This window comes from Haemorhous mexicanus, chromosome 3, assembly GCF_027477595.1.
Source record: "Haemorhous mexicanus isolate bHaeMex1 chromosome 3, bHaeMex1.pri, whole genome shotgun sequence".
Lineage (NCBI taxonomy): Eukaryota > Metazoa > Chordata > Aves > Passeriformes > Fringillidae > Haemorhous > Haemorhous mexicanus.
This window is the reverse complement of record NC_082343.1, coordinates 38,534,191-38,644,911: the sequence shown is the minus strand read 5'-3', so window position 1 is coordinate 38,644,911 and position 110,721 is coordinate 38,534,191. Positions and strand designations below refer to the sequence as shown.

The following is a 110,721-nucleotide window of genomic DNA, read 5'->3' as shown; positions in this document are numbered from 1 at the left end:
CCCTGCCAGACTGTGGATCACAGAGGCTGTGGGCAGCAGAAACATCCTGTTTGTGAGTCCCGCTGGGAGCATGGGGTTGTGTTTGGACAGCAGAAGGAACTTGGGGAGGATGTGATCAGATATTCCCAGCCTTTCTGCTTCAGATAGCTGTGTTAGCACACTGCCTGCTGCTTTTGGCTCAGAACTGGCTGGCCCCTTGAATAAACCCTCCTTTCCTGGAGGGACTCTGGCACTTTTTGCTGGCTCTTCTTGATGCTCAGGGATGGGCATCTCCATTAGTACTGCCTCAGCTCTAGGGTCTCTGCTGTCACTACTGTGTCACAGCAATCCCCACAGGTCCTGTCCCTGGAGCAAGTGTCTCCTCACTGCCTGGTTGCTGTCACTCAGCACCGTGGAGGGGATGAGGAAGACATGACCCTTAGTAGAGTCCAGGAGGAGACATGCACAGAAGATATGAGATGCATCCTGCTGCAAGAGGCCTGGTCATGAGGGAGGTGATTAATATAGAAACACTGATTACTGAGGTTCTGCTAGCCTTCCTCCTCAATTCCTGGTGAATGGGGTGCTGTTGTGTTCTTGCCACGGATGCCAGCTGTGGCCAGCTTCCCTTGGCTATGCTGGTCACATTCTGCCCTGCCCTGTCCACCTGGCTGCAGGGCTCTGTGAAAGGGAGATGTGGCATCACCACTCGACCAGGCTGCCGCTGCCACGTGAGCCAAGTTGGGGTGCCATGTGGGAGAAGAGAGCTGGCTGCATATTTGCTTGGAGGAGGGAAAGCTTTTAGTTAGGGACTTCTATTCCTGTCTGGGCTTCTTGCAGACTTCACGACATTCAGAGCAGGTGTGAAGCTCTTCCCTTATCCGGCTGGGGATGAGAGTTAGTGGGAGGCTGTTTTCCAGCACTCTCATGGAGATGATCCATTGGTTTTACATTGGTCTCTTTTTTCCCACAGGATGGTCCATGATTTGCATTTTAGCTTGTGACTCTGTGTCATTCCCTTCCCTGCCCCAATTTCCACCTCTCCTTGTTGTGCTGTATTTAGATAAATCCAAGTGCTTGCAACAGCGTAGGTGCTCTAGAGGGATGTGAAGAAAGGTCAGATCCTACAGCACAGGCAGTGTACCGTGAGATTTTGAAAATCCCAGAAGAGGCAATGCATCATCCTTCCCTTGTGTGGCCACCAGAAAGCAGCTCAGAGGTCCATGGTCCTTGGTTAAATTTGAAATGAGGGCATCCTCCCTGCTTGCCTTATTTACCTTCAAGGCCAGCTGAGCTGTGATATCCTTTGCAGAGGGAACAAGCAACACCCCTCACAAGTAGACACCCCTTCCCTTGGAGCCTGGGGATACTCCCTGGAGCCTGACCCATAGAAGAAGGAGAGGACTGGGAGGGTCTCAGCTGGGCTGTGTGGGCTGGGGAGGTGGGGACTCATGGGGAAGGAGGCATATTTTCCATCTCTCAGACCCTTGGTGTCTCCCAGGAGCAGCTCCATATAGATCTTGTAGCAGGAGTTGCAGGGCCTGGTGCAAGGCAGCATGGAGGAGCAGAAGGGGGCCCTGTTCACCCTGTGACAGCCAGAACAGCATTGGGGAGGTGGCTGTGGTGGCAGTCGGACACTGATGGGACAGGACAGCCCGGGAGCCTGTGCGTCAAGGGCTGCTGAGTTGACACTGTCCTTTGGTGCCCTCTTCCCAGCCCAGCGGAGCCCAGCACCGGTAGGGCTGTGGAGCTGCCAGCTGCCATCACTGTCCCTCCAGAGCCATGCTCTGTGACAGATCTGCTTCCTGCTGCTGTGCCCAGCTCCTGGGCACCCCCTGGCCTCACTGCAGGGCATGGGGGCCATGGCAGAGCCACGGTCCCCTTGGTGTTCCCTTGCAGGGCTCGGTTGGTGGAGCAGGGCCCCAAAGCATTGTGCTGTGTGCTGGGGGGAGCTAGGTGCACGCTGCCAGATGCCCCCCCTGCAGCTCTCTGCCAACACCTCCCTGAAAGTCTCTGCTATGTCTGCAGCATCGCAGGCCAGCTCAGGGAGAACCACTGGGCTTGTCTCTTGTGCCCCGTTGCTGCAACCGGGTTACATTGCCAAAGGGAGCTGGACTGGCATGCTGAAGGCTTAGCCTGAGGCTGCTGAGCCAGGCTCTCTGGAAGCCCTACACTTGAGGATTTGTTCAAGAGTCAGAGATTGCCTGATGCCTGCAGGGTGCTTTTGAATCTACAAGAACCAATCTGGAGTGCTCCCAAGGACTTCTGCAGTGCCAGCAATGTGCCAAGCCCAGCTGCTGCCTCTGTGCCTGGCCTGTCCATTGGTTATGCCCTGTGGTGCTTCCTCTGGACCAGTGTAAAGCTTCGCATCCCTGATTTTAAGTCCAGCTGTCCCCCTACACTACCTCCAGAGCCTCTGGCTCTGCCTGCTAGGGCCAACTCATCCTGCTCAGCTGTGGTTTTTGGCGGCACTGCTTGGTGGGTCTCTCCTTCTTCCATCTCCCTGGCGGGGTGCCCAGGGTGATGCTGCTCGCCCAGGGCTGGGAAGCACAGCTGCAGAGCCCTCACTTGCTGTCTTTTCTACAAAGAAATGCCAGTGTGCAAGCTCCATGTGCCCTCTGATGTGGACAGGGAGGGTCACTTCTCCCAGACCCTGCCTCTGGTAGGGAGGGGTGGTGCCGGTGGTGGAGACACCCCAGATATTCCAGCTCCTCCCGATGCTGCAGTGCTGTGAAAGCCAGCACCTCCTGGGGCAACCAACTCCATCAGGAAACTCTCCTGGCTCTCTGGATGTCCAGTCTGTTCCAGGTGGGTGATTCCTGTGTTTCTAACAAGGCAGGGAAAGAAAATTAAAAGCCCAAGTGAGCAAAGCAGCCAGGCTGAGCCAGGAAACGTCAGAAATGCCTCTGTCAACACTGCAGCTGAGGCAAGCAGACAGGCAGGCAGCTTCTTAATTATTGATGGTGCTTATAAATAAATGCTGGGGTAGGAAGGAGAAGGTTATAACAGAGCAAAGGAGCCACTTCTGGGTGGGGGAGGGAACATGAGAACTTGCTTGTTTTAAAGGTCATTTAGTTTTGCCTCTGTTTCCCCTTTTTTCTGTAAAACTCGGTGATATTTGAGTTGGTGGATTTTCTTCCCTGTGCATCTTCTTGCACCTGCCTAACCCGGCCATCCAGGAGGAGAGAAGAAAGACACCGGTGAGGGCAGTGAGGGAAAGAAGGGGGAGGGAGGGAGGAAACACTGTGTGGAATGTGGGACAAACAGGCAAACCAGGAGACAACGAAATTAGTAGAGCAGCAAATCCCAACCCGAGTGTAAATAATTTTTCACCATGTGAAAAGAAGGTCTATGTAGGCTCAGATTTATCTTCCTGTTCCTGGAGCTCAAGTCCAGGCAAACTCTGATGTAAAGCAAGAGGAAAGTGCGTGACATGAGGCTGGGCAAGGACTAGAAGGAGAGGCAGGATCCTGGTTGGGGACTGGAATAGTAACCCAGTGTCTGCATAGCCTCAGGGACTTTTGCAGCAGGCTCTGGGTGGTGTGTCCCAGAAAAACCAGACTATCTGATGGCAATAGTTCTGGGATAAGGATCCCACAGCCAGCTGAAAACACAGGTACTCCAGTACTTTGAGACTGACAGCCCCCAAAGGAATCTTAAGTGATTGTGCACAGTAGGACTTTGCAACTCAGCCTGAAGCCCTCCAGCCCACAGAAGTGAATGCACAGGCACTGGGTGCACAATGGATCTCCTTCTAGTCTACACCACAGGAGACTCTACAGGGTCATCTTCCATCCCCCCCCAGTCTCAAGGGAGCCACTGTAGGTGGAGGGCAGCAGCACCCCTGTGCCTGGGGCTGGTCAGGGGTGCAGCTTTGGGTGCAGCTTTGCTCATCTTATCACTGGAGCCTGCCATGGTTACACACCTGCAGGATGAACAGCTCTGCAGTGCACAGGGGATGCAGCAGCACATGGCTCTCTGGATGCAGACTGGGTAGCACCATGAGAGCCTCACTGCATTCCCTCTGTGCAGACACCCTGGGACCCCACAGCCACCTCCAGAGACCCAGAATGATATCAATCAATCAATCAATCAATCAAAATTCAGCCCTCGATGGAAACAGGCTGCTCCCGGCCAAGAAGGTGGGCTCCATAGCAGGGTGCTCCTGACAATAGTTGGGATGGAAGATGGGAAGGAGATGTAAGGGGAAGCAGAAGCATTCTCCCAGCCCTGTGGGTCCACCAGGGGCTTTCTGGAGGAGGGAGGAGCTTTGGGTTGCAGCTGAGGAAGTCACGCCTCTCTGCAAGCGGCATGGAAACGGCAGCCGCAATCCAGGCTGAGGAGCTGAATGCAAAGTGCTCCCGCACAGGGAACCAGCTGGCCGTGAAGGGCACGGCAAAGGCGGGCTGCTGGGATTCCCCAGGAAATGCCTCTCCCGCCTCCTTGGCCGCTCGGCTTGCTGCTGTGGACAGCGTTCTCCTGCGGTGGAAACTTCTCTTCCCCAAAAATGCTCCCCAGAAGCTGGGGTTCCGGAGATGGAGTGGTGATTCAACCATGGGGTGTTCCTGCCCAGCCCATTATGCCTGTCCCACAGCATCCTCTCCTTTCCCAAGCATCTGGGATGTAGGAGGTGAGCAGCAGCACCAGCTCGACATAGCCCTGAGCAGCTCCCGAGGGATGGGAAGTCTCGCCTCGCCATGGCTGCTGAGTCCATGGTTCCCCTCCACAGCCTCATGTGCGCTGTGCAGCAGCTGCCCAGGAGTGAGTGTTGGCTGCTGCAGGAACATGGGGCCTGTGGTGCAGGGTGAGAGCCAGGGTGTAACCCAGAATTCCAGATATGTGCATGCCTGGGCTCCTGGATTACAGGCGTACAAGTGTGGTGTGACCAGTTCAGTGCACGCTATCACTGTGCATGTAGAAACACACAATCATAGAACAGTTTGGGTTGGCAAGGACCTTTAAAGGTCACTTCTGGCTCCCTGCCCCTGAGGTGCTCTCCCTCCCTGCAGGGCTCAGCTTGGACATGCTACATTATGTTCAGTGTTGCTGGGAGATGGCTCAGCACCAGATCTGATGCACCAAGCCCCATAGCTTTTGAGCCTGTGGTTCAGCACGCTGTTAACATCCTCTGCATGGCTCAGCTCTGCTACTACCACAACAATCCCAGGACCTTCCTGAAGTGAGTCCTATGGCACTCAAGGTGCAGCATGTCATCAGCCTGTCCCAAGGCTTGGGGAGGCAGTGGTGCCTAGGGAGAGCTGGGCTTCTCCCTGACACTGCGTGCCAGCCTCCCAGTCTGCAGCCCAGGCTACTGAGAGTGAGGCTCCTGGAGCAAAGTCTGTGAGAAGAGACATGTAAGTACTTTCTGCTCCCCTTTTGCCAAAGTCAAGTAGCTGCTTGAGGCTGATGCTGGCAAGCCCGTGCATTGCAGGTGCCCTTAAGGGACCTCGGGGTCCATCTGGCCTTATGAAGGTGTTGCCAACCTGACAGCACCGGCTCACAGCAAAAACCCCATTGTCTTTTAATTAGTTTCCCACTGCCTGCCATCCCTTCTGTGTTCATGTGTTTGGAGGTGCAAATGTGTGCCCAGGATACTGCTCACACCTTAGATTGCTCTTTGATGTTTGAAAGGGAATGTAGGCTGCAATTTTGGCCAGAGAACTCTATTTCAAATTTGTGTTTCATTTCCCAAAGCCTTCCCAGCTAAGCATTGCCTGACCTGCTGCTGACATGCAGGGCATTCCAGGTACAAATGTGGCAGCTACTGCAGCTGCAGCACAGTATGTGAATGTCTTGTCCTGCAGCAGGGAACGAGGAGCACGGGAGCTAATTCTGTGCACTAGGACTTCACCAGGAGAACAGGAAATGCCCTCTCCTAGAATCAGCAGCCTGGCATGGCTGCAGCACAAACTCCAGCATTTCTGCTGCAGTGACCCACTTTACCAGCCTGAGGTGACATGGGGACCATGGATGGCTCCACAGAATCACTCATTGATAGGATAAGATCAATTTTCTCCTTCAGTTCCAGAACGCTTTTAGTGCTACTGCACTTACAAGATCAGGATTTGGTTATGCTGTGACATCATTGATTCTTGCAAGCTCAGAAAGGATACGGGAAATACTGAGTTTCACGTCTATTAAAGCCAAGAGCAGCAAAGGAGGAGGAAGAAAATGGGGTTCCCAAGACAGCCCCAGATGAGGCAGAGGAGCACCATTGCAGCAGCTGCAGCCCTGCTTACAGACCAGGTGGTTCTTAAGGTTTATAGGAAGGTGGTGCAGGAGATGCAGCAGCCGTGCCAGCAGTGGGTGCTGGGGCTGCTGCAAATACCCTGGGAACAGAGTTATTTTCCCATGGAACACAGGAGGGGATGAACAGATCTGAAATGCCAAGGCAGCAGGTCTTTGCTCCTTGCTCACCACACAGTGCTGAGAGCCCAACAGCACTGCAGTGGAGATGGATCTCCTTCCAACAGCTCTAAGAGCCACTGCTCTGTGGTGCCTCTAGTAGCAGCCCTTCACCTCCCATGGGAGTGGTGTCAGGGGCTCAGAAATGGCATTACCTGGAAGGGCAGCACCCAGAGCTCTGCCCTGTAAGGGGCTGGGCAAAAGTCTATGAGGTCAGTGGCTTTTAAGCTAACAATCAAGCCAAAGCAGGTTAATTCCATAAGGAATTAACTGCTGCTGCTGGCAAGCTCAGGCTCTGCTTTTGGAGCATCATGCAGGAGCAGCTCAAGCCAGCATTCCTCTCCTCCTCCTCACACCTACTCTCCAACACCGAGAGGAGACATCATCTCCTGTAGCAGCTATTAATAAAGTAACACAAGAGCACTCTGGGAAAGAGCTTTCCCAGTAACCTTGCCATCCCCACCTGGTGCTGCTGGGGCCCAAGTGAAACACATGAATTGTGCCAACACCGGGCACTGATTCTGCTTTCAGCTGATGGCACGAACCATCCTCTGGGACTCCATACACCTCTCCAGCACCCTACCAGCCTGTCACAAGGGCCCTGAAGCACTGGGCTAGGTGTTCCAGCTCTTCCCACTGCTCAGATGCAGGCATGTTAGGAGCACCAGTAGCACGCCTGCATCCAGAAATGGAAAGAATTTTGAGAAGGCACCAAGCTGCTCTGCTACAGTGAATGCAGGCAGGGTCTGGGATGAACAGTAACCTGCCTTACTGACAGTGATCAAAGAAAGGGGCCTGAGCATCCCTCTGATGGCTGAACTCTTGGCAGAAGGGGCAGATGCCTGAGACCTTGGCTCACAAATCCCTCTGCAATAAGCCTTGCTTTAAGCTTCCTGGCTGGAAGCAGCATTCACTGAACCAAAGGCTTGAGGTCTGCACTCTTGCAGTAGCTGTCAGTGATCTGGGGGAGAAGGGGAGGACAGCTGGGAGCACCACCAGCCTCTAAAGGCTCCCCATTCCTTCTGCCTCCTCACATTTATATCTGGCACTTTCCAGTGCAAAACCAGCTGCTGGCAAAGATGAGGAGGAGCCACATTAAGCCATAGGGACCACATTATGAGATTTTTGGCTGGACAACCACTGGGAGATGGAAAACCCCTTGTCTGCTAATGATGCCCCCAAAGTCCACATCCCTTTTTCCCCTAAGATAAGCTGTTCACTCAAGAGAAGGGAAATGAGGCTCTGCTCAGAGCAGCTATTCCCCCTCCCTCAAGCAGACAGTTAAGTGGGAAGCCTCTCATTTGGACACAGCCATGCCCCTCTACACCCTCTTCAGTAATCTGTATCTATGTGACAGTCATTTCCTGCTACCTGTCCATCAGCATCACTGTGCTTCTACACCTCCTCCCTCCCTCCCCAAAAGCAGGCAGCTACTGGTCCTCCATCTCCCTTCACAGTGACAGGCAACCCTACCTGCTGGTGAAATTCATTTGTGTCAGGCTACTCTTGCTGCTCACAGGGTGAAAACCTGCCTTGTATCACTATCCTGTTGCACTTTTGGCTCAGCTACCATTTATGATCTCTATTTAGGTCAATACTGTATCTAAAATAATGATGCTTTGGCTAGGAGCTCTTACAGAAGTCTGAAACATCTTTATGAATTGAATTTGCTGGGTCCACCACTGCTTGTGAAAAAGAACCAGTTTATGAGATGTGCTCACTTCAAGACAAAGCAGGGCACAATCCTGCTGGCAGGGACTTCCATGCTGCAACACAACAACAGTTTCCATTCTCACAATTCATTGTATCAGTGTTGGTTTTCATGGATGAGCCAGTAAGAAGCCAGAAGAAAGGACTTGCAAAGGAGTGGCAGGAAGAAACAGAGATAAGAACATTAATTCAAAGCAAAGAGGTGGAGAGGGGGACAATTTTGTTCCCTCAGTGCTGAGGACTGGCTTCAGCTCTACCCATTGCACAGCCTAACAAGCCAGAGCCCACAGCCAAGGTGGGATTTCTCTAATTTCTAAATTAGAGTAGCATTTTTAATCAGAGTGGTGTCCTGAGTTCTGCAGTAGGAAGGATCTGCTTCCAAAAAAGCACATGCTGACTTCTGGAGCTGCATGGGCAGAATGAACCCCTCTGCCAGAGCAGGAAAAAAACGGTGCAGCTACAATAAACATCAGGTGATTGGATACTCTCTACCCTTTAATGGCTTTAAGATAACAGTGCCAACTCCCCATGTTTTCACAAAATCTCTGTGCTAGTCTTGTGGCAAGATTTGCAGTGTTCCATGAGAAGCAGGATTTGCTGTTGCTACTGGTGCTTTCCAAGGCTCCATCTCCATAAGCTTGTGCTGAGAACAGGCAGCACCATTCTTTCAGTGGGATCTCTGCTGCTCCTGGATGGTCAGAAGTCCAGTGCTCCAAGGCAGTGGTTGCAGCAATGTTCAGCTGCCAATCCTTTCAGATGGGCAGAGTATATATGCTTGGTATCAAGCGTCCAGCTGGGTGCGTACAGCTGTCCTGGCACCAAAGCATCACAGTTTGCTCTGAGCGAACTCCAGTGCAGTGGCCAGGGCTCCCTGCATGCCTTTGGCATTTCCACTGCCCTTAGCCACGATGGGAGAGCCTCCTGCCTTCCCTTCCATCTGTGCACAGACGGCCACGGCCCAGTCAGCAGCAGAGAACCCGGGGAGGCAGCTCTGGGGAAGAGACACAGGCAAGTTATTCGTACTGTGGGGCAGCCTGCAGTCTATGAATAAAGAAAGGTAACAGCATCCTCTCCTCACCCAGCCTGAGGCAGTCATGACCCTGAGGACCACAAAGGCTGAGCTTACATGTTAACCCTGTGTCTTGCCCCTGGGCAAACACAGCCTAGAGGATCCAGGGATACCTGTGCCCAGCAGAGACTGAAAGCACATCTGGTCCCAGTACAGTCATCTCAGGTCCTGCTGCTGTGTGATTAGCCACCAACACTGGGCAAAAACCCCAGGAAAAGCCTCCAGCAGTACCTGCTGAGCAGTGGGTCCAGCCCCCCTTGGCAAGCATGCTCCCCTTGTCTCTATCAGGGTTCTGCTTACCTTGGACACCTGACAGGCACAGAGCACCTCACCCGAAGCCTGAGGGCTCAGCAGCAAGACTGAGGTGCCAGGAGACTTGTCACACAGCTGGTTCACTACTTTCATTAGGATCTAGGGGAGGCAGGGAGAACAGAGGTCAGGCAACAGCAAAGAAGACCAGCATCCAGCAGAAAATGTGCCCAGCAACTCTCTCTTGCTGTTTGCAGCACCTGAGGTACTGCTGGGCCAACAAAGAATGTGGATTACTCACAGAGAGGGAATCAGCTGGGATAGTATCAATAATGACAGGCTGGTTGCAGTATTTTGCTAGCAAGATTTGTGCCACTTTCTCAGCCTGGAGGGAGAAAAACACAGCACTTTGAAGGGCTACAGGTGGCACAGGGCGGGCTGCATGGGGATATATCCATGTAATATATACACAAAGGGAATGCAAGCGCTGCTCTGTGGGACAGACGAGAGATGTTTGATAGCAGAAGTCAAAGTCAGACTAGCAACCTGAAATCTCCACGTGGAGGCCTGTACAGCCCTTCTTCCCCAAATGCAAGCAGAGATGAACCCCTGTCAAAAGTGAAATAAAGCGACTCATTCAGTCCCCAGCCTCTCTCCTAGACCTATACAGTGCAACATGTCTCAAGAAGGCTTTGGTGGCAAGATGCTCCTACTTTGAGAAAGGGACAATTCTTCCTGAGATCTCTAAGTTACCAGTAAGTATTTCTAATCTGCTTTTAATGTAAATTGGCAGAACACAAACACATGTGGGAAGCACAGCAAAATCCATGTAGCTGGAGGAAAGACTCTGTCCTGTCCCTGACTGTATAACTTTGTTAAGCCCTCTGTGAGGATCACCTCATCTTCTCCATGCCTCAACAAGGAGGTGATGCTCAATGCCTATTGGTGCTGGCCTAAAGTGCTGGTATGGGGCTCTCTGTTCTCACAGGCAGGGAGACATGGAAATTCTGCAGGTGATAAAAGCCCAGCCAGTCATTCTCTGCATTTTAACCAATGGCCCCATAAACAATGGCCAGCAAAACCAACCCAACACAGGGCCTGTGTTGCACCATGAGTGATTGTATGGGCTTTTTTCTGCCTTCTGAGACTCTAGTGACTGAGTGGCTCTGAAGTGTGACACAGACATCAGGTCCACTGGTGTGTGCTATCAGCTGGCTGCAAGCCAGCGTGCTGCTGCCTCAGTACCTGCTGCAGCTCCAGTTTCTTGACAGCTGTGTTGGCTGTTCGCTGGAGTGCTTTCAGGATGGTCTGTAGCTCTTTTCTTTGCCACTGGGGCATTGCAGTGCTGGCCACCACCTGCAAGACAATTTGCTCTGTAAGAACATTAAACTGTACCCCTTGACATAAAGTGCTAGTTCTCTGGGAGATCAGGCTGCAGCATGTCCTCTTCCCAGACCCTGCTTTAACCAGGGCAGCCAGTCACAGTGCTGAGCAGCTTTCTCGCTTCAGCTGCCTATCTGCAACACAGCCACCTGGACACTGGCAAAAATCCTTATGACCAAAGAGGGAACAGCAGGTAGCAACTTGCCCTTGCTACTGACCACGGTAAGATGTGAACCTGATAGGGAAAGAGTCACGTGTCTCATGTGCCCATGCTATGTAATCCTTACTTTGGTCAACTGGCCCACTTCTTTGGAGAGGTTCTGCATCTCAGGAATAGAGGTGATCCTCTGCTTCATCCGCAGGGAGACAGAGTCCACTTCCATAGCCAAGCACTGGCCTGCCTCCCGGGCCTGCAGAGATGGAAGGAATGCATGCTTCAAATGCAGCAACAGAAACAGTCCACACAGGCGGAGAAAGCAGGGAGACAGCAGGGTCATGAATACTGAAGTGCTGCTCAGAATCCAGTACAAAGACACCTACAGATGGTTTAAGAATGTTCCTGCAAGACTCTGAAATACAACATTCCTCTCTAGATTTGCAACCAACACTAGATGGTCACACTCAGGCAGACCAAGCTGTTGAGCTTTAGGTGATATTTATGGTCAAAATTCATGTTTCCTCAAAAATTTGCACCAAGATCATCAGGATTTCATTGAGGAAAAACTGGGGAGCTTTGTAGAGCATCTTAGAAATCTTTTGCCATTAGCAAATGCAATCTTGAAACTGCTGACTGAAGAAACAAGAGAAAAAAACACCAACACTAAAAGAAACCTCATCAGCCATTGAAGCATATTTCCTAAGTTTACATATCCTGATATATTTCTTATTGTTTTTCACCAACAATGCTACTGTAAATAATTAAAAAAAAAAAAAGATAACAAGCTTTTTTCACCAGTGCCAATCCTTATGTTTTGGAGCATTTCTACTCTGCTAGATCTCTGTGCCCAGGACGGTCCTGCAAGACCTTAGAGCAGGACAGCAGAGGACTGCTCTGCCTAGCTAGGATACACAACCCTTGCTTCAAGTAAATCTCTCTGCAGTCTCCCTTGTTTCATTAACACTTGCACAGAGCTCCTCTCAGGGGCTCTCCAGGTCAGCACTTCCAGCAAAGCATGCAGATGTGCCCTGCAGCTTTTTGTTCTTCTGCATGAAGAAAAGCCTCTCTGAGACACAGATGCACAGGGGACAGCCAGCCAAAAAGTAACAGATTTGCAGGGGTGGGCTTTGCCTTTAGTCCTTCCAATTCCAGTGACTATGAGTCACTCTCCTCTGACAGCAGCCTTAAAGGAAGAGGGAAGGCTTATGGGGCACCTGACACTTCCAAATACTCAAAGGACAGAGTGATCTCACAAACACAATAGTAGGTTGCTTACTTTTTATACAGAACCAGACAGATCAGAATCACAGTTTAGCAGGAAAAAAACTAAAGGAAGCAAAAGGGCTGTAAGAATGAGGCCAAAACCCTGTAATAAAGTGCAAATCCAGCTGTGATAGACAGGTGAAATCAATGCATGATGACTTACACCTTAAAATACCTACTGGGGGATTGAAATTTATAGATCAGAGGCTTCCTGATATTTTGTGCAAGTTTTTACCTTGGAAAGGAGAGTCTGAAGGGAGAAATGAAGGTCAAGGAGACAGAGAATTAGGATGGGAGGGAAAGGAGGTGAACAGTTAGGTATAGTAGCAGAGCTGAGTCCAAGGCTGAAGCGGGAAGCCAGATGTGACACAGCAGGGAGGCTCCAACCAAAGCAGTGGGGAGCTAATTGTCTATGAGGAGCCTACGAAGGTTGGTCCTTCTGGCACTGCCTTGACATGGCAGAAATCTCATTTCCCTCTTTCTCACCTCTTTGGCTCGTCCCCCTGTCACTGCAATGACACGGCTAATGCCTTTGACAAGCTGGCGCTCACTGATGATGGCCAGGTCTTCCACAGATCCTGTTTGGAGAAGGTGCCTAGAACATCAGCAGAGAACAGGGAAGAAAGCAAGTTGCTCTTTGCAAACAGAAATCAGGAACCCTGCTTTCTTTTTTAAAAACTCTGAAGTCAAGCAGCCCTTTCCTAGTCATACTCCCAGTACCTTGAATCCTTTCCCACCCCTAAAATCCTGACGGTACCTTGTCAGGCAAGAGACAGCAGAGTTGAGGCTACTCCAGAGGAACCTCTGTGCTCCCTGCCCAGCAGGCTCCAGTCAAATGGTGCAGCCAAGTTCTGTCCTCCTTTCCTCTCCTTCAGCAGTGAGATGAATTGGTGTTTTTCTCCTCTACTCAGCTCCTCTACCCCACCACTCTCTTGTCAGGCCAGCTCACTGCCTGGCCAGTAGACTCCAAAGGATAGTTGTGCAGTCTCAGGACACTGACAATATCCCTTTTCCTTCTTATTCATTCAGTGCTGGATATGAAAACTATGGTGTCTTGGGTTCTGTTAACACAAGCAATCATTCCAGACATCTTCATAAGAATTGATCATCTCCTATGCACTTTCTTGTCCCTCTGCTCCCACAAGAAGATCTCATGGGTAGAAAATTGCTCATTTTCAGCTCTATCTGCTCTAAGGCCAGTTTGTTCCTTCTTTTTTGTTTTTGGTGTCAGCACTGTCCTAAGATGGATTAACTTTTCTTCTACTCTCATTACTGCTAAAGGCAAAAGAGGGTGAAGATAATTAATTAAAATAATCAGAGCAGTCTCAAGTTCTCACAGCTGAATTGGAGTCTCCAGCTCTGTACCCAGCCCTTCTGTAACCCCAAAGACAAAGCACACAACCTTGGTGTGACAAGTCACACACACCTTTCCCATACTCTGCTGGTGCTCTGTGGCTTCCAGGTTGGTTTCAGACTATGAAGTAAGGAAAAATGCTGTGCATTTTGTTAAAGTTTGCTCACCCTGGAACTTCCAAAGCTTTGTAAATAGCCCATCCTGTCCTCACAATATTTTTCCAGTGAGGAAACTTAGTTTCACAGGGACAGGGAGGTGAGCTTGTAGTAATGTTTCTACCTCAGTCACCAGTGCCCACAAACATGCCTTCTGGCTGCAAGCAAAAGTCACTTACGTCCCACAGCAGAGCTCCACAGAGGTCTGCATTGCAGCCTTGGAGTCACAGGTCAGCACATTCTCCACAGGGACCCCCAGGGACACTATCCTCACTGGATCTGGATACCCCTGACAGAGGAGACAGGGATCAGCAGCTAACAACATGGTTGTTCAGGGGCACTTACAGACTAACTACATGGCTTCAGGTGTCTGCCTCATTTTTCCCCTATTCTAGAGGAGCCCCTGAGTCAGGGGTGGCACTACTTCTCCCACACAACCAGCCACCAGTGGGAGAAAGAAACAACTGGTGACACAACAGGCTTTTGGTCCAGAGGCATGAACAGAAAGCCTGTGCATCACCAATCTCCATGTTTTACAACAGTGTCCTGAGACCTCATCTCTGTCCTATTTTCTCATCTGAGTTTTGGGAGACAATTCCCTTGCAGAAAGATGTCGTGTCAACATCTCGTGTCCCAGATGATTCCTGCTGAAGGAGAAGGCTCATGAAGATGTGTGCTGCCATCCTGTCATACCTCATCCACTGCACGGAGTCCCTGAACTCTTCTTGCCAGTGTGAGGGGGACTTCAGCCATATGCACCACCTCGTTTTTCTGGATCAGGTCCTGGACCACTTGCTCCACTTGCTGCAGCTGCTCCACAGTCACATGGCCCTGAGGAAGCAAATCAGCCACAGTAAGGAGAAGCCTCCTGAGAGGTACAGAATGAAGGAGAAAGATCTGGGGCACAGCCACCAGATGACTCAGCTTGGGCACACCACTCTTCCCCTGCATCTCATCTTCTCTGCTTGTAAAAGAGAACTGTGAACATCATGGCCCTCCCACCTTCTCCTCCCATGAGAGATAAGGATTTTTGATGCAAGAGCATCAGCCAAAGTCTTCAAAAGAGATACTAGAATGAATGACAGGTTACCAGGGCCAGCACTCAGCCTGACCCAAAGCTTCACAAATACTCTCACCTGAATGTCCAGTACAGACATAAGATATGTGCCAGAGCCAAGCACCATCTCTCAAAGCTCCTTTACACTATTTTGAGTCAGTCCCATGACCACTGGCCTTGCTAAGTTCTTTCCCTTCTGACCCCCATTCATCCCCTCAGCAAGCCCAGCTCAGGGTCAAATCAATGGACACAGTCACATCCAGAGGACCAAGCTTCATTACTCAGATAAAGTGTGACTTGTCTCTAAAGGAGTGATTATGGGGAGAGGGGACAAATCCCTGGAGAGAAGAGCTGTACTGGAATGCTGGTAGTGCTGAGAACTAGGCAGCTGGATTTCAGAGTCACCTTGGTGTCAAAGTCGAAGCGCAGCCGCTCTGCTGTCACGTGGGAGCCCCGCTGCTCGGTGCTGTCACCCAGGACACGCCGGAGCGCGAAGTTCAGCAGGTGGGTGGCAGTGTGGTTCGTCATACAGGCCAGGCGCTGTGCCTGAAAGCACACACCACCACTTAGCAGGGACCGCTGGCTCTCCTCAGCTCAGGGGAGCAGGGGATGGCACGAAGGAAAAGGCTCCTATCCCCTCCTATCAAGGGACAGGAGACGATGGAGGAAAAACAACGGGTTGTACAGCTGAGTAATGTGACAGGGCAGATCTAAGTCCTTTTTCCACAGGATCATCTTTGTAAAACAGTAAAGGGTAAGCTGGATACTTTTGGACAGAACAGTGGTTACAGAGTCAGTTGTGATAACTCCTTCCCACTGCACACTATGATAAACAGTCTCAAGAATACAAGGGACAAAGATCTGCTGTGCACGGGTTACTCAGGACATCACAAGGAAAAGGTTAAGAGCACTAAGTCATCACCTCATCCACAAAGAGCTGCACTTGGTCGCCAGCACGCAGGGTTTCCACAGCAGTGACCTCATGGATCACATAGCCACCACAGAGATGAACTGACTCTACAGGGAAGAGTACATCCTGAGCAAAGAGAAAGAAAAATGAGTTAGGACATAGGGAAGATCTAAATATCTGTGCTATGTACCTGATCGACCCTACTGAGAAACACAATTCCCACTGATCCCTAAAAGACAGGGATGGGGTGGGAAAAGCAGAGAGAAGCTTACTGCAAACATAACCAAGGTGTCCCAGACCTCAGCTGTACCCAGCCACTCACTACACAGTATGCTGAGGCTGCCAGCTTGCAGTGGAGGGGCAGTAACACCATCCAGGCTGACAAATTTTCTTAACAACTATGCTCACCCATGAGAAAATGATCAGCATCTCCCAAGACATGTCTCTGGCATCCAAGGTACCATTTCTACCTCACTGGGATGGCAACAAAACTGGACCACCACTATAGCTTGGGGAGAAGTGCTGAGCAAGGCACTGTAACCCTCTGCAAGGCTAAAAAGGTCCAGAGGTGATTATCAAGACATGGAAATGGGGAAAGGAGAAAAGGCTGCACCCTGTGTAACTTCTCAGGACAGGGTCAAATCTCTCCCTTTGGCAAGGCTGAAGGAACATGCTGCAGAAGTGGAGGTCCTCCCTGATGCTCTTGGGAGGAATAAGAGTTTTTGCACTGGATCTCAGGTTGGGCAGCACTTGCAGCTGTCCAGGATTGACCAGAGAGAAGTTACTCAGTTCACAGACTCTCTGATCGATGTTTGCCTTTTCTCAGCATTACAACCCCAGCTGGCAAGAACACAGCACATTGAAGGAAGACCTGAGAAGGAAGAGACTTTAGTTTTCCTCAGCAAGATGAAATTGCAAAGGGCTATGAGAGACAACCAGAGCAGCAAAAATGCCCTTGTGAAGTTACTGCTGATTCTGCCTTACCCCACCAACTCTGATGCTATGCCAAGGAAACTGTCAAGAGTCAGCAGCTTGCAAATTAATACAGCAGAACAACCCATCACTTGGAGAATTCTGCCTGACCTCAGAACCCATGGCAGCCTTGGGTTAGGCAGCAAAGGGCCTTACCTGCTGTCCTAAACGCATCATGTAGCCTTGGTCAGAGTCTTGCCCTCCCTGCTGTGCATAGAAGTTAGTCCTGTCCAAGATGACACCACAGCGCTGCCCTGCCCCAACCTCCTTATGGAGAGACTGATCTCTGTACAGCATCAGGACAGTGGCCTGGCACGGGCTGAACTCTGTCATGGGGAAGAAGACAGCAGCAGTTAGTGCACACAGCCTGTCAGATTGCAACAGGAAAGGAGGGATCACTTCCCTCTGCCAACCCTGAAAACATCTGGGCTAAACTGAAAGCTGGCACTTCGCCTTGGTAGGAGAGGAACAGCTACTGGCAGAAGGGACAAAGGACTGGAACCAAGTCATCCCTCACTCTCCTAATGACAGAACTGCAGAGTAGCAGCTAAGCAGGCAGGGACACCCAATCCAGCTCCACATGAGCCTGGCAGAAGAAAATGTGGCACAGACACATCTGCATCTTGCTGCACTGCAAGCTTGGCAAACCTGACTTTTATGAAGATGCTGTGGATAGGGGACAGCAGGGATGTCACATTCCTGGGTGAAGCAAGCTACTAACATGCTTTCCTGTAGGCTCCTTGAACCCAGATTTGGGCACTATGGACAAGTGGACCATAAGGTGGGTGTGCAATTGGCTGGGCAGAGGGCCACAGCGAGAATTGCTCAGTAGGTCAATGTTCAACTGATACTCAGCTACTGGCAGAGCTAGTGGGTGGCTGATATAAGGGACACCACCACTTAACATCTTCATTCATCACTATCCATGACAAAATGGGATGTACCCATGTCCCACTTAATAGGCAGGGACTGGCTGATACATTGAAGAACTGGACTGTTTTTTGAAGGAATCTGAGCAGTCTACAGAAACAAACTGACAGAAATCTTAGGTTCTCAGGAGCAAGCTGAACACAAGCCAGCAGGGTGCCCTTGCAGCAAGGAAGGCTGCCTGCCTGCTGAGCTATATGAACACAAACATAGCCAGCAGTCAAAGAAAGAGGTTATTCATCCCTCTTTAGCATTTGGGTTACTACATCTAAAGTACAGGAAATTCAGGCTGTATGTAAAGAAAAAAAACCTTTACACACTAAGAGTGATAAAGAACAGGGAACAGATAGGCTGTGAGATTTTTGTCCCTGAAGATACTGAAAACCTCCAAGTAATGTGATCCAACTGCGAAACTCATGTTAGTTTTAACAAGAAATTGGATGTCTAGAGATCCCCTTCAACCCAAATTATTCCACAATTCATAAGCTGAGAAGATGGGACAGTTCTAGTTTGGGGATTTGAGCCAATGTCACTGTTAGGCTTTTTTCCTCTGTTGTGCTCTTGCTGTAGTATATATAGCTTGAATTGTCCCCCTTTCTGCTTAGCGTGGGCTGCCACCAGCACACTGGGTAACAGGGATTTGGCTGTACACAGCCTTCTCTAATTGTCTGTGACAGCCACACCACCTCTTGCTCCCTGTGGCTTATCTTCCTGCCTTCCCTGGAGCATCAGCAGCCTCCGTTACCCTTGGTGACAAAAAGCCTGAGCTGGCACCTAGCGGCCTGCCACGGAAACAGCAAGGGCACGGTTCCACACAATCACCTAAAACCCTTGCGTAACCATCCTCCTTTCTCCCGAGCACACACCTAGAAGCCTAATTGTTGAAGACAGACTTATCCCTAGAAGAAATCAACAGTCCCTGTTTCACCACTGCACCCAGAGGTGCCAGCCCAGAGCTCAGCCTTGTCATCAGCCCAGAGCCTTCCTAGGGATGTACCAACACCAAGAAAAGCACCCAGTTTGGGATGAGGGACAGGGGTAGGGAAGAGATGTGGCAGCAAGGTGGACAGGATTGGACCACGAAGTACATGTTGTGCATGCATGGGGTTAGGCAGCAAAAGCAGTCATGTGAGGGACTCCAGCAGAGCTTGCTGGAGTAGCAAGATGGGCCAGGCACTCACCATAGTGCCCGTGCTGCCCCAGCGTGTAGGCGTACTTGGGAGAGTCATCTGTAGCAGGCACCTTGCTGCCCTGCAGCCAAGCCAGTGAATGCACGTCCAGGTGGGTGTTTGTGCTCCCTGGCTGTCCTGCCTGTGGGCCACCAGCCTTCCGCTGCAGCAGAGCAAAGGCACAGTTAGATGGGAGATCCATGGGGGCAAGCAAACAGGTAACAGGAGCTGAAAGGCTAGGAATGGCTTCTTCCACCTCTAAGGAAAAGGCTTGCTCAAATCCGGGCTGATGTAGGCTACTGCTAACCAACCCCATCCCTTCAAACCTCACAAGCACTGAATACCACTCTGTGCTAGCCCTGAGCCAGGCCATACCAACTGCTAACACATCCCTGCTGGCACAGCCTGCTGTGTGGCTGTGAAGCTTCTAGGCCATTAAAGCTCAGGAGAGCAAGGCCTCAAACCAATTACTGCACTAGGGGGTGGTGGTGGGTGGGCAGTGCAAGTATTTCAGCACTACAGAGATCATGGAGATTTTGTAAACTCTTCATAAATAATTTGCTGCTTCAGCTGTCTAAGCTGGTTCTACTTTGTATGAGAAGTTAGACTACATGACTAACAGAGGACTGTCCTAACCTATATAAATATTTCATAACCTTCGCTCCAGCATCATAAAATACCTGAAGAAAAATCACCAACCAATACTTCAGTTCCACATTCAGAAACAAGGGGATTGCGATGACACTGCTATTTCAGACTCACTTCCCCTTCAGGGAGAAGGCATGCAGCCCTGTGCTGCTCTGAAGAGCCTCAGCAGTGAAAGGGATCCTGCTTCCATGTTCACAGGAGACAGGTAAGGTTTGAATTATTATGATAAGGCAGGTCTCCCTCTTACCTTCGCATCTTCCAGAGCAAGTTCATTAAAAGCAGCTGAATCCAAACTGATTCCCTTCTCTTCAAGCATCAAATCAATCAAATCCAGAGGGAATCCCAAACTCCCATAGAGAGACCAGGCTACTTCAGCTGTAAGACAAAAAGAAGGTCAAGAACTCTGATAAAACACAGAAAGCAAAGGCATCTCAAGATTTGTCTGGATGGGACCAATCTAGTGTGTGCTTTGCTAACTGGATCCACCTGTATTGTGTGCAACTGTACAGTTAATGGGGAAGAGAAGCCTTGGAGTTCTTCTTGCATGGGACTGAGTATTAATAATGCTCCAAAAGCCTTCCTGCTAAAATTTAGTGCAGCACATCTACACAGGCAGCTGCACTGGTTGGGTCCTGTGCTACTCCTCTCAGCTGTGTCTTACAATGACCTCACTGATCAGTCACTAAAACAGCAAGGGAATGTTTCTAACTTGCCTGGTGCCTAGTTTGTTGTGAGGACAAAGTACTAGAAAACAACTGCAATCTGGAGAAAGGAACATCTGCTCCTCTATCTGGAGCTAGAGTGTCACAGAAAATGCAGGGAGGCAAACATCCACCAGTTTTGACGGCAATGCTTGTGAAGACCTGGAGCAAACTGTCTCAATGTTCAGCTTGTCAGAGGAGGGACACTCACCTGGAAAATTTGTGGAGGGCTCCATCTGCTGCACTGTCCGCTCGATGATGCGCCTCCCACGCTCCAGGGAGGACAGAAATGCAGCCTCGTTCTCATTGATGATATCCTTGATCTGCCCAAGGATCAGAAGGGTTACCCACATTTCAGGGAGTTCCCCAGCTCAGCTCAGCCCTGCTCAGTCAGTTCAAAGCATATCAACCAGCCTTTTTGTTCTGCACGTATCCATCACAACATGGCTCTGATGCATTATTGAACAGTGCCCAAGTCATTGTGTCTCCTGTCACCATCCCTGTCAAAGAAATATTGACCATCCACGTGGGGAAAGCTTTAGGCTGACAAATGTTCCCTATTGGGCATTCATATCTGTGACCGAATTACAACTGTATGTCTGGAACAGCCAGAGAAGTTGCCGTCAGTGGAAGTAAGCCTTAAATCATTGCTCCACTTTAGACAAACGGTACCCAGGCGAGGACAGGCTGCACTTGCACTCAACCAAAAAAGCTACTGTAGCTTTTTTAGAGCAACAGCTGCCTTACACAGCACATGCAGTCCCTGGTAAGGACCTAGTGGACCATATGGAAATCTGCCACAGATACTTGTGGCCAGAGCATCTCAGTCCATCCACGAGAACATGGCTGCAAAGGAGGCTACACAAACTCCTCCAGCTAAGTCCCAAGGGTGGGCTCATTCCTGGGCGTGAGAGCAGTGTCTCACAAAGATAATGAGACAAGGGGATTCCACATTGCTCACCTGGTTGTCATTCCTTGTCAGCTCTGGATAAGCATCTCCCTGTGGAAGTGAGCCTCAGTTAGTGATAACATCCTCAGCATCTTCCTCGGGGGATCTTGCAGCATGTCACAAACATTACAGAGGTTACTTGCACACACTTACACATGCTTAGGCTGACTGTACCATTGATGACACTAGGCCCCCTCCCTCCCATCACAAGTGATATGGGGACAAGAGGTTTTTAATGCTGGAATGCATAGCATCAGGTATACCTTTCTGGAGCTCCTTCCCATCCAAGACTGACTCCTGACAGTGTGCAGAAAATGGACAGGGAGTTGAAAAGGATGTGTGATGACCTTTTTTCCCCCAAGAGAGCAGTTTTACTCACCAGCACTTCCACTACGGTAGGCACCAGGGAGGCCAGGAGCCCAGGTGGAGCCTGTAGAACTTCAGAGCAAAAGCGTACAGCCCTGCGCAGGATCCGACGCAGCACCAGTCTGAAAACAGAGTAGGATTCCTCAGGCAGCCTTGTGAACATCCCTGCCCAGCTGCCACATCCAGCATCCCCCAACTCATCTGGTCTGATTCATCAGCACAGGCCAGCTGCTCCCAACACTCTACGTCCATCCAAGGGGAAGTCTGCAGATTGGCACCCCTTCCTTGCTCTCATCTTCCTGTCTCACCAAAAGCTCATGCACTCCTCATCTGGGGTCCACACCAGAACCTCTTCCCTGGCCGTTCATATTCCTTTCTAGACCTAACTTCCTCCACCCCATGCCATTTCCTTATGTCCTTACTCTGCTCCAGAGAAGCCTGGGTAGATGCCATCAGTGATGCACACGCACAGGGTGCGCACGTGATCTGCCACCACGCGGTAGGCCATGTTCACACGCCCAACATCGGCATTCCCGACCAAACCTTGGTATCTGGGTGCCCTGCAGCCCTAAAAGGGAAAGTAGGGAGACAAATCAGCAGACAGTAATGGCTGCAGAAGAAATTTCAATGCAAGAGGCAGCCAGAGAACCTCGTGCACCTAAAATGTACTCATTAAATCCTTCCACAGCACTAAAGACCAAGACTTCTGTACTTAACACAGGTCAGCCAATGCCGTGGCACTGAGAAACTTAAGACACTTTGAAGGAAAAATGAATCAGCAGTGCTGATATGCCAGTGGATTTCCAACCTGGAATTCTCCCTTTTTTTGGAACACTGCATTGGACCTGGCAGGACATTACCTCCTGTCTCAAGATACTGCTTAGTAACTGCTCAGAGAAGGCTGTACTATGTTACCCAGCAAGCAGTCTGTGTTCAAGGAGCTTTTGTTGAGTTGTGACTCTGAGCAGAAGCACCATCACCTTGTGAATGGCATCCAAGATGGGAGTGAAGAGATCTGTGTCATAGTTGGAACGTTTGTTCTGCAGAACTGTCACCAGCCTTTCCAGACCCATTCCTGTATCCACATGGTGCTGCGGCAAGGGAAGGAGATTCCCCTCCACCTCTCTGTCAGCCAGGCAGGAAAAATAAAAGGCAAAAGAGAAGCAAGGATCAGTTCATGGGCAAAAATACGGAACAGGTGAATCAAAGAGAATGGGAAAGTGAGAGGGGATGGAAACAGTGGGTGACCCAGCATAAGGAAGCTCAGGGACAATAATTACAGCAGCCTGCCTTGGCTTTGTCAGGATCTGGGAAAAGGAAAGGGAAAGGGACCTCCTCCTCCAGGCTGTTGCAGACCTCAAGAGATCTCTGGAATGCAGCATTAAGGGAGAACAGACAGTGAAGGTTGAAGAGGACAGGGAAATAAAGCAAAGGGGACCAAGAGCGACACTGGACAAATCTCCATAGCTTCTCTCTTGCTCCTGGTATTGCCACCTTCTGGAAAACAGTGATAAGTCTGAGAATATATACATGATTTTGGAGTCAGGCTAGGGGGAAAGGCTCTGGAGTTGAGATGTTTGGTACCTGCTATACTGCATGAAAACCAAGTTCCAGATCTCTACTACATCGGGGCTGCCCTGGTTCACCAGTGCTGCAGCATTTCTGCCACCACCCACGTGGTCATAGTGGATCTCTGTGCAGGGACCGCAGGGACCTGTGTCTCCCATCTCCCAGAAGTTATCCTTCAATGGGAAAGGAAGCACGTGACTGGCAGGAACCCTGGAAAGGCAAATAACAGAGATGGCAGAGCTGAGGCATACACACAAACCACACAGCAGCCTAGATCACAGAGAAAGCTGGAAGAAAGGAATCCTTTCTTCCTACTACAGACTCAAAAAGCAAACACATCAGAATTCCTCTGCTTCTCTACTTCCTCTGCTTCCTTCTGTTCACACAGAATTACTCTCCTTAGCAAGATTAAGTGAGCCAAACCATACAGGACCCTAGTCTCAGCCCAGAATGATGGGCAAACATGGGCAAACACAGCCTGGCCCCTGATGACCAAGACAAGCTCTCCACTGGGTCTGTGGAGCACCTTGTTCTTGGGGCAGAGGCAAGACCTGAACACCATCAGTGGCACAGAGTTGGCTGCCTTGGGTTCAAAGCCTACACACAGCTGGAACAAGCTCCCAAAGCACAGCAGTGCCCCCTGCAATGGCTGCACCCTCTCACTGAAGCAACCAATGCCTGCTTTCAGAAAAGTACTCTCATGATGGAGAAGAAGCAAACGACTGGAGATCCTGTACATACTTCATCCAGGTCAGCCAGTTTTAGGCACATACCCACCCCCACCAACACTGTCTGAAAATGAACCAAAAGTTCAAGAGATCCAGTGAGCTCAGAGCCCAGATGACTTTTTAACCACCCAAAGAAACCAGAAACAAAACGGGTTTAAACCACACTCTCTGGCACCTACAGCTGATCAACTGAAGAGCAAACGCAAAACTGTGGAAAGTGAAATGTCAGCACCATCTGTGCAGAACCTCTCCTGTAACACACTTACCCCAGGCGGAGCCACACGTCCTTGCACTCCTCATCTGCGCTCAGCCCCAGCGAGGGGTCTCCACCAAAGTAGGTGACGTAGAGACGATCTCTGGGGATCTCGTAGACCTCTGTCAAAAGCTCCCAGGCCATGCTACATGCCTCCTCCTGAGCAGGTAGGGAACATAAATGAAGCACAGTAATTCAGGAAGGGTCTTTAGAACGAGAGTCAAGCAACAAAGAAGTTGATTTTAGCTGCTTCTCTCCCTTCCTAATTTTCAGGGGTATTGCAAAGAGCAGGATGAAGGTCAGGAGATTGAGACAGCTCACTACTGCCAGTGGAAAACTGATATTCCTAAAATGTTGTGAGACCTTCAGCACGGTATGCATCATTCTGCTTACAGTCAGAGTTACACGGATTATTTTCTTTCAAAAGAAAAAATGTATTTGCCACCTAAAAAACCTAGCATCCTTTATTCTTCTTCCCTTTTCAAACTTTCTAGTACTAAGCATCAAATGAACTCGTAACCTCTTTTCAGTATATTTAGTGGTCAACACTGGCATTCCCACTGAAAACTTTGATTTTTACATGTTGGTCAAAGCTTTGGCAGGCTGAGTGCTTTGAGAGTCTGCAGGACACATTCAGTGACAGAGCCCATGAGCTGACCACCTCTGTTCCAGGCCAGAGAGCTCCCAGGAATTAATAAGGATCTTACCAAAACACCTTCTGCACACAGTCCTATGGCACTACAGCACAGCTCTGAAAAGCAGGCTATGTTTTCCCCTAGAAAGGGTTCTAGGGGAAACTCCTAGCACCTCACCTTAAAGTAATCCCCAAAGGACCAGTTCCCCAGCATCTCGAAGAAGGTGTGATGGTAAGTATCTCGACCCACATCCTCCAGATCGTTGTGCTTCCCTCCCGCACGCACACACTTCTGGCTGTTCACCACGCGCCGGTGCTGGGCCAGCTCGCTCCGGGGGTGCACCGTGCCCAGGAAAATGGGCTTGAACTGGAAATGAGAGACACCCGCTGTGCACAGATGCAACCCAGCACAGGAGCCTGCGCCTGGGGCTCCTGATAGACAGAACGGGCCAGGCTGGAAGGGACCACGGTGGGTCATCTCGTCCAACCTCCCTGCTTAAGCAAGTTTTGTTCTAGAACACACGGCACAGGACTGTGTTCAGGTGGTTCTTAACTATCGCCAGCGAGAAAGACTCCCACAGCACTACGGCACTACGAGAGGTGTCCAGGAGGACGGCGGAGCGGACAGCCCAAAGTAACGCCGGAGATCTCCGCGGTAGGGGACAACCCAAGGCGGGCCGCACTCCTCTGAGACGCGGAGCGCCGGTGAGCCCGAGGAGGGGAGCGGGAGAGCACCTGGTTCATGCCCGCGTTGACGAAGAGGAGGCGCGGGTCACCGCGGGGCCGCACGGGGGCCGAGGGCAGGCGGCGGTGGCCGTGGCGCTCCTCGAAGAAGCGCAGGAAGGCGGCGCGGATCTGCCCCGCCGACAGGCAGGCGGCACCGCTGCGGCGGGGGCTGCAGCGCCAGCGCCACGGCACCTCCAGCAGCAGCCGCCGCCGCAGCCGGGCGGCCGCAGCCATGGTGCCCCACGGCGGATGGCAGCGCCGGGGCGCCCGGAAGGGGCGGTGCGAGGGGGAGGCGGGACACGGAGGAGCTCGGCGGGACTGCGGGGAAGCACCGCGGGACGGTGGGAGAGCGCCGCGCCGCGCCGCCGTCCCCGCGGGTCCTGCGGCGCACGCGCGGGTCCCGGTCACAGCCCGGGCTCGGTCAGGCCGGCCATCCCGTCCCGTCCCGTCCCGTCCCGTCCCGTCCCGTCCGTTCCCTGCGAGCGCCGTCCCAGCTGCCGCCGCAGCGATCGCTGCCGCCGGTCGCGGCGGGCGGGCGCCATGGCGGTGCGCGGGGTGCCGTGCCTGGCCTGGTGCCTCCGCCGAGTTGGGGCCAGCGGCGACTGGCTCCTGCTGGAGGCCGGCACGCAGGTGAGCCGCGCCGGGCTCCGGCCCCTCGGGACGGGCGGGTGGGCACGGCTCTCGGGGCGCAGTTTGGTGGGGTCTTGTGGTTTCTTACAGCGCTTCCCAGGAGGAAAAAGCACCGCCTCGTCCCGCTTAAGGAGCAGCCTCCGTTCGGGGCCGCCCGGCCCGGCCGCCCGAGCGGGCGGCGTTCAGCGCCGGTAACGCCCGAGGGCGGGGAGGGCGGACCCCGTCGCTGGAGTCGCCTTCGCTTGTTTTGAATTCTTCTGTCGTATTTAGATAGACTTGTCCGCGAGATGGTAACGTAAGTGAGGACGAAGGGAGTCCGTAGCCTAATTAACAAGGCGATACTTTTGGCGAGGTTAACAGTACCTAAGGCATTAGGTATTCAGGTGTAAACGAGGTCAAGTTTAAATTGTTTTGGTGATATTTTGGTGCGGTACAGGAATAGCCGTTTTCTCAGCGATCGTGGTTTTTAATTGAAAAGATGGGCCCTGGTACGCTTCCCTAAAACCCAGCAAGCAAAGATGTGTGATCGTGTTGGGGCAGTGTAAAAGGATTGCTGTTCTGGTCAAAATCAGGTGGTGTGGCTGATGCTGTGGCCAAGGCCTTGTGCTCACACACTGCAAAAGGCACCCGTCCAAACGTATGCTTTTGTTACTCTCCCATCATGGGTTTGAAGCCCTGAGATGTGCAGATCTCCTCGGTGAAGGACTGCAGGTAACAACTTACAGCCAGGGCACTGATAATTGTGCAGGGAATCCAGTTTGGGATGTTACAGCTCTGATTGTCTGCACAGTGGTTGTCATTCGCAGCAGGGAGGCTGATGGCATTCTGGTGCTGTAGGTGTGCTAGGCCACAAAGCACAAACTGCTTTTGCTGGAGATGTAAATTATAATCGTAGAATACCCCGAGTTGGTAGGGACCCGCAGGGATCATTGAGTCCAGCTTCTGACTGTGCCCAGGACAGCCCTAAGAATCACACCCCATGCCTGAGAGTGTTGTCTGAACACCTCTTGAACCCTGTCAGTCTTGGTGCTGTGACCACTTTGGTGCCAAAGGACACTGCTGATATGTGGGGATGGGATGTGATTTGCCAGTACTGCTGTGAGCAGCACTGAGCTCCAGCAGGTGAGCGGTAACATCTTGGACCCCTGTTTGCTAAATGAACACGTTCAAGGGGGAGTTTTGTGACTGGCCCTGCTTGCTCTCACTCATATTGGTATGTGAGATCCTGCATATGTGTGTGACTGGGCCCTGAGGATGCCACTGCATGGACAAATGCAAAGCTGATTTTATGTTTGAATCCTCATGAAGAAGGGAGTCTTTATCTGTTTGAGTCTCTGTACGTCTTACATATGCAATCCATGCTGACAGAAAACTATATGGAACATTTAAGAGGGAGGCACTAACATAGTTAAGTTTGCTTTTGTCACCTTAATTTGTTTCCTTGCCTTTGGTTATGACATGGAGGTCTGAGTTCTTGCTCTAAACTCAAGGTGAGAACTGCTCATTACTGCAAGGTAATGCAGTGCACACATGAGTTAAGAGAAGTGTGCAGAGGAGGCAGCAGAGGGAGGGAGAGCAGGGATGTGCTTTACATGGCAATCTGAAATTAGATGTGATTTAATAAGATGCTGTGCAATATTACAATTATGTCCCTTCTTCCTGAAGATACTATTAGAGTCTAATCCAGTTACTTAGATCACTTTGACTACTGGTTATGAGCTGCATGTGGCTTAGATTCTGAGCCATAAGATCAATGGTGTGATTTACAAAAGTATTGTGTATTTAGGGCAATGTTGAGTGTGTGCTTTTTTTGATGGCAGTTTTCTGGGCTATTTTTTTCCTGTATCTTTCCTGTTCACAAATGGTCGAACAGATGCAACTAGCAAATGAAGAGGATAAGAAGTAATCTTGAGACCCACACACAGTAGTGCTAGTTTGAAGAATGTTGTTTGGTTAGGTAATGATTGAGGTGGGACACAGATGGTTTGTGAGTGGCTTTGAGCAGCTTTGCTGCTGAGGAAGATTTCCATGAAACCATGGTTGTAACATGCCTCAGAAAAATCAAAATTTCCTCAGTAGGAGAGAAAGATAATACTTTGTAAGCTTCCATTTTCTTTATACTCTTAAATTTAAATGAAAAAAAAAATCATGATATGCCAAGCTTTTTGGAATAACCATAAGATGTTGATCTGGAGTTTTGCTGTACTTAAATTAAAATGCTATAAACTGAATTTACCATGTCATTTCTGATTGCAGTAACTACACTACTTCATTTTTAGGTGACTATTGGCCGAGGATTGGATATCACGTACCAGCTGGTGTCAAAAACCTGTCCCTTGATGATCTCTCGTAAGCACTGTGTCTTCCAGCAGAATGCAGAAGGGCAGTGGACTGTCAAGGATAACAAGGTACAGAGACCAGCTGAAGACCTTGTATTCTGAGATTTATTGAATAGAATCCATTGTTTTGGATCTAGCAGTGTATGGGCTGTGATATAGCATAAGGGTGATAGAAGGTCCATGGGAATGTGTCTTGCCTGTTGTGCACTTCCAGCAGGAAACTTCAATCTGCTGCAGTAGGGATGCAAACTGGATTACTTTCTCTCTGTAGATCCACCTCTTGGTTTAGCATTTTTCAGACCAATGTGGCCTGGCTAAAGGCACTTTGCAGTCTGTGAACCTGTTTGGTGTTGCTTTCTTAAAAAACATCCTATATGAATTTTGACATAGGATTTTATCCTTTCAAGAGGATAACATTGTAGTGCTAATGAAAAGATAAAGTGCAACTCCTTATTGTAGTGACACAATTGCTTTAATTATAATCAACTTCAACAAGAATCTAGTGTAAGAAAAATCATGCTTCATGTTGTGTTCAAATGAGTTTCTCCTGAAAGTTCTCCTCAGCTGATTAGGATAAGATGCTGATGTCAGAGTCCTCAACTAGGTCTCACTTTGACTTCAGTAGCCTGTTTTTTATATCATGATCTCTCCACTTTCTCATTTGCTCTGAAAACAGTGAAGTGAGTAATTTGCTTTAAAACAGCACTGGTAGAACAAAAATGTTCAACGTGTCATGCAGATTTGAAGGATGTTTGGGTTGACAGCAGATTAGTCAGAAAGGAATGGAGTGGCTACTATTAAAATTACACTGCTCTCAAACAAAACCCTCTTGTAGTACATGTATAAACTTGAAAACCTAATGTTAGTGCATGATAGGAAACATCTACCATAGATTAACTATTAACACTTCCTGTCTGTTTTCACTGTTGACCAGTTGGTCAGCTTGTTTCAATGAATCTCATTGAGATATGTCAGTTCCTAGTGTTTCTGCAGTTCATCCTGAGCATAGAACAGTTTTGTTGGTTTTGAAGACTATTTCTTGAGCTAATTTTGAGAGCTTTTTTGTGCTTTGAACATTATATCTAGAAGAATATTTTCCCTCTTTACAGTCTCCTTGTATTTATGGAAAAACTTTGTTTTCTTCAAGGAGTATAGCCAATGATTCTTTTTATTTCCTTTTTTTTTTTTTTTTTGAATTTCAGGTAACATTAATTATCAAGAATAATTACTGTAGTATTCTATGTTCCTGACAATGATCTTTTGTGGAGACTTTTTGTTATTTAGTTTTTATTTCTGAAGCTTTTGTGCAGGTTTTTCCCCTCAGAGTTCGCAGTTTTCCTTTTGGACAAGCACATGCACAGAATGTTGTTCTTGGTGCTTGTACATAAAATCTGTAATGCAAGAATAATGTGCAGTATATAATACAGTGTAGTAATTGTAATAAATGCAACACTGAGCCAATGAACTGGATATTACAAGGTTTATTTGAAGAGGTTGTTTGTGTTAATTTACAGTTGCCAGAAATAACTTTCAGAGGACACTGTAACTTCATATTAAATTTTGGTGGTTCTGTGTTTATTGGCAGAGTCTAAATGGAGTTTGGCTTAATAAACAGCGCCTGGATCCATCAAAAGTCTATCCTATTGCTGAAGGAGACCGTATTGAGTTGGGAGTGCCTTTGGAAAACAAAGAGACTGCTGAATATGAGTATGAAGTAATTAAAGATGAATGGGAGAAAATTAGACCCTTTTTAGCCCAAAGAAGTGACCTGGGGAAAGCTAAGAGTTCAAGACCTAAACGTAAATTTAGTTTGGAGGAATTGGAGACACGTGAATCAGAAGGCCCTTCAAACTCCAGATGCAAAAGAGACAGAATGTCCTGTGGCAATGAACCTTTAGATAAATCATGGGGACAGGCAGAAGAGGCCAAACGGCTCACAGAGAAGATGGATGTCAAGCTGCCTTCTCCTGGACCCAGTGAGGGGGATAGTGGTCCAGTGCATGGTAGCCCTGTTCACTCCAAGAAAGCTGTGACTGTCCCACAGAAGGACCAGAAGGGCTCCGGTCTTGTAGAGTCATGGACTGGCTTGAAAAAGCTGAGGAAATCTCTAGAGGATACAATGAAATTAAAGGTCAAAGTGCAGGAGAAGCAGACTGCAGTTCTAAATGTCAAGCAGAAGCGCAGGAAGTGTGATCAGAAGGAGATCCTAGTAATGGAGCAGGAGCTGCAGGAGTTGCAGAACCAACTCTGCATGGAACAAGAGCATCAGCAGCAGCAGGTGGAAGAGCTGGAGAGGACATTCTGTAAAGAGCAGCAGAAGCTAGAGGTATAGTGGTGGCAATAATTTTGGCCTGTGTCTTCACTTTGATGGAATGCCTCGTGTAAGGCATTGATCCAAAATAGCTCTTGAACTATACAGTAACAAAAATAGTGCTTGGATTTACCCCTACAAAAGTTTTTGTGGAAGTATTTAACTTAGCAACTTAGTGCGTAACACAGTGCACGTACCAAAAGAAACTGCAGACACAGAAGAGATTTGGCTGCACTGGGAATTCAGAAAAAGGTGCAAAATTAAGTATTTTAGCTGGTAAAGAAGTGTGTTTTTTAAATAAAAAAATGAAATTCACTGCCTGATTTCTCTTGCTTATAGAGAGGACAAGTAGAAAAATAATCACTCTGAGTGTGAATTTCTCTCAGTATATGGCTGAAATAAAGCCCACAGTGCATGGCAAGTGCACTGTTTTTACAGTCAATGAAATACTGCATGCCTTAATCCCTAGAGGGAAGGAGATTATTTTCCTACTTTCAAAAAACCCTCTCTTGCAATCTGTAAGTACCTTTAAGCAGTAAGTATATGTGATAAGTTGCTTTTTTGGTAAAAGACAAATCTGTTTGAGCTTGAGACTGCTCAAAATTGGGTTTAAAGAAAGTGAGGATTCATCTTGGAGTGAGTCTAATAATTTATTAGTTACTTCCTTAAAGTCTGCTGCTAAAGGCAAGATGCCAGTATCAGAAGTACAGAAAGTTTGGAGTTGTGTCCTTGGAAACAATGGGACATTTACCTGGCGCTTTAGGTATCTCTGAAGTCTTTAAATGCACTCAAAAACAGAGTTGCAGCTTTTAAGATGTTGCTGATCTCTTTGCTTCTATGAATATGCTGGTGCCTTTTGAGCTAGAATAATGTGGAGGTATTCCAAATATGGAGCTGTAAATGATATATCCATTTTAACTCATCACAGAAATTATAGCTTTAATTTCTGTTGTACACATGTAACCCTAGAGTGGAACATCTCGCTGTTTGTTGAAAATCAGTGTTGTTTCTTTAAGCATATCCTCTAAAGAGAGTGTGCACAGTAGTAATTTTCTGTCTCTTATGTTCTTCAAGTCTTTTTTTTTCCCATTTCTTACCCCACCCAGGGAGAAAAGTGTCAACAAGGGGAAGAGAATCTGAAGGAGCAGCTGGCCCAGGTCCTGCAAGAGGCAAGTGATTATGAGTGTAGGTTTGATATATCTGTGTAACTTGGATATTTAAGTCTTTCCAAGTGTTGTGGCCTCTTGGTAGAAGACAAGGACTTTGCCTTAGGTGACTGTAAAACCTAACTGAAGTGGAAGAATAACCTGGAAGAGGGAATTTAAAATGTGATGGCACTAGGAAGGTCATAAATAACTGGCAGTGCCTTCCAATTTTTAAGTTAAGGATAAACTGCCTTAACATCTGAACTTTTAAGTGTTGCTCTTCTAGGAGGAGAATAGGAGAAATGAGTGTGCTGAACCTTATGACTATGACCATGTATCTTTAATAGGATAGCTTAGAATGGTACTTGTATAACTTCTGGAATGGTATTGTTACAGCATCGTGCTTTGATGGAAGAACTGAATCGTAATAAAAAAGATTTTGAGGAGATAATTCGAGCCAAGAATAAGGAACTGGAAGAAACGAAGGTAAGGAATAACTGCATTCTTAGTTTTATTCATAAGTGAAACATGATATGCTGCATGAGCAGAGGAGATGGTTTATTTAACATTTGTCTTGGCTCTGCCTGGCCTCCTGTAGTGCAAAATTTCTGTGTTTTGAGGTGGCAGCTGACACTGGGGGAGGAGGCACCTTGCCCTTTTTATAAATTGGTGTCAAACAGTTGTTACTAGAGCTTTCTCAAACATAAAGAAAGCCCATAGCAGCTGAACAGTGCCTTTTGGAAGAGAAATGGGCCCATTGCACCCTTTCTTTGAAAAACAAACAAAAAATTAAGCCAGAAATAACGGAAAAAATCCACTGACAAACAAAAAGTGTTTGAAAAGTGAGGGGCTTAATTTTCAGTTAAAGGGCATTCAAGTAAAACTGCATTGGGACAGCAGTTCTATAAGGGATTGTAGGACTGAAGCAACATGGAATTTTAATAATGAATGAGATAAGCCACAGTTCTTCCTGGCCTTGACACAAAGTGATGAATGGAAAATAATTAAGGGGATCCTTTCCTGTGTCTTACTTTTGGAAATTATCACATTATCCACCACTGACAGTTTACTTTTTTTTTTAATGTGATCTTGAGAAATTTGTTGCTGTTTCAACTATAGCTTCAGTTAGTAGAATTTTCCTGCTGTTTTTAGAAGATAGAGCAGGTACTTAGCCTAATCAGCCTAATTTAACTCTTAACAAGCAAACAAAAAGATTATTAGATTGCTAAATGCAAGTAAATGTTTTAAACTTTATTGCTTCCTTTTTTTAGCATTTGAGTTGTTTAGTCTGTTGGGTGTTCTGCTTTTTATATCAGACACCAAAACAAAATAATTTATTAAAGCCAAACTCTTGCTAGGAACAGGTTGAAAAAGATTCTGAAAAGATTGATCAGCTGGTAGTTCCTTTAGGCTGAAGGGAATTTTGGTAATGGCTGTTCTCTCTTCCAAGTTCTCCATAGTGGGTGGGAATATTGTCAATACTGCTGAGACTACAAAGAGGAAAGAGACTACAGACATGGGTATGTGATAGATACCCAGTCCTCTTGACATATGGAGATTTGCAGTATGATTTTCTTCCCCTGCACACACTCCTGCCAATTGAGAAAAATCTTGTTCTTTGTTGATACACAACAACATGTACTTTTCCACCAGGAGGAGAAGGAAAAGGTGAGAGCCCAAAAAGAAGAGGTGTTGAATCAGATGAATGATGTGTTGGAGAATGAGTTGCAGTGCACAATCTGTTCTGAGCACTTTATCGAGGTATGTTTATACCTTTGTGGGTTTGCCAGTAAAAAAGAGACTTGAGAAGCTTTCCATAGCTCTAGTAACACAATATTTAAGCCCTTTTCTTTACTTACCTTGTTTAACAGAACTCACAGTGAGTTCTTATGGGAAAGAGTTGATCCAGAGGTCTGTTCTGTCTGCCCTGACTCTGCTTGACAGCAAGTTCAGCTTTAATGTCTCTATCTGCAGACAAGAGTGCTTAATCCTAAAATGCACATAAGTTTGGAGCACTTGTGTATGTTTTTGAACTGGTGCCCTGAGTTGCTGCTGACAGCTGCTTGGGGAAGAATTATTTTGTAGTGGACCTTGATCTACGTTGACTAGAGTTGGACTGTTTGAGGTTAGTGAAGAGTTGGACTGTTGGAGATGTTAGTAAAGGAAGGGAGGTAGAATATTCAGTCAAGTCCTGGGATGTTTATATTGTTCAGATAAACTCTTTGAGAAATTAGCCTGTTTTCATTTGATTCTACAAGTAATAGGCTATGCTTGTCCTGTAGACTGTTACTTATGTTTATGTTTTGCTACAAGGTCAGTTTCATTAAATTATTGTTTTACTATGGGAAACCTGATGTGTTAGCCTTGTTACAATGGCTTAAGAGCTAGCTGAAATTTTAATTTCTGGTTTCTCAGTATATTAAGATGCTATTTTGCAGTATCTGAGTTTTTCCATAATTTATCCTTTTCAAATTGGAGGAACTTGCAATAAAATTAATTACTTTTTCCTGTTTCTGACTTGCTGTGACTTACAGTGACTCCATTAACTGACTTGTAACGCTTGCCTGACCTCTGGCATGTGAAAGTTTGTGTGTGACACCTGTGAGGGCCCTAAAGGCTTTGGGCTCTCCAGTCCCTTTCCCTGTACAAAATATTAATCTAATATTTCCCTGTATTCAGTACATTTTTGCTTGGCAGTGCCTCTGCGAGCTCACTGTGACCAGTGTCCTTCTGCTGAATTCCACAGGCGGTCACTCTGAACTGTGCACACAGCTTCTGCTCCTACTGCATCAATGAGTGGACAAAACGTAAAGTGGAGTGCCCTATCTGCAGGCAAGAGATCAAATCAAAGACACGCTCTCTGGTGCTGGATAACTGCATTAACAGGATGGTAGAAAAACTGGATGTGGAAATGAAAGAGCATCGCCTGAGCCTTATCAGAGAGCGGAAAGGTGAGAGGTGGGTGGATGTGGCATGATGAGTACAATCTCTTATTCCATCTATCTTGCACGACTTTCTTTGGCACCTATATACCAAGAAGATGCTCAGGGAATGCTGCAGAAATGCTAAAAAAATAATTATGAGATCTCTCAACTAACTGCCTTTGCTGCACAGTAAAATAAAATTAGTACAAAGTTTGGAAAAAGACTTTGGTATGAATTCCACAGTCTGGCAGGAAAACTTAGTTTAACCATGCGAAAGGTTATGCTCTTTCAAAGAGATCACTTAATAAAAGCAAAAATACATAGAATGGTCCTTGAAAAATTTACCAGGCACTTTTGATTAAACTGTGGAGTACGTTACAGAAACTCAGTGGACCTGACAAGAAGTTCTGAATTCTTTTCTATGTGCTAGATTTATGTAGGAAATCTCTGAAAGAGACACTGGTATATGATGTAAGTATGGCTGAACTGACACTTGCTCTGACATGTTTATTTTTGGGGAATTAAAGCCACTGTGGCTTACAGGCATAACATCTTGCCTAGTTGTTGCTAAAATACTATGCATGATGGTGTTTGCTTTATTAAAAAACCCCAATGTGGGTTATTCCTGGTCTGCTTCCTTCTAAATTTCTTTCTAGAGCACTTGACATTGGTATCTAGGTGCTGAAATGTAGATGTCTGTTCCTGCTACCCTTAAATTTCTATTGCTGTGTTCTCTTAAGTAATGTTTTGTTTTCCCTTCATAGAGATGAGTGCATGATCCTTAATTTTGCAGTGTATCAAACTGTATTTTTACCAAAAGAAAGGTGATTTTGATATCTTTCAGATGTGCCACGGTGACATAGAATGACATCACTAAGCAATTCTAGTTCAAGCCTGAAATGATAACCTATGTAACCCTTTCAGTCTGATTCCCTTTAGGAAGTGCTGCATTGCCAAGAGGCTGCCCAGCTCAGCTACAAGAATTGCTTTTACCTCTGTGGAGCTGAGGCAGCCCTCGTGCATTGCATGCATCTGCAGAGTGCTACAGTGCTCCTAAGTGTCTGCTCAGGTAGCTGATGGGCACTAGCTGAAGTGGTGCCTTCATTGCAGTCCATTGTGTGCTACACCAATGGTCTTCATCCATGTTCAAACAAAAAGCAAATGAGTTCATAGCCTTCCTTAAGAAATAACTACCAGTAGGAAATAATTTAAATTTACTGTGACACACTTCAGCTGGAAGGTGAAATGGTTTCTGTGCCTCTTTTTGTGCAGTGATGGAAACATTTCGATTGAAATGAAGATTACCATTTGTCTATTTAAAATTAATTCCTAAGAAATATACCTGCTAAAAGAAGAATGATGTTGGAAGTGGCACTTAAGAAGCTGTCAAGGCTTTCCAAGAAACCTTTCTAGGAGTCTTAGTAGCCCCAGCACTAGAAGGACAGCTTGCAGTCTTAAATAGATGAAGCTTTTGATGAGGCTATAAATGTCCTGAACAATCAATACTTGTTTGAGAGCCCCTTACCACATTTTTTCTTTCCTTTTCTTACCTGGCAAGACACTGAAATAGTTAGCCACTTCCATTGCCAGTTGTGTCCCTGTGAAGAGGTGGAGAATGACTCCTCCTCACCTGTGTTACCTTAATAGGAAAAGACATATAGAACACTTCGGAGCACTTAAGAAAACAAGCAAACAACTCCCATTCCTTTGTTGTTTTATGGTGAAAACTGAAATGAAAAAGGCCTATGTCCTGCAGCTTGAAAGACTTATTGCAAACTGACTGTGAGAAGCTAAAATACAGTTTCAAAGACAAGTAGTAATTTAGCACTTGTGGATACAGTGGTCACAGCTAACTTTTGTATCTGTGTGTTTTGTATGCAGAGAAACAGAATGCGATGGTGAAGCCAGCCACAGACAGTGACAGTGGTGTCCCTTCTACCACTTACTCCATCTTGTCAACGAGCAGTTGTGACAGTGAGGACTCTGAGGAGGATTCTTCCTATAGTGAAAGCTACTATGTTATCTGAACACTGTTACTGCAGACTCATTGCCCCTGTGCTGCCTAGAACCAACCTAATGGTGTTTGGTTGGCTGGTGCTGGAAGAGTGGACTGGGCACCTGGAAGGACCTGTGAAGAGGCTGGAGGTTTAAACTAGCAGCATTTGGAAGAAGGATCTTGTTTTCCAAATGAATGCACAGAAGCTTGATCTCTAAAACAAAATTGGGTTTATGAGAGAACAGACTGCCATTATGCTGGCTGATTGACTTACAAACTCTAAACTTCCACGTTAGCTTGTGACCTGCTCAGTGTAATGAAAGAGTTTGTATTGCATCATTGCCCTTTCCTTAATGAATTACATGTTTATATCAGCATCCCTTATTTCAGGCAGTAGAGGGAATGTCCCAAGCATTTTGAGAACTTGGCCATCCCCACCAGCAGGCAGGAGATTGGTATAGCAGGAAAAAGTGCCAATGTGGGTTTTCCTCTTGAATTTCATACGGCAACTAGAGTCATCCCTGGCCTTTGGCTTTACAGGTGATAAAGGGTGGGATATGGACACTGTTGGCTGCAAGTGCATTGTAAGCTAGCTGCTGGCCATCGGCTTGCTCTGTTTATGTAGCCCATTTTCCATTAGATAGGGATAGAGGAGATGAAATCTTCCAGAAGTCTTTAGCTAGTGTTCTTTTCATTTAGTGTCTTTGGTTTGTTCCCTTTTCGAGCTTTCACATAAAGGGTTTTAGAACTGTGAAGCAGCACATCCAGAAATTTTTAGCAATGACTTTAAAAACATAATCAGCAGCAAGAGAGGAACCTCTGCATCTTCAGGTGTGCTGCTCTCCAAATTAATGAAACGTCCTGTTGGCAGGGTAGGAAAGCAGCATCTGTTGACAACCACAAGATACAGAATGAAGCACTTCTTTTTATTGTTTACAAGACATAACTGTTGAGCTGTGGTTTGTACTATCCTCATGCCAAATCACTTGTTCAAGAGATTGATCAAGTCTTGCTTCATCCTATCACGTATTTGTCTATTGAGTTCCATTTTCTAGTGACTTATGCTTTTGACTTAGCTTTTACATGGAAAGGACTCTTACACTGTGAGAACAGGATGGGGAAGCCCTTCTCATCTGTAATATTTCTTTGGCTCTTTGTATATACCGTTTTGTTTCTATGTTTATTTTGTTTAAGAACAAAAATATAAATCCATTTCTGCATTATTCTTCTTTGGTGCAACCACTGAGATGTCTTCTAGTTGTTTTTAGACTTTTTTTAGAAAACAGACTATCTAATTTAATGACTTTGCTTCATGTTTTGATTGCTGTATGCAGTGTGACTATTGTAAAGTTAATTGAAAAATGTTTGTATTCAGGAACTGATGAAAGACAACCCAATCCTTCAAGACTGTGACTACCCTAATGCTAATTTAATAGCTACACTCATACCTCTTACCTGCTTCCCCCAAGAAAGATCCCATTAAAAAGGTGCATGAATGATGTCCTAAGGAAGTAGTGCATTGTGACAAATTTGGTCAGTAGGATTCAAACAGGGGAGGCCTGATCTGTGGGCCAGGCAGCTTGCTTAAAACTTTAGTGTAAGATTTCTTTTGTGAAGGAGACATTACATCTTCTGTATTCTTCTTTCTCTTTTAATGTTCATTTTCTATATGTGCTCTTGAGAGTTTCTTTTGTGAATAGATGCTTTCTAGAATGAGCAAGAGAAGAGCATTCCTCAAAATGCTCGTGAAACAGGCTGATGTGGAACAGGCATTTCCAATGAAGAGGAGTAGAGGGAAAATACTCGTTACGTATGACTGCGAATTCTTCGACTCTATATCTCCTCCATACGGCTGTGCTTTTTTTCTCATTTCATTTTGCAAAATACATATTTATTTTATTATGTTGATGTTTATGCATATTGCAGAGAAGGATAATATTTCCCCTGGTAACAGAGTGGTAATCTTTGGTTTGGTTTCTGAGTGTGTCCTCTTTTCACTAGAACGTGAAAAATGTAAGTGGTGTATTCCAAATTATTTTTGCTCTTACTGGTAGGTGCACAGTGTGTAAATGTTCACAGAGCAAGGTTAAATATTAATACTGTCCACATACAAAAGCTGTTCACTGACAAAAGCAGACCTGTGTATCTGCAGTGTGCTCTCCTTTGCTCTAAGGTCTGGATCCTTTCTTCTACTTGGATGTCTGCTTGGTTCTACTTGGATGTGCCCATAATATCATGGAGATATTATGTCCTGAACTGTTACCTGTCTTGGGATGGCATCAAGTGCTTCCAGATGTCAGGCTACAACTGAGCTAGTCACAGATGATGCAGGGCAGGTTCAAGACTTGGTGTTTTCCCTTGGAAGACAGCTGTCAGGTAGTGTGATAATCAGACACTTTTACAGCAATACATTGTTGGCATCAGTGGAAGAGTTGGGAAGGGGTACTAGTAAAAGGGGACCATCACAGAGGAATGTTTACCTCATCCAGATCTGTGGAGTCCATGACCAATCTGACAATCTCGTGCAAGAAAAATATACCACATGTGTTGTGAGCCTGTCACAGGCAGAGTGGGACCTTCAGACAAAATTTAGTTATTAAAGAAGCCCTCCCATTGAGTCACAAGGTGCAGACAGGGCCCCCTTGCTTTCTAAAAGCCTTCTCAGAGAGGAGCCTGGATGCTGCTGGATCCAATCTTAGCCCCAGACTGTCAGTGGTTCATGAGTAAAGGATCATATAGGTGTAAACGAACCTTTATACAACTTGGTCCTAGAGGATTTTAGGATGGCACACCAGATATATAAATATGTATGATTTATTATAATGTTTGGACAAAAAGATCTTAATCAGAATCATTTACTAAACAGTATAGGAGGTAGAACAGCTCTTACAGTGCACTATGATGCAATATTGAAGCAATTGTCTTAAAGCAATTGTATTAAAGCTAGGAAAAAGCCCAATTAAGTAGAGATAATGTTATTCACCCATGACTGTAGACTAATTTCTTCTGCTCAGTCATGAGGAGTAATCTTGAGCAGCATCCCCAGTCAAGGGAGAAATCTCCACATATACACTTCAAGAAAGGGTATATTAGAAGACCCTGCCCTTAAAATTTGGGACTGGGCTTTTATATTGACTGTCAATCATAGGTGTCCAGGCTAGCTGTGTCAGCTCAGCAACTTTGGATAAATTATCTGTAGTATCACTTACTGGTTCTGGGTATTTTACCAGGTCTACCACATCTTTATCTCACTATCAGGATGTTTAATTTCAGGACTGATGAGTCAGACTGGTTTCAGCATTATTGAGCATCAAAAGCATCATGATGACCCCGTCTTCATTTACCACGGATAGCTTTTCCCATAGTCATCATTTGAGTTGTTTTTCCCATTCCAGGCAAGCATCTTGCTACAAAGCCTTAGCAATGACTGTCAAATTTAACTACAGAATGTGTAACAGGCAATTCAATAATCCAGCTGTGCCCCCCTTCCCCCAAGTGAAGTGCAGGTTTTCTTTTCCAAAGGTATGCTCTGACTAGTCAATGTTTTACTTCCTCCTCCTCATCTTCCCATCTTGCCATAACTCAACCTATTTAGACACACAGTTTACAGCAACTACATAGCCATAAGCCACACTTCCCAAGTAGGATCCTCTTGTCTCTTAATACTACCGTGTTTGCTTTGGTTTTGTGAGACTAAGCATTCCAGCTTGTGTGCTGAGCTCTATGTCCCCAGGGTTCGAGCTGAATGCGAACTACAAGACGGCTTGAAGGATCAGGTTGGAAAAGACTTCTGAGGTCATCGACTCCAACCCATGACTGAAGGCCACCATGGGACCTAGACACTGGCACTGAATGCCACGTCCAGTCTTTCCTTGAACACCTCCAGGGATGGTGACTCCACCACATCCCCGGGTAGTACATTCCAATGTTGAATCACCCTTTCTGTAGAGGAATTCCTCCAGCTGTCCAAGTGAACCTCCCATGCGCAGCCTGAGGTTGTGTTCTCTTGTCCCGGCACTGGTGGCCCGTGGGAAGAGGCCGATCCCTACTTGGCTACGACCTTCTGGGAGTTGTAGAGAGTGATAAAGTCATTCCTGAGCCTCCTCTTCTCCAGTCTAAAACACTCCTACCTTCCGCTAGGCTACACGATCGATAAACATTTTTATATCCATTTATTTACAAATCATTAAGTCTGTGCAGCGTCTTCCACAGAATCCCGGCGTTTTCAGCCGGGGCCGGGGCTGCCCGGGCCGCCTGCGGACGCGGCCCGCGGGGCGGTGCGTCACTGCCGCGCGCCGGCGGCCGGCGAGGCCCCGCGCCAGGGGCGGGCCGGGGGCGGCGACGGAGCCGCGTCAGAGCGGGGAAACGAAAGCGGCGGCGGCGGCGGCGGCCTCGCGTCCTCCCCTCACCGCGCCCTGGGAGCCCGAGCCCTGGGAGCCGGAGCCCTTCGGAGCCGGCCACCTGCCGTACTTTCGCCGTGACCGCCGCCCTCTCCAGCACGGAGCTGTCCGCCGAGCCCGGCCGTGTGTGGGTCAGCGCGGGGCGCGGCCGTCGGCGGCTCCCGCGGTCTCCCCGCTGCCCGCGCTCCGCCTGCGGGGGGGTCTCGGCTCGGCCTCTGGGACCGGGGGCTGCGCGGCGGGCGGTGCGGCGGCGGTGAGAGGCAGAGAAGGCAGCGGAGCTGGTGAAGGGTTTGGAGGGTAAGTACTGTGCGGATCGGCTGAGGGAGCTGGGGGTGTTTAGCCTGGAGAAGATGAGGTTCAGGAGAGACTTTATCGCTCGCTACAAGCCCCGAAAGGAGGGTGTAGCCAGGAGGGGTTCGCCCCTTCTCCAGGCAACCAGGACAAGAGGACACAGCAGCATGGTGCGCCAGGGGAGGTTTAGACTGGAAATCAGGAGGAATTTCTCCACAGTAGGGGTGATTAGACCTTGGAGTGGACAGCCCAGGGAGGTGGTGGGGTCACCATCTCTGGAGGTGTTCAGGGAAAGACTGGACGTGGCGTTCAGTGCCAGTGTCTAGTTCCCAGGGTGGTGTTCAGTCAGGGGTTGGGGTCGATGACCTCAGAGGTCTTTTCCAACCTAAATCATTGTGTGAGAGGCCGGTGGTGCGGTGCAAGAGGGCTGTGGGGCATGGGTGGGGATGTGGAGGGGCTTTCCCTTGCAGCTGCAGGGCTCCTGAGGGATCGGGTGTCCTTATCTTGCGCCTAATTTCGCATGGTTTGAAATCTATCGGGAAGACAGGTGTGCTGAGGGACCCTTAGTGGGGTTTTGGGGGGTGGGGGTCTCGATAGGGAGCTGGCAGGAGCGAGCTGAGAGTTTTGGCCTCTCATTTGGCTCTCTCAGAAGAAATATAAAATGGCTGGTTTGTTAGAGATAAACAAGGGTAAAAAACCAAAACCTTCAACTGAGGCAAGAGCAGATAAAGATGAGTTGCCAGTAATAGAATTTCTGGTGGAAGGGAGATTTCTTAGTGCAGTGAGGTTGTGGGATCATTTTGCAGTCAGAGTTGTGGGGATAAAGAAAGGATTTGGCCTTAAGCTGCCTTGTATGTGTTTGTGGAAATAATTTTGATAACTAAAGGTTTGAATTGGTGACCTGGGGCATCTTTTATAGCCCAACAATCCTATGTAGAATAATAAACACTAATCAAGGTACAGTTTCATTTTTTTTTCAGTAGCAGGAAGGTTTTAGCTGGTGTGCTAAGCATTTTTGCCTTTACATTTTTCCCTTTCCTTGCTTGTTGTCTTCTGCAAACCTTCCAAGCTGGCTTCTATTAACTCCATCTTAAGCTTTAGACGTTTCTCTAAGTTTATGTAAAATTTATCAGCCGCATCCCGAAGCTGGATATTTTGCCAGTGACTCCTGGTGAAAAACACAACTGCACACACAACTTGAGCACACATATTTAATAAAGTTCTGTTATAAAAGTTGTGCAGAAAAGCTCCTTTATTAATTAAGATTTGCAGAGGTGAGGTCAGAGTTGTTTGGAGTCTTGTGAGAAATTGGTTGCACCGTGCATATTCTCCATTGGATGGATCTGACATTTTTTCACTGTGTTTGGATAGAATGACTCTTTGATTCAGTAGTAGTAATGAACTGCCATATATTTAAGTTTATGACTTTAATAACTGTCTACGTCTGGGTTGACTTCATCTACTTGCAATTGGGGATGGGTAGGTTGTAGAAGTGATTTAAAATTCATCAGTTACAGGGGAATTGCCATATCAGTTTCCCATTTGATTAGTTAGACTAGGTGTTTAAAAAGGCGAGTTCAAAAGAAGTTTAGACTTTTACCTGCATACATTTAAGTTGAGTAGCCTAATACTGAACAGCATAACATGAACTATGCCACCATGCTGCTGTGCATTGCAAAAAGTTATGCTTAATGTTTGCCAAGTGTGATCATCTTCTTTTAGCATTTCAGGAAAACATGAAGAGAAGCACAGAACCCGTATTTAGCAGCCCCCAAAATAAGCAGAAGAAGAGGATAGAAGATTTGGGATTAACCCTCAGTTCTACTTCAGATGATGAAAATCAATTTAGTAATCATACTACTCAAGGTAAGGTTGGAGATCTGGAATGTGCTGCTGCAGGGGATGTAGATAATAACCAGGAATTCAACCTACATTGCCTGAATCCTGATTGATAGACTGAATTTCAAGGGTATACTCTCTCTTTAGGAAAAAAGCTACATTATTTCTTTTCATAACCTTGGATTGGTGTGAATTCTTTTAGGCTTTTTAAAAATTTTATGTAAACCTTTTAATCCGGGAATTGTATGAATTCAGATGTAGAAAACTGAATTTGAGCTTGATGATGTGCATGATCCAAGGTTCTAAACATTCTTGTCATATTGATCTTTTCAGTCTCAGCAGTTATTTCTGGTTTGGAAACTTAGTACTGAGACGTTGTGGGTGTTATACCATAAAGAAGCATCATAATCATAAGGAAGAAAGAAATCAGTAGTCTTACTACATTTCTGCAGATGGGAGAAATTGAGATCAATACAACAGGGCCAGTTGGCTGGGGCTTCTACTTTGTAGGACCATCTCTTATGCTGGCTCAGTGTGATTTTGCCAGGGGACAGAGTTGTGAGAGCTCACAGGCGTGTCTTTTCAGAAAGATCTATTAACAAATTGCCTACTTTTGCTTGGAGTGTGCTTTCTCACCTGGAGTTGGGATATACCTGAGATGAGGCATGTGACCTACACAACTGGTGTCACTGTTGTGGGACACTAGACTCTCCCAGGATGGTACTTCAGTTTGCCTTACTGTGTGTCTGCTATGTTAGAGTCTTAGGATTTCTCATGGTCATGAAGTGTTCAAGTGCCTGAACACATAAAGAAGCCTTCCTTTGTGAAAATGGAAGGGGGTGTGTGTGGAAGATGAGTGGGTTGGTGTGGGAGTAGCTGTAGTTGCAGTGTATAGTGTGTGTACCTGTCTAACAAGGCCCAAGGTGAGGGAGGAGGCCAGAGGTGCAGCATGTGGGAGCTGGGGTAGGGAATGCTATGTGCACTCAGGACTCAGCTAAAAAATTCAAACGGATGTTTTTTTCATTTTTTCCCCCCCGTTTTGATTATTGAGTTCATACATGAATCAAAGTAGGCTGTAAGCCTTAAGTGTTTAAGAAACACATTGATACAGCTCAAGAACAGTATTTTGGGTAGAGTTAATTAGTTTATTAGTCTATTATACCCATTGTGGTTTCTAATTAAATGAGGGAGGTTGGGGAAAGACCTGATTTAAGATTTAATCTCAGCTGAGCATGGCTTAGCAAATCTTAAAAACAAGAAGAGTTGTAAAAGGACTCCATTGTAACTTATGCAGTAGGTAATTGTGTTTAAGGCACTTTTTGAGTCTCTGGAAAATAAGACAGGTAGCAGTTAGCAAAAAGTTAAAAAGCAGGTAGCAAAGTTAACTGAACCTGTGTACCGAAGAGACAGAAAGCAGTAACTGACCCTAAAGCAAAAATCCTTTGTGAGTGTGTTCTTGGGTAAAAGCTCTGTGAAAGAAATAGGAATATATCTTGTGTGATAGATATTTGAAAATCAAGATGGGTATAGAATGTTGCAAACACAGGTTGAATCATAGGCTTCCTTTGTCAGTATCAAATGTTGATACTGTAAAACTCTAATGTAGTAGTTATGCGGGGACACAAGTCCTCAATCTTAAAAACTGATTGCTCAGCAACAAGCACTGAGGACACATTGAAAGGGTTTTAACTATAGTAGTATATTTCACGGTAGTGTCTTTCATTTTTACTTCACATTCTTGTAATGGCCTTTTTTTGCTGATTTTCAGTTGTGTCCTGTTACTTCACTGATGCTCAGTTTTCCAGAACAGGAAAATACAGAGATCTGTGAGTTGAGAGAGAAGTAGTCTGTTTTTTCTTAAATTAGACAAATCTAAGTAAAGTTCAATCCTTCTTTTTAAATATTTTAATAACTTTTGGGTTTTTTTAACACTTCTGTGGAGTTAAATTATTTCTTCTTAAGAGATAAACAGAAAAAGATCAACTCTGCTAACAATCTTGTGTTTTATGTCAGGACAACTTTTGTAGCTCAACTTCTCCTATTTGTACAAACCAGCACAAAATTATTTCTAGCACTTGGCAAACAAGGGAGCTCAAGAGGCAGAAGGCCAACACAGAGCAAGGCTGTGCTTGCTGTGGATTGCTGCTCCTGTAGTCTGTAAGAATTAGCTGTAGTAAGAAATTTGTGCCACGGCTTCATCCTCACAGGGATATTACCCCAGGAAAAACAGAAGGAGTCATTGGATTGTAGGGCCTCCCTTTGCACCCAGCTGGTACAGAGCAGGCTGAGACAAATGAGACTGCCATGATTCCTACCCAGATCCCAGTTACAGCCTGCCTGGAGCGAGTAGATTTGGGCATCTCACAGCTGGAGAGCAGCAAAGAGGACTATACAGCTCATACAGGCCTAGGTTCTTATCAACTAGATCCCAAGGTGGAACTGGGCACAGACAGAGCTTCTTTATCTGTGCCCATGAAGGTTTTGGTGCATCAGTTTCTGGTGAGGAAGGTTTATTTTGAGTGCTTGAGTAATGTATGTTGATATTACTTTGACTGAACCATTGACTTAAGTTCTTCCTTCAAACCTCTCTCAAGGTGTTTTTAAAAAGATTGGTGTCCTCTGACCTTATCTTTCACTTGAGTTTGTATGTATCTGTAAACTGTAGAGCTGAAAAACTGTCTCACTTGCTGTAGTGAACTTGGGGATCCTTGCTATTTAACTGAATAGTGGAGGTCTAACTGAAGTGTAATAAATTTAGCTTTCTCTTCTTTCTGCAGTGTTGGCCATTTGGTAGATGCCTATGTACTTGATGTGAGTTTTTGGCTAAGTTAGGGATGGATTTGCATTTGTAGTTAGATAGGATATGGAAGAAAATTCAAAATGTTTCATCAGCGTGTAATTGTCACTATTCTCAAGAGAGAATCCCTGTGGACCTTCTCAGTTCCTCAGGGTCATTGCGAAGGTCAGGCACACCACAGTACTATTGTGGTCATGCTGTGGCTGCTCTGCTGAGTGATGGGGTTTGCCTAGCCCTTTGTGTGGCCTGGAATCCATGGGGACAGAGAAGCTGTGTGTTTCCCTAAGGCAACAGGAAAGATAACCAAGTGTTGGTTGCACAGGCTGTGTTATATTACACCTGCATGCTCTCTTTAACACATTTGAGATACTGAAGTGTCCTCTGTGTGTGTTCAGAGGATTTAATGAGTCTCACTATATTCTAATGTGATTACTGAGATGTCTTTCTTCCATTTTATTTTTATTCATTCTCACTTTTTTTTTTTTTTCAGAATCTTCCAGTAGCACCAGTGGGTCTGACAGTGAGAGCGATGAAAAAAGACCAGTCTTCAGCAAGGAGTTCAAACAAGACTCTCTTGTGGAGGGTACTTCATCACGCTACTCAATGTATAACAGTGTCTCCCAAAAGCTTATGGTAGGTCAAAATAGTTTTGGACCAAACTATTAAGAACTGATGAGAGCAAAGTAAAAAGACCAGTTTGTTATAAAAAAATACTTTGATTCTGATCCTCTTTATAGCAGGGTTCTCTGTCTTTTATTTCCTTACTGTCTTGTACATACATGAAATTGACTGCATCTCCACTTTTTGTTACTGTTCTCTTATTGCTATCATTTACTGAGAGAAAAGCCTGAAAAACTAGCAGATAATGAACATAGTTCTTTTAACCTAAGAGATGTGTATGTGTTTCAGGAGCAGTGTCTTGCATTCCTCCTCAGAGTTTTACATGGAGTTTTAACTGGTATTTGAAATGCATGTGAATGCATGTTCACAACAAAGAATATCATCACAACATGAATTTTTTTCTATACCAAGGTTTTTTTTTTATGAACCATCCATGCTTACTGAACCCTGTGATGAATGACTCCAGGCTCCTCACTACATTTCTCTCTGAGCAGCCTCTTCCCGCATTACTGAACCTTTTGTAATTTGCTGTCATCTCAAACATCATTCTTCAAATCTAGTTTTTTTGTATCCTGCCTCAGTGAAGTGAACTCACTCAAAAGTCCTGAAAGCTACAATTGAGATTAAAAATGCCCAGTGCCTTCAAGTCACTTCAGGGCGATGTGCCATTTTCTGCACTACTCTTTGACCTTAGCAGTAGTACAGAAACTCAAGGTCACTTACCTCAGAGTGCTCCCTTTGCTCCCTTTATAGGCCAAGATGGGCTTCCGGGAAGGAGAAGGTCTGGGAAAATACGGCCAAGGCAGGAAAGATATTGTTGAGGCCTCCAATCAGAAGGGAAGGAGAGGCTTTGGCCTGACCCTCAAAGGATTTGATGGGGAGCTCAATATTGATTGGCAGGATGAGCCAGAGGTAAGTACTTTCTGTTTTAAGCTCCATTTCTCTTGTTGTGTTCAGCAAAAACTGGGAGAAAGAATGTATAACCTGTGGTTTTTCTTGGCACCTGTCTCTTTTCCAGTGTCTCTGAATTGTCCTTTGAATACTAGACTTCTGTTTTGCCTTGATTATCAGACTCTAATAAAGGGGAGAGGTGTTTTTTTTTTTTTTTTTTTGTGGTGGAGGTGTTTGAGGTTGTTTTTAATTTTAAAAATAAATAAGTCATGTTTTAGTCCAGGAGGAAAAAACTCTACAGTTGGCACTGAAGTCATGGCATAACCCCTTATGCTAGCATTGGGAGGCAAACTTTTGGGAAGCAATTAGTTTTTATATTTTTCTAGTAAAAACATCTTTGGCTCCTCCCATGACTTGTGTTTGCAGCCTAGTGCCTACGAGAAGGTGGACTGGTGCCCTGAGTGTACCACAGAGATCCCAGATGCTCAAGAGCTGAAGGAGTGGATGACTGTGGGGAAGGTAATTTTTTATATCTTGGTACTTACCAGCCTAAGACAAAGCAGGAGTACTCAGCCTGGGACAGTTGGCATATCAAATAGCTGTAGAATAGCATGAGCTGTGAACAGCCTCTTGAGGTTGCTGGTTTAGCTTCCTGCTTAAAGCAGATCCTGCTAGAACTGATCAGGTTGCTCAAGGCCTTGTTTAACGGAGTTTTGAGTATTTTCAAGGATGGAAGCTTCACAGCCTGTTTGGGCATCTGTTCAGTGTTTGACAACCCAGTTGACAAAAGAAAATTTACATATGGCTAATTAGCATCTTTCAATGTGGCTTTTGTCCATTGTTTCTTGTCATGTCGTTGTACATCTCTTGGAGCCTAGGTCAATCTTTTCTGCCTCCTGTTAGGGACTTATCCCATTGTTAGGTACAGCAATAGGATCTCCCTTTCTGCATTCTGAACAAACTGTTCTCAGCTTTTTCTCATATACCAGGTGCTTTTTGACCCTTGTCATTTTGATGGCCCTTTTGCTGCTTTTGTTTCCAGTATGTCCGTTCTTATACTGGGGACTGTGTAAACTGGATACAGTATTTCATATGTGATCTCAAGATGCCTAAGATGGGAGAAAATTCTTCAGCCTAATTGCCACACTTTTGCTGATACAGCCTAGTGTGTGATTGGCAGCCTTCATCCATTATTGGTACGTGCTGCATTCTGAAATGGAAATATCATGCTTGCTAATTGCTCCCTGTGCTCTTGTCCTGTTGCAGAGGAAGTTGATGATTGAAGATGAAACAGAGTTCTGTAATGAAGAGCTTTTACATAATGTCCTGCAGTGCAAGGTGAGCCCCCTTTTTAGAGAGGAACTGAAATTTTGGGGAGGCAAGTGAAAGAAATAATTAAAGAGGATTGAGTAGTTAGGTAACTGACAAGAGCTCAGAATGTCCTCTGTCACCTCAATGTCACTGGGATGACCTAGCATCCTGTTTTTTTACTATCTGTTCAGCAGCCTGTTTTGAACCTCAGCCTTCTGAGAGATTTTCTTGGTTTAACTCCAGCTGACATCTAAGACCCCTGCAGCTGCTCACCCATTCTCCCACCAGCAGGATTGGGGAGAGCATGGGAAGGGTAAAAGTGAAGAAAAGTCATAGGTTTAGATAAAGGCAATTTAATAAGTAAAGCAAAAGCCACTCAATGGAATGAAAGCAAAACAAGGAATTAATTCAAGGAATTAATTCACTAGTTGCCATGGGCAAAGTGTTCAGCCATCTATCTTCAGGAGAACAGGGCTCCATCAGATGCAAAGGTTACTTGGGAAGACAAAAACCATAATTCTGAATGTCCTTGGCTTCCTCCTTGTTCTCCCAGCCGAGCATTATGGGGTATGGTATGGAATATCTTTTTGGACATCTGGGGTCACCTGTCCTAGCTATATCCCCTCCAAACTCCACAAGAATGCATTCCCCACCTACTTGCTGGCAGAGTGGTATGAGGATCAGAAAAGGTCTTAATGCTGTTCAAACGCTGCTCAGAAATAACAAAAACATGTCTATGTTATCAACACCGTTACCATCACAAATCCAAAATGTATCTCAGTAATAGCTAATGTGAAACTACTACTGTGAAACAAATTAACTCTATCCCAGCCAAAACCAGCTTGGAGATGATCAAAAGCAGTCACCCACCCTTTGTCCGACTGAAAGGCTGAAGGCTTGACTAAACTAAGGAAATGAGCTCCCCTTATTTTCTTGTCTGTTCAGTCTTCCCTCCTACACTTTATCATGCCCTTGTATGCTGCGGTACAGTGTGTGTGTGTGTGTATATATGTGAAAGAAATACTTTAGGCTGAGACTGCTTTTGAGGTGGCTAACCATATTATCAGGCTCTGGAGCTATCAGTACAGAATTTGTCAGTGTTATTGAATTTCCTTAAGAGCTGAGGTGGCTTAGAAGAAAAGCAAATGTCATTATGAGACAGAAAAACATTTTGTATTGCTGAACCAAATCCTGCCTGAAATTTGCTGTCTAAGGAGAGAGAAGCAAGAAGATAGGAAATGTTGGTGCCTGCCTATCCCTCCAGCTTGTGCCAGGTCTAGATGAGCTTTGTTTCTGTTTGTGCAGAGTGTATTTGATGAGCTGGATGGAGAAGAAATGCGTCGAGCCCGAACAAGGTCTAATCCCTATGAGATGATCCGCGGAGCTTTCTTCCTGAACAGGTTTGTAGAATGTCTGGCACTGTAGTCCCTTTCCCATGTATGTCCATTTGCAGCTGAGGGAGCCAAGGATGAAACTTAACAAGGCCCTATTTATGTGTTCACAGGGCTGCAATGAAGATGGCAAATATGGACCATGTCTTTGACTACATGTTTACAAACCCTAAGGACTGCCAAGGGGTGAGTTCCTCTAACTTTCAAACAGCAGTGCTTTCTGAGAGAATGTGGAAGGTGAGAAGAAAGGAGAATCTTTAGGATACTAGTTGGGAAAACAGGTCCTTGAAAGATTCCTCTGAGCAGTATAGTTTATTGTGTATGTGGTTTGACTGACAGGAGCTGTTGCGGGCAGAAGAATTTCCTCAGTTTCCTTTTGCAGGTGCCTTTGATAAAGGAGTATGATGCAGAGCTGCTCTACTTTGCTGATGTGTGTGCTGGTCCTGGAGGCTTCTCTGAATATGTCTTGTGGAGGCGGAAGTGGCATGCAAAAGGATTTGGCATGACCTTGAAAGGACCAAATGATTTTAAACTGGAGGACTTCTATTCTGCTTCCAGTGAGCTCTTTGAACCTTATTATGGTACGTAGCGCACCCATGAATGTTACCTGATGTTTTTGCTCATGCTGCAACCTCTGTATTAGTGGCGGGACTGGTATTGATACCAGCAGGGGGATCTAGGAGAAGCCTAGGGAATCATTTTGCAAGGTAGAAGGGGGCTGTCATTGGAGAAAAGGGTTGAAATTGGTGAGCTTGCATATGAAGTAATTTTTCTGACAAGTAATTTTCATTTTTTCAAAATCATTTTCATTTATTACCAGTCTGACCTGGGAATATGTTTCATTGTAGCTGTTGATATTTGAGTTATTTGCTTATCTGAATGTTATAGAGTGCTTAAAGATTGCTTGGCAATGTTTTTCTCACATCACTCATCTCAGCTTGAAACACAGTGAATTAGATGACTTGTCATAGAATCAAAGAATTGTGTGGATTGAAAGGGACCTTAAAAATCATCTAGCACCAACCCCCCTGCTGTGAACAGGGACACCTTCCACGAGACCAGATTGCTCAGAGCCCAATCCAAGCTGGCCATGAACAAGAGACTGGGCATCCACAACTTTTCTGGGCAATGTGTCCCAGTGACTCATCACTCTGAGTAAAGAATTTCTTGTTAATGTCTGTTTTAACCTACCCTCTTTAAGTTTAAAGCCATTATGCATTATTCTATCACTACACACCCTGATAAAAAGTCCCTTCCCATTTTTACTGTAGCCCACTTTAGGTACTGAAGGGTGCCCAGGCTCCCTAGAGCCTTCTCTAGGCTAAACTGCCTCAGTGTTCTCAGTCTATCCTTATGCCAGAGGTGCTCCAGCCTCCTGGTGTGCCCAAAGATCTATTAGCAGAGCCAGAGTTAGACACCTCATTTACCCAGCTGTCAGCATGTTTCTGTATCAGACCTTCCTAGCTGTGCTCTCAGAATTGATTGTGGGCTCTTAGTAAAGATAAATAAAACAGATTTGGGCTAGGGGCTGTATCTGAATCACTATGACTAAATGAGCTGCTTAATCCAAGGAGGTTTGTTATGTTAACATTTTTACTTTGCTTTGAGACAGACTAAACAGGTGTACACAGACTATTGCTGCATCTCATCTCATGCATTGTAATTTGTTCATCTTGATGATGTGTTTGAGCCCTCTATCTGCCTTACCTTTAGGACTAGGAGGGGAAATCCAAGGATTGCTAGTATTTGTGCTTCTTATTTCAGACTATATAAAAGAAACTGGAAAGTGACTGTTGTGTAGAGCAGAGGGTTTGCTTTTCTGTTGTTGTGCCTTGTGTGTTTTTTTTCTTCTCTGCCACTGACTCTTGTTGGCTGCCACTCTTGACACCTGACTATGAGCTCTTAGAGAATGGTTTAGTAGCACTTAAGGATTAGATCTTGGTAAAAGTGAAGGTTCATAGCAAGGGCAGCAAGGCAGATAAGCACCTTGGTTGCAGTGCTTGGATCTTCATAGTTCATGGCAAACTGGTGTTACATAGAGAGGGAGATGCCTGGAGAAATTAATAGCCCAATGATTTTGATTAATTTTCTTGATCCTTTTCTGTTATGCTATAAAGTCTAGTGAGGTGTGTACGGACTAATGGGAAGGAAGTAGCCTGCCATGATATTTCTGTTGTGAAGAATGGTAAAAAATTCCAATGTCAAAACCATATTATGCATCCTGATCTCTTCTGCTTTCTGGTCCTCCAGCTGAGGTAATAGAATCTATAACTGTAGAGGATTTACAGTGTCTAATATTAAAAAGAAGTTCAGGCTTATGTGAGGCACAGCTGGTGAGCTCTAGAATACACCTTAGGTCAGCTTTCTAAAACAGCAGCTGGGGGACAGTGTAGCTCTCTTTTAAAAGAGCCATATGGGAAAACTGTCTGAGTATTTGTGCACAAACCCTACATCTCTTTCCCTACTCCCTTTATAAACTTGTTCAGTTTTTTTGGAGGAGTTGCTTTTTTTAAAGCCCAAATTACACTGTGCTTGAAAATAGACAATTATATTTCTTTGGAATGATTTGATTTCTTTAGTAGAAGGTTACAAATGCACAATATGAAGAATTTTGCCTTGTCTGTAATAACATGTTTTTAACAGGTGAACTGTGCAGTGAAGTTGAATCTTACATTTTCAGTAGGTTCAGCTATAGACTTCTCCTGCTTGAATGAGAATATTATGTTGTCATGTAGTCTTCACTTGTCTTGTGCTGAGGCTAATGTACAACTCATCATTTGAGCATGGTTATTGTATGGTCTTGTTTCAGCCCCCCAATCATTCAATCTGAATAATTTTTCTCAATTAAAAAGCATCTTTGGTGGTGAACAAGGGACTTTGTTAATGTTTATTCCACCTATCAAGGTCTTTGTAATTTCTGACTAAGTGTTGATTGAATACAATAGATCACCTGCACATACTGATGTTTTGTTTGTACTTGCAAATGTGTTATTGATTGTCTCCTTTTTTTCTGTAGGAGAGGGTGGGATTGATGGAGACGGAGACATCACTCGATCAGAGAACATCACTGCTTTCCAGAATTTTGTTTTGGACAATACTGATCACAAAGGAGTGCATTTCTTAATGGCTGATGGGGTTAGTTAATTTCTTTTTCTTCCTGCACTTAAAAAACCTGACAAAACTGACACCTTTGTCTGCATACAGTAGGGTGTTTGACATGTGTAGCTACAATGTGAAATTCTACAAGCCTTGTCATTAAAATTCCTGGTGCTGATTCTTTTACCTTGAAGAAACATAATGATCATGATTCCATGATTTAGTTCCTCAGAAGCCTTTGCTTGACCAACAGATTTGTGGAGATACTAATCATAGGCTATGCACTTTGCAGGGTTTCTCAGTGGAGGGTCAGGAGAATCTGCAAGAAATCCTAAGCAAACAACTGATGCTTTGCCAGTTCCTCACAGCACTGTCCATTGTCCGGACAGGTATGTTTTGTCTATTAATCTTCCTTGTTCTCTGAGTTGTGGGTAGCACTGGGAAACGTTGCTGTACAATTTTTATTAGTGCTTTGAAGTCTGCTCTGCCATGAGTTGCACAGAATTGAATGTATATACATAAGTCCTGAGATGGTTGTCAAAAAGCTAAGAGATCTGGCGAGAAAAATAAGCTAATCTGTGTCTGTTTTGCTTTTGATTAAAAGCATGAGCTAAAATACATTAATTTAAAGCACTTAATTTGTTGGGTTATGTAGCTGTCTTGGGGTAAGGTCATGCAGTGTGATAACTGGGCAGTCTACCTGAGATTTATGGCACTAGCTGGACCAACTTCCTCAATATCCCAGCTGATTGGAGCTGAGTGGTGTTTATACAGTTCTTTCTTTCCTCTAGCTTTTCTCCTTTAAATCTGTCATCTGTGCGATAAGAACTAATGATGCCTTACAATGTCTTAGCAGCACCTCAATGTTGCTAAATGATGGACCTTACGCTGTGTCTGGTTCTGATGGCTCCTGTCTTCCACTGAGTTTAGTTAGCCTTTGGCACTGATTTAGAAGACAAATGGTAACAAAATGATAATTTGTATCTTGTGCCCCATGTTTAGAAGAACCTGAGGCAATGATCTACTAAGGAGTAGTCTCAAATGTGATGTGATAAAAGGGGCAGCTTTCTTTTAGTCTTTCCTACGTGGGTAGATGATAGTTCTGTAAAAATGCCTGCTTTTTGCTTGGGGAAATTGGGAATCTTGTTTGAAGGAGAGGGGCAACACTGACTCTTTTCTCTAGCTGGCAAGTTGTTCTGTTTAGGTAACATCTATTAGTCTTCTCCTCTAGTCAGAGGTTCCTTGTTGCATATACCAGGGCTCCTCTTCCCTGGAGGCTTTGGGATAGCATGCTGCCAGGCTGTGTAGGGCACAGTCTGGGCCTGGAAGGGAAGGATGGGGGGCAGACAGAAGGTTTGCTTATGAGACAGCCTACATACCAATTAGATTCTTGCCAAGGGAATGCTTTTCTCTCTTTGCTGCAGAGACATAGGGAAGATGTTTCATGAAGTCTTGCTGGCCCACTTCATAACTGTGTCCTGGATGCTGTTTAATTGCACAAAAACTCTGTTACTAGTTCTGCAGAAGGATTGAGGTGCTCAGTATCTCCTTGTTTCCTTATTATCTGCTGGCATCAGCATACTTCCTCTTTTTTTTTTCAGGAGGACATTTTGTCTGCAAAACCTTTGACCTCTTTACTCCATTCAGTGTGGGTCTTGTTTATCTGCTGTATTGCTGCTTTGAGAGAATTTGCATCTTTAAACCTGTAACAAGCCGCCCTGCTAACTCGGAGAGGTGAGATGCTTGAGCATGAGGGTCTACTAAAGAAAACAATCCTCTAAATTCAGTGATAGATGGATTTGGGTAAGCCTAGTGGAGGCTTTGTGACCTGCCTCAATTAATAACAGTCTTGGAGGAGGAAACATTTTAGATGTTTGGTAAATTACAGACAAGGTAAAGATGATATTTGCCAAATTGCTGTTATGGGAAGGAAGCTATGGAACTGGGTATGTAACAAATCTTGTTTTGCATGAAACAACTATGGTTTCAGTGAAGTCAGAGGATATATGAGAGGTTGGACATGAGCTGGCACTGCGTGCTCACAGCCTAGAAAGCCAGTTGTATCCTGGGCTGCATCCAAAGCAGCATGGCCAGCAGGATAAGGAAAGGGACTGTGCCGGGCTACTCTGCTCTGGTGAGACCTGTCCTGCAGGGCTGCATCCAGCTCTGGGGTCCCCAGCACAAGGAAGGACATGGACCTGTTGGAGCAAGCCCAGAGGAGGAGCACCAACATGATTTCAATGATGGAGCACATTTCTTATGAGGAAAGGCTGACAATTGGGATTGTTCAGCCTGGAAAAGAGAAGGCTTAGGAGTGGCCTAATTGGGGCCTTCCAGTACTTGAAGGTAGTGGATGATCTTTAGGATCCCTTCCAACCCAAACCCATGATATTATCTGTGTTTTCATTGTACCTGTCAATTTTAGCAGAATCTATTTACTACTTGAGGGAGATATGTGGGGAGTTTGCATAGGATTGCATTTCCCTGTCTTTCCAGAGCTTAGAAAAGGTACAGATCACTCAGTGATAGGTCAATTTCCATCTTCCTAAGGATATTCAGGAGGAAAGAGTTCCTGGGGTTTGGGAAGCTCCTTATAATGGGAGTGTGGCAGAAAAGTTGGCTGTGTGAAAGAACTGATCTCTCTGCATTGCTCTCAGGTACGTGGTGTGCAAAGGCCTGAAGTCAGGCATTGAAGATGTGCGGGATTACCTCTTCACTGTGAACATCAGACTCAACCAGCTGCGCAATTCTGATGTGGATGTGAATCTTATCGTCCCTCTGAATGTGATCAAAGACAACCAGGACTTCTACAATTACGTTGTCCAATCCAATGAAAAGTGAGTTCCTATGGGTGATGAAGGCTGCTGGCTGTAGGCAGATTAATTTAGCATGGCTTTCTGTGTAACTTCCTGCACTCATGGAAGTACTTGTTGATGCTGCCACACTGCTCTGCTTTTGTTCCCTGAGAGGTCGAGCAGAGCAGGGGGACTCTTTGCAGACAGAAATTCTGTATTACTGTTAGTGACTGTTTGGCCTCAGAGTACTGTGTAGAAAAGAAAGTACTGCCTAATTTGTTCCAGTGATCTTCCTGTCAGTTTGAATCATGTTGGCTAAGATCCCTCATTGCTCTGTGAATCAGACTGGCTTCCCCCTGTTGTCTCAGTACTCTTTCTTGTTTTGAACAGTAGAACAATGTTGGTGGTGATTAATTTGCTCCCTGACTAAAACTTTTCTTCTCTTTTAGCCACTGCAAAGTTCAGATAAAGGCACTAGCCAAAATTCGTGCCTTTGTTCAAGACACGTGAGTATATTCCTCTATTCCTCTGCCTTTTGGTGAAAACTGAATTAACCTACTATTAATGAATTGTTTTGCCCTTGTTTACTAAGTTATTGATTTGAGCTGGTACTTGTCTTGGCCTTTGGAGCCAGGTAAGTGAAATGTGATTTTAGGTAGCTCAGTTTGTCTCCACCTAAGTTATTTGCAGAAATGTGTGGGTGGCTGGAGGAGTCCTGAAAATTGATGGTCTGTTATCACCCTTGTTGAGAAGGCTTCCATGCATTGGATGATTTCCAGTTACCATAAGTGAGTTTGCTTCTTAGCAGGGATGTAAGCAGAAAAGTAACTTGCAGCTGGTATTTTCAATTCAACAGTAACCATCCAAGTTGAGTGTGGTTCATAGCTGTTCATTTTTCCAGGGGCAATTCAAAACATCTGTGTTACAGACCTAGAATTACCTAAAGTTTGATGTTAATTTCTTTCTTAAATTAAAGCCATTGCAATGTTTCCCTGCTATAGCTTTTCTGCTCAGGTGTTATTCAGACATAATATGTGGTAGTTGAGTGAATATGGTAGTTAGAAATTGTCTTAGAGCTGATTCTACCTTGACACTGTTTTTTGTATGGCCTTCAGCAGGTCTTCATTGTTTTTCTTAAGGAGGGCTGTGTACCCACCTCTTGGAGATTAGCATAAGTTTGTACAAATACATACCTTACTGAAAATTTTTATACCCAGTGGTACTTTCATGGAATGAAGTGATGGCTGATTGTAGTGCAGACCATGAAACAAAGCTAAACACAGGAACTGGAGGGTGGGGAGGGAAGGCAGCATCCTCTTTCATACATCCCTTTGTGGAGCAGTTCATGTTTGTTCTCAAGCCAGATGCTGAAAGTTCCAAATTTTATGAGGCTGGGATATATAATACTGCAAGATTAAGGAGGTTTCACCATCTTTAACAGTCTGCTGTCTTTCTTTAGAACGCTGGTTGAGCCACGGCAGGCTGAAATCCGAAAGGAGTGTCTCCAGCTATGGGGGGTAAGTAAGGTGTCAAGCAGGCAAATTGTGAAGGTGTCCTTGCTATAGTGAAACAAGAGTGGAGCTGCAGTAAAGATAGGACTTTCTAGACAGAGGTTGAATATCTTGTCTTGTGGGAAAGTCAGAAAGTGTTTCAAGCTGTTAGGTAATCAAACAGAATGTCCCTAATTTATTGTGTATGGCTTAACCGAGCAGGCTTCTTTGCAGTTGAGAATATTTCATTATACACAGAGTGAACTCAGCATCTAGATCCCAAGCAGCAGAGCTCTCTAAAAGGTTTTTTGAGTGCAGTTTCTGTTTCTTAACATTTGACTGCAGTGGAGCCATAGATATGGCAGTTAGTTTCACAGGCTGATGGTGTGTCTTTGATGAAAGGATATTTCATCAAAACATGCATGGCATCAAATGTTTAGACTAAATCTTTCTGGAGTTGCTGGTTGGTTTCTGTGAGATGTGGTATGCCTACATCAAATTTGCAAAACGTGAGACATTTTATATGCCACGTGACACCTCTTCTTCATCTCGAATCCCAAAGGCAGGGGTTTCGGGGGCAGAATGTCCTGGCAGATATTGAAACCAGAAATGTTCTTCTGAATGTGCCAAAGAATAACACTCAGTATCAATTGTTTGAATTTGTTTTCAGATTCCTGATCAGGCTCGTGTTGCGCCTTCATCTTCAGATCCCAAGTCCAAGTTCTTTGAGCTGATTCAGGTGAGAACTTGCCTAGAGTCCTTTCACACAAATATAACTTTTTTATTCATATTGGAATTAAGAGATGAAGAAGCTAGTCCTGGATTATTGCTTCATGTAGAAGTTATGTTTACCAGCCTGTTGATGTATTGTGTCTATCTTGCCTTTTCCATACTTTGTTCATTAGGGCACAGACATTGATACCTTCAGTTACAAACCCACTCCTCTGAATTCCAGCACATTGGAAAAAATTCGCCAAGTGTTAGATTACCGGTGTATGGTGTCTGGAAGTGAGCAGAAGTTCCTCTTGGGGTTAGGGGTAAGTGCTAATAACTGTCTGGGAGTCTTGCTGAATAATTTCAATGCTACTATTCTGCCTTGCAATTTCATCCCATCTTTTTCTGCCCCTAAAGGCCTAAAAATCTCATCAGCAGTACCTGAGCCTGCTAGTTATTTATGTTTCTTTCTCCTGATGTCACTGCCTTTCACACTAATTAACCCCTTTTCTGTAATCTCAGCCTACACAGAGACCTGCCCTCCTGCTAGTGTCTCTCATTATCTTCGCTGTCCTTTTAAAGGTGTTCTATTTCTGGTTCTTTGTGTGGGTGTGAAAAGTCACTGGTAGATTAGAATTGGTGTTTTTGTTCCTTTGCTGTAGAGGTAAAGGTTCTTCCTTAAAACTTATGACAAAGAAACTGTCTGTGACAGCCTAGGACAAAAAGAATCTCTGAGGGTTGCTCTGCAGTTAGAGGTCTCTTCTCCACCCCTGCCCTCAGGAAGCCTTGGCTGAATCTGACTCTGTCTTTATGTACAGAAATCACAGATCTACACCTGGGGTGGTCGCCAGTCAGACCGCTGGACAAAGCTGGATTTGAAAACTGAGCTGCCACGAGATACTCTTCTCTCTGTGGAGATTGTTCATGAACTGAAAGGAGAGGTAGGAACCTACTCTCTCTCTTACCATTTTGCTACAAAGAGCAGTTTCACTTAATCTCTGTACGATACTGCAGAATAAATGTTCCATCTGTGCCAGATACAAGGTGGGTTTTTTTTGTATATGATCTTTAGTCACTATTTTGGAGTAAGTTCCTTCTTTCTGTCCAGTCCTAGAAATATGAGCTTTCAACATTGTTTTGAAAACACTCTGGCCCTGATGTGTTGCTGTTCTAAGTGAAGCTGCATGTGACATTGCCACCATGACTTCATGTGTCTGTGGCTCTTTGGGTACATAACTGCTCAGTAGTGACTTCAGGCTATGGGGAGAAGATTCTTGTGGTATATTTACAGTGTAAGGTGAAAAATCCCAGCTGCCCGGGAGTTTCCCTGTCCCCTTGCACCTCACACAAGGATGGGCTTTGTGATACTTGATAAGGCACAGATAGCTGGTGATGGGAGCCGTGGTCTTGCCCTCTCTCCCTCCCCTAAGACAGAACTGGGTATTTGAGATGCATCAGTTCTTGGAGGATGCCATGTTCCTGTATAATGGGCAGCAGGGAATTTATGTGTTTCTAATATCTGGAAAGGTGCTTTCTTGCTAGAAGAGATGTCCTGTCAAAAAACAGGCTATAAATCAAAGCTGAAATATCAACATTGTGAATAATCAATCTCTGTATTGCCCTTCTTAGGGGAAAGCCCAGCGAAAAATCAGTGCCATCCACATCCTTGATGTCTTGGTGCTGAATGGCAATGATGTTCGAACGCAGCATTTCAACCAGAGGTATGTAGGTTCTGGAGAAATTTTTTTCTGTACATGTCTCGGAGTGACTGGGAAACAGTGTTCAGACAAAAAGCAGAATGCTGAGCACAGAGAGACAAATGCATTCAGCTGAAACACTGCTATAAAGATGCACTGGGAATGAGGCTTTTCCAACTGTATTTTCTCTCTATATGAGCTTCTTTCTTAGCTTCGGGTGAGCCAGGTGTACGGCTGGGGTAAACTGACCATTCTGGGAATATGAATGAGCTGAGAGAGAAGGAGCAAACCCCTCTGTTTCCTTCCTCAGGGACATAATGTCTCTGCTAATCCTGCTAGCCTGATAAATATATCAGTGTTCAACATCATGTGGACTTAGAGAGTAAGCTATGGAGACTCATTTGTAATGGATAATAGGCAGTATCACTGGCACTGAATTGGGAGGGTGGAGTGAAAAGAAGTCTTGCTAGACCCATTTGCCTAGCAGTCTGCATGTCCTGAGTTGTCAAATCACTTACTCTGAAGCTGTTCCCTACCTGCTGTGCCAAAGGCCCCGTTAACTTGCTGGGTTCTCTTTCCATGTTCATTCAGGATTCGGCTGGCAGAGAAGTTTGTCAAAGCTGTTTCTAAACCCAGCCGGCCAGATATGAACCCCATCCGGTGAGTGACACCTCCTTCCCTCAGCCTCGCTTGCTTTGGTGTCGGTGTGTTGAAGGACACGAAGGGGAGTTAAGTTTCAGACGGAAATTCATAGTTCTGTTATGTCCTTTGGAAAGAGGCTAAAAGCTTTTTATATATTTAAGGTAAATATTGTTAATGGAGAAGTTGTGCCCTCCTTTCACATGTCAAACAGTCACATTTTCATCATAGGTGGATTGGCTGGTGTTGATTCCAAATATGTGTGATTGTAGGTCTAGCACCCAGTGAGCTTAATCATTGCAAAGAATTCTGTCCTTGTCTGCCCTGAAGGGTCAGCAGCAGTACAGTCCTGCATTTACTGTTAGTAAATGCACGACTGACCAGCTTCTCTGAGGACAAGGCTTTAGTTACAACCCACAGGAAAGTTCCTGACAAAGGGCTTCAGCTTTGGTTGTCTCCTGGCCTTCTATTTCATTAATTCTACTGCAGTGTAGCGTAAGAGCACCTCTGTGAAGGCATTACTTACGTATTATGGACAAAACAGCTTCTCATTCACAAGCTGAAGTGCAGCAATATCATGAAAAAATCTGGAGGAAGGGAAAGAGGATCTTCTCATTGATGGCTTAATGAAAGGTAACGAGTGGAGTCTCTGCCTAATGACAAACGGACAGTTGTAATAATTGGAGAAGCCCAAAATGCTGGGGAAGGCTGAAGGTGAAATGAGAAGGAGAGCTGGGGAAATGGATTGCAGAGGGGTCATTTGCTGCTTATGTGGAAAGGTGTTAAAGTGTTCTTGGTGTGCTCTTTGAAGCCTGATGCTTGTAGCAGTATGTGGGAAATGAGTGGTTGGGGTGTCCAATCAGAAGCAGTGCTTTTTTAACTTACTGATTGTTTTTCTGTGTCTCAAAACAACAAAACCAGTTTGATGTAATGACAGAATGATGACTCAAAATAATCTTTACTGATTTAAAAAAAAAACTCTTTTTACGTCAGGGTAGCTAACAAGTTTGTTGCATCTCTGAGAATAGGAATGGTGAAGATCAGGTTGTTTAATTTTACTGTGAGGCCAGCTTGATGAGGCCATAACATGCCTGGGACTGACCTTGGTCAATTTATCTGATGAGAAAACAAAAGCAGCTGACTTTCACTGTTTTCACTTTTCTGTATAGTCAACCTGAGATAAAAATGCACAGCTTCCTTAGCAGCAAGGATATTTATCTGCTGCTTACAGCAATCCAGCCATGAGCATGCAGTGTCAGGTTTTCTCAAGCCAGGAAAAACTAGGTACTGAAGCATAAAGATAGAGGAGATAAAGAAGGGTGAACCTCAGTTGAGCCTGACTACCTCATGCTGTATAAAATCAACCATTTGGCTGTAGCTGTTGCAGGGCAGAAAAAATAAAATCACTGTTAAAACTTTTTTGAAATAATGTTTTTGTCTTTTCTTCCCAGAGTGAAGGAAGTATACAGATTGGAAGAAATGGACAAGATTTTTGTGAGGTAAGCAATGGGTGCAGATAAAACATCAAGGCTTGCTGAGGTTATCAATCACTGGTGCACAGCAGTGGGAGGGATGTTCTGATCTGTGCTAGTGGGGTCATGGAGAAGGCGCTGTTAGAGCTTGTGGTGGCTTCTGTTCCTGAGATGCTGCTCACTCAGAGCATCATTCTGCTGCATTCTAATGCTGTAGATGTGGCCAATGCACTTCGTAACATTTGGAGTAGCAACAGTGCCTGAGTTTGGGTGCAGAAGTATCAGTGGCTTCTCAGTAGCTTGAAAGGTCAAGAATTCGCACTTGAAATAGGAACCCCATTTGGATTCATTATGGTAGCTTATCACAGATTTTTCACCACAGCAGTCAATTTGCAGCCTGATCAAGACAGGTCTGACTGGTTTCTCTGGTCCTGTGTGGAAAGGCAAAAACCCCAATTTTTCAAGGTGTGATGATTTGATCCTGTCCTGTGCAGTACTGTCAGTTCTCACTGTGACACTCTGGAGAAGGGGGTGCAGGTGGTACCAGGTGTGTACAAGCACGGTAAAGGAAGAAACACTATCACTGTCTTCTCTCAACATTTAGGTTAGAGATGAAAGTCATCAAGAGTTCAGGGGGAATGCCCCGGCTGTCCTATACTGGTCGAGACGATCGGCATTTTGTGCCCACAGGACTCTACATCGTACGGACTATGAACGGTAGGAAGAGAAAGTCCCCACTCCCTCTCAACTTTTCTTTGTTTCTCCAAGTAAAAATTACTGACCAGGCTTGCTCATCTTGTAACTTGGTAAAAAATGAATGGCAATATTTGAATGGCTAGAGATTAAGTGTTTGCATGTAATGAGGGTAGCTTGGATTTGGGTGAGGTTTAGGGTGTTATATATAAGTTTTTGTGTTGTGAGTTGATTAGCTATCATCAATTTACATGACTGACTATCTTCTTTTTTAATGAGATCATAATTTTTCATCAAGATGTTTTCCAGAGTAATAAGAAGTGAAAATACCCTGTTTCAAATGTCAGCTTCTAAATGGAGGGAGAAGGGATTTTTCTCAGTGAATAGAGAACAGCTTGGGAAGCAGGTTGTCTTGGGGGAAGGAAGGAAAAAGGAGTAATGAAAGGATCACAGTTACTCTTTAAGATTCCTTCTCCTTACTTTTACTGTGTCTGTATTTCTTCTGTGATTTTCCCCCCTTTTATTTTCTACCTCATCCCTGTAACCCCTCTGCTAGATCCCTGGACTATGGCATACAGCAAAAACTTCAAGAAGAAATTCTTCTTCAACAAAATGACCAATGTAGCGACATACAACCTCCTTCCTGAAGCCATTGCACCCTTTCAGTGAGTATGAGCCAGAAGTGAGGCTATGGACGGGTATGTGTCTGCCTGTGTGTGTGTGTGGCTGGGTGTTTGGAAGGGAGCTCTGCAGGGCTGTGTCCTTGCAGTCGTTTGCAGTGCAAGTGTAGCTGGTCACCAGAAGGGTGTGCTGCAGGAGCTGGCACCTTGTCAGGCTGTCAGGAAACTGCTGATGTGGAATCATGGATTTTTCAGTTAATGGCTATGAATAACGAACACGTCACAACTTTGTTCTCCTGTCTGCAGCAGACTGCTGAACCTCCTGCATGCGGGGAAGTAGCAGTTGAGCCCAGCAACTGTAGTTTTCTGCATCTCTGTATTTAACATGTTTGGTTGGAAGTTGCTAATTTAAAAGCAAATCCCAGCTCATTTAGCCCAGGCTCTGTGGAGAGCTTTTTTTAAAGAGAGTGAGAGACTAAAACAGTAGCTCCTTGGGAAAGGATGGAGTGGCTTGCTATTGGACAGTTGTTAACATTGTGGCTGCTGAAAACCATCTATATCTACTTAGTACTAGGCTGGGGGCATTACCCAAGTACAGCAAATCCTGAGTCTGATGCCTCAGGGCTCCTGGGTAGAGATGTTCTGCACTACATCACTACCCGGGACTGTGCCTCTGAGTAAGAACTTGACATGAAATAGCACTCCTGATTTTCTCACTTTGAACCTCCTTACCTGTCTTAGAGCAGCACTTTCAAGAATCTTTAAGCCTTTCTTCATGGCAGGACAGGCTTAAAAAGAGAGGCACATGATGCTTTTTCCCTCATTGTGTCAGGGTGGTGTTAGTTCTGCCTATATACTGTGAAATAGGCCAATGTGAACCTACAGGAATGGCTGAGGAGGTGAAGGGAGTGCTTGTGTGGGACTCCAGAAAGGATGTATTGTGGTTAGTGAGTACTAGTATGTCTATAATTAGCCACTGACATGTGCTCTTGTCACTGTGCTAGTACTGCTTTGTTAGAACAGAAGCATTAAATAAGCTATGAATATTAAGTGTCAGTAATTGTACAAAACTAAAGGCTGCTGTGTTGGCAGTAATTAGCAGCTCTGATTTCATTATGGCTGGGACTGTGTTGATGCAGTGAGGGAGAGCTGTGCTTGATAGATGGAGTGGAAGATGGCATTGTAGGACCAGAACTCTCAGCAGCAAAGCAGGGCTCAGTTATTTCACATGAGGGGAAAGAGGGAATGATCCTAGCTGTTTTTGTGCTGTGGGAAGTGCTGTTTGTTTGCAAAGCTCCATAGGACAGCTGTTACTGATTATAGTAGGTATGTGGTGAGGGATTAGGTTGCTGCTCCTGGCAGGCTTTCTAAATTCTTCATTAAGGTCTTTCCATTGCCTGCAATGACAGTTTCATCCTCTGAGAAACTTAGGGGGAGATGGCTTTTCCCTGGTGACCTGACTCCTTCCAGCAAATACTGAACTGAATTTGAGTGAAGCTAGAATTAACAAGTTTGTTTCCATGGAAATCTCTTAGGCTTGGCTGTTGCTGTACTTTGAGGGCTGTAGAGTTTGTAAGGTGAATAAATGAATGCACTGGTCTTTTCTAAGGCACCTGTTCTGAGTATTCCTGTGTGGCTCCCACAGCAAGGGCAGCTGTCTCTTGCTGGGATGGAAGTGTTTTCCTTTCCTTTCCCTGCCAAACTAATCTTGCTCTCCTCTCTGCCCACAGTGTCTGCCATTACAGCCGCCTCTTCTGGGAATGGGGGGAAGGTGTCAAAGTCCATGACTCTCAGAAAAGACAAGATCCAGAGAAGCTGTCAAAGGAGACCGTTCTGTCTTTCATCCAAGCACACTACCCTTAACCCTGCTCTCTTGAGGGTGCAGGGGGAGGGGCTGAGCCCAGCTTCGATTCTTCAGGGACTGATGGGACTGGGAAGGCTCCACAACTTCTATCCTGATATTCTCCAGAGCTGATTTCCTGGAGATGATCGAACCAGAGGGTGGAATGCAGAAGGCCCAGGACAAGGCTTTGCCCTGGTAGTGTATATAAGAGTACAGCCCAGGTAGCACCTGGTGCCAGAGTACCTAAGGTGACTCGTGGAGCTGAGGCCTAATGTCCTTTTATCCTGACCTACTGCATGCATGAGGCCAAGGGGCTGGCAGCTTTCTTTGCTCCTATTCAAACATTCAGCAAGGTTTGTGGAGCTCTGTATGTGCCAGAACTCCCTAGGCTTCTGCTTCTCTTGCAGTGTGGGAAGGAGCAGAGATGTTTTGAAGGCAGAGCTGGGCAGCAGCACATTGTTCCTGGCAGCTGTCTCCTTGGCCTTGTCAAAGGCTACTCTATCCAGTGGAGGGTGTTAAGAATTTGGCGAGCTGTGGGCAAAAGTTATATATTCTTGTCGGTGTCTCCAATGCTTCTGTTTATCAAGGCACTCAGCTAGCCACTGGCAATTCTTATGTGATGGTACCCTGTTGGACAAAGGCCAGTGCAGGTGATGAGTACAGTTCCTGGCATAGATCTGATGTGCTTACACCTCTGCAAGCTGCTGTGACAAGGATTTCCCTTCTCCAGGTTAGTGACTGATGCCAAGCCAGCAGCCTGGGGCTAATTTGTGAAAATGTACCATGGTTGGTGTACGTGCTTCATGGTACTTCTGAGACCAAGGTGCTTTGATTCTTGGTACTCAACATTATTACCTAAACCTTCAGCAAGGAAAGTGGATGTGGGAGGGAAGACACAGAAAAGCTAGGATGCTGAAGTCTCTGGAAGAAATGATGGGGATGTCTAACTTAGTTTAAAAGACCCAGGGCTTCAGTAGAAAGAGATCTTGACTTTAACCATGTAGGTTAATAAGCAATCCTGTCCCCTGACTGTGCCCACTGGAAAGGTTACCAGACTTTCCTTTTAAAATATCAGAGTGGCTTTGAAATCCTCTGTGTCTCATTTGACTCTGGAACTGCATCTGAGGTGAAGGCACAGAGCCAGGAAATTCCTCTCAGTATGGCATTTGTGTCAAGACTTCTCCATGCACTTCTGTGCCGGGCTCAAAGTTAGCTTCTGTTGCATGTTTTACCTTCACTTCTGGCTTCCATGGCACTTTGCCAAGTCTTCCACATAAATCAGAAGATAACAAATAGTTGAATGCTTTGGGACAAACAGCAAGATAGTCCAATTTTTGTTTTGTTTTGTTTGTTCTTGGCTTGTTTTTAAACACAGACTGGCAGTAGGGAGAAAAGTGATTTAGGGGTTTGTCTGAACTGTGCCTTAAGGAAAGCTATAGTTCTAGTATCTATAGCAGTTGTTTAGACTGTGTCTTTTTCTCCACATCCATGTGAATGATTTGAACAAGCCTGTCCAGCAAAACATAGAAACCTTGACTTAGACACAGGTCTGTCAAAGCAGTTGAAGGACTGCAGGCTGTTAGTGCATCCTCTTGGCTGATCTGTAGACCCTCTCTGCTCTCAAACATTGGTAAAATATGTATGAAAGAAATGGTGGCTCTTCCCCCTAAACAACAGGTGTGTCATTAGTAGCTTTGTCTTGGCAAAGGCACTTCCATGAGGGATGGGGAGGAATCTCTCCCAGTGGGCAATAAAGTACCTCAACCTCTGGTGTCCAGCCCTGTGTACAGTTGGCTTTTTAAACCAACCAGCAGTTTGAGTTCTGAGGACCTCTGTGGACTGCCTTGAGGCTGTTCCAGTGCCAACAACGCATGCTGCTCCCTCTGCCAGGCTCCTTTGCAGTGTTGTGTCTTCAGCTCAAGCTTCGACTCCTGTGGGCTGGCAGACATAAGAGTGACTAGGAAGTAAACTAGGATCAGTGTAGGCCTTGGAGGATACAAAAAAACCTGATCAGTCTGCAGGCTAGCTTTTATGATTGGATACTTTGTTTACTCAGTTGTCTCTAGTTGCTCATTTTAATTTGCTTTTATTTTTATTTTTGATGCACTGAACCTTGATTCCAAATCTCCCTTCAAGAAGGCAGGCATGAGCCACCAAGCTACTTGTTTCCCTGCTGAGGGATTATGTTGGGAAGGGTGGGTGAGGAAGGTCTTGCTGAAGGGAGTGTTTATGTATGTTAATTGCACAATGTATTGTTATTAGGCTTTGTATCATTTTGTGTTGACTTCTATGCTTTCATGTTCTATTACCAATACAGCCCCTTTAGTTCACAGCAGTCCTTCTTTCCTTTGTTTCCCACACAATTTGGGCCAGCAGTGTCTGTCAGTGTGGCAACAGAAAAATGTCAGCAGAGCTAAATATTCAAGGCAGTCCATTTTAAAAGTTTTTGTGGCAAGTATAGAGCATTGGAATGAGAGGGCATTACAGGGCACAGTCTCTGGCCCTCCTGCAGCTGGGGTAGGCTCCTGTTCCAAAGGAAGCACATTCCAGGCCACAACAGACCAGTAACCCACTGTTGAGAACTCACTGACCAGGGGCTTAAGTGCCTAACCTAGTCTAGACCTAACATAGTGCAATGTGTGCCAGTAGGGAAATAGTAGGATGAGAATAAAGCAGTGGCTGAGAAACAGGACAGAACAGGGAAAAACCCCCACCAAATAAACAAAACAGGAAATGAAAAGGTCAAATTATTTTATTTAAAGCTCTACAGAAGCACTTTCATCTCTGGGGGTTGATAGTAAATTTTCTTCTGCAAGTGCTGATTCTCAAAGGCACAAACTGGCTACCAAGCTCTGATGCACTGGAGAGGTAGGCAGATGATCTCACAGCCCAAGCACCCATATTTGAATGTGGATGCTGCTCCCTGCTTGCAGAGATACCTACATCCCATCTGCTTTTGGGGATGTAGAGTTCCTATGGTTCTGGAAATCAGGGTGGAGGAGGAAGCATCTTTAGCTCAGCTCTGGAAATACATAGAATTGCAATACCTACACATTAGCCTTTGCATCAAGAGTTTGGTCCCTTCAGTTTATGACTGTGTCACAGGAGCCAAGGTGTGTATTCCACCTGGGCTGTGCAGAAAGCACCTGCCTGTGATCACAAAGGTCCCCTTCAAAAAGGAGAATGTATTGCCTTCCTGGATCAGGCTGGATGGTCCTGACTGTGTTTTGGCTAAGATGGCACCACCTTGAGCTCTGCTTGACCTGATTTCCAAGCTCAAGTGTGCTGTGATTTCTGGTTTGTCTCCTGTCCTCCTCAATTTGCAGAGAAAAATCTTCCCTACAACAAGGCTTGGAGACAATAAACAAGAACAGTAATTTGAAATGCTGATCCTCACCCTTGGGGGAGGCACAATGGTGAGAGGAAGAAGAGCTCCTTGCAGGAGTCATTTGTTCAGCAGGGAGAATTCTTGAGTGCAATCACATCGTCCAGCAGGCGTAAATAAGAGCAATCAGCAATGCCATGGCCACAGCAAGGGCAGCATTCTTGCGATTTTCCTTACGAAGCCCACTCAGTTCTTTCTCTGGGAAACAAACAAAAGACTTGCCTGTGAAGGTTCTTCATGTTGCAGCTGCACTTCCTTTCAAAACTGTCTTAGAAGCACAAAGCTACCTTGGCCACAGGCAAAAATTTTGGGAGCAGTATGCAAAGCTACCAAAGGATGTGCTGAATGGGAAGTAACTACCCAAACTAGTAGGAACCCTTTCATTTGCTCTCATCCTGACACTCGTAGTGTCAGGATGAGAATACTTCAGTGCCAGACCAGTTCCTGTTGGCAAATGACATTGCTATAGGCCTCTACTAAGGATAGACTGTGTCATTAGAATAACTGCTTGTTCCCTAAGAGAATGAAGGAAACAGGAGGGCAGAGAGCTATTTCTACTATCTTCTAGATGTAACAGCCTGGTAACTCTTTCTAGTGCTAAAATTTAAATACAACTGTAGACACCTTTGAATGCTGCAGAACCTGTGTTTCCTTACACCTCAGAAGGATCAGTGTGGAAAAGGTTTGAACCTGGACACTCTTATTCTGTTGGGGTCTGAAGCCTTTTAGAGATAGGTAAACCAGGGAGAAGGAAAGCAACCTAAGAACCACAGATGCAGAGAGAGGAAGACAGTGGCTAGTTCAAGTATGGACTCTTGCCAATCTCCATTTCTGTTTGATTCCCCTTTACCAAAGATGAGAACCCCACTCTTACTAGGTCTGTTCCACAAAACTTTGCTGGCTGGTACAGGCAAGCAGTGAGGCCTCCAGCCCTACAGACTGCAAGGCCAAACAGCACTAAGTGTGTGGCAGGCAAGATTGGGTGTGCACTGTCCAGAGACAGACTGCTTTTGTTGCCGAGTTTATCTGCAGAGACTGCACATATTACTGTCTCTACAGTTTGCACAAGCAGCCTCCAGCAATTCCCCAAGTGGTGCTGGTAATCAAAAGAGACTTTTAGCTGTTCTTTCTGCCTCATTCTTCATCTAATACAAGCATTCTCATGCAGCCACAGAGCAATCTGCTTGAATCTGCAAGACCACAAAGGAGGTGATGGGGTCACATAACCTCATGCACGCAGTGCCAGCTTAAACTGATGCTGACAATGCCGTTGTCAGCAGCTGCTGTTTATGGCCTCAAGTGCATCAGCTGGAATAAGGAAAGATTTAGTCAGAGGCCAAAGCAGTGATGTCACCATTAGGTGAGGCTGTTGCTGCTGCATGAGCTGCTGTCAGACTGATCTGCTCTGCCATCAAGGATGGCTGACTACTGGCTGGTAAAAGGGTGGCAGCAATTTTCAGTCCTCTGCTGTCTCTAGTGGTAGGCCCTTAGGGAACAGCTTTCAGTCTGTTTAAATTAACTGTTACTCTTCTGGAAACTTGAGTCCTCTAGCATGAGTTATAATTACACATTTGCTGGCCATCCCCAGCTTTCAACCCTCAAGACCCAAAAGAATACTTGTGCCTCTTTCCTTTGTGTAAGCTCTGCTGCTTGCAACAGCTGCAGAGTACTGCCAAGCAGGTAACACACTGATCAGTACCAGGAGCCTGAAGATGTACAAAGCAGCACCTCTAGTGGAATGGAAGTCCTGTCAAGTGTGGTATCTCAGACTTTCATTCTAAGTGTCTACAGCAGGACTTGCACCAAGAAAGACGTGGCCCTCTAGAAGTACAGGCAGCACATCAGTGTCAATCGCTATGCTCTTGTGCTGAGTGGCCTCATAACTTGATGCAGTCAGAACTTTCCCCAAGGAAGGTATATTTTGCTACACTCCTGATAGCACTTACCTTTTGCCTAGCCTCCACTAGGAAAAAAAAAAAAGCATTGGGGAGAGGAATGTTAAAAGCTACTCGAGCCAATCAGTTAGCTATGATTATCTAAAGACTGGTAATTTGGGGTATGTGGAGGGGTACATTTTCTCCCTTTCATTAGCTGATGCTTATTTTTTTCCCTACGGAAGTACAGCTCAACTAGGAGGATGCAGACTCCTATTAAAATATGCTGACTACATTTCCATTAGTCTAGCTCCCTTTGGTTGAAGCTAAATTCAAAGGCAGAAGTCAAAGGTAGCAGGAGCTTGAAGACAAAGCTGAGCTGCAGCACTGATCCCATCCTGCCCAGAGGGACCATTTTTAATGAAGCTCTTACCATAGTTGTCAGCTTTGGTCATTAGTAAGTTTCGCTCTCTCTCCAGTGACTTTCTGTAATGAGAAGAGGAGTTCATTACCTGCGAGGCAGAACACAGCCTATTTCTTTGCTCACATGATGGAAGAGACTGTCCCCACTGCTGGTGATATCTGCTTAGAGGATGAGCCCCTCACCCCTCCCTGTTGGTAGGGTGACAGTTTAGAAGTACCCAGTTGGGCAAGAGAAGAGATGCAGCATTTTAGATTATTTTTTTCCTTCCCCTAAATTGCTTCCTGTCTCTCCTTTCAGGAGAGCAATGTAGGCAAACAGCTAGAAAGGGCTCTTGGGTCATTCCCCTAGTCCAGTTCCCGCTAGGTAAGGCAGGAAGTTCTAAAACAGCTATGGGATGGAGCAGGGTCCTTATATGCTCTCTGGAGGATCCTTCCCCCCCACCACATTGGGCTTAGTGCTGGAATAGTAATTCTTCTCACCACTTGAAGGTGGGATCCCTTTGTCAGAGGTATCCAATTTATGGAAACTGGTGAACTCAAGGAAACAAGCTGAATCCGAGCCCAGTACTAATGAGTTAAACAACCTGTCATTAGATTGAAGACTCATAATAACAGAAAAGACTAAGTTAGGCCAACCCAACCCTTGTCTTAAATTGCACAAGATGATTAATTAATATACTGATTAAAACATAAACCCAAAATAAAATTCCTGAAAGCAGCAGTGTTTCCATTAGGGCAGTGAGGACACAGTCAGTCCTTTCAGACTCTGCACATAAATAAACATGCAAACTAACAAATTATCTCCTGGTTCAGAGAAGGCAGAAAGTATAACAGAGTTTGTTCCCCTTGGGGCACAGCAAGAACAACCTGTAGGAGGGAAAAGATACAAATCTATGTGTACAGCTAGCTTAGTGTAAGGGAGTGCAAGAAAGCAAGCTACATCAGGAGCAGCAGGGGAGGAAAGGGCTCTAGAAGAAAACTGGGTGGAGAGCAGCCAGGAGGAAGTGAGAAGACAGATTTACCAACATGACTGAGCTGCTACTTAGAAATTTGCCTTGTGAAGAGAGTCAAGGGAAGAAGCTTGGAGAGAGACATGAAGAAACCATGACAACTGAACTTCAAAGTGGAAAAGCCGAGCTCCTCTTTGTGTGCTATACACTGAATCGATAATTTTGATCATGGTACCTTCCCTCCAGGGTTTTTCAAAGGGTCTGGAATAGGACAATGAAAGTTCTGTTTCTATTTCCATACAAGCTGTAAAACTCATAGAAGGCCCCAAGAATCTTAATTCATAATTCTTTGCTCTAGGCCCTATATTTCAGTCAGAAACCATCATATATCATATCCTGTCAAGTTACCACAGCTGTAGGTCTGGTTGTTGGCCACCTAAGCCCCAGATAAAGAATACAGACAGTAACAAGGAGAATTTAGGCCAGGAAAGGATTGTTGAGATGAGGAGCTACAGAGAAGAGGGACAGGAAGAGACAGGACCCTGTCTAAATATTGGTGGGGATAGAAAACCCCAGTAAAGGAAGAGGGGAGGAGTGCAAAGGAGAGTTTAACAAAGAAGTTAAACTAAGCCTGATAAATATCAGGGTATGGAGACATCACTATTGCTATGATCATTTCTAATGGGGTTCTACAGAACAGTAGTGTAGAGCAAACACCAGGATCATCAGGATCACTCCCTGGGCTGATGACTGAGCTTCCCAGCCTTTTTTTGCTTGGAGCAGAGCAGTAGGATGCTAGTGACTGAAAAAATGTCCTCAGGCAGAGAGATTTGAAAATCAGCTGGGACATTGAAAGTCCCTTGCTTCACACTCATGAGGAACAGCAGGTTCTGCCTATGCCTACTACAAAATCCAGGACCAAGTCCTTGCTTGAATCTAAACTCTAGAAGCCAACAACTGCTGCCCCTACGGCAGCCACAGATTTTAGGAGAATTGTCCCTCTTAGTGTTCCCAAGAAAAGCCAGCGCACTAACTCATCCCTACATCCAGATACGTTAGCAACACAGGCACAGATATTTTCCCTTAGCTGCTTTTGCAGCTGCATCCCAGCCTGGTTTGGCCCTCAGTAGTAGTCGCTGCTCATCTCCCTGATTGAACCCAGGTGGCTTCAGCAAGGCCTGAGCAGCAGTGAGCAGTAAAGCTTTGCCAGACTCAGAGCAGGTTCCTAACTGGCCAGGAGCCAGGCCTGCAAATGAACTGGCAAGTTTCAGGCACGACTTGTCTGGTTGTGGCACAGGCTGGAGTCAGGCTGTTAATAAGATACAGCTCTCTCTCTCTCTCTCTATATCACTGCCCTTCACACAGAGGCAAGTTCCCCAAGAAAGCTCCAAGCTGTGGGAAGAGAGTCTTGTCATGGGGAAATCACACATTCCCACCCCTTCAAGAGCCCTTGCTTGGTCCTACAGCAGGATGACGGCTAAGCTGAAGTGCACACACACTGCTGTGTGAGGACCTGGTCAGCAATACCTTCCTTCGGGGCTGAGCTTCTCCCTGCGCAGCTTGAGGTCCACCTCTTCCATGCTCTGTCTGCAGCGTGCCAGCTTCTCCTCCAATCCATCAATCTGAAAAACACCACACCAGTCACCATCATTTCTTCTCCCAGCTTACAAGGACTCATTCCCATTCGGATGGTGGCAGTTCAGCTACTATTCCTCCCCAGATGAAGGGAAGAATCCCAGATCTGTGTAGAGACCACAGTACAGAGAGCTCATCATCTCCCAGCTCAGCCTGTATTCTAGCCCAGACAACTGTAACATCTTCACCCCAGACAAAGCCAAACCAGCCCTGACACTGCCTATTGTGTGGCAGGCCAGCACCCTTTTGCTAGGATCTGATCCTGTTCCAGCCTGCTCTAGGTTTCTTTGCATTTCTACAAGGAAAGGTGCGATCTTAGGTATCTTTATGCAATTAGAAGATAAAAAGAGAGACACTGGCCTAAACCAAAGCCTGAGAGACAGGGTCTTATTTTAGCACTGTGAATGGATGCAGAAATCTACAAAGTACCCTCAGCTGTCTGGTTGGGTGAAGAGGGAACAAAGGGATACCTCCAGTCTCTTTTACCCAACTAAATCTACAACAGCAACAGGTGTCTGCACAGTATGGTCAAGAGAGCATTCGCCACTGCCTCCTTCAACCTGTACCAAGTGTTGACAGCAACAAGTTTCTGTGCAGAAAAACACTGGTTATCTCCTTGTGTCTCTTGATCAAGTATCCCAACAGCCACCCCTGTGTCTTCCTGTGGAGGGGAGTAACCACAGCTAGGCACAGGAGGGTTCATTTCCTTGTATGCAAACAGACTGCCCAGAAGGGAATCCTACCATGGACAACAGTTCTGGGAATCATTCCTCTCTTCTGCCTGGCAACCACAGACATCTCAAGGAACACTTTGTCTTTCAAGCTTGCTTCCAGCAAGGAAACAGAGGGACTAATCAGACAACATGAACACAACAACCTAGCCTGAAAGAAAACGGCCTCGGTGAACTGAAGAGGCAGTGACCTCTCTTTTGAGCTACTTAGTGCAACGCTCCTGCTGTGCCTGGTTCTCCAGGGAAGGCCAAGGCTGGCAGCATGGCCTCCCTGTGGTGGGAGCTTTCACACACCGGACGCTAAGAGGCAGCACAGTCCTTGGTAAAGGTGGAATGAGCTGCCTAGAGCACAAACACACTCATAAACAGTAATAAGGGAAACAAAATCAAAGGTAGTGATCCCTAATTATTGCTGCTTTGGGAACAGCTCTGTTCTGATCAGCTCCTGTTAATGAGCTCATTAACAATCTCACACCTTCTGCTCAGGAAAAGCAGGCAAGCATTATAACTAAGCAGGACTGGAGAGAAGAAGCTTGATACAAAGCAGACCATAAAAATAAGTTTAACCAGTCAGTTAAGTAGTCTGGAAGGAGCACAGCAGAACTGGGGAGGGGGACATTATAAGAAGGCTCAAATAAATCTTTGATTTGCAATCTCAAAGTCCTGGGCTATTAGGCAACTCTGCAAGTGCTCAAGATGCCAAACTCCCCAGAAGCAAATGCACAGCTCCCCTGAGTCCAAGGGGAGCACCAAGGCATGTCACCTGATCCCAAAGCTCAGGGAATAGCACTTCTGTGTTTGGCAATGCTTAGGTTTGCCTGGAAGAGGATAATTGTCCTCCTCCATTTCCAGCTGTGCCAGTTAAGAATGTTAAGTGTAGCTGCTCATCACCATGTCACGCACTACAACTCAGTCAGCATGATGCATTGCCCCAGTCTGCTTCAGGACCAAGAAAGGACTTCACCCAGGCCAGCTCTGACCACACTTATCAGCAAGTTACTTTAATAGCACAGTGTGGTACAGCAGAGGTGGGGTGTTGGTCCAGTGAAATTTAAGAATTACCATCTCCCTCACCAGTTCCTACCATTTGCAAATGGCTGTTTCTGCTCCCTTAGCTGTTGGAAACCCTTATGTGCACACACAGGGAAAGATGCTTCAGCATGTGTTACCTGGCTCCTTCTTAGCCTGTTAAATTATTACAGTGCACCATGGCTTCTCTGGAAATATATTTTAAAATAACGCTAAATAATACATTAAAGAGTTAATGAGTGCTTTACTTAATCAGCTGCCAACCCCACCACTAAATTATCCATGCTACTGCACTCCAATCCTCTCCTCCATGCCTGCTCCTTCTGGCTGGCAGTTGCTCTCACTAATATATTCTCTGCCCATACTTCCCTCATTTCATGAGACTTAGCAAGAGTATATTCTGCCCAGCTTTGTCAGTGCTTTCACTTTCTGCTGACTAAAAATCTCCAGATTCCACATAATACTTTAAAGTTTCAACTGGTTTTACTGCTCTTAAATCAAAACCCAAGTTTGGGTCCCCTGCTGGAGAGCAATAATTTGCTAATAAACCACACGCCCCAGAACTGCACCATCAGCTGTGCTGAGCTGGGGGCACAAGGGATAAAAAAATAACCAGAGAAAAAAAAAGAAAAAGCAAGGAAGGAGGAACAGATTGCTGAATGAACAAAATACTTTTCTTTCAGAATCCCACTACTTCTTCTGGCTAGCATGGGTAGGAGTTATAAGGAAGGACAAGAGTGGGGATTCACAGATGTTATCCGTTACTGTCCCTCACTTTCCCCACTTATAAATTCTGCCTCTGCTCTGAAGGCAGCTCATTTGAATAAGAAGCCTCAGACACTGACCCAAACTATGGGCAGAGCACTATCTTGATATGCCAATGCCATTGCCTTGCTTGGCATTTAGGTGCTGCTCCTGCAAGCCAGGAATCTCTCGGCAACTCAGCCATCCAAGTAACTCTTCACTGCAGAACAAAAGAAAGGCAGAAAAGAAAATAAGCACAAAGAAAAAAATCAGAGTAATACCTGGGAACTACTGATTACTCTCTGGGCTGCTAAGGAAACTCCTATGGGGGGCCATAGCCTGTAAAATTGTAGCACAAGAAAATCTGTAGGGCTTTGCCATAATTCCCTGCTACAACTAGTCCTTCAGGAGAGCAATCCTAGAAGCAGGTGCTCACCTGAGCTTGCTGTGGATGGAAAGCTTTCCCTCCTACTAAATAATACATGAGGTTAGTTGGGGTACATACATGGGCACACTAGAAGCCCAGAGGAAAACAAGGAGCCAAGCTCGTTTAGCTGAACCACCCTTGCACATCACACTGCCTTATCTCTTTAGTGGCAACCTCAGCACAGTGCCTCCTAAGTTGCAAAGATGAACCTTTCCTCCTTTTAGCTCTCCTTTCCTTGAAGGGGATCCTCTAGGATGGAGCTGGAATGCAGCAAGCAGAAAGTTCACATGACTGCTTCTCAGGTTCACACAGATGGTAGCAGAGACACAGGACTTCATTCACAGCAACATCTTTAAGTAGTCCCAGTTGAAAAGAGGGAGTGAAACATGTGCTTCATATCCAGGCAGCAGATCTGGGCACACAGAGCTGCCCTTCTGAAGCTCTTCAGGAGACACTTCAGGAAGTCAAGTCCCAGCAGCTTTGGATGCACACAGGGATCTAAGACCAGATGTCTCCTTTGCTCCACAGGTATGACAAGGCATTCAGCTATTTTTGCTGAATTCTGGCAACACTTGCTCATGATCTGGAAACCTTTTTAAACTAGAGAGACCTGGAATGGATTTCAATCCAAACTGACTTACATGCTTATTACAAATTCCATTTGTTGGGACCATCTTGGGCAGAGAGCCCAAAATGGCTCACATAAAGGCAGAGACAAAGAGAGAAGTGAAAAAGAAGCAGGTTTGCTTATAGAATTGAGCTGGATCCCATTTAATACATTTTGTAGCAAATTAATGAAAGCTTTCTTTCCAGCAGAAAGGCTAAAAGCGCTTTTCAAGAACTGGCATCCACCCTCCGCTTTTATGAATTCCCTAATTAAGATACTGGCAAAGAGCCATATCACACATACGTCGACATCCAACAGCATTAGGTAATGAGGTTTTCATCTTCTGACCCTCATAAAACAGATCAAAGTCAACTCAAGAGGTGGGGGCAAAGAAAAAACCCCGTCCCTGAGCAGTCTTTACATGCCTTGTCACCTGCCAGCACACTTGAGCAGTTCTTTCACAGAAGAATTAATGGTTCCTGCATCCACAAATTTGGCTGGATTATTAAAATCAGTCCAGCAGAGACGAATTTTGTTTAAATTGAAGTGCTAACTTGCTGTTCATGGACACACTTCCATTTTCTCCATGCTCTTGGAATAATTTTGCACGCTGGAAAATCATTTCACAGACATGCCGCCCACAGCATGCTTGGAAATATTTACCAGACAAGCTATTCACAGCAGAGGATGATCCACCAGCAAAGATGGCTCCTACAGAACAACCCTGTGTGCTGCTAAAGGAGGCAAGGCTGGATCCTACCTGCACCTCCTCCTTCAGCTTTGCAGGGACCATCTCGTTAGTCAGCACATCCTGCCTCAGCGCAGACCAGCACTTTGCAGGACCGCACACAGACATGACCACAGAGCATGCAAACCACATTTTCAAAAACTTCTGCAAGAACAGCTTCACTGAGCACGAACTGTGTCGGCCTTTTCTCCTATTCTTTATGTTCCTCCACAGACACTGATCAGCCATTGCCCTGACAGAAGCAGCAATACATGTAACAATACTTTATAGAAGCACACACCTGACATTTCACTGCCCAGGCACTGCCTTTAATTTAATGCACTTTTCTGCTTCTCTGATACTTTTTTTTCAGTTGTTGCCTGAGCCACAAGTATATTTTTAGTGGTTACAATATCCTTTGGCAAGAAGTTTCACAGCAGGTTATGGGAGGAACCAACCCCTCCTGTTTGTTCTGAGCTTGTCAGCTGCTGGTTTCATTTGATAGCCCTTACTTTGTATTGATAGTGTATGTTCATTCTTTGTTTAAGCACGCAGAGGATATAGGCCTATATTGGGTCCCTTGCAGTCATATTTTCCAGCTTAAAAGGACCTGGAATGCTTGGTAGCTTCTTGCATAAAGTTCTCCACACCTTTGGTCATCCGTGTCACTCTTTTAGTTAATTTCATTTTCACTATTTTGGTACAAAATGGACCAGTCTTGCCAGTTTCATTTTCCTGATGAGTTTCCTCAAGCAAGTCCTATGCAGCTCAGCATTGTCACTAGGGCTGTCTGTCAAAAACTAGAGCTATATGAAAGAAGTGGCACGAATTTAAACCAACACAACATTATGGAGACCCGTTTATATCTATTTAAAACAGATCACATCAATTACATCTGCGATTTGTAAATGCAAGCTAATCTGATAAGTGTCCATATAGAAAATTGCATTCATTTAGCATCATGACTTCAGTTAAACAAGCATGACTCTGCCTAGATGAGGCCTTTCAAAGCTAGTCATGCATCATGCCATATTAAGACTCATTTGAAAAGTTTTCTTTACAATTTTAACAGCTCAGAAGGTAATACTGAACAGAGTAATTTTAACTTATGAATCAGGTATTGCGGTTGTCATGCAAACTGAAACACAACCCTCTCTTCCTCTGGCTTAAAGGCATTTTTTTCTTCCTCCCTAACATCTCTTCAGTAGTGTCTCATCACTGCAAGTGGAAAGAATTTTATCTTGTAGTAGTCTTTGCACGGAGATTTTTACCTGTAATGCACAGAAAAGAGTAGTTCTAAAATCCTTTCAAAACTACTATGTTCCATCCTGAAAACTTCTAAAAAGAACCCCAAAACTTAATCTAAAGCTACTATAAGTCCTCAAACTCTTTGCAGGAATTTTCTGTGGCAGCTAAAATCAGTCCCTTTTCATTCTGTGAACAGCAGGTCCCTAACAGGCTGAGCTATTTTTCCACCTCTCTTTTTGTAAGGTAGACCCTACCATCTCAACACTTCTTGTCTACCACTTTTCAAGCCACAACCAACCAAAAAAAAAAAAAAACCCAAAAAAAACCACCAAAAATCACTGTTCAGTTCTCTCTGGTAGGCTCACCAAAGGAAGCCTGGACAGTCAGCACACCCCTCTGGACTCCCTTTGGTGGTTATATTTGGGTTAGAGTGCCCAGAGCTGTGTTTCTCTAATGAAAGTGTAACCAATGAAACGCACCAGATAATCATAAACCAAACTCCCATGCCACACAGCAGGATGAGAGGAGGTCTCATCAATACATATAAATATCTTAAAGGTGGGTGTGAAGAGGTTGGTGCCAAACTATTTTCAGTGGTGCCCAGTGACAGAAGGAGGAACAATGCCTGTAAACTAAGACAGGATGTCTTACAGATATTTTCCCACCTCAATGTGAGGAAAAAATCTTTTTACACTGAAACAGACCACTGGAACAGGCTGCTCCAGTAGGCTGTGGGGTTTCTCCCTCTGGAGACATTCAAAATCTACCTAGTCACATTCCTGGTGTGATCTACTCTAGGTGACCCTGCCCTGGCAGAGGGGTTGGATGAGATGATATCCAGAGGTCCTTTCCAGCCCTAAGGATTTTGTATCACTCACCTTTATGCTACTAGCTGGTGACACCTATATGACACGCCCTGCCATTTCCCTGGCCTTTCCATTCTGGTTACCTTAGTCTGTTGTGCATGTGCTCACCTGAAAACACTTCAGGGCAGAGAGGTGACCAGTGAGATTCACTGAATGAATTCTGCCTGATTTCAGCCATTTGTGAGGAACATTCAGGATTTATTGTCCCCACAGTATCCAAACCCACAGACCTGACCTCAAACCGACTTGAGTCCAGACAGCACTGTTCAGTGCAGGAGCCAGAAAGACATATGCTTCAGAGAGATCTAAACTAACACAGGTCAGGTTGTTTACAGAAAGACAGAGCTTCAACAGAGCTTACCAGCAGCCCTCCTGCCACTCAGGAGATCACAGTATCACAGAATGGGTAAGATTTCAAGGGACCACAGTGGGTCATCAGGTTTAACCTCCCTGCTCAAGAAGAGCCATCCTCAAGCACATGGCACAGGCGCAATCTCCAGTGAGGGAGAGAGACAAAACACCGAAGCACAATGAAAAGGCATCCTTAGAAGGGAGACGTACTCTTAAACCCCAGCCTTTCCCCTTTCTCCTCGCTGTGATTACAGGCCCCTCACATGATAGTTTACCACTGGGCTCCCCTCAAGAAGCAGCAGCACACGGCTGGCTTTCCAGCGCCGCACGCACACAACGGGCTGGTGACACGGCCCGCGGCAGCACCCCCACGGGCACTCACACACCCACGGCCCCTCACGGCACTGGCTCAAAGGCTCGGCAGGAGCAAGGACACCGCACACCGTCGCTCAAGGCGGGAGTAAGGACGTGGCTCCGAGGCCCCCGCCAGCCCAGCCGCAGCGGCCGCCGCGCCCTCCCCCCCCTCACCTCGCGGGCCACGCTCGGCCCCGCTCGCCGCCGGCCCATGGTCCGGCCCCGCCCGACGCGCATGCGCTGGGGCGCCCAGCGCGCCGCCGCCTTGGTGCGGGACCGCGCTGGGCTGGGCTGGGCGGGTGCCATGTTGGGGGGGGCGCCGCTGCCTGCCCGCGCCCATGGAGCTGCTGGTCTTGTGGCTGGGTCTGACCCTGCGAGCCCGCTCGGCGTGGCTCCGACACAGCCGAGGGCGAGCGGCAGCCAGAGCGGCGCCTCCCGCGGTGTGCCGCTGCTGGCCGCATGCTGCTCTGGCCTCTCTAGTGAGGGATGGCTGCGGGAGGACCAGCAGGCCGGGAAGGCTGGGAAGCTGAGGTGGGACTTCTTGGTCATGCCTGGTCCTGCCTCTCCGTCCCTCAGGGACCCCGGCTCCCTCGGATGCTGTCTGGGCAGATCCGAATGATTAGTTGGGTTTTCCCGTAAGTGGAGCCAGCGCATTCCTGGGCACTCTAGACCAGGGCTTGTAGTGCCGAGGGTCACGCAGGAAGATGGCAACCTCGGAAACACCAGGCAAACCCCGAGCGGCTGCTTTGTGGCTTGTTGGGAGAAACGAGATTTTTTTTGGACATCGGGAGAGATTTCTTCACTGAAAGGGTTGTCAAACATTGGAACAGGTTGCCCAGGGAGGTGGTGATGTCACCATGCCTGGAGGTGATTAGGAAAAGATGACACACAGTGTCATGGTCTAGTTGACAGGGTGGTGTTTCATCACAGGTTGGACTCAGAGGTCTTTTCCAACCTAACTGATTCTGTGATTGTCTTATTCAGATTGTCCTTGTGGCTTCCTCCTCAAACGCTAGTGTTGTGCTAAAGCAGCTGAGAAGAAGCCGGCTGTGGGATCTACCTGGAAATAGCACTTTGTGCATGTCGGCCAGTTCAGGGCAAGATACAAATCATGATGTTACGTATGCATGACAACACTTGTTCTGACCAAGAAAGCTTTTTAGGAAACACTGCAATCTTGTATTAAAAAAAAAAAGGTAACACCACTGAAGTGCATCTATCTTCAGGGTAGGATATGGCTGCTACATGACAGAGAGCAGCAGCACTATTTGCTGGCAAAAAAGGAAGACTGTGGGCAGCAGCACCATTTATTAGACATACAGACTGAATTTTCATTTTGACTAAATACCCTCTGCTGACTAAAATTTTGCTAAAACACCAGGAGTGCAGATGTGTGCTACACAAGCAGTGAAAACACTGATACCTAATTAGTGTGTTTCATTTTTCTTTCAAACACCCCCTCTTCCTTCATTTTTACTGTGGTAGATGGCATGTGTTGGTAACAGCATCACTCTCATTTTATGTCTGGAGAAAAATGAGGGACAGCTGGACTCTTTTCTGCTTCCCAATGTGGTACTTGACTCTGTGCAACAGAGTCTGTACTTCTGAACCCAAAGGAGCCAGAACTCCCATCTCCAAGCTGAGGCACTGTGAGATAACTGCTTTCCAAGCAGAAGCAGCTACTCAGAAGGCAGTAAAGAAGCTGAGTAGGAACCAGGCAGCAGCCCTGGGGAAGCACAGCATCAGGGGGAGGGAGAAAATGAAAAAGTGGGAGAATGTTATTTTTTCCCATCTTAGACAGAAGACTTGATTAGTGAGTGTAAATACAAACTAAAAATGCATAGAGGTTTGAAGAAACCCATCTGTTATGGTTTACAATGGGCTGAAATAGCCATTAGTTCAAGAGAAAGCATTTTCTCCTTCACAAAGGTGAGTATTGATTCAGGGGAGGACTGTCAATTCTCACATACACGTCTCCACAGAGAGACAAACACGCACCATTTTGCGGGCAGATGACTGTGACCTTTGTTGTCACATTTTTTGGGAAGATAGAAAAGGGGAACTGGTTCCTCCCTCACAAGCAAGCCACCATTCCCACCATTGCAAGCAGCAGTTTTCAATTCATGTATTACTCCTCCTGGCACCCCTAAATCCATCAAGCTGATAACCTCGTTTTGCCAGTTACCTGGTCTTGATTCTCCTGGTTCTGCCCTCAGCTGACACCTTTACTTCATCCATCCCTGTTATGTCTTCATTTCCTATGTAATGCCATTCATGTCATCTACGTGCTAATGCAAGAAAGAAAAACTTCCTTTTCCTCTGCAAATTTATGGTATTTTTCTTCTTGAAATATGAACAGATCCGGGGTTTTTTCACATACAATGAATGACATCCGTGTTTTAGAATATTCACGGACATGAGTACAAATTTGAACTACTCCATATCAAGCAGCTGTTACTGTCAACATGCATATCTGAGCTGGACATCAAAAGTTTTTAGCTTTGAGAGCAGTCATATTAGGGACCACACCTCCTGCCAGAAAGGTTGGAGGAAAAGAATGAAATGGTTTTTAGTAGGCTCTGGAATGGGATGGTCTAACATAAAGCCTGTAAGAGGGAGGTTCAGGATGTGATGACATACAGGTGGGCACCAAATAACATATCCAGCAATGAGACTGGATATGGTCCTGGTGAGACCCGGCTCAGTGTCCCTGATTATGTTGTCCCTACTGCATCCTTGCAGCGAAAGTGAGTGACAAAGTGGTGTTAGAAACGAAAAATACACAAGTGTCAGCCTTAAAGGAATGTTCAAGAGACACTGCACTATGTGTCCAAAGGCAGGATCAGATACACTGATGCCACCCAAGCAAGTGTTTTCCTTACCTGTGCATACCACAGCAGGAATGCTGGCACCTCCTCAGCACCTGTTGCACTGCTCATTGACTGGCAGCAGGAAAGGTTTGTCTCCTCTCTGTAACTTAATAGAGCTTGTTGCATCTTGACCTATTCTCAGCACATGTGGGGAACAATTGATCAGCATTATGTATTTGAGGTTCATTATCATATGCCCTCTTCTGTTTTCTTCCTGTTAGACTCAGTCCTCTTCTTTCAGTCCTGTGCATTTTGCACCTCTTAAACTGTTTGTTACCTTTCTCCCATCCAAACCTAGACTAATCCTATCTCACTTGGGTGTACTGAGAAAGCAGAAATTATTCCCTTTGTTTTGTAGGCAGTATGCCCTACTGATGCAGCCTGCTAAGAAGGGAATTTGTCTTTTAATGCAATAATTTCACAATGGCAATTCATATTTGGTTCAGAGCTCTGTAATTCCTCAATGTTTCCTCAGTGCTGAAGTCTAGGTAGGTGTTACCCATTTCTTTATTGGTGCATTTAATTTCTTCCTCTTCTCAGTTCAGTATTTTGTACCAGTTTTATGAAATTTTAGCTGGCTGAATGTGAGCTGTTTCTCCATTTTGCCAAAATATTTGTTCCCCTATTGTGCCTTCTGTCTTGCACGATCTTCCAGAGGCCAACTATGCATTTTATAAACATACTTTATTTGATTATCCAAGTCACTGGAGAAACAAGTTGATAGATGTGTTCTTTCTAAGTCCTCCTGATCTGATAACAAACTACTGATAACTAGTTTCAGAGTGCATACCTGTGACAAATATTGTTTCAAAAAACCTTACTACACATCAGGATAGTCTGCATTGCTGAGCTTGCTCTCTCTACTATTTCAGTTACTATGACAAAGAAAGCTAAAAAGTTTGCATTATTTGTTGCTGGTTTTTTCACTTCTGGCTTTTTTTGTATTACCTGATTATCTTTAAGTGATAACAAATTGATTATTTAATAATTTTTTCCACATTTATTGAGGAGATGGGAAAGTAGTGACTGAGGAATCAAAGTTTTCAGGAAGGTTTAGGAGCACTTGCCGATTTTTATCAGGGCAGTGCTGACTTTGAGGGTAATTTAATAGAACAGACATTAAGTCTTCACTAGTAATTAAGTCTTTACTAGTAAATTAAGCAACATCAAGAAACATTCTTAGAATGCAAACTCAGTCATCAGATTTAAGTGTCAGCATATCCCTGGCATTTTATTTGGTCCCACTAGGACTGTCCCAGACAATTTCCAGGCATGATTTGGGAATTATAGGCAGAGGACCATTCCCAATGGGCTGTTCAATAAGGTCATGGTTTCAGAGGTGTAGAGAGTTTAATAATGTGGATGTGAGCCATTTGGTGCTAGTTTACAGGATGTATCTAGGACAATGTTCCTGGGCACTCCTGATTTACTACCTTCCTACCTCTTTCTGCATTCTCCATCTGCAAGATTCACTGTGCTTTGTAAGGACAAATGAATCAGTCCTCCGACAAGTCCGAGAGGAAGCTGAGGCCAGATGTCTCACTTTATTGATGTGAGGGAGTATCTGTCCCAATCTTCACAGCAATGAAGTAGCTGGGCTAGCACTGAATCAGGGGCCTGACCTCTTAAGCTTGGCAATACCATGGGGAGCAGCCCTTTGTGTCCCAAGCACATCCTTCCCCAGCTTCTTAGGCAATGTCTCAACGGGCCATGTGACAGGAGGGACCTTCCAGGAACCTTCTGAGAACAGGTGTCCCCTGGCATAGCGAGTGTCCAGCTCTAGCCCAATGCTATGTCTCCTCTCCCCTCCCAGCCCTGCTGTACCACATGCAGCTGGCCACTGGGAGCACGGAAGGAAGGAGATCACTGTGCTGTGTCGATGGAGAAGCCTCTCTGCAGAGAAAAGCAGAGGTGAGAGCAGGCAGGCTGAGCTGGCCTCTGTCTGTATACTTGCCCCTGTGAAGAGATGGAAGGAAGCCTCATGATACTGAAGGCAGCTAGGAATGGGGAATCCCTGGGACATGATGACTCCTAACACATTGGAATAAGTAGAAGATTTCTCTGGGGCAGAGGTTGTGTGTTGACCTCCTGGGGAAAACAAAAACTAAGTCCAAACAAGGCAGACAACAAGCTGAGAGGTGCCGTGAGCTAGAACTTGGCTATGGAGCTTAATTATTCCCCCACTTCCCTCTTGCAGGGCCAAACATATAAATTCCCTGCCTTCTCCCCAAGCTCTATAAACAGGCATGAAATTGCCTATTTGCAATGATGATCTGGGGACAAAAATTCCAGTGCAGACCTGTCTGCCCCTACCAGCAAAGACAGTAGAATTAAATGCCACCAGGGAGCAGAAGAGCAACAAAAAGCACTGTCAGATTTCTGAAAGATGCTCCTGTAGTGTGGGATGTTTTTTCCTCTGGGAAGATAAATATTGAGAATCCAATGGACTGCATCTTCAGTTTGTGTGCATCATGTTCTCTGCTTCCACCTTGATGGGCTTCACACACATTCTGGGAACAGCTTGAGATGATAGAATTAATTAAATGAAATTAATCAAAACAACCTACCAGAGACAAAACTGGCATCGGTGAAATGCAGAGTTGGACCAAGAAGGGATTCTGTAGTTCAGGCTGCTGCCTGCCCTCATCAATAGATTCTGTTTGGATGAAAGCCAGTGTCATATACAGCTCGGTCAAACATGAGGGGCTCTGAGGAGTTGTGTGCCTCATGCAAGATCATGTCTGTCCATGCAGTGCAGTAATTGTGGTGGGAACAGATGGAGTCCTGCTTTTCACAGAGCCAGGCACAGCATGTAATCACAGGTCTTGCTTTGATGCTGAATGAAACTGAACTCCAAATCTTGGTGTGTTAATGCAGAGGAAGCAGGAGAACTGGAGCAATGGCTTTTAGAGATGTGATCTAAGAGGGTTCTGTGGGAGCTCAGCACATCACTCCTGATGTCCAGAGCTACCGAGAGAACCCTTGGGGGGCTCGGGAGTCCTGGAATGTTGCCAAAAGCACTTGGTGGCTTGATTTTGATCCATCTAGAGATGTGCCACTGATGTATGAGGAAATGGAACCTGCGAGAACCACTCGGGTGTAAATGGTGAAGGGAAGATATTATTATAGGGTGAATCACAAATTTTGGGGTTTCGATACAGGGGGGTTGTAGAGACAAGATGGAGGAATCAGGGTGTGCCACCAGGCTTTTCCTTCTTCTTCCTGTCTTCCATCTTCTGGAGTGGTGTTGGCACTTGTGGATTGGTCTGGGGTGAGGGTGTACTTGGTGACGAAGATGATAGGTATTGGGGACAAAAAGTAAATATGATATACGTAGTTTTTGTTATAAAAGATGCGGCTGCCTTGGGGGTGGGCAGAGTGCCTTTGGCTGCCGTGCTGGTCAGATCCTTCGGGCAGAGAAAGGACTTTATAGATAAGAGATAATAAACAAAACTGAAGACCGAAAAAACCTAGCATCCAGACTCGTCCTTTGAAGCCCAGCGTGCAAGAACCATCCTAAGCGTGTCTGGGGGCAGAGACAGACAGCCGACCCCAGAGGTTCCATGGGTCAAGTGGATGTGTCCCACTCTGCAGACCTGGAAACAGGTATGGATTTGCCCAAATGGATAACAGAAATTGGAGATTCACTTCTGCTTTAGTCTCTGCCCATTACCCCAGCACATCAGCCCAGCTGTTCTAATGCCAGGTAACAGAATGGAGGCATTCTTTTGGGCCTGTCCAAGTAATTTTTGTTCTATGCTTTATGAAAAGTATTTCTGTCCTCCCCAAACCACACTGCATTGTCTTGAGGATCTAAGAAATTGTGTAGCCAGGGTTTCTATCTATTGAGCAAGGATAACAGCGCAGTTACAAGAGAGAAAAAAAATCTGTTTGAGTGTGAAGTGGTCAGATATATTGTGGGGATAGGTCCCTTATAAATATCTGAAAATACCAAGCAGCTTTATGAAGTGCTCTGTTATTGGGGCCACAACCCTGTGCCTGAGTTTATTCTGCAGCCAGCAGAGGTGCATCCATCACAGAGACAGGCAGCGTGATGCAGAGGCAGTGCAGGGTCCTGCGGGTTGCCTGGGAGTCACGGGGAGCTGTGTATTTCTGAATCAGGGTATGGCTGAGTAGAAGAGTGTGCCCTGCTTCTAACACTTGCCAAGTAGCAGGGCAGGGAAAACATGGCCATCACAGTTACCCCAGACAAGTTTGCTTCTGATGTGCAGAAGTTCGCTTCTGTGAGGGATCTTGAAGAGTCTCTTGAGAAGGCCCCCTGAGCTCCCCCACCAGTTCAAAATTGGGTGACTTGGCTTTATAACAATGTTTTTAACTTGGGGTCCCTCAGCTATGTTCAGAACCTGAGCCCTTTCTTGGAGATTTATACACTTGAATAGGCTTCAGGGAGTCTGAAAGTACTTACTTGGCAAGTAGGCTGCAGAGATTTAGTGTGGGAAGATTGGCCTGGTGATGCAGAGCTCACAGACTGCATTTGTGGTTCTGTGCTGGGTGTCTGGTTTCTAGCTCAGTCGTCTGGTGCACAGTGTCTCCATTCCTGCCCTTGTCACTCCATTCTCACCTGCTCTGCTTCCTTGCCTGTCTGTTAGGAGATAATGGGCAGGTGGCAAATCCTTTTCTGTTCCCATCTTGACTTTTCTACTCAATTTATGTGTGGCATTCCCCCATCTCCTTGTCCCCAGGGGCATTACAATCTCTGGTTTCAGATGACAGTGCCATAAAAGTCATGAGGAAGCTGAATTACATCTGCTATTTGTCAAAAGCACCATATTCTCTATTCAGATCTCATGGGGAACTTGTCCTACAAGGTTCCAGGTGCTGTTAGAGTAGTGAAGTGTTCAAGAATTCTGTGGTGTTGCTGACAGAGGCAACCAAATCTGTACCTCTTCCCACATTCTGCAGGCCTGTCATGTGGCAGAGAGGCTGCTGAGTGCTGTGGCCAATCCTAACAGTCAGTTGTTTTGAGAGAGGACAGCCATGTAAATGTATTCCCTGGCTCATGCACCTCGCTGTGCAGTCAGACTGAGTCCATCCTCGTCTGCAGGGACAGTGAGGGACTTGTCCTCTATTGTGTCCTGTGGTTTTCTGGACAGTGAGATGTTTTTGAAAAGAAAGTGCCTAATATTTATGCTAAGCACTGTCCTTCCCAGTCACCCTCCTGTTTCAAAGCCCCTCTTCTTCATCCTGGTGGTCATCAGGCCCCTGTACTCCTAGGAGAACATGGGTTGACCCTTTGCTTCTCTTTTTCCATGGGGTAATGGGAGAGAGGCTTGTAAGGACATGGGGTGCTTCAGGCTCCCTGAGGAGGGAGAATAGAGAAGTTTGCTCCTACCCAAAGATGTCTGCAAATGGGAGATGACAGCCCTGTGCATCCCTGCATGCTCTTGTCTTGTTTAGGTAGAAAGAGAGTGATTAGATCCTTCCAGGTCTTTGCTGAGCTCCAAGGGAGCGTGCGGCTCACTGCCTCTGATCAAGAGGTTAGTAGGGAGTCTGAAAATAGCATTATTTCTCCTGCTATCATTTCTGCTTTCTCAAATGACTTACTGGGTGATTGGTGGAGACAAATGCTCCAGAAATGGGAACCTGGCAAGAAATCTGAATGCCCCCAAGTCTGAGATGACCAGAGAGCTGAAATTAGACAGACAGACACAAACATCATTAGCTGCTAGCCTGCATGTGAAATCAATTGAGATTTCCTGAGCTGGGATCCAGCTGGCACCCTAATGAAGACTTCCTTTCGTTCTTGCAAGCAGACAATAAAAGCCAATCCTGATACACCCCCAGCTTCCCCAGCCATTTCTGTTATATAAGTAGTCTGGGTCTTGATCAGTGGTTCTTTAATTATCTCTGTGCACCCACATAAATATACTGTGTGTGTGTTCACACAAAATCCATCTATTTATCCACCCCACAAACCATTTTGCTGGAAGACAGCATGGTCTCCTGAATTTTTTATGGCTCTGCTTGGGTTGGAAACAATCCAAAGGTCAAACACTGTGCTGTATCTCCAGTCACCTTGTCAGTCAGCACTGAGCATGGGTCTCTGATACTTTCTGAATCTCCGGATCGCCCACAGGGCACTAAATTACAGCTATTACACTGCAATTCGCTGTACAATTTTATTCTTTGATACACTACCTGCCTTTGTCTATCTGCATAGCAGCGAGAGCAGTATGCATTATTTACCAGGCTAAGTACACTGCTGCTGCTACTGAGGGGGAAAAAAAAAAGAGAACAGGAACAGGCTTGAAATATAAAAAGATGGCACAAATACAGCTTCCTGGGAAATGGTTTCACGGTTATGTAAAACTTTCTGAAAGTTTGCAGTGTCTTTTGCTCCCTTCACAGGGGTGTCTGTGGCCTCCCAAAGTTCTTTAGGAAGAATAGAGGTTCTGTGGCAGATGGGAAGTCCAGTCTGTCCAATGCTCTGGCTTCAGGAGGACCCCATGGCAAGTGCTGTGCCTGATGGGGAAGAATAATGAAAAGCACATAGTGAGGAGAGCAGGATGCTGCTCCTCTCCTCATGGGATACTCCAGGCCCTTAAAGTTGCCCTGTGTTTCTTTCGTTTTGGTCAGAAATCCTTCTGGGCACTAAGAAGCCATTCCTATGTTACTTCAGTTGATATGTTCCAGCCTTTTTTCAACCTAGCTATGGTTTTTATTCCCTCCAGGTTGTCCCTTTGAACCTTGCACCTACTGGGGCAGGAATCTGGGGAATAAAATCAGTTTCAGAAGATTCCATTTAGTGCAGAGATCATCAAAAAAATGCTTCCTCTACTTTGACAGCCTGAGAAAATCAGGTTTTGCTGCCCTGCATTGGCTGCTGTGTCCTTTGGGCTTCATTCCAGGGCAAGAGCCTGTCTGCCAGGCAGCTTTTGGAACGTGGCTGGGTGGAGCTGGCTGGGTGATGCTGCCCCTGGCTGACCTACTGAGAGGCAGCTCCAGGCTTCCCTGTAGTGTAAACAGCTGGTGGAGGTGACAAGGCAGAGCTGGCCAAATCCTGGCAGGAAAGCAGGAGTGAGTGGCAGAGCCAAGGACACCCCAGAAAGGGTGAGCCTGGGGATATGGAGGTTTGTTGTTTCTGCCTGGTGAGACGAGGTGGGATGTGCATGGTCACCCACTTGTTTCTCTTCTTCCCTGCAGATATTCCCTTCATTTCCCCCTCATCAGCTGGCAGCAACAGCCTGATCAGCTTCCTGTGTCTCTGGTTTAGGCACTGCACAGAGCAATGGTCAGGTATCAGCTTATCCATCAGGTTGTGAGTACACTGGGTGCTATTCCTGCAGGGAGAGTGAAAGCAGCTCTGCACAAGCCATCTGAAGGAAGAACTGAGTGAAGTCATGCACTCAGGTCAGCTCCTGGTCTTTTATTTGTTGAGATAAGCTGCAGACAGAGTGGTTTTAAATCTAGTCTGTGTTCAGGAGTTTGCTTACTGTTTGAATGTCTTGAGGTAGATTTGGAGGGGAGAGAGAGCTGGGGCTCTGATTAGCGCAGAGCTGGTTGAAGCAGCTGGTTGAATCATCCTGTATTGTGGCAGTCACTGTTCTGATTGTTTCCACTCTCCCCAGTGACTGGAGCCTTATTCACTTTCTTTCTATCTGCTTTTCATCTCACCTGGTCCCATTATTGCTCAGCAATATGAAGTAGATTGCAGGTTGCTTTCTCTGTTTGGCCCCCAAAGCAGTCCTTACAGGAGATGTATTTCTGATTGAAATTCTCCCTGTCAATTGCTGCAGGGGTGGTTCCTACACAGCATGAAGACAATTCTTGTGAAATTGCTAGGAAGAGACGGCTATGTTTCCATGAGGCTCAGGCTCCCACTTCCTTCCTTTTCCTGGCAATGCAATAGTGTCCCCATTTTAGAGATGCTTTGCACCCGCTTCAGCTTTTGGAGGCTCCTGAAGCGAGAGTATCAAAGCAGCCCATGGAGGAATGTCCCCAAACCTCTCCCTTGAACAAGCAAGACTGCAGGCTGGGACACCCCAGATAGGCATCATCCTGAAATCACTGCTGAGAGCTGCGTGTTTTCCCTTTCCCTGATGAGATAAACCAGTCCTGGGTGAACCCCAAAGACTGTGTTTCTGAAACACAAACCTTCACTTGTCTTCATGTGCCTTGTGGGGAGCTGGGCTCAGGCCATCAGCTGTGGGCTGTTCTGGGCAATGTTGCCCTCCCTTGGACCTGAACAGTTCTGACTATGGGAACAGGAATTGAACCCACCCCTGGATGAGTTACAGCTCCCTTGCTGAGAGCCCATTCCAGCTCTCAGTGTTTGTTCCAGGTTGACAGTATATTTTTTAGCCCAGTCAAAGTGGGTTCAATTATGGGAAATCCGACCAGGTGAACCTGTGCATACAGGTTAAACACACTCTGAAGTTTGGATGGGGTCCTGTGTACAAGCTGGTTCTGGAGGAATGCAGGAGCATCCTTTTTGTTGCTGGTTCTGGAGGCTGCTCTGGCAGAGCAATGTGGATATAGTCCAAGAGACTTTTTAGCTCAGCTGGGAGGTGGTTCAGGAACAATTTGATGTGTTCCTGCCTTGTTTCAAGGGTGACATTTCAACCATCAGGATGCTGGTGTGAAAAGGGACTTCCCTTTGCTGTGATGTTTTCCTTCTGGGCACAGCAGAGGCTGCAGCTGTGTGAAGCAGACTAATAACCTTATTACCTTCTCCTCTCAGACTGTCTGTCTGATGAATGTAAAGAAGTGAAACATCAGCATCATTTTCTCTGTCCCATCCTTCATCTGACATTATCTGCTTGTGTCTCAGACCTGAGAAAAGCTTTAAGTGTCCAAAAGCTCATCTGTCTTTTCCAGTTAGAGCAGCTGGAAAACTGATTCTCCAGCCTCACTTATTAGGGATAAAACAGCTGTCCTTGTTGGGCTGATTCCTCTCCCAGGAAAAATATGGCACCTTCGTGCTCTTCTGATGGCTCTGAACCTGGGCAGCTTGCACATTGAGATGAGGCCCAGATACAGCTGCCTGTGCTGCTCCAGGTTGTGTCTCACAGTCATTGCCTTGGCTGGGGATGTGGCATTGGCAACTAGAAGGGAGACCAGGGTGTGGGGGAAAGAGGCCACAGCACAGGAGTTGCATTTTATTTTCTAATTTTATTTTCTGATTTGGAATTTGAGCTGTGTGTGGCACATCCAGGTGGGATGTGAATGCTTTCTGATAACTTTACAAGAGAACTCCACTGTTCCTAGATTTCACAACCAGGAAAGAGGAAACAAGTAGACAGACAAAGCTGTTTTGTGTACCAGCAGCCTCTAAGACTGACAAACATGGCTTAGCCACATTTTGCTCTCAGGTAGAGAGGTCTCAGGTGTTTTCCACATATGTTCATCCCTGCAGTTTAACTCAAGAAGGGAGTTCTTTCTCTTGGCTGACATGCAGCCCAGCAAACACCATGCCTTGGTTCTTGCCACACTCGCACTGACAGATGCTCTTTTGAAGGCTTTATGGATAAACTGACCTGTATCTTACTGGAACATGCTGAGATCTTGGCCTGGAACATGAGTCTCTGATGTTTTAAGATTGATGTAAATTCCTTTAAAGAAGGACCCATGCTGGGGCTGAAGATGTTGAAGTACCTTTGGAATGTGGGGTTCCAGGGCACTCCTGTGACTTTGCTTCTTTGTTGTGAGTTTCTTCCCATGCAGGGAATTTGAAGATGGAGGTCATGTGGTTCCCTCACTGAAAAAACATGCTGTTCCCCTGCTTCACATTTTGGACTCTGAAGGTCTCTGCCAGCAGCAGAACTTTTAGAAAACTAGAGACAAGGAGCCTGGGAAGAGATCCCATTTCTCCTAGAATTTCCCATGTGCATTTCCTACACTTCCCGTAGGAGTGTGCTGAAGGCAGCACTTTATGTGCAGGCTGCCCTGACTTTGGGCAGCCCTGGCAGCTGACAGCTTTGTTCAGCTCTGTTTCATGACACTTCTTCACCCTCTTCCAAGAGCTCTGTGTCCCCGTGTGTGGGCAAGAAAGAGAGTGTGATAGAAAATCCAGCTTTTGGCAGCTCCAACTCTGTGTTGAGCCTGGCTGCTTTTCCCTGACTATCCTGAGGGACTGTGGGGAGTAGTGGAGAATGCAGGTGACCTGATGGCAGGGTGAGAGATGGACAGGGACATCAGTGGCTGTGAACCCCTTGGCTCTGTGTTTCCCCCCTACAGGGGCAAAGGATCTCTGTGCAACACAGGGTGCTGCAGAGCCTGGCTGCAGGAGTCCCTAACACCCAGTGCCAGGTGCCTGGAGGAGCCTAGGGTTTGGTTGGGACCTTCTGTGTCCTTGTCTCGGCTGAGAGAACTGCTTTTTCCCCAGCAGACATATGTTTGGCATATGAAGGCAGCAGGTGCACCAGACCCATTCCATGAACTGCATTGAGGCAATGCTCCTTCCAACTTCAAAAAATGCTCAATGGGAGACCTGACTTTTGAATTAGCAAGAACAGTGTTTTTATGACTTCTCTCACAGTCCCTGAGTGGCTGTGAGCCCTGAAAGCAGCAGGGACCCCAGGCTGTCATTTGAAAGCCCTGACAATGGCAAAGTAACACTCTGGATAAGCTTATTGGAGAAACTCTCAAAACAATTCAGTTCAGAGACTGGTATTAGCTAATTTTTGCTTTCCTGTGCCCTTTATTAGGAGCCTGGAAGCAGACACCTCATCCCTTTGAAATGTCTCCTGACTCTCCCCTTCTAGTCTGCATCTCCTGTCACCAGCAGCCCAGGCACCTCCAGGGAAGTGAACGGAAAAGCTGTGCGTGGCAGATCAGCAGGCTTGGTAAGAGAGCAGACACCAGGGGCTGGTAGCAGTTCAGTTCAGGGGTTAATATTCCATATGGGAGCAGTCCAGGAGCACAATGTACACAATACCTACTTTGAAAGAAAAATTTACTCAGCAGGATGGTAGTTGCAGTTCATGAGGAGCCAGCCCCTCATTAATTTTGTGCTGCGTGTAAAATAAAGCTGTTAATGATATTTAGTCCTTCTTTTGCACCTTCCCTTTGAGGAGCTTGAAAGCATTTTGCAGGCACTAATTAGTAATGGGTTGCAACTCCTTGGGAAAACACAGCAAAAACTTAATCTTTTATACCTGGGGAAACTGAGGAAGAAGGACAAAGGATTTCCTATGTGAGCCCAGGAGAGCACAAAGCAGCAGGTAACTAGGTTGGAGACACAGTGGGGGTGTCTGTGTCTGTGTGTGTGTGTAAAACAATCAGCCCTGTTCACTCAGAGCAGGCCATTGTGGGAACACAGGACAGACAGCACAGGGCAATCTGCAGCCATCGCAGGGTTTGCAGAAGCAGCTTGCAGGACCGTAGGAAATCCTGACCCTTGCTGTCTGCCTCTCAGCTTGAACTGCAGTAGCTCTATCTGCCTGGCTCTAGCAGAAAGATGGAAGCAGAAATGAGTAAAACTGTTTTGTCTGTTGGAAGGCAGGCTGAACTGAGTACCTACCAGAATGCTTTGGAAGCTTCTCTGCTGAGGGTCAAAGAAGAAAAGAAGAGTGAGGAAGTGAAGATGCCCCCTTATCACTGGGTGGCTGATGCCTCTCCAGAGTTTGTTTGTGCAAGCTTTTCACATCAGAAGATCATGACTTGCCAACATGTTTCTATTTGCTGGGCTGCAAACCCAGCACATTCAATAGCAGACAAACAACAGTCAAATTTCCCTTGTTCTACCCAGCAAAGACACCAAAAGGAGTGGTTTTAATTGGAAGAGTTCTGGGAGAAGGACTTTATTCTCCAGGTGACCAGGCACTGCTCTTTAGTGCAATCCTCTTTAGGGATTGGGTTGTGCTTGAGTTTGACTCAGCCTGTGCTTCAGCCTGAGTGTGAGAGGGATGTGTGGATGGGTCACAGGCAGTGACTCTTTAGTGGCCTCACTGGAGATTGTTCTTTCAGGGCTTTAAAGGCACAGCCAGTAATTTTTAGGCTTGGCAAGCCAGTAGCTCGTCTCACCTGCATAAAACAGGCTATAGAACTTCATGCTGGTCCCTTCTATTGTGTCCAGCTGTGGAAACAGTCATACACATTAGCCATTGAAGTCCACTCCCCCGCTCCTCTCCACTAAGCTCTGTTCCTCACTGCCAGCTGGGATGATTTGTGCAGAAATATTCACAGCATTTTATTCTTGGTTTTCTTGCTTCTGCAGTGACGGGCTTGGTGTTTCCCTCCTGCCCTTTTAATGAGCACTGCTTCTGCAGGAGCTGTTCTCCAGGGGTTCTGTTCCGGTATGCTCAAGACATAGCATAAACCCTGCTATGAAGGACAGTGGGGTTTTGAAGACAGGAGGAAGATGGGAAGTTGTTTATTTTACTTTTTTGCAGTCTTATCTAAGTTCAGTAAAGGTGACTTTTCATCCAGGGAAAAGGCTAGCTGTCCTCTACTTTATTCAAGTGAGAAGAGATTCTCTTGGAACAGTGTATTTTCTACTTAGAAAAATATTTGTCAATTATTGTTATTAAGGCCTGATGAATGCATGGCAGCTACTGTGTGAAATGAGTTTGGCAAGCTTATTTCACATCCTAGACTGTAAAGTATAGGTGTCAGAAACCAGGAGCTGTCTCTTGCCTGGCTGTGGCCACTAAAGAATTCAACAGCCTTTGAGATCTGGGACCTTAAGAACTGCCAAATCAATTGCAGGGCAAGGTGGAGGGAGAGGAGAAGGTGGTGCCCTTTCTCAGCATCTCTGCAGAAAAATCACAGGCTTTCTGGAGGTTTCAGCTGGCTGCCTTTGTCTGGGGCGACACAAGAAAGTGAGGAAGAGGCATTTCAAGGTCTGACAGGCACAATCTGTAAGCAGTTCACTGACACCGTGCCTTTGCTACAGTTTGAAAAAGGTTGACTGACTATGGGTTAATTGCTGCTGAAAAGCCTCCCCCAGGCAGCTCTTATCCTAATGTAGCAACAGCATGGCTGCAGTATCCTCTGATCCATTAGAGCCTTATCTGGAGTTCTTTCTTCATCTTCTAAAATCCCTTTAATTCATGTCTTCCCAGAAGACGATCAACCATCTTCTGACTTCATCCTACTTAGCCATGTGTATAATCACCTAAAGTAATTCACAAAAACAGTCCTGATCCCTTGCTGCATGGGTAATAAAAATCCACTTTATCCTCCATAGGAAGAACTTTTTTATCTCTTTCTTCCTTTTTCTTCAGACAGATTAATAATTTCCTGGGTTTATCACAACCCCCATGGGTGCCAGACTATTCCTCATGCCTGGTATAGACTGTACTGTTCTTTGATGCTAAGATCAGCATCATTTCCAGTCACTTCCTGTATTTTAGTAGCACTCCATCACAAACAGTTGCTTACTCTTTGCTGAGCATTCTGCTCTCAGTTCTTTCCTATTTTTTCCCTCTAGTATCACATAGATTTGATTTATCCCCTGGGGATATGACTTGGTGTATCCCTCAAAAATACCTGGGAGCAAGGGCTACTGAGTGCAGTTGTGCATGGTGCATGAGAGTGAGCAAGCATCTGCCACTCACCTGGACCTGCAAGGACAGGTTGACTGGTACCTCACCTGGACTCACAGAGCCCTGGATTAGGCACCTTGGCTTTCTGACAGGGAGAGAGAAAGTCACAGCTAACACAACCTTCTTTTAGGACTAGAGCATCCACCTCAGCCTCTGCAATCCTCCCTTGAAGGCAGGAAACTCTGCCTGAAACACAGCCTCTCCTCTCACCAGCTTCTCATTTATCACTTGTCCAATGCAAGATCCAGGAGCTCATCAAGCTGTGCTGACAACTAGGAGGTTTAAAAGAGAAACCACGTGTTCTTCACACATTGTGTAGCTAAGCAGTAGAAGTCCTTGCCACAGGGTGTTGTGTATGCTTAACTAATGTTCAGGAGAAAATTGGATAGGCTCCTGGTGGCTAGATGGGTTTTGGTGGGACTGAGCCAGTTTCAGGATGTTTCTTAGAGTTCTTGACCGAAAAGGGAAATGGGTTCAGCTCCTTGTGGTGTGCTTGGGATGATCAAGCCCAAATCCCAACAGGAGCCGCCTGGCTGAACACCAAGGCTGGTGGCATTCCCCAGGCCTTCTCTGGGGAGAGAAGAAGAAGCCAGATGTAGGCTTGCCATGTCTTGTCTCTGCCTGTACCTGCTGAGCTGAGCTAAGGCATTGCAGGCACAGCAGCAGCAGTTTCTCCCAGCTGTGCCTGCACAGTGGCTGGCTCTGTCAGCATGCTCTGAGCAGGCCTAGCAAGGGAAGCAGGCAGCTGGAGGGTTGCCTGGTTGATGTATTGCAATGCACTTAGCTACTCACGGAGCAATAATTGTGCCTTATAGGCCCTGCAGGAATGTTTTAAGCATTTTCATTTTGTGCTCACACGGGCTGCCTAATTCACATGTTAATTTTTCAGGTCCAAATAGAGTTGGTTTTCACCTACCTTCTTCTTTGGTGTATTGGCTACTGAGGCAATCTTAATGAAATCTTTTGTATTCTTGGGATGAAGATGGTCCATAGAGAGAAGAGTTAACGTGATCACTCCTAGGCAGGGGAAGGTGGCCGCAGAATGAAGGCCTAAGAGATTGGTTACACGTTTTCTCCTTGGGACAGATGGCAAACCACATTCCTCTGCCACACTTGCTTCTGCTGGGAAGAAGGGATAATGCAACATGCCTCATGGGGAACCATCAGTGCTGATCTCAGTGACCAGCAGTAAGTGAAGCTGAGCTCTTCTGAGTGAGGGGTAAATACTGAATGTAAAATGGCACTGAGACAAGGCCAGTCTCCTCTGTAAATCCCTTAAAGAATCACTAGCACCTAAGTATTTACTCTCCAGCTTCAGGTTGGCATAATTATTTTATAACTGGTCTTTTTATGAAAATACTGAAGTTATGGGTGATGTCAAGATGATTAACTGAAAACCAGGCAACTCTTCTGCCAAGGAGGGATACTTTGGTCAGATTTGCAAGAGCTAAAACAATAGTCTCATCTGGCAGAATGCAGAAAGCAGGCTGAATTCTCCTTTCCTACAGAGAGATATTAAACTGCTGCTTTGGCCTTGGGAGCTGGCAGATGGTTGAACAATGCAGGGATGGAAATGAAAAGCAACTAAAATCCCTTCTACCAGACTGTGGAGTTATCGTACAAGAGCATCTCTGGTCTCTCTCTCTGACTAGTTTCTGTCCTCTCTCCCTTCCCAGCACTGAGAGTTATAGAGAAGGTGGCAGCCACTGTGGTGGGCAATTTAGAACAGAAAACATGCCCAGGAGACATCTCCCCTTTCCCCTCCTAGTCAAGCAGCAGAGGTTCTCACTGGGCCTGGAGGAGTTAAAATTCTTTCCAGAGAGATTTTATTCTGTCAAGTGTAACGGTGAATATTTTCATTATTCATATCAATGGCTTTTTCTCTTCTGAATGCTGCTAAGCCTCCATCCTCAGTAAAATCACATGGCAGTGAACTTTACAGGTTAAGTATTCATTGTCTAAAAATAGTTTTTCCTTTTATCAGTTCAAAATTCATTGCCTTTCATTCTAATTGCATGGCATCTCTTCTGGTATTATTGGGCAGCATATATGAGAGAACAATTTACTTCTGCCTGTCCAGGGGTTTTTTCTACCTATTTCTCCCATCCCTTGCATTCATCTTCTTTCTATATTACACCGCCTCAATCTCCCTATCTCTCCCCATCAGAAGGCTCTACTGTTTTCTAATCATTTTTGCTACGCTCTCTGTTTCCTACTGTGTCATTTGGCAGAGCTGTCATAGACAAAGCCAGAAGATGGGACTCATCCTCCTGTGTCCTGTGCTTCAATCCCAGAGTCAAATAGGGCTGCACTTGGGTGTCACAATGGCAGAGCAGGCACAGGCCATTATCACAGAATCTTCTGAGCTGGAACTAATTCCAAGTTCCACGAGGATCATCAACTTCAACTTTTAAATGAATAGCCCATGTGGGGATTGAACCAACAACCTTGGTGATTTTAGTACCAGGCTCCACCAACAGAGCTGTTCTGGGTCTATCATGTTTTTGTTGTTTGTATCGCATTCTTCATCCACCCAAATGCTGTGTTGACCTTGCCAACACACAGCCCAGAGTGCATTTGCCTTGTGGACACCCTTTGGGGTGCCACATCTGGCAAGGAAAGATGATTCCTGTTAGCATTGCTTGCTGTGCTCCACTTGTATTGGTCATTAAGAGCCCTGCATCATCGCAGTTGGGGTCCCCCTAACACAGGCAAGAGGCAGCTCCAAAATGAATTGGCTTCAAAGTTATGTTGCTGTAAATACTTTTTTGTTGTTGCTGTTGTTGAATTTCCTTTTGTCTGTGCTTTTAAAGTGCTTAGCAAATGCGACTTCCAGCTTCTGTTTCTGTAATCATGTGGTTTGAAAATCTATAGAGGGATGAGACAAGCTGAGATACTCAGGAAATGCTATGCCACCAGGAAGCGAGGATTTGAGACTCCCCCTTATCCTGTCCTTTGAGTAGTACAAAATTTATGGGGGAAAGGTAAACTGATAGCACAGGCTCAACTGGCTTTCCATGGTTTCCTCCAGGACTGGTGAACACAGACACTTTTGTGTGATCTTGAAGAGGTGGCAGAGGTGCTCTTGCAATAGAACTACACAAAGGGAGGAGGAGAATGCTGAAGACTCCTTGGGCTGTGATCATTTGTTAATTCTATTGCCCATACAGCTGCTGCTACCTGTGAAATCATTCACCAGATTGACCACTGATTGTGTTTCAACAGTTCTTTGAACCTGTTTTTGATCTTCAATAGCTGCTTACATCTTGCTTTTGACTGCTTTGCTTTCAAATAGTGCCAGTCAGCTTGAGGAGTGTAGATGGAGGGTTTTTGACAGTCCAAATAAACCACCTCACTTTTCCTTTATCTGCTGTTTTGCTGACATGCACAAAGCATTCCAGAAGTTGTGTGAGGCATGAATACTTTTGCTGAAGCAGTGTTGGTTTGTTCCTGTTATATCACCACTGTCATCTAGATGTTTTATTCTTTGAGTTTTAATTATCTTTTCAGCTAATTTGCCTAGTTCAGAGTAAGGCTCATTGGTCTGTAATTCCCAGGATCATCACTAATGCCAATTTTAAAGATAGGTATGCTTTTACTGCCCTCTAATCCTCCTTCTATACAGTAGCTTATTTTAATGAAACATCGTAAGCATTAGAAAAGACCTGGATAAAGCATTGAGGCTCTGTGCCTTCCCGATGTCTGGATACATTAGGTTGTTCTGACATCTACTCTCTGAGTTTTTCAGTCCTTTTCAATCCCTTTTCCATTTTGTTTAAAAAGAGTGATCCTGGACTAGCCTCATCCTCTTTCTCCCCTGTCCTCCAAATGTGTGCTGGGAGGGATGCTGTGGAGAGGGCACTTCTTTCCCTGCAGCGTCTCTCCTTGCTCTAGCAATGTCTCTCAGACTTTTGGAGCTGACTCCTGGTGGTGCTCCCTGCTCCTGGCAGTGCCTTGAACAGAGATTTCCCAGCCATTTTGATCCATGGACTGACAGCTGTGGTCCCTCAGTGGTGGTGCAGTACCCAGCAGATGTAAGGCCTCGGGTGGCCAGTGTGCACTCCTTTCTCCTCTTTACTTCTCAAAGAGGACACAAAGGCTCTCGGGGGAAACTGCCTTGTTGAAAATCTCATTTCTTCAAGGCTGAGTTTCTGCTATCACTTCAGTGGTTCTCTGCAACCTTTAGGGGCTAGCATTTCCTCCTGTCAGCTCCCCCACAGCAGCAGAACTGCTGTGGGCTGGTCACAGGGCAGGATCTGCATTTCAGACAATGGAAACAAAGAGAGGATAATCTGCTTTCATCACTTTCTGGGTCTTCAGGCTGCTGCTGTCTTGTTTCTTGCTTCCTTCAGGAGTGCTAAGTTTTCATGAGTTTAGGTGAAGAGCCCCACAGAAGAAAAGGTCTCCATGATTTGATGCCTGCAGGGTTTGGTGCCTGACTCACGTGAAGGGCTGAAGGGCTTGCTGGGGTTCTAAGCCAGGGCAAAGGCTGTGCTGTGAATGCTTGTGGGGTGAGACAGAAGTCTTTCCTCCTGGGGGCTCAAGGTGATCCATGGTACCTCCAAGCCCAGGTGCAGGAGGCTAAAGAAGTTTTGCATGGGCCACGTCAGGGTTTAGCAGAGGCTGTTGTTGCCCAGCTTCCCCCAGCACCACACAGAGATGATACACATGCTGAGGCCGTATGAATAACTTCACTGGTGAATAAAGCCTGGAGCAGATCTCAGTAAAGCTGGATCCTTTATGAGGCATAAGGGGAGGCAGGTACACTGCTTTTTCTTTCACCTCCTCCCATGCTGTTCTTTTCAACTAGGATGGATTTATTTACATAAGAATGACATTTAAGGGCAATCTGTTCACATTTGGTACATAGCAATTTATAACCCATATCTGCACCTTGTTTAATCTTGCTGCTCTAAAGCAAGTCTCTTTATCATCAGCTAGAAGGCTCAGTAAGTGAAATGATACATCTTTGCTCATTAAAAACACAACTCCCTTTCTCTGTGATGAGTATGTAGCATAAAATATTTTAGCATCCCATTTGCTTTTCATTTTCTCATGCTCACTATCTGTCAAATGGGTCTTTTGCCTTTTAATATACTGATTTTGTGTATGTATGCATCTGCCTTTCAACAGCCTTCTCCATTTCTGTAAAGTGCTATGTCAGAAATCACAGATCTGATGGTGGTTTATAGGCATTGACTCGGGTGACCTCTTGCTGAATTTTCTCCCAGCCTTTCCTGGTAATGTCACACCTAGGGACTTCAGTAAATGTGTCTGAGACCTGAGTGAGTGTGTCTGAGGATGCCATCTAAGCATAAACTCAGTCTTGCTGGCACAGGATAAGCTGTGGTGACTAATAGCACATCTATATCACACCATGATGATCAGCAGTGTCAAACCTCTGTGTCCAGTGCTGTCTGGAGATGGGGCAAACATGCTTTAATGGTATCATCTGCTGTTTTCCACAGGAGGCAACCTGCTGATCCAGCTTGGATTGTCTAATGATTAGCAGTGGGATGGAGAAGACACCAGTTGTTCAGGGCCAAGCAGGGGCTCAGCAATCCCATTTCAGCCAGAATAAATGGAGCAAAGGCAGCCAGCACAGTCTGGAGGAAAATGCCACACATCTCTGCAATGCACCTCTGCAAGCTGCATAGGCAAAGGTAAGATTTAGTTGCTGAAATATAGATGGGTGCTTGAGCTGTTTGAGACACCTTGGGGCATCCAGGGTGTTCTCAGTGGACCCAGAGCCCCCTGAGGAGCAGCTGAGGGAGGCTGGGAGTCCACTGAGTCATTATACTAGAGTAGTGAATAGCTCAACCATATGGGAAACATGTTAACTTGAACTCTTACTCTGGGTTCAGACTGATTTTGAGATGGGAAAATGAGTGGTCATAGCATTGATATAATGGCAGAAGACATTCACAGAATCTCAAGGTATCAACTCAGACAATAGTATCTGAACATCTTCACCCTGCTCCATTGTGTCAAATTGGTTTGGATGTGGAGAGGAAAAGATTTTTTAAAAACGCACATTAGGGAGTTCTTAAACTTAAAAAAGAGTCCTTATCAATGCCAATAGAAACACAGATTTTTGCAGGCACTGAACAAGCATCAGAATCTCCTTCTTTTCTCAACAGGATTTCTAGTTCAGAGCGGGGGAAAAAAGCTGTAAAATAAAGTCATGTTCTGATATCCTCAGCAAAGTGCCAGATATCTCTTTTATACCCATTCTCCTAATCCCTGCACAGAGTCAGTGTCCCGAGGACATATACTGATGACACAGGAGAGATGGATTACTGCACAGATACTTTATGGACTTGCTTTCTGTGTGTGCATAGAAAATAATCTGGCAGCAACATGTGAGAAACCTGCTTGGATAGCTAAGGGACAAATGAGGACAGTGTGTTTAATTTTAACTGTCGATGCTACATGCTGTCCTCATTTGTTCCTCAGCCAAGCTACTAGCATGTTTTTCTCTTAATTTGATCTACTACTCCTAACCTACTTTATTTCTAGCACAACCTTTTACCACAACAGTTACCCATCTGCCAGCTGCACAAACATTCTTAATGCAGGGAATAAAATAAAACCTCTCCTTCTGTGCTGGAGCTCCTGAAAGCCCTAGACCAAACCTGTGGGTGATGCCTGTAGGGAAAGCAGCCCTGATGCCACCTGGAAGAGGTTCTGAGCATCTTGCACCCTCTGGGCATAAGCCACTGGAGGCTGCTGCCATCTCATTCCCTCTCTGGCCCTTCTCAGTTTGCTTTTCAGCTTGAAGCAGCTGTATCACACCATCGGCATGTTCTCCCTCTTTAGATGACCAGCTGAGAGAGAGCATTAGGTACCAGGCAGTCAGTGATCACATCAGGGTGGAAGCAGACTTCAAAAGCTGGATGTGGTCACTGTGGGTAATTTGCATTTCCAAACTCTGAAAGACTTGCATGCAAATGACAAACATCTGGCATGGAGCTTTGATGGATCCTTCAAACTGTGAATAACATCTGATTTGAGATTAGCAAAGGTAGGATCCCTAGTGAATAAGGGTGATAAGTGTTCTCTGGGCATGTACCTGGCCACGTCTGACCTCAGCAATATTTAAAGCTTTTGGGCCGCTTGTGAAGGATGGACAAATTAGCAGAGGTAAGTGGAAAAGGTCATGCAATGAAACATGAGTTTTGCCCTTGACAGATCATGACAGATCAATCTGATATCTTTCTTTGAGAAGACAGCTGTTTTTCTAGACAAAAGAGATGTGGAGATCTATTTATGCTTCAAATACAATTTTGATAGGATGCCACTGAGAAACCAGTGGAAGTGAAGTATTTGGAAATCAGTAGAGCTGACAAGGTAAAAAACTAGCTCAAGAGGAGATGATGGCAGAGAGTATTTCACAAGAGTGTACTGACCAGGCTTAAGGGTCTAGAGATATTTCTTAGGGATGAATCTAAGGACTGGTCTAATGTTTTCATGAACAGAAACAGTGGTGTCCTCTGGTAGAATTTGATACATATGGCAAGATAGGAGAGTCAGCAGGGCAGAGGAGGATCAGAATATCATGCAGAAGAAATTAGGTTACTTTCAAGTCTAGAGAAATTTACAATCTGCTACTACTAATTGCAGTGTCAGAAAGTCTGAGAAAATGCATATGAAAAGTGCAGCTATTGGCTGGGGTCTATGTCCTTGAAAGAGTCATGAAGACAGAGATGCTTGGAGTGCTGCTGCATCATATTGGCTGGCAAAAATGAAGGCTGGTTTCTCATACGTGTTTGAAAGGAAGGGGCAAAGAAAGCAGAGCAAGGCTCTTTTCAGTGATGCTCAGTGGCAGGACAAGAGTGGGCACAAGGAGGTTCTTGAACTTCAGAAAACATTTTTTTGCTGTGATGGTGGCCAAGAAGTGGCACAGATTTCCAGAGATGTGGTGGAGCCTCTATTCTTGCAGATGTTTAGAAGCTGTCTGGACACAGAGCAGGGCCACTTTTCCAAACAACCTGTCCATGAGTCTGTGTGAAAATGATGCAGCCTGGAGAAAGGCAAATGGCAGTCCTCTCAAACAAGGCATTTCTTGCAAAGAGTGGGAATTACTACTGCTCTCAGAAGGGCTGCTTACAAATAAGAGTAGGCTGAAGGAAGACTTTGTGGGCATCAGAAAGCAGTCAGGTTCTGGAATGGTTTCTCAGCTGGTGTAATGGGGAGAAAAAGCTCCAGTGGAATCCAAAAAGGATTTTGTCAATGTGTAAGAAGAGGATGGTCATTGGCTTGCCAGAGGGGACAGGGGATTTGGCTGAGATACTTCTCGTGCGAGCCTGTGTTTCTAAACTGCCCAGAAGGGCAAACCCACCTTTTAGGGTACTTTGCCAAACCCGAACCTTCAGAGAGGGTCCCTTGGTATCAGCAGGCAGTGTATATATTAATTCACTTTCTAGATTATAGTTTTTAAGCCCTTGATGAAAGTTCACCTCTTCTTGTTGTCTTCCTTGTGGTGTTTGTGAGGACCCCAGGACAAGGTGAGAAATGAGAATCTGACTCCATGTTCTCAGAAGGCTGATTTATTATTTTATTATATTTATATTATATTATGATATAATAAATGATATATTATTTTATGATATTTATATTATATTTAAAAATGCTATACTAAAACTATACTAAAGAAAGAGAAAGGATACATCAGAAGGCTTAGCAAGAATGATAAAAGCTCGTGACTGACTCAGAGAGTCTGACACAGCTGGCCATGATTGGCCATTAATTAAAAACAATTCACATGTTTGGATAAACAATCTCTAGCCCACATTCCAGAGCAGCAAAACATGAAGAAGCTGAGGCTTCACATCTTCCCAGGAGAAGAAATCCTGGCAAAGGGATTTTTCAGAAAATATCACAGTGACACTTCCTAAATTGGGAAAAGGTACAGGCATCACAGACTTAAAATACAATCTTCTGTGCTTTTCTAGGTTGTTGTAAGCCTAGGTTTTGGGAAGTCAAATATGTCACTATAATTGGCCTGGGCTGCCTCCCTGATGCTCCCTGCTCTCCACAAGAGATTTTTGCAGTATTTCCTGTTATTGGAAGGTCATCTTTTATAATAATATTCCAAATATATTTAACAGTGCACTCTGGGAAAATTACTCCATTCAGCAGTTTCACATTTCTGGGACACCTGCTAAGAAATGTAGCACTTTAGGGGCATGAACAGTGAGCTCAAGGCCCTCGTTCTGCACATTGGATCAGGAAATATTTGCATTCCCACTTTGAATTTTCCTGCTCAGTCATGGTGGCTCACACCCTTCATGGGTTGCTCTGCATCCACATCTGCTCTCCTGGAGTTGTCACTAGGCTGCTGGAGGGCTAGGATGACAGGAAGAGTGGTGAAGGCATGTAGGCCTGTGCCACTTAGGGACATCTCTGTGAGCTGACTCCCAGCTGCGGTCTCTGATGTTCCTCCATCTGCTTGCTGTACCTCTGTGTATGCCTAACATGAGCCTTGGTGTTTGGGAACCCTTGCAGTGCAGGGCCTCCTGAGCACCAGCCAGCCTGCTGCAGTACTCAGAGCATTAGGGAGACAAGGTTTCCTGGAGAAAAGCTGATTCCAGACAGGTCTGCACATACCCACCCCTGCCTCTGCCATGAACTCTAGGGCAGCCCGCTGTGTATTGCTAGAAATGTCTAAACACAGGAAGAAGAGAGATGAAATTCAGGTGCCTTCATTCAGGCAAGCATGTGATGGGTGTGTCCTATCACATGCTTGCCTGAATGAAGGCACCTGAATTTCACCTATCATCTCATTTCATGCCCAGCCCTGCACTTAGGTGCTGGTCAGTGATAACATCTTATTTTGGACTAATAGAGGAGCTGTGGCATAGACTTAGCTGCAAGCCATAGGGAGCAGCACAACACTGAGGGATCTGTCAGTGGAGAAGGATAAGGTTTGGTTTTTTTTCCTGTTGGAATGTATGGATGTATTTTACTGACAGTTTCAGCTGTAAAAGAACAGCAGAAAGATGTTTGTGCTACAAGCCCATAATCTGTGACCTGCTGGGGATCTGTGCCTCTCTGCTTCCTGCATCATAGATAACAGCAATGTCACAGTGCATCTCCACAGCCCAACAGAAACACCACCACAAAAGCTGCTGCAGCCCAGAGTAATGATGCCATTCCACTCATAACTATTACTCAAACATATTATCTTTTTTTAAAATATGCTGTGTGCATTCAGGCTTTCCCAACTGTGGTACATGTTCTGGTCAGCTGGTGAGGCAGGCTTAGAGAGGCTGAGAAACTGGCTTTTGGTTCAGCTTCCTAATGCTGCTGAGAACACACAGAAACTGAAAAATGAGAAAGGATCTGGCTTGCATTGCTTCTGACACTAAAGGCATTTTTTACTGTGGTCAAAGTCCCACCAGACCAAGCTCACATTGGTGAGAGATGTTGCAAGATGGAGCCCTCTTTGTAGCCAATGCTCAGAGCTTTACCCAGCCTTGCCTTGCTCAGGGAACCCTGTCAAAGCTGGGATTGAAGCAGAGGGGGCTGAGAGCTACCATTCTTTCCTGTGCACCACAGGAATGTAGAGGAAGCAACCCAAGAACCTGGCAGTGTTTGCTTTCTGGAAAAAGTTGGACCTTTCGAGGTCTTGTGTTCCTGGGCTAATTTTTGTTCCCTTAGCAAGGTCTGACAGGCACATTTGTTGTGCCAGACCCCCAGTCAGAAAAAAATGGGATGATGAGTCCACTAGCAAATACTCTATTTACCTCTTGTTTCCCCTCCCCCTGGTTCCAAGTTGCAGAGTTGCTGACTGACTTGTTCAAAGTGCTACCCTAATGCAAGCAAGTGATGGTGACAGGTAGAAGGTCACCGAGCACAGCCCCCGAGCAATCTGTAGGTTCCTCTTCAGCGGGCTGTACCTTGAGCAGGCCTGGCCCAGGGAGCCTGTGGAGACACAGTGCACCCAGCGTGGGGGTGAGGGGGTATCACGCTGTTGGGTGCTCCTCAGAAGATGGGTGCACAATAGGGCCATGTACTCAGCATTTCTCTGCAAGCTGTCTGAATCCTTGGCTGCTGCATAGGAGCACACAAAAGCTTTCCAGGCTGTGGAAACAGCCTATGATGCTGCTGCATGTCCTAGCTTAGTTCAGAAGGGGCTTAACTGAAGAACAAAGTTCACCCATGTACCCTGAGGCTCACTGGTGCTCACTAGAGCAACACAGGAGCAGTGCCTGGGCTTCTCATTTGCACTCAAATCATGTTTCAAAGGACTGAGTCTGGAATTTGTCTGTGCCTCACTGAGCTGTAGCCCAAAGCCATTCCTGGCTTGTCCCCTATCTGCACTGTAAACTCCAGCCTGGGCTGGGAGACTGCCTCGGCATAGGCAGCAGGCTGCTGTTATCTGCTGGATAAATGGAGCCAGTGTTGGTACAAGGGATATCCCAAGCTTGGTACCTCCCACAGGCACTGCAGGTGTTTCAAGCCTGAACTACCAGCAGCACCATGAGCAAAACCATGTGGATCACAGAGCCTTAAGGGCTCATGACCCTCCCAAATATTTTAACTGCTTTTCTCACAGCATGTAATATAGGCTGATTGGAGTGGGAGAAACCTCCTCAGGGATACATTATAGCTGCAGGTTTCTTCTGTTTCCCTTGGAAGAGTACAGCACCAAGCAGTGCCAAGAATTGGTCACACTGTGACCATCAGCTTCTCTTTTCTTAGGGAAGCAGGCTGAGCTGCTGCTTCTTAGGATTCAAGAGACTATAGAGAATATTTCAAGACTCATTGCACCAAAGCCTCCCTTGCTTCAGAGCTTTGATACGCAAAATATGGAAACAAATCCAAGCTTCGCCTTTTCTAATTACTGCTCAGTGCCTGAGATGTGTCTCTCACATTTCTGTCTGCCATGGGAAGGTGGTGATGTGGAAAGCTGATGTATATTTAAAGAGCTCCAGTTTGGCTCCCTGTTGCTGTTGGCTCTGCTTCTCTGAGAGCCTGCAGTACACCCTGAATTTCTGTAGATGTTGCTGCATGCCTGCCCAGCAAAGCTTTCCACAGAGGGAAGCCCACGAGTCCTGAGTGTCTGGAGGAGCTGCAGTTTCAGAGGGGCCTTCTCTTTCCTCCCTGGGCTCCAGAAAGTGAAGATAAGCGTGTGGAGACTGTTCTTGGATGGCTGGCAGTGGGCCTTGAGGAGCCAGCTAGCTAGCATGGAGTGGGATGGGTGCTGAAATGTCCCACTGTAGCTAGACCTGGTGGAGTTAAAGGTTTACTGAAAATCATTGCTGATCTATGTTGCATTGCCTGTGCCACTGGGCTCCTCAGCACTGGCCGTACAGTGGTGGGTAGGGCCTGGTGTGGAAACATGGCTGTTCCAAATGCCATCCTTCCATCTTGGGGAGTCAAAAGGTTTGCAGGTCTCAGATTTCCCAGTACATGTCCCAGAGCATTCCACAATTCTGAACCTGGCCTGTCTCTGCATTGTATGTACCCACCCTCTTGGGTTACAGGAGCCACCTAGCTCCAAAGCACCAGGTCTTGGAGCAGGAGAATCCCTGGTGTAACTTTAGGCTGCCATGGCCTTGGCAAAGTCACGTGCAGAGTTACCAGCTGAAACTCTTGATGTGCAAGCCCATGTGCTCCCCACTGCCCTGGGGATATTAGCTGAAGCCACACTAGAGATTGATGTGACTACTCTTGATTGAGGACGGGTAGGCAGGAATCAGCTGAGTCCCAGGAACCTGGAGTAAATCCCAGCAGATGGGAAATACTCCTTTGTGACAGATGCAAGACCTTAGAAGCAAGGAGCCTTCAAAGATGATTACCCTGAGATGTGATCTGTGCCAGGCACACACAGAGTGACTGGAAATACTCACTACCCTCAGTGCCACATGTCATGGGGCTCCTCAGCCCCATGGGATGGACACAGTGGGTTGGGGGAAGAGGGGAGGGAGTGGGACAACAGGCTTGCAGCTAGGGATAGGCTGCTGCACAACTCTTCTCCCTTCCTACCACCTGCAGCAAGCAATGTGCAGGGTAGAGGAGGCAGTGGAGCTCTGCCTCCTTTTTCTATGCCACTCTCAAGTAAGTCCACCCTTGTTTTGTTAGTGCAAGTCTGTAATTTGCAAACACGGGAGAAATTTCTCATGGGAGAAATTACTTTGGTTTAGAAAAGCAGACACAGAAACATGGTAATGGGTTTAAAGAAACAGACCTGACTGAAAAACCCATAGAGCTGGAACAGAAAACTGAGATATTCCTGTCAGGATCTGCTGGGGCTGATCTGTTGTACATGGTAGGCTTGGCATGAGATTTTGGCATGTTTGTTTTTAGATGTTGTTTCCTTTCAATGTTTATGTCCTGAAATGAAAGGTACGGTGTTTTGGGTAAGCTGACAAGTGACTTGTCACTTGTCACTGTCCTGGAGTAGGGACAGAGCTGTGAGCCCAGAACAGAGGCCGATGGTACTCAGAATAATCAGGCAGTGGAGATGCTGCTATAAAGCTATGGCTCTGTCCTAAAATGGTGGTAGCCAAAGGTCTTAGCAGTAAATGAGAGGAAGTATCTGGAGAGGAAGCATCAATATGTTGAAGGGAGTGCAAATAGTTACAAGGCCCAAGGAGTGGGCAGTGCCACCTGCAGCAATCAGGGCAAGGAAGAAATGCACCCTTCTCTCAATCCTCTCCTCCCTGCCCATGGCAGAAGTCATGGATGTTGTGAAGAGCACAGCAGT

At 45.9% G+C, this 110,721-nt stretch overlaps 4 protein-coding genes across 8 annotated transcripts; 2 read left to right on the top strand and 2 right to left on the bottom strand.

The window, feature by feature from the left end:
* Window positions 1–8,563: 8,563 nt before the first annotated feature.
* Window positions 8,564–25,582, bottom strand: AARS2 (alanyl-tRNA synthetase 2, mitochondrial). Of its 2 annotated transcripts, XM_059841390.1 has the most exons (23): window positions 25,343–25,582; window positions 24,786–24,974; window positions 23,987–24,132; window positions 23,008–23,202; window positions 22,404–22,548; window positions 21,846–21,991; window positions 21,437–21,545; window positions 21,070–21,108; window positions 20,320–20,431; window positions 19,655–19,782; window positions 18,772–18,922; window positions 16,820–16,989; window positions 15,704–15,817; window positions 15,187–15,327; window positions 14,418–14,555; window positions 13,904–14,013; window positions 12,702–12,810; window positions 11,083–11,205; window positions 10,658–10,768; window positions 9,959–10,021; window positions 9,714–9,797; window positions 9,464–9,574; window positions 8,564–9,085 (listed from the first exon to the last, which is right to left on the bottom strand). In XM_059841390.1, the coding sequence occupies exons 1-23, from the start codon at window positions 25,565–25,567 to the stop codon at window positions 8,921–8,923; spliced, it is 3,024 nt and encodes a 1,007-aa protein (XP_059697373.1). In that variant the 5' UTR covers window positions 25,568–25,582; the 3' UTR covers window positions 8,564–8,920. The 2 variants fall into 2 exon arrangements, with proteins under 2 accessions (XP_059697373.1, XP_059697374.1); XM_059841391.1 differs by lacking the exon at window positions 9,959–10,021.
* Window positions 25,583–25,649: 67 nt separating this feature from the next.
* On the top strand, window positions 25,650–38,185 carry RNF8 (ring finger protein 8). 2 transcript variants are annotated; one of them, XM_059841393.1, is made up of 8 exons: window positions 25,650–25,963; window positions 28,243–28,371; window positions 29,888–30,628; window positions 31,720–31,782; window positions 32,155–32,244; window positions 33,412–33,519; window positions 34,505–34,716; window positions 36,564–38,185. In XM_059841393.1, exons 1-8 carry the CDS (start codon window positions 25,874–25,876, stop codon window positions 36,601–36,603), a joined length of 1,473 nt encoding a protein of 490 aa, XP_059697376.1. In that variant the 5' UTR covers window positions 25,650–25,873; the 3' UTR covers window positions 36,604–38,185. The 2 variants fall into 2 exon arrangements, with proteins under 2 accessions (XP_059697376.1, XP_059697375.1); XM_059841392.1 differs by having other exon boundaries at window positions 25,651–25,963; window positions 34,505–34,709.
* Window positions 38,186–41,039: 2,854 nt separating this feature from the next.
* Window positions 41,040–67,608, top strand: CMTR1 (cap methyltransferase 1). The gene is made up of 24 exons (XM_059841386.1): window positions 41,040–41,375; window positions 43,092–43,235; window positions 46,496–46,638; window positions 47,380–47,538; window positions 47,944–48,036; window positions 48,784–48,855; window positions 50,134–50,228; window positions 50,333–50,405; window positions 50,602–50,800; window positions 53,236–53,354; window positions 53,608–53,704; window positions 54,917–55,049; window positions 55,973–56,152; window positions 56,560–56,616; window positions 57,570–57,627; window positions 58,271–58,339; window positions 58,506–58,637; window positions 59,133–59,255; window positions 59,944–60,035; window positions 60,603–60,671; window positions 62,102–62,149; window positions 62,727–62,839; window positions 63,372–63,480; window positions 65,166–67,608. Exons 2-24 carry the CDS (start codon window positions 43,106–43,108, stop codon window positions 65,296–65,298), a joined length of 2,496 nt encoding a protein of 831 aa, XP_059697369.1. The 5' UTR covers window positions 41,040–41,375; window positions 43,092–43,105; the 3' UTR covers window positions 65,299–67,608.
* Window positions 67,609–68,012: 404 nt separating this feature from the next.
* CCDC167 (coiled-coil domain containing 167) lies at window positions 68,013–80,874 on the bottom strand. 3 transcript variants are annotated; one of them, XR_009485747.1, is made up of 5 exons: window positions 80,804–80,874; window positions 73,438–73,532; window positions 70,971–71,023; window positions 68,676–68,861; window positions 68,013–68,300 (listed from the first exon to the last, which is right to left on the bottom strand). XR_009485747.1 is itself a non-coding variant. In XM_059841388.1 (4 exons), exons 1-4 carry the CDS (start codon window positions 80,864–80,866, stop codon window positions 68,758–68,760), a joined length of 315 nt encoding a protein of 104 aa, XP_059697371.1. In that variant the 5' UTR covers window positions 80,867–80,874; the 3' UTR covers window positions 68,013–68,757. The 3 variants fall into 3 exon arrangements, 2 of the variants coding, with proteins under 2 accessions (XP_059697371.1, XP_059697372.1); XM_059841388.1 differs by having other exon boundaries at window positions 68,013–68,861; XM_059841389.1 differs by lacking the exon at window positions 80,804–80,874 and adding an exon at window positions 76,151–76,254 and having other exon boundaries at window positions 68,013–68,861.
* Window positions 80,875–110,721: the final 29,847 nt, after the last annotated feature.

Coding starts and splice junctions, on each gene's coding strand:
- RNF8 (XM_059841392.1), top strand. CDS start 25,874: ATGGCGGTGCGCGGGGTGCCGTGCCTGGCCTGGTGCCTCCGCCGAGTT. Junction 25,964..28,242: donor TGCTGGAGGCCGGCACGCAG/GTGAGCCGCGCC, acceptor CTTCATTTTTAG/GTGACTATTGGCCGAGGATT. Junction 32,245..33,411: donor AGGAACTGGAAGAAACGAAG/GTAAGGAATAAC, acceptor CTTTTCCACCAG/GAGGAGAAGGAAAAGGTGAG.
- CCDC167 (XM_059841388.1), bottom strand. CDS start 80,866: ATGCGCGTCGGGCGGGGCCGGACCATGGGCCGGCGGCGAGCGGGGCCG. Junction 71,024..73,437: donor AAGCTCAGCCCCGAAGGAAG/GTATTGCTGACC, acceptor TTCTCATTACAG/AAAGTCACTGGAGAGAGAGC. Junction 68,862..70,970: donor GACCAAAGCTGACAACTATG/GTAAGAGCTTCA, acceptor TTTGTTTCCCAG/AGAAAGAACTGAGTGGGCTT.
- AARS2 (XM_059841390.1), bottom strand. CDS start 25,567: ATGGCTGCGGCCGCCCGGCTGCGGCGGCGGCTGCTGCTGGAGGTGCCG. Junction 21,546..21,845: donor CCAGGCTTCTCTGGAGCAGA/GTAAGGACATAA, acceptor CTCTGTTTTCAG/ACTGGTGCTGCGTCGGATCC. Junction 14,556..15,186: donor GCTTCGACTTTGACACCAAG/GTGACTCTGAAA, acceptor TTGCTTCCTCAG/GGCCATGTGACTGTGGAGCA.
- CMTR1 (XM_059841386.1), top strand. CDS start 43,106: ATGAAGAGAAGCACAGAACCCGTATTTAGCAGCCCCCAAAATAAGCAG. Junction 46,639..47,379: donor GTGTCTCCCAAAAGCTTATG/GTAGGTCAAAAT, acceptor CTCCCTTTATAG/GCCAAGATGGGCTTCCGGGA. Junction 48,856..50,133: donor ATAATGTCCTGCAGTGCAAG/GTGAGCCCCCTT, acceptor CTGTTTGTGCAG/AGTGTATTTGATGAGCTGGA.